The sequence below is a fragment of the Garra rufa genome, chromosome 6 (assembly GCF_049309525.1).
Source record: "Garra rufa chromosome 6, GarRuf1.0, whole genome shotgun sequence".
NCBI classification, from domain to species: domain Eukaryota; kingdom Metazoa; phylum Chordata; class Actinopteri; order Cypriniformes; family Cyprinidae; genus Garra; species Garra rufa.
This window is the reverse complement of record NC_133366.1, coordinates 32674813-32791662: the sequence shown is the minus strand read 5'-3', so window position 1 is coordinate 32791662 and position 116850 is coordinate 32674813. Positions and strand designations below refer to the sequence as shown.

At 37.2% G+C, this 116850-nt stretch overlaps 8 protein-coding genes across 8 annotated transcripts in view; 4 read left to right on the top strand and 4 right to left on the bottom strand.

Moving 5' to 3' along the window:
* The window catches only part of LOC141336917 (protocadherin-23-like), a 13757-nt gene extending 5718 nt beyond the window's left edge, over positions 1 to 8039 (bottom strand). Inside the window, exons 1-5 of the mRNA XM_073842638.1 lie at positions 7958 to 8039; positions 3206 to 3340; positions 2212 to 2421; positions 664 to 1518; positions 375 to 488 (exon numbers count right to left, since the gene is read on the bottom strand). Coding sequence (XP_073698739.1) covers positions 375 to 488; positions 664 to 1518; positions 2212 to 2421; positions 3206 to 3340; positions 7958 to 8039 — 1396 coding nt within the window. The remainder of the gene's footprint in view (positions 1 to 374; positions 489 to 663; positions 1519 to 2211; positions 2422 to 3205; positions 3341 to 7957) is intronic.
* A 1635-nt stretch (positions 8040 to 9674) lies between these two features.
* dchs2 (dachsous cadherin-related 2) lies at positions 9675 to 32604 on the bottom strand. The gene is made up of 11 exons (XM_073842637.1): positions 30871 to 32604; positions 25423 to 25614; positions 25109 to 25340; positions 20632 to 20868; positions 17013 to 18041; positions 16597 to 16784; positions 14607 to 14703; positions 14326 to 14483; positions 11520 to 12360; positions 10473 to 10712; positions 9675 to 9706 (listed from the first exon to the last, which is right to left on the bottom strand). Exons 1-11 carry the CDS (start codon positions 32602 to 32604, stop codon positions 9675 to 9677), a joined length of 4980 nt encoding a protein of 1659 aa, XP_073698738.1.
* A 3492-nt stretch (positions 32605 to 36096) lies between these two features.
* plrg1 (pleiotropic regulator 1) lies at positions 36097 to 42057 on the top strand. The gene is made up of 15 exons (XM_073842869.1): positions 36097 to 36216; positions 36442 to 36548; positions 36806 to 36942; positions 37111 to 37164; positions 37250 to 37343; positions 38232 to 38322; positions 38774 to 38872; positions 39101 to 39193; positions 39348 to 39497; positions 39601 to 39702; positions 39797 to 39899; positions 40031 to 40139; positions 40852 to 40991; positions 41123 to 41316; positions 41474 to 42057. Exons 1-15 carry the CDS (start codon positions 36208 to 36210, stop codon positions 41531 to 41533), a joined length of 1542 nt encoding a protein of 513 aa, XP_073698970.1. The 5' UTR covers positions 36097 to 36207; the 3' UTR covers positions 41534 to 42057.
* Positions 42058 to 53945: 11888 nt separating this feature from the next.
* Positions 53946 to 58235, bottom strand: fgg (fibrinogen gamma chain). The gene is made up of 9 exons (XM_073842727.1): positions 58120 to 58235; positions 57970 to 58023; positions 57675 to 57858; positions 56932 to 57016; positions 56681 to 56811; positions 56453 to 56586; positions 55567 to 55751; positions 54454 to 54731; positions 53946 to 54372 (listed from the first exon to the last, which is right to left on the bottom strand). The coding sequence occupies exons 1-9, from the start codon at positions 58177 to 58179 to the stop codon at positions 54191 to 54193; spliced, it is 1293 nt and encodes a 430-aa protein (XP_073698828.1). The 5' UTR covers positions 58180 to 58235; the 3' UTR covers positions 53946 to 54190.
* Positions 58236 to 73669: 15434 nt separating this feature from the next.
* Positions 73670 to 75408, top strand: lrata (lecithin retinol acyltransferase a). The gene is made up of 2 exons (XM_073843117.1): positions 73670 to 74188; positions 74574 to 75408. The coding sequence occupies exons 1-2, from the start codon at positions 73670 to 73672 to the stop codon at positions 74724 to 74726; spliced, it is 672 nt and encodes a 223-aa protein (XP_073699218.1). The 3' UTR covers positions 74727 to 75408.
* Positions 75409 to 76533: 1125 nt separating this feature from the next.
* Positions 76534 to 83121, top strand: LOC141336625 (lecithin retinol acyltransferase). Its single transcript, XM_073842328.1, has 3 exons — positions 76534 to 77053; positions 78332 to 78399; positions 82749 to 83121. The coding sequence occupies exons 1-3, from the start codon at positions 76547 to 76549 to the stop codon at positions 82834 to 82836; spliced, it is 663 nt and encodes a 220-aa protein (XP_073698429.1). The 5' UTR covers positions 76534 to 76546; the 3' UTR covers positions 82837 to 83121.
* Positions 83122 to 90185: 7064 nt separating this feature from the next.
* Positions 90186 to 91852, top strand: npy2r (neuropeptide Y receptor Y2). Its single transcript, XM_073842327.1, has one exon. It carries the CDS (start codon positions 90194 to 90196, stop codon positions 91325 to 91327), a length of 1134 nt encoding a protein of 377 aa, XP_073698428.1. The 5' UTR covers positions 90186 to 90193; the 3' UTR covers positions 91328 to 91852.
* A 9574-nt stretch (positions 91853 to 101426) lies between these two features.
* map9 (microtubule-associated protein 9) lies at positions 101427 to 114834 on the bottom strand. Its single transcript, XM_073842943.1, has 13 exons — positions 114573 to 114834; positions 114342 to 114435; positions 113649 to 114245; positions 113218 to 113414; positions 112920 to 113016; positions 112709 to 112764; positions 112428 to 112498; positions 107354 to 107510; positions 107150 to 107239; positions 106888 to 107049; positions 103709 to 103854; positions 103353 to 103488; positions 101427 to 103206 (listed from the first exon to the last, which is right to left on the bottom strand). Exons 1-13 carry the CDS (start codon positions 114648 to 114650, stop codon positions 103087 to 103089), a joined length of 2001 nt encoding a protein of 666 aa, XP_073699044.1. The 5' UTR covers positions 114651 to 114834; the 3' UTR covers positions 101427 to 103086.
* Between the last annotated feature and the right edge of the window lie 2016 nt (positions 114835 to 116850).

Genomic DNA, 116850 nt, shown 5'->3' with positions numbered 1-116850 from the left:
ATATATATATATATATATATATATACACACATATACATATACTCTGGTCAAGTTTACACACACTTAATTCTTAATACTGTGTTGTTACCTGAATGATCTACAGCTATGTTTGGAAAGAGTTAAAATTCACAAAAATGCTGAAAAACCAAAAAACCTGAAGGATTTTTTTCTAAATTTCTAGGTCATTCAGGTAATGTATGTAAACTTTTGAACAGTCAACTATTATTTTCTCTTGTGAACTATATGTAAACGTCTTGTGTTTAAAATATCTTATTCAGGTCAGTACTAAAAACCAACAACAGGCATTTTGTATAATAGGACTTTTTTTAATTAATACTTTTCAATTATGTTGGTGGCTGTACAATTGGGTTTACCTGTAATTGGGTTAATAGTGAAGGCTTCATTTTCATTGCCGCTGAAAATACTGTACTTGATCATTCCTTCATCTGCTGTCTGGTCATGAGCTACAACATTTGCCACCCAAGAACCTTAGAAGTGGTATACACAAACACAGTCAGTCTGGCATCCACAAACACTGACCATCTTAGAAATACAAGCCTCTAATTTTATAACTAAATTAATCAATAGTAAAATATCAAGAGAAACATCTAAAAGGTGAAAATAATCTCAAATCTGTGAGCTAAAAAGTTGGTTAAAGTATACCTGTCTTGCTATTCTCGGGCATTGTGACTTCATAGAGTTCTTCAGTAAACTGCAATGGTGGCTCTTCACTATTAAGCTGAATGAGCAGAAGGCAGCTAGAGGTGAGGGAAGGTCTGCCTAGATCTGCCGCTCGTATACGGAGCAGCTTTGTCCCATACACCTCATTATTCAAGGGGGCTTTCAACCTTACAGCACCAGACTTATCAACCTGAAACATCTCATCTTCCTCTGCCAAGCTAAAAACTACTGTCCCATTGTCTCCTTGGTCTGGATCCTGGGCTGTAACCATTACGATGGGTCGACTGGGCCGTGTGGTCACGGAAGACACTGACACCCTCATGGGCTTGTTAATACACACTGGTGGATTGTCATTAATATCTTCCACTTGTATTGTAACTGTAGCAACTGAGCTGCGTGGACCCTGGCTGCAGCTGTCAGTAGCTACAGCACGAAAAACATGCTGGGAACGAGTTTCACGGTCCAGTGGCTTCGTGAGCCTTATCACACCAGTAGAGCCATCAACATAAAAGTTTCCAGAATTTTCCTCATCCAAGGAGAAGGTCACTGCACCATTGGGCCCCTCGTCGGGATCCCATGCTATCAGATGTAGGATCTCTGAACCTGCAGGGAGCCCCTCGCTAATGCTGGAACGATAGCTTTTCCGAGCGAACGAGGGGCTGTTATCGTTTTCATCTGAGAGGGTGATGTGCAGCAGTGCAGTGGAGCTCAGAGGTGGATGCCCATGGTCAGCTGCAGTGATAAGGAGGGAGTAGTTGGATCGCTCCTCTCTGTCCAGGATTCTGGTGGTGCTGACTGCACCAGTTACAGCGTCAATGCTGAAATACTCTTCATCATCTAATAGTAGAAGGAAAAGAGACATAAGCACTGATTCTCTGCCTGACAGGTATACAATTTTCATACATGGGCTATTCTACAGAATTTGTGTAAACTGCGGTCCCACACTTTTTTGCAAAAAAGTGAAGTAAAAAAAAGAAAAAAAAAATTCGATATATATACAGTTTTTCTGTTTGTTTAGTGATAGCTGTTTATGAATCTCTTGTTTGTCCTGAATAGTTAAACTGCCATTCCTTCAGGTCACACAAATTCTTTGGTTTTCCAGCATTTTTGAACCCTTTCCAACAATTCCAATGATTTTGAGATCCATCTTTTCACACTGAGGACAACTGAGAGACTCATATGCAACTATTACAGAAGGTTCAAATGCTCACTGATGCTCCAGAAGGAAAAAAACATGCACTAAGAGCCTAGAGGTAAAAACTTTTGAACAGAATGGAGTGTACATTTTTCTTATTTTGCCTAAATATCATATTTTTTTTTCATTTAGTAATGCCCTTCAGAGTCTTCAGAAGATAGTCATATGTTTCTCAGAAGACAAAATAAGTTAAATTTACCCAGATCTTCTCATTTAAAAAAGTTTAACCCTCTGCTCTTAATTTTGGAGATTCTGAAAGGGGGATGTAAACTTTTGACCTCAACAGTATGTGTTGAATTAGGACATTAGGAATTAGGACAAATACAATTGCTTACCTTCTATAAAGTAGTGAATGGTTCCATTTAGTCCATTATCAACATCTGAGGCCTGGAAGATGTGAATGACTCCTGGCGGTAAATTCTCTGGGATTACTAAGTGCAAATCAGACTGAAAAAATTCTGGAGCGTTGTCGTTATCATCCAGGACAGAGCACAGGACTGTGGCAGTGCTGGAGAGAGACGGCGTCCCACTGTCCTCTGCCTGAACTGTAAAGCAGCCAAAAACACATAAAGAGGTGACCAGGTTATGTTAAGTTTTTGTAATGAGCATGCAATTACAGCCTTTTGAAAACACTGCCAATATGTCCTGAAACAAAGAAAAACAAATCGACTTGACAGGGTTATTAAAGTTAACTAAAACTAAACATTTTCTTTTCCTCAAATAAACATGAACTAAAATCAAATAAAACACTGTGGCGTGATAGATACTTGTGTTCATGTTTCACAAAAATCATTCAAACATTGCCTCATCATCTTCATGTTATCCTACAGATTTCTGTTATTGTATTCGATGATCAATTGCCCATCACACTCCATAAGCAAAAACTTGTAAAACTTGTAAAACATCTGAGACCATTTTCCATGCATATAGTCCTATTTCAACCAAATACAATTCTAAAAACAATATTAATACAGCATAAAATGTGTTGGTTAGTGTATCATTTAAAGGGATAGTTCAGGCAAAAATGAAAACTCTATTTACCCTCATGTTGTTTCAAACCTGTAAGACCTGCGTTCATCTTCAGAATGACATAGAACAACATGAGGTTGATTAATTATTGACAGAATTTTCATTTTTGGGTGAACTATCCATTTAAACATGAAAAAAAACTAATAATGAAGAGATTGAAAAACTGGAACTGCATGTTAAAGGAAGTAAATACTGGTATGTGTATTATTTTGGTGCTTGTTTTCTGGAGAAATTAGTAAGCTTCAGTAGCAGCTATAGGGATAAGAGGGAGGGAGGATGCAGGCAGATGGAAGATCTCACCTCTGAGAGTAAAACTGGATTGGATCTCTCTGTCTAGCCGAGTGGAGGTGCTGATCTGACCAGTGTGGGAGTCTATCGTAAAGAGCTCATATCCAGGACCAGGTAACAAGCTGTAGCTAACAGCAGAATTCATCTCTGTGGGAAACACACACACACATTTTACACAACTTTTCACAGATTGGTTATCAGATATGAAGATTTGTTGGTCTAAAATATATATATTTTATTTTCTGATTATGATTGCATGACATCATGACAGAGAGTTCTACTACTGCACTGTATTAGTACAACTGTGTTCGTAACTGGCTTTTTAACTGGTGTTTTCCTTCACTTTTGTGTTGCTGGTGCCAACAAATACAGAAGTGATGAGTGTTTGACAGCTGAATGAGGTCTGTTTACCATCTTGTCAGGCAAAGTGCTGTTTCTGAGCTTCTTATCTGATCTCAGAATTGAAAGCAGCGCTAAAGAAAAAAAATCTTGCTACATTTAACAGCATTGCCAAGAAAATACAAAGAAAAAGTCTGGAAAATTGGGACAAAAGAGCTGGCTGGGTGTACAACCAACACACTGGTGGAAAATTTGGATTTGAGGTCAATAGAGCAGAAGTGTGAAAACAAACACACAGACACACACAGACACACACACACACACACACACACACACACACACACACACACACACACACACACACACACACACACACACATGTTGGGTTTACATGTTTTATGGGGACATTCCATAGGCGTAATGGTTTTTATACTGTACAAACCGTACTTTATATCGCCCTACACCTACCCTACACCTAAACCTAGCCCTCACAGGAGATTGTGCACACTTTTACTTCCTCAAAAAAACTAATTGTGCATGATTTATAAGCCTGTTTCCTCATGGGGACCTGAGAAATGTCCCCACAAGGTCAAAATCTACTCGTATTCCTATCCTTGTGGGGACATTTGGTCCCCACAACGTGATGAATACCAGGTGCACACACACACACACACACACACACACACACACACACACACACACATTGTGCTTCCACACTGACATTTAGATACAAAGACAAATAGTTTTGATGCTGGTTTCATTTGTTTTTTAATTTTCAACTATCAAAGAAAACAAAAGTATCAACTTTATTCAATTATTTTGTCTCTTCCGTGTTAGTCTTTGACATGCATTCTGACGCATGTTGAAGACTGACACAGAAGAGAAGAAACTGTTGAAACACTGATGTCACATGGACTATTTTACTGATGGCCTTTCTACCTCTATGAGCCTTAAATGTGGTAGCTGTGTTCCTGTCTATGCAGGGTCAGACAGCTCTCAGATTCCATCAAAAATATCTTATTTTGTTTTCCAAAGATGTTTTCAGAAGAAGGTCTTACTGGTTTGGAATGACATAAGGGTGAGTAATTGATGACAGAATTTTCATTTTTAGTTTTTGCTTTGTGCAAGCAAACAATATCAACATGAATTTGAATTTAAAAAATCATCTCAGGTTACGTATGTAACCTCAGTTCCCTGAGGAAACAGGACGCTGCGTCAAATGCTATGGGGAAACGCCATTGGCGAGCCTCACTCTAAACGTAGTCTGCAACCAATCAGATGACTGGAGTGATGTCACAGGCGTGGTGACGTAAGCGACCAGGAAGTATAAAGCATGTGCGTTTGAAGCCGGCGTCAGCTTCTTGGAATGAAGCGAGCGCGGCAGGGATGCGGGAATTATGGCCCTCGACACAGCATCTCGTTCCCTCAGGGAACTGAGGTTACATACGTAACCTGAGACATTCCCTTTCGTGAACGTCGGGCTGCGTCGAACGCTATGGGGAATGAGATGCCCACGCCTCCAGAATTCCAAGTCCCTGCCTAGGAAACCGCTAGGACAAGGGTGGAAAGAGTTGTGTCTAGTGAACATGGCAGAACACTGAGGAAATCTCCGCCTGGGTAATTTGCCAGGACGCGAGTAGTATTACGCCTCTGTCTGGAGAGCCGCCAGAACAAGAGGGAGAGAATACACCTCCGCCTGGGGAGACTGCCAGGACAAGGAGGGATCAAAAGTCTCTGCCTAGGGAAATTGCTAGGACAAGAGTGGTATTACACCTCTGTCTGGGGAACCGCCAGAACAAGAGGGAGAATATATGGTTCGGCCTGGGAAACTGCCAGGACACGAGGATAAAGTGTGCCTAGAAATCACTAGGGCAAGAGTGGAATTAAACCTCTGTCTGGGAAACTGCCAGAGCAAGAGGGACATAAGGAGTGCCTGGTGAACCTGCCAGGACACTGGAAGATCTCCACCTGGGGAAATTGCCAGGATGCGAGTAGTATTATGCCTCTGTCTGGAGAACCACCAGAACAATAGGGAGAGAATACACCTTCGCCTGGGGAAACTGTCAGGACAAGGAGGGATCAAAGTCTCTGCCTAGGGAAATTTCTAGGACAAGAGTGGTATTACACCTCTGTCTGGGAAACCGCCAGAACAAGAGGGAGAGAATACACCTCGGCCTGGGAAACTGCCAGGACTCGAGGGACAAATATCTGTCACTCAAGGACAGAGGAGCCAGGAGTGGCTCTAAGATCAAGTTCATAGAACCTGACGAATGTTAAAGGTGAGGACCAACCCGCAACACTGCAGATGTCCTGGATAGGGACACCTGCTGCCAGAGCTTTAGAGGCAGCCAAGCCTCGAGTTGAGTGAGCCTTGACCCCCAAGTGTGATGGCAGGCCAGAGGACCCATACGCAGTAGAAATGGCATCCACGATCCATCTACTGATAGTAGGTTTTCAAGCAGGGTACCCTTCTCTTAGGGGGACCGTAACAAACCAGCAGTTGCTCTGTTTTACGCCACATGACAGCTCTGTGGACATATGTGTCCAGTGCTCACACTCCGATGGTCGGGCTCCACGAATGGAGGAGGATAGAAGGCCTGAAGTGTGACTGGCTGTGGTACTAATGACGGGACCTTCGGGATATACCCGGCTCTCGGGTAGAGGAAGGCTTTGGCCAGACCGGGCGCAAAGTCAATATAGGAAGGGGCCACTGAAAGGGCCTGAAGGTCCCAGACTCTCTTGAGAGAGGTAAGTGCAAGAAGCAGTGTAGTCTTAATGGTAAGATTGCGGTCTGAAATCTCCTCTATAGGCTCGAATGGAGGTCTACAGAGGGCTTCGAGCTCTGGACTGAAGGATGGTCTCAAGAACCTCGGTTGAGAGACCAGTGTCTATGAGTTGTGCCCCCTCAGGGGCCACACCCATAGTTTCCACAACTCCGGGCGGGGGTGAAGGATTGAGCCCCTGGCCTGGGAGAGGAGGTCCTTCCTGACGGGAATCTCCCATTGAGAGCCATCGAGGAGGGCGATTATGTCCGAGAACCATACTCTGGTCGGCCAGTATGGGGCTACTAGCAAAAGACGGACCCCATACCGGCGTACTCATTCCAGAACTCCCGGGAGCAGAGCGATCGGGGGAAAGTGTCCAGTCCCAGAGGATTTTGAGGAACTAGAGAGTACCAGAGGGGACATTGCGATGTCTCTCGAGTCACAAAGAGGTCCACCTGAGCCTGGCCAAACACTCTCCAAATCTACTTCTGCTTTCTACTTTTACTACTTCTGGGTGAAGCATCCATTCCCCCAGGCCTCGGCCCCTGCCTCGACAGGACGTCTGCTCCCACATTGAGCAGATCTTGCATGTGAACTGCTCTTAATGAGAGAAGTTTTCCCTGTGACCACAGGAGGATCTGGTACGCCAGCTTGTACAAGGGGCGTGAACGCAGACCCCCCTGGTGATTGATGTAATAAACTACCGCTGTGCTGTGGGTGCGGACCAGCACATGACGGTTTCTCAGGTCTGGGAGGAAGTGCTTCAGGACCTGAAACACAGCCAGCATCTCTAGGCAGTTTATGAGAGATGGTGATTGCTCCACAGACCGCGGGCCAAGCGGCCACTCATGACCGCTCCCCATCCGGGGAGAGATGCATCTGTCGCTAGCGTGACGCTGCGACAAGGAGCTCCCAACACCGGCCCCTGCGATAGAAAACAAGGTTTCTTCCACATGTCCAAGGCACGTAGGCAACGCCGCACACTTTGTAAAAGTCCAGGGTGAGAGTGCTAGGTCGAAAGGAAGAACTCTGTATTGGTAAGCTTTGCCCCTGAAAGCGAACCTCAGGAACTTCCTGATTTGAGACACGACTTGGCTGACAGTTAACATTCTGAACTTCAGTTTCTTGACTGAGCGGTTCAACCGTCTGAGATCTAGAATGGGCCGCAGCCCTCCATCCTTCTTGGGAACAATGAAGTACCGGCTGTAGAACCCGGCCTCTCTGTCTGGAAGAGGGACCACCTCGATGGCCTCCTTCTTCAGAAGAGAATTTACTTCTTGCTCCATAACCAGACCCTGCTCGGGGCTCACCAGAGTAGGGAATACCCCGTTGAAAGGTGGCGGCGGAAAGCCGAATTGGATATAATAACCTTTCTCTACAGTGAGCAGGACCCAAGCAGATACATTCGGCAGTAGTTTCCACGCTGCCAGAAAGTCTACTAAGGGAACCAGCCTCTCGAGACTGGTTTCTGGTGTTACTAGAGGTATTGATTCGGTGACCTGTAACAGCTGGCTGGCAGGAGACACCTGAATCAATTTCTCTGAGGACCCCCGTAGGGGTGGCGAACCCTCTAGTTCCGCTACGTTTCCAGGCGGAGAGACTAGTGAGAGATGTTCACGGGAGATTGCCGCGCCCTGTAACACTGGCAGGGTTAGCTGACCGATCTCCTGAGGGCCTCGAGGAAGAACGGGCACCATGAACTGTGGTGAAAACCGTTCCTCCCCAAGAGGGGCTGCCCTCATTGGCCCTGAGCCATGATTGTCAGGGCCGTTTAGCCGAGGACCTCTTGGACTGGAGGACGACCCTCAGGTCAGGCCTTGTCTTCGAGGCCCCCGGCTTAGAGCGTTGCTGGCCCCGCCCTCTAGGTCTGTCCGGAGGGGTACGGGACGCTCTTTTTCTGTGTCTCCCGGTATGAGGAGCTGGTACACGGCTGGGACTGCTCCCGTCCAGCAGTCCCAGAGGAATAGACACTGCGGGGGAGGTAACGCTGGAACGCCGCCACTTGTTTCCTAGCCTCCTGGTGTCTGTTGACGACTTCATTGACTGAGTCGCCAAACAGGCCAGAAGGCTGAAGCGGGGCGTCCAGGAGGAGGACCCTGTCCTTCTCTTTCATATTGGACAGGGTCAGCCACAGATGCCTCTCCGCCACCACCAGGGCTGCCATAGAACGCCCAACAGCACGGGCGGTCTCCTTGGTGGCACGGAGAGCAAGATCTGCTGTGTGGCGCAACTCCGATATGTTTACCTCTTGGCCGTCGTCTAATTCCTTGAGCAGGTCGGCCTGGTACGCTTGCAAGATGGACATTGTATGCAAGCACGCACCGGCCTGACCTGCTGCCGTGTACCCCTTGCCCAACAAGCTCGAGGTTGTTCGAAGAGGCTTGGAGGGCAAGGATGGAGCCTTCAAAGATGATGCCAAACCGGGTGACAGATAGCTAGCAAGCGTCTGTTCAACCCGTGGCATCATCTTGTAGCCACACTCGTCCATCGCTCCCTCCTTGAAGAGAGCTTTCCGGGAACGAAGCACCCGCAGTGGAAGACGTTCACACTGTGAACAGCCAGCCCCCTCGAGAACTGCGCGTGCTCCGCACCCAAAGAGACCACACACAGACTGTGTGTATCCCCACCAACAATGAAGCGTTGGCAGGGAGGAACACACCTTCTGTGGGGCCGCCCAACCACTTTCTCAAAACTCTTTCCCCCCTTACTCAAATAAAAGTTGTGCAAACTGGCACAGAAAAACAGCAGACATGCAGCAGAGAGACAAACACAGAGCGCTTCGCTGAATGACAAAAGCTGACGCCGGCTTCAAACGCACGTGCTTTATACTTCCTGGTCGCTTACGTCACCACGCCTGTGACGTCACTCCCGTCATCTGATTGGTTGCAGACTAAAATCAAAGTGAGGCTCGCCAATGGCGTTTCCCCATAGCGTTCGACGCAGCTCGACGTTCACGAAAGGGAACTACAGATATGCTGTTCGTAGAAGAAGTGTATTAAAGCCAGTATGTATAAATTGCATTTGTAATGTTGTAATGATACACACAAACTCAAACAGACACACTCAGAGTAACTCATAAGCTGGAAACTTCAGCAGCAGCCACAAACTTCATATATCAGCTTTATGAGCGTACTAAAATCAAACTGCATTAATGCAACAGCAAGAGATAGTTGAATCAATTACTACCAGTATCAGTCTTCATCCAATGAACATTTGGCACAGTGGTTTCATTGAGTTTCGTGAGGTTTAAAGTAATGGAAGATAAAATCAAAGAAAAACCATAGACCACACTGCTGAAAGGAGTGAATTCTGGGAGAAAAAATAACCAGCCTTTATTAGCACAGATGGCTTGAGTTAGTGAATCATCACACACAATTTCAAATATCCTGCAGGAGGCCTGACTGCTGTTCTAGAATAACGTCAGAAAGCAGAGACAGGCAGACACTGATATTGCGGCTGAGGTATTTTAAAAGGGCCTGGTAGATTTGTGAATATTTGGACTAGGCACAAGACGCACAGAATAACACACGGCGTGCGAAAAAGAACACAAAGACCCGTTGATTTATGTTAGCAATCAAGTTCGACGAAACATAATTCAGGTGGATGTATGTTTTTAACAGAAGTCTGCTAACTAAATAAATTTCAAGTCTGATGACCAAGGCCATCTGGACTTTCAGACTGAAATCATGATGGACAAATAAGAAAGAAATCCACTAGCTTAAGTTACTCATGCTGTGTTACTCAAGTGTTTTGCCAACTTGAAGCTACATGGAAACTTGCTACTGTTACAGAAACAGAACATGGATCAGTAAATGACAATACTATACTGTCGTATAAAGATAATTATAGATGAATATTATTCAGATCAAACTGTGTATGTATACTGACATTAATAAAAGTGTGTGTTTTTTTCCGACAAAGGCAATAATTAGGCAAACCTAATGTAGGTGATGCTAAAAATTAGTGAGACAGCATGATTCAAATTTGGACATACTGCTTTGTTTAATGCTGTGTCTGGTTATGGCGGCTGCATGAGGGAAACTGTGAGTAACCATACTGCCATCTTGTGGTGATTTCTGCTACAGTTTGACTATCAATTGGTATTTCATTGGCAATATATGTTTGAATGAGTTAGTTAAATGTTAAACCCAGTTGATGAGATTTTGAGGTAGTACCTGAATCCAGGTCAACTGCAGTGACTGTGACAATGACCTCTCCGGGTTCTCTGTTCTCCATGACAGTGGTATTGTAAATGTGCTGCTGGAACACAGGAGGATTGTCATTAACATCCAAAATCTTCACAGTGAGTGTCTGAGTAGAGGACAGAGAGGGGACACCGCTGTCTCTGGCCTGGATAGTGAGGATGTGGACATGCTGGGATTCATAATCCACGGAGGAATTCAGGTACAGATGCCCTGCAACAGAAAGCAAGAGAAATATTATCAATCAATCATCAAGCTTTTTCAGAAAATATAGATTAAATTTAAAGTAATAACATTTAAATTGCTGATAAAAAAAATGTTTAAACTCAAGACTGAAGTAAAATTCAGAATTGAAAAATATAACACAAAGACCCTTGGTTATGTCAGCCATTTAAGAGGCAGAATAAATTAAATAAAAAAGAAATTAAGAAATCTAATTCAAGATGCAAGAGTAAATGTGATCTCATGACAACATTTTGAATAAAGTCTGGAATACACCACACAACTTTTAAAATCAGAACAGATTTTAAAACACTGCGCATCATACACTTATCGATTTTGTAATAGTCAAAGAGGAAACCTGGCCACCATACACTAAACGCCGGTGGATCCTACACTACCAGACTTTAAAGTTGTTCCGATCACAACAAACTCACACAAAAACGTGCCTTACTGCTAGTTTAAAATAAGCTCAAAATATCAAACATATTTGATATTCTCTGAATAGATAGAATCATATAGACTGAAGATAAACAATCAGAGTCTGTGCTGCCAATCATACTCTACGTGATTCTTTTATGAAATCTATAACTCAAATCTGCAGACTGACTCTGAAATTTGACACACTAGTGTAAAATTATAAATGGGCAGATAATTGGCACAAAATCATGTAGTGTATTCCAGCCTTAATGTGTACTGATCAATAATGCTAAATAAGGCTAAAGACATTTTTATGAAGGTATAAGCAAAATTTTGTGTGGTCTTTAACTAGCTACATTAATCCCAAAATTAATAATTTACCTGTGCTTTCCATTTGAAAGTAGCCCTTCTCATTGCCTGAAATGACACTGTAAATGACATGCCCGTTACTCCCTTCGTCTTCATCTTTAGCCATCACGTGATGAACCAAAAGTCCCACCTCTGTGTCCTCTGGGACACAAGCCATTTCGGTGGAGATAAATGTGGGACTATTGTCGTTGACATCCAACACAATCATCTGAGCTATGACTGATGTATGTTTCCTATCATTGGGCTCTTCTGCATTGTCACTGACAGTCACTCTGAATACAATGCTCTCAGTGCACTCATGGTCCAACTGTCCATTTGTTTTGACAACTCCATTGTGAGGGTCGATGTGTAAAGGCAGTCCCTCTATGGCAGGGTCAGGGTCATAGGTCAAAGAATAATAAAGCTCACTGTTACGCAGACTTCCATCACCATCACGTGCATTAAACACATACACCGCTGTCCCATTGGTAACATCCTCATAAACACCAAACACCACAAAGTTGTCACTGCCAGGAAACCAGGGGGTGTGGTCATTGACATCAACAACTCTGATCGCCACAAATGCGGTGACATTAAATGTGGGAGGGGCTTCTGCACGTACAACCAGGAAGTAACACTGTGTGACTTCGTAGTCCAGATGTTGTGCCACATAAAGCTCACCACTAGAGCTTTTGATGCCAAACTGTAAACTACCATCACCCTCGACAATTGAATATCGTAACTGCATATCCGGTGCATTAGAAATCCCAAGTGATCCAATGACGGTTCCCAGTTTTATGTCTTCATGTACAGTAAAGTGTTTGAGGCTCTGAAAATCCATGGAGTTTCCATTTTGCTGGTCTAATGCATAAACCTGTAATAAAAATAATTGTGTAACTATTCTACAATAAGACATTACAGGTGAAACATCTTTTTTCATGCACTGCTCAATCTATAACAAGTCTTAATTTGGACTAATAATCATAAACACTACTAGTTAAAAGTTTTTGAACAGTAAGATTTTTAATGTTTTTTTTTTAAAGAAATCTCTTTGCTGACCAGGCCAGCATTTATTTGATCCAAAATACAGCAAAAACAGTAAAATGTTTAAAATATTTGTACTATTTAAAATAACTGTTTTCTATTTGAATATATTTTAAAATGTAATTTATTCCTGTGATCAAAGCTAAATTTTCAGCATCATTACTCTAGTCCTCAAATCTGAATATTAGAATAATTTCTGAAGGATCATGTGACTGGAGTAATGATGCTAAAAATTCAGCTTTGAAATCACAGGAATAAATTACATTTTAAAATATATTTAAATAGAAAACAAGTTAAATAGTAAAAATATTTAAAAATGTCACTGTTTTTGCTGCACTTTGGATCAAATAAATGCAGGCTTGGTGAGCAGAAGAGACATCTTTAAAAACATTAAACCACATACAGCCAGTTTAATACATATCTATATTCAAAAGTTTTTTGGAAGGGGGTTTGTTCATGTATAATATTGCCTGATTCAGATATGTAATTTTGATCAATGCACAATGGCATTCATGGCAGGATGTGCATCTTGCCCATTGTGGATTTTTTTTTTTTTCTTCATTACAAGTTCCCAAAGTTCTACAAACTTAAACCCACCAGTCGGAATTCATTGCTGTGCCAATCTGCACACAGAATGTCATATATTAATGATAAATGTGGCCGCATATTTAGTCTGATTGTACACAAAAAAGACAAATCAAAAAGTAAGTTTTCAGCCCTACTTTAAAACACACAGTGTTGGTATGCCGTAAATCCCCTAAAACAGGCCCGGGCCTTTATTTTACTCAAGCACATTGCGGTCCAGGCCTTTATTAGAAGGAGGCCAGAATTAGAGGCAGGCCTCAATTTCTATTTGAGCAAAATAAACTACCAGTAGAATATAAAAAACGAGATTTTGTGTCTGTTTGAACCTATAAAATACTAGGTGCATTTAATAATCATTCCGCTCCCGCTCCACTCCTGATATCAGAATGTTTGAAATATAATGGTCCTGTTCATAACACATATTAAAATAAAAAATACTAAAATAAAATAACAGGAGAGTTTGGAACACTAGTGTGCAAACTTTGTTCCTACCACAAACCAAGCTAATAACACTGTCAGCATTAAAAGAGTATAACTGCTGCTTTATGCCGTGCAAAGTTTGTAATGAAAATAAAAATAAATTTTCATCAGTTATTTTACCTATGGATCGCTGCATTTCTTACAGATGTCTGTTTATTCGAAATCAGATACCATTACATTTGTTTCAATGCATTATTGTGAATTAGTGTTGTACCTGTTTAAATCATGCTTTCGCCTGAAAATATTCAGTATCTACAAGGAACAAACTAATTCCTTGTGAACTATAATTTACCGCTCATCCATTGCCGTCATCATAGCCTTCACATTCTTTCTGATTTGAGTGATCCATCTATGGATCCATCTCTATCAAGCTAGCTAAACATGTTTAACATATGAATTCTTGCTTAATATGCAGTTATATTACGGACCGTTGGCATGAATTGTACTCATGATGGAGCGGTGGTGGAGCGCTCTTGGAGCGAGTGAAAACCATGAAGCTCCGACTTTTCAAAAATCCGCTTCTCCCTCCATAACAAAATTACACCGCTCCACTCCGCGCTCCGCTCCGCTCACATACTCTTCTGCCCAGACAAACGTTGTTTTTAATAATAGCCCCGGCCGCTATTAGAGACCGGCCATTATTTACCTCAGCTGACAACGAGACCGGCCAATGTTGGAGACCCGGACAATATTAGAGGATTTACGGTATGCCTGTAGCAGCTCCACTAACCTGTATGTGAACAACTGCAGTCTCCTCTAGAGGAAAAATACCATTGTCTGTGGCAACAACTCTCAGGGTGTAGCGCTTCTGTGGGTTTGAGTAGAATTGTGATGTCACCCTGACATCACCGTTATGGTTATCAATACTAAAGTGGCCCAGTCGATTATCTAAAAGTATGAAGAAACATAAGACAGCTCAGACTAAATCATGATATTTTACCTTCAAACAGGGGATATAAACACAAATGACCCATGAATTAAAAATAAATTATCCTCTCCCTATTAGTTTACCTTTCACTGTGAACTTGACAGTTCCATTCTCTCCAGCATCCAGGTCTTTAGCAAACATAGTGATTACAACAGAATTCACCGGAATGCCTATCCACACCTGCACAAAAAGCCATATAAACATTTGTGACCCAGGACCACAAAACCAGTCATAAGTAGCACAGGTATATTTGTAGCAATAGCCAACAAATACACTATATGGGTCAATTTTGCATATTTGTAAAATATTTTGATAAAATTTTGTAAAATTGATACCATTAATATATCAAAACTTAATTTTTTATTAGTAATATGCACTGCTAAAAAAATTATTTGGACAACTTTAAAGGCACTTTTCTCAATATTTAGATTGTTTTGGACCCTCGGATTTCAGATATTCAAATAGTTGTATCTCGAAAATCTCAAATATTGTCCTATCCTAACAAATCATACATTAATGGAATTAATGGTATGTATACATTTCAATTTTCAAATTGACCCTAATGACTTGTTTTGTGGTCCAGGGTCACAATTTACAAATCACATATGCATTTCGCAGTACACACTAGCATTCAAAAATGTTTGGGTCAGTTAGGTCTTGTAATATTTCTGATGTCTTATATGCTCAACAAGGCTGCATTTGTTTGACCATATACAGTAAAAACAGTAATATTGTAAAATACTATTACAATAAAATAACTATTTACTATTTTTATAACATATGTAATTTATTCCTATGATTTTTATTCCTGCAAAGCTGAATTTTTAGCAGCATTACTCAAGTCTTCAGTATCACAAGATCCTTCAGAAATCATTCTAATATGCTGATTTGATGCTCCAGTAACATTTCTTATTATCGTCAATTGTTAATAAAAGTTACAGCTTAATATTTTTGTCGAATCTGGGATACATTTGTTTTCTTTGATGAATATAAGCTTCACAAAAACTGAAATTATTTGAAATAGTTTTTTATGTAGTAGTCATTATTGTCACTTTAGATCAATTTAATGCACCCTTGCTGAATAAAAATATTGATTTGTTAAAAAAATAAAACTTTCTGTCCTCAGACTTCTATATACATAGATACTAGTGGTGGGCCGTTATCGGCATTAACGTGCTGCGTTAATGCCGATAACCGATATGCCGATATCGCCGTTAATCTATTCAAAGTTGGGTTGGGAGCTGGGTCTATACTACGCAAGCTATAATGACTTTCACCTTGATATTTTAGCGCGGATATATACCTTGCCGAATTGCACTGTCTTCAATCTGTGTGTATGCCTACTGTGAAATTACCACATCAAACGAGACGTGCTAACATGGATGCAGCTATGAAGCCGCCGGGTTTGCTTCAGGGCAGGGGCGTTGCTAGACCCTTTTTACTGGGGCACGTGTCCCAGTGAAATTCTGCTGTGCCCCAGTAAAATCTCAAATTTTAGTTATAATTTACTTTGATAATTCCGAAATAAAGACATTAAACTATATGCAACAACTGAATTGACGCTTCTAAAAGCAACGCAGTTTAACCGAAGACTATGCACGCAGATATCCATGTCTGTGCGCGTCTGTGTATTTAACTGCAACGCGCACGTCGTGCAGCCTTTTGCGCAGAAGTACTTGGTTACACAAGTTTGTATAGTTAATTGTGTTGTAAATGCAATTGTCAAGCAGTTTGTGATGCATTTTGGAAACAGGAGATGAGCGCCTGGTCTAATGCGCCACCTGGCTTGAGAAACCCGTTCTGAAAGACTTACTTTTAGTCATTATTTGGGTAGCACACATATTCTGAATGCCTTCAGCAGAATTCAAATTAGCCATTTTAATCTAGATTAATTCCAAGATTACAGTGAGATTAATCAAGATTAAAAAAATTAATCTATGCCCACCACTAATAGATACATTCGTGTACTTTCAGAATTGCAGAAACAAACATAACTGAAACATATTACAAGAACCAGATGGTTAATTTAAGTGAAATATACCACTATATATTTATAAAAAGTATTATTATTACCTGTACGTTTAGCTCTTTAGTTGCAGGCAGGTGTGTGAACTGTGGAGGGTTATCGTTGACGTCTGTAACAAGGATGTGAACAGTAGTGGTGGTGTTGAGACGTGGTCGACCCTGGTCTGTGACCATCACCTTCAAAACATGCTGCGCTTGCTCCTCACGATCCAAAGCCACCATGTTTATGATCTCTCCTATAGTCAAAAAAGAGAAAGACGACAGAACTGGTATAGGATTTATTCTGAAACAATTTTTTCAGAAACAATTTTAATTTCGAAATTGCTATAAAATTTCACAAATAAATACATAGAAATAACAAGTAAAACACTGAATTAAAGATAACATTTTGAAGTAGAAAAACTGAAGTTGAGTGTTTTATAAAATGTATTCAAAAATAGCACTAATTTGACAGTAATTCTGACCTGTTCTGGAGTTGATGCGAAAGTATTTTCCATCAGACAGCAGGATGTAGGACAATACTCCATTGTTATGTGAATCTCTGTCTGTAGCTTTCACTGTTCCAATCATCCCATGAGGAGATGGTCCTTCCTGCAAGCTAAAGAAGTACACATCCCTACTGAACACAGGTGGATTGTCATTCTCATCCTGAACCATGACAACCACCGTTGCTGTGGTCTCTGTTTTGCCATTTTGTGCCTTAGCACACACGCTAAATCTGTACATGGGTTCAGTTTCGTAGTCAAGACTTTGCGACACAAACATCCATCCAGTCTCTGGGTGGATTCTGAATGGTGGTACTCCAGAAAGGGTCTTAAGAGAGTAAGCAATGATAGGGACCGCTTTGCCAGGGGTCCCTCCAAGCTGGGATTTGGTTCCATGAGCACGTACCTGAATCATTCTAGTGTCTTTTGGAGCGCTTTCCCCAATTTCCACTTGATAAACCAAAGTTTCAAAAGCTAGTGTGTCTTCCACAGAGTCTAAGGAATCCATTTCTATTACAAGATGTAACGTAGAGCTCAATGAAGGATGACCCTCATCCTCAGCTATAATATTGAGCTCGTACCTCAGGCTGGAATCTCCTGAGAGGTCACCGTTCAGCATTAGAGTGCCAAGATGTGGGTGAATGGAAAACAAGTGGCTCTCAGTACGTAACAAATAGTGAATTCTGCCATTAAGGCCGCTGTCAGCATCGTGGGCATGTGCAATGAAGAGTGGTGTGCCTGGAGGGGTGTTATGAGATATGATGATGTGTTCTGAGGTCTTTTGGAACACAGGAGGGTTGTCATTAACATCAGTGATGGAGATATTGACCTGAGCACTGCTATAGATAGGAAGGGTTCCCATGTGGAACTGTATGTTCAAAATAATATAAGAGAGGGACTCATGGTCCAGGGGCTGGCCAGTGGTGATGATGCCTGAATGGGAATCAATTGAGAAAAGTCGTTGAGGATCACCTGAGGATATGATGTATGAGACTACCTCCACTGAATCTGCAATTACAAGGGAAAAACAGCAAAATATCATTAATATGACATGAAAAAAATCTAATTAGGATGGCGTTTTAGTGCCACGTAAAAAATTTAGACATTAAAGTCATTAAATTTTGTGAATAAAGTCGAAATATTTTGAGAATAAAGTCTGAATGTTTCGAGAATGAAGTCGAAATTATGAGAATTAAGTTGAAATATTTTGAGAATAATATCAAAATAAAGAGAATAAAGTCTAAATGTTTCAAGAATAAAGTCACAATGTTTTGTGAATAAAGTCTAAATGTTTTGAGAATAAAGACAAAATGTTTTGTGAATAAAGTCAAAAATAATGTCACCATTTGCCAGGCCACCGGAATTTATTTAGAAGAAATTATACCAAGAGTTATACTCGCAGGAACAGTATGATTGGAAATAATATTTGATTGCATTTATTTATTGCATTTTCTATTCATAGTGCGCCAGCCACCCAACAATAGCAATAAGCTTTGTGCTTTTGGTAATTATAATATAAAACAACAAAGTCTCAGCTTTCAAAATCTGTCAGTTTTATAGCGAAATACAAACATGTGCCTTGCAATAATGTGTTTTTTACAGTTAATTTTTACAGTTAATTCATCGTTCATTGTAAATATTTATGAAATTTACTACAAATTTACTAGAGTGAAACCTGGTAAAGTTTTCTGTGTAGCTTTACCCTTAAATGCATTTTTCACCCAAAAATTTTAATTCTACCATTATTTACTCAATCTTATGTTGTTCCAAACCCACAGACTTTTATTTTTCAATCATTTTCTCAATAATCCCCCCTTAATTCTTCCTTATATTTGCATTTCATGAAAAAATAACAGCATGCAGGTTTGAAAAAACAAAACCATAAATAAATAAATATGGACTGGTAGTATAAATTCAATAAATATCTTCATTCTATGGGTAAACTACTGCTTCACAATTTTATTTGAAGGATTTTCAGGATTTTAATTTGCAGTTTGATATGTTAAAGAAAATGGCTAAATGTTGAATGCATAACATATTAACTGTAACTTAAACTGTAACTTTAACTGTAACAATGCACTTATAAATTTAGAGCTTAATGACACACACACCCCTAACATATGTATTAAAAGCGGTATTGCCGTTATCCTATTGTTTGACAGCTGAGACTTTGAAACGGCTGAAGAAAACCAAAGCCCCCAGAGATTATAGGGACTTGCCCCCCTCTCCAACCCAGAAATTCTGGCAGTTCATTTGACTTGAAGAGAGGGTTAATCAGCTAATCTAAATGTTAACCTCAACTGACTGTCTACTGTTGAAGTGGAACACTAAACATTTGTGTGCGTGTATGCGTGTGTGTGAGCCAACAACTTATGCAAATGTTTTAAATAAGTAATTTAACATATATTTTTACACATCATTTTATAATTCAAATAAGTACATTTTTAACTTCAAAACCAAATAATAATAATAATAATAATAATAATAATAATGTAAGCATTACCAGCCTTTTATGTAACCTTTTAGGCATTTCCACAAAAGCACATATACTGTTTCTTGATAACAGCATAATAAAATCAAATAACAGCATTATAAAATCAAAACCTTAAATGACTTTAAACTAAGTAGATGTGAATCACTGAGTGTTAAGAATGTGTGATCAACCCTAATACCTTAGCTAACTATAGGCGTGAGATACACTAAAAACAATTGATTGTAGACTATGAGAGCCAAAAGAAACAGACCACAGCAAATCTCATTATCTACCCTAACAACCCTGCCAACTAGACTGATGTTTAACCCTCTGATCAGCTCATCCCTGACCTGCAAAAGGGATTAGTCACTGGGGTAAGAATGACTGGAAATAGTAGGTTACTAGTGGAAGATGTAAAAAGTGTAAATGTGTTTGATTTCTCTGTTCTGATGATCTCATCCACATCTTAAATAGCTTGAGAGTGAGTACATCTTCAGCAAATTTCATTTTTGGGTGAACAATTCCTTTATATTAGATTATGTTGATTTATACTTTTTAACATTTAAGGTGCATGCTCTGTTAACATTATTTAAAGTGTTAGCTGGCATGAATTAAACAATAAAATCACAGATGACTGTCATCCTTTCTCTAGATATATCTAGATATATCATGTCTGTGTGTTAAGTATTGGCTGAGTTTTGGTTAATTTTTTGTGACACATTTCAAACTTTTGTGAAGACGGCAGAAAGAGCACCCTGTTAGTTTTCTTTATTTTACAAAAGCACAGAGTTTTGTTGTTTACAGATACAAATTATGTGATGCTCTTATCTGTATGATCAGAAATTATGGAGTAATTTAAGTTCTTTTCGGTGTTATCAGGAAAAAAATGCCACAAAATGCGCCGCTGTAAAAGATTTAATAATACTGTATAAATTTGTTGTTCATTGTAAGTTAATGTTAAGGAATCCATTAGCTAATGCTAACAAATACAACCTTATTGTACTGTAAAGTGTTACCAAATAGGTTTCTTCTTCAACTATATTAACATAGAGTCACACTGTCCAGTCTCAAATTGAGCATAGTGTGACAGTCATAACATTTCTCAGAAAAAGCATGAAAACTCACTGGCAGGGGTAACAGCCTGAACCAAACCAACAGAGGAGCCCACGGGTGCATCCTCAGATATGGAGAAGGTGTAGTGGGCTTTTTGGAAGAGGGCAGGAGGCTGGTCGCTCTGCAAGATGTTCACAGTGATGTTAGCAGGATAAATGGCCGTCACACCTCCTCCGTCCTGAGCAGAGACAGAAAGCTTCACGCTGCTACTGCGCAGCTGGGAAAGTGAAGCGTTCAGGTAGACAGAACCTGAGGAACACATAAAACCTACATTAACATCTTAGAGAACACATGCACAAAGTGTTAGCTTCCATTGAAGCTTCCATAATCAATTAAAAAAATGTTTCAATTTAAGTTACTCTATAAGTAGTTTGCAGACTCAAATTTAAGGAAACTGAAATTAAGAACATGATATGAAATACTTGACAAGCTAATTCTTCGACTGCTAGATAACTCAGAAACTCAATTTTTTAAGAAAAAACCTAAACACTATTTAACAGGAAAAAACATCCCATCACTGATGGTAACATGGTGGATATGTTCGTGGCTAGTTCCACTTTTGACAGATGGTGGGGGGCCTGCTAGATTCTGTCACCTTGATCTAACTTAAAATCCATAGCATCTGTTGATTTAAACCAGGAGTGGGTAACCTTAGGCATGTGTGCCCCACTTCAGAAGGGTGATCACAATGCAAACAGATTAATATGTGTTTTTTATTTATTCTCTAGCACCTGCATGCCAATAAAGATAAAAAAAAAAATGAATTAGTGTTCCATTCATATTTTGTCAAAGCTGATATATGAGTTAATATTTGGCATTTTTTTTTTAAATAATCGGCAACAACTTTTATTTTGACAGAGATGAGAACTGTGCATCTGGGCTGTGTTTTCCAAAAGCATCGTAAGCCTAAATTGATCGTAGCTATTGTCACCAACGGAGCTACGATAAACATAGGTTTACGATGCTTTTGAGAAACGCAGCCCTGAGCTTTCAATCAAAATAAGTCATAATAAGAGTCAAAAATAAAAGTCGCCTCAGTCAAGTTATAAGCGTAAGTTATAAGCGTCAACTTATAGTCGGCATCTCTACATTTATGGCTGCCTGCCATTCCATTCCAGTGTCTTTGAAATTCCAAAACAGGCACAACTCATTTTGCTTAAAGGGATAGTTCATCCAAAAATTTAAATTTGATGTTTATCTGCCTACCCCCAGGGCATCCATTATGTAGGTGACTTTGTTTCTGCAGTAGAACACAAAGATTTTTAACTCAAACCGTTGCAGTCAGTCATATAATGGCAGTCAATGAGATCCACAGATTTGAGAGTCAAAAAAACATACACAGACAAAACCAAATTAAACCCTGCGGCTCGTGATGATACACTGAGGTGTTGAGACACAAAACCATCAGTCTAAACCAGGGGTTTTCAAACCTGTCCTGGAGCCTCCCCTGCCCTGCACATTTTGTATGTCTCCCTTATTAGGCACACCCAATTCAGGTCTTGCAGTAATGAGCTGATGATTTGAATCAGGTGTATTAGATGAGAGAGACAAGCAAAATGTGCAGGGCAGGGGAGGCTCCAGGACAGGTTTGAAAACCCCTGGTCTAAACAGTACAAGAAACTAAACAAGAAACTAAACAGTATTTAACACACGACGGCTGTTGTGAACACGCTCAGAACACTTGCATATAGCGGTGGATCAGAGGTAAAAAATGATTTAAATACTGTTCAGTTTCTTGCACAGACCGATTGTTTTGTGTCTTAACACCTCAATGTATCGTCATGAGCCGCAGGGTTTTATTTGGTTTTGTCTGTTTATGTTTTTTTGACTCTCAAATCTGTGGATCCCATTGACTGCCATTATATAACTGACAGACTGAAACGGTTTGAGTTAAAAATCTTTGTTTGGGTTCTTCTAAAGAAACACAGTCACCTACATGTTGGATGCCCTGGGGGTAAGCAGATAATCATCAAATTTTCATTTTTGGGTGAACTATCCTTTTAATGAAGTACTGATTCGGTCAACCAAATCTTCCTCAAATCGAGGAAACACTGCTACGGTGTTCACTATGTTCTTTCAATAGGAGCAGCTAGATGGCAAAAACAGTGCTAGTCGTATTTCAAAAGTAAAAACTATTGACCATGCCAAATAAGTTCTGAGTGAGGAAAAGAAGGGTTCAACTGTGGCTTTGCTGACAGAGGGATATAGTGAGCATCAGCTTGCTTCCATCCTTAAAATTTAAAAAACATCGGTTCATAAGATGACAACAAAGCTACAGACTGACAGAGAGCGAAAACGACTCTCCACTGAGCATCAGCTCATTTGAATGTCACTCATGAACAGTAGAATGAGATCAAGTGACCTATAAGAAGAATAAATGGCAAACCGCAGCTGGGGTAAAGTGCATGGTGAGGACAGTTTAAAACAGGCTCCTAGGAGAAAGCCCGGAGTTGTGCAATGCTATAAATGAGAAGCAAAGAAGAGCCAGGCTGAGGATTGGAAAAGACCATAAGGATTGAACAGTAGAGGACTGAAGTAGGGGCATTCTTTGATGAGTCCAATTTTCAGCTTTGCCCAACAGCTGGTAATCTAAAAGTTACACAGAAACCTGGAGACGCCTACAAGTCACAGTGTCTTGCAGTCACTGTGAAATGTGCTGGAGGATCAATCAGAATATGACTTCGAAATTCCTGACTTGTTTCCAAATTTTGTGTGCCATATGCATCAGACTAGGGATGCAACGAAATGAAAATTCTGGGCCAAAACTGAAAATTCAGGATGCAAATGAAATTGCTGAAATTGAAAATGCTTTGTAATAATTATGTATTATTTTATTAAACAACTTGAAGTAATTTTGTAGGACTTTGTAATTTAACTCAGTTTTAATGATACTGAATGAACACACCGTGCAGTGACGACAGCTAGAGGGATAGTGAAACCTGCACGCTGAACACTGCTGTGCGGCATGGCATAACGTTTTAGTGGTTTATCTCTTTTGACCAAAAACCGAAAATGCCATTTTCGGACGCTAATTTTCGGCAGCCAAAATTTCAGTGCATCCCTAGTTGAGACTACAGGCTATCAAACAAAGACAAACTACTTGAATTTTTGTGCCAGGAATGACATGAAGTCACCCAACAACAATGTGAAAGACTAGTGGACAGCATGCCTAGATGCATTGAAAATCAGGGTTATTTCAGCAAATAATTATTTGAAATATTGACTGAAGTTAAAACATTAGCACTGTGTTGTTTCAAATGAATATGAACTTGTTTTCCTTGCATTTTTGAGGTCTAAAAGTACACTGCATATGTTTTTGTTATTTTGACCAGTTATCATTTTCTTTAAATAAATGCTCTAAATGACAATGTTTATTTGGAATTTAAGAGAAATGTTGTCATTAGTTTATAAAATGAAGCAAGAATACTCATTTACTCATTTTAATCATAACCAGTAAAGTCAGACATAGAGCATTTGGACATAGGGCATATGCTTGTTAATCTTTGCCACTGCTGCATTAAAGAGAGAGAGAGAGAGAGAGAGAGAGAGAGAGAGAGAGACATGTATGTAACAATTAACAGCAGAACAGCGATTGTAATGGGATTACGGAAAAATAAATCACAGCCCTCCAACTTCATTACAGACTAATCTGATTACTGTAATGCGTCACACCAAACAACACATCTCAGCAGGAGCTCTCTGTGTGAACAGTAAAGGACCCTGACTATAACAGATGCCATACAAATAACTTTAATAATAACAGTTACCCTGTATTTCCTAAACTACTAATTAGATTTTGATACTTGACTTCTACATATATTATAAACTGTTACTTAAAATAAATTAGGGAACAGTAAATAATGTTTTTATATCTATATAATTTTCACTGTACTATACTAGAAATTAAAGAAATGCTTAAACTATAAATACTACATTGGTGCTGGATTAAAAATGAAACACTTTGCCAAAATTGTATTAAATGGATCTACTCAATAACTGGAAATGTCCACTGTATGTGGTTTAACAATTGCAACAAATTTATAACAAGATAACTGAGTATATCATTTAAAGCCTAATCAAAGATTTCTATAGACACTTCACACAGCTTTCAGTCTGCACTTGTCCAGTCAGGATTTAAGAAGGTGCTGTGTAAATCCACAGGCCTCATACTGAGATGTGACAAAAGCAATTACTGCATCTGTTACAGAAGACTCTCAGCCTGACTGTCAGGAAAAGCATGCGCTATGTTGACTAAACATAATATACGAGTTAACCATGCTATCCTATGCACTACAGTATCACGCACATCTGGCATGTTCAAAGTTAAATTAAAATAGCTTGATCACCACTTAGCAGACAACAGTGTCAGCAAAACAGTCTTTCTATTTAAGGTTTTAGATTTTATTAATTTATTAATTATTAAAAGGTTCTCTGAAATGAAAAAAAAAAAAAAAAAAACAGATTTCAGTCCCCGATAAAGGCATGTTACCTGTTGACTGGTCCACAGTGAATAAAGAGGCAGAATCTCCAGGCAGAAGTTCATAGGTGATTTTTCCATTGTTTCCAGAATCCGGGTCAGAAGCAAAAATGCTGAGTAGCTCAGTGCCAGGTTGGGCATGGATGCTCACACTCGTGACGTATTTCTCAGGACTAAACACAGGAGCATTATCATTCACATCCTCCACATCGATGTGAACAAATGTCTGTGAACGGAGCCCATCCTATTCAGAGAGAAAAAATAATAACTTTCTTCTTTTTCCACTTAATATGAATTTCCACAATGCCAGGATTAACAAAACTCACTTGATCTTCAGCTTTAATCAACAGGTCAAAGGTCACAAGGCCAGCTTCATGATCAATATCTTGAGACACACAGATTTCCCCAGTAACAGAGTTGATGTGAAAGAAAGGGTGGTCATCCTTGCTGCTGAAGCCATCGTAGAGGGAGTATCGAACTGATCCAAACTCAGCATCATCAGCATCTATGGCAGTGACCTGGACCAGATGGAAATTTATAAATAAAGTAAATCTTATCTAGATCTGCAGCTGATACCGTTTTCTTGGCCTCTAGATCTATAAGTACACAGAATCCCATGTAATGTTGTGGTCATACCAATCTTGTGTTTTTGAGGTCAAATTTTTCTCATATTGCACATTCTGCACAGTATATCAGTGAACTACACAATCCTTCCCAAACTAGGAGCCTGTAATCAACAATCTGTGTATATAGGAGCACCAAAATGACCATCCGGGGAAGCATTATCTTATTAACCTTTGGTTATGGTGTTGGCAGAGCAAAGAGTGTTTCAGATTAACATTTCCAGATTTACTCTTTTAGACCACTAAAACCTTTTGCTTGGAAAACATAATACAGATACTTTCAGAGTAAATTTCAGATGATGAAAGACTATAAATAAATAACCTTATGTTTTCATTATGGCACTAAGACAATTCACACTGCACCAACAGATGCAGACAAATGGCAACAAAACCTGTTTTTTTGTCAGGTTTTGTTGGATTAGTGTGTTGGCGTCTGTTGCCATTGGTCAGCGCTCGTCTTGGCTGATTAAACATGTTGCATCGACATTTGTTGGGGCTTGGAATGTCTGAGAAGTGACTATAATGGGTTGACTGCGTTTGTCTACATCTGTCAGTTAAGTGAATTGGTCCTCAGACTAATTGAAGAAACATCTTTTTAAACAGCTCAATGTCAATTTGGGTAAATTAAATAAAGGGTAAATTAAAGTGTCCAAATAAACGGGGAATCTGGTGACACTGGGTTCTGATTCAATTTGCTGATCAATGTAGATCACTGTAGAAAAATGAGTATAGCCATTAAAGAAGGAACTCTTACCAGTCAAAATATCATTAAGCACACTCTTTTTTTTTTGACATCTGACAAGATTATTATTATTTTTTTATTGGTGCTGTTATTATTTTTCCATTTCCCTTGAATGTGTACTGGTATTTCAAGTATTTTACATACCTTATTGTATTGCAACTTTAGGATTAAAATGACATAGAGACATATTTTTAAAATGACATAAAATTACATATTTTTGCTTCCACTCAACAATAAATATGACCTGAATAAAATGGCTTCATTTTAATATGTTGTATGTACACTCACTGAAAATAATACTTGACAAAGATATTATGCTTTTAATCCATTAAATTTAAATTAAGAAGCTCTAAAGTTATGCAATTTAAAACTTTACAATTTTAACATTTTGCATGTGTGTAGAGAGCATCACATCACAACTTAAGGATCACATTTGTGTAAATTATTATTCATCAATTATTACTTATTAATATTAATCACTAGTACACAGGTTAGAATATTATCACAATACAATACTGTCCCTTTAAACCAGCGCATTCTTATTATATTCAGAGATCGCTACTGCGCATGACGTCGGCAAAACAAACCACCGCGCACGCGCCTAACATCCATTATCAAAAAAGATCAAATTAACGAATATTTTATCATTAACCTACTATTACTACTTGCAAAATTTCATATTCACCGCTGCAAATTCACTCAACAAAATCCTTTATTTATTATTTAAAAAAAGAGGTTCAACAGTATATCCAAACTATTTCATCATCCAAAAAGCTATCAATTTGTTTCATCTTTTTAATTTATATTGTTTAAGGTTTTGTTTTGTATTTATTTATTTTTATTATATACATGTATAATGCTGACATTTTTTGTACTTTTGTGCTTTGTACCTTGGCAATAAAAATAAATAAATAAATAAATAAATAAATAAAATAAAACGTCCAGTACGTATTGGACCTGATCCAGCTACGTCATTGCGCTACAGCCTGTAGCGAGGACCTCTTGGGAGAAGGGCGGCAAATAAGGGACGGGGTGGTGATGATAATTAGGGGGGAGGCAGCCGACTCGTCACAGTAGTACTTTAGAGCAGTAATACATACTCTTAAGGTACTATACCTTTTAGGAGTAAAAAAGGTACAAAACTGTCCTTTTAAGGTTACTGCTCCAGTGACAAGCTGTTGTACCCCAAAAGGTACAATTCTGGCCCCTACTGACAGTTAAGGGTTGGGGTGGACCTTCATGCATACTTTTATATGAAATAGTATGCTTTCTATTAATCATATTGAATGAATTTGGTTTCAAGTTGCTAAAACGTTAAATAGTTGAGTTTTTTGATTTCTGATTGCGGCTATGAACAAATATCTAAAATATCCCCTGAATACACAAACATTTCTGACAAAATATCTCTGTTTATATTTTACAAAAACATCTTTAGACAAATTAACATTTATTTAAATGATGGTTTTGTTTTGGTGTGGGGTTAGGGTGGACCTTTATGCATACTTTTTTAAAAAAATAAAAAATAAAATGTTTTCTATAAATTAAATTCATTAAAGGGAATGAGTTTGAATTTCTTGTATTTTTAGGAAACACTTCAAACAGGAAAGAAAGGTGTCCTTGTCAAGCCATTTTATGAAGTTTACAATACCATAAATATCCAAAGCATCTAACAAATTAATGTTTTTGCAGTTTAATAAAAAAAAAACCCTGATATTTCCTTTCAAGCGACAGCTGAAAACTAATTTTTTTCGTCAAAATTTAACTGCAAAAACAACAACAACAACAACAACTTTGTGTTCCCTTTCCGTAATCTCTCCATTTCTAGTTTGTACTAATCTGAACAATGTCTGAAATTTTGCATTATGAGCACTTCCCGGGTTTTTGTTTTTTGTTTTTTTTGCCTCATAATGATGAATTGCATGTTGTCCTTTGGATGAAAGCATCTGCTAAACGAATAAATGTAAATGTCCTTTCTCTGGGGAACCAAATATAGTGTGTATTGGCAGAATTTAAGCAATAACAACTCAAATACAATTCTTTTTTTAATTATATTAATTACAACGATTTAAAAAAGTTGCTTAGTGTTTGTAAATCAGTAGTGTGATTTCACCCACAAGTTTTCTGTTGCTGAGTCACTGGAGTATGATTTTATTTGTTTGTTAGTGTTTTACATGTTAAGTGGCAGTGCTGATTCTATCATCTGTCGTATCTTCAGCAACACCTTATGATCTGAGCCTTTCTGTCATAAAAAAAGATATTATACTAACATTTATGAGCCCAGTAGTGGGTGGAAGACTGGGATCTCTGTTCAAAGTCTAAAAACTGTCTGAGATCATAAATTCCAGAATCACTCTTCGCACGCAGAGCTGATTGCGGCTATGATCAAAAAAAAGAGATATCTAAAAATATATCCCCTGAAAATGTGGCATCTTTTATGGATGTGGAGTCCTACAACAAATGGCACAGCACCCATAGAGCCCTGGTCTCGATATCACAAAGTCAGTATGGGATTATATGAAAAGACAGAAACAAATAAGACTAAAGCCTAAATCGACAGAAGAACTGCTGCCACTTCACCAGGACAAAAAACTTTCTTTAAAACTGCACAAGTGTAGTATACCAAATATTGATTTGATTTAGTTAATAAAGTTCATTGATATAACAAAAACCATCCAAGGTATTGTTTTTAAATATTCTTACTCTACAGTAATTTTCCCAAGTTTGTAAAATAAAAAATAAAAAACAGAATTGCAGAAGGTTAAGAACCATGAATACACAATTTCTTTAATAGATAAAATTTCTAACCTGAAACAGTCAAATAAATGACATATCTGCAACCTATAAATTATTATCAAAAACAGTAAATTTGTGAAATGTTACTATAATTTAAAGCAACTCTAATATATTTTAAAAAGTTACTTATTGATGTGATGGCAAAGCTGAATTTTTTATCAGTCATGGACACATGACCCTTTTGGAAATCAATCTAATATTCTAATATTATTATTATAAATGCTGGTTTATAATAATAATGTTTGAATGTTACTTCTGATCAATTTAATGCATAACTTCTGAATGAAATGACTAAATTCTTTCAGAAAAATCAAACTAACCCAAAACTTTTGAACCATAGTGTCTGTGTTTTTCCCTAACACTTTAGTTTAGGGAACACATATTCACTATTAACTAAGAGTTTCCCCTCAGTAAACTCTTGTTTAAAGTACACTCCTAGAAATAAAGGTTCTTTACTGGCATCGACAGTTCAGTAAAGAACTTTGGACATCCATGGAACCATTCAGATGCAGAAAAGTTTCTTTATAGTCGAAAAAGGTTCTTTGGGGGAACCAAAAATGATTCTTCTATGGCATCACTGCAAAAACACCCTATTGGAACCTTTATTTTTTGGAGTATAGTTACGTTTAGGTGTTAGGGGTAAGGATATAGGTTATATTATTGTTATGCAGAATGCAGGTTGATCTTAGGCATTATTATGTGCTTTTTAAGTAATAAACAGCCAATATTCTTGCAATATGCATGTCAATAAGCAACTATAATATTGAATAATGTTTCCTAATCTAAAGTGTTACTGGTATTTCCAAAAAATATAAAAAATATCAATACGATTTGATTCGTCATGCCGAGTACACTTGTGCAAGGCGACAGTTTCACACACACGGAGGCAAAGCAGTGAGCGTAGTGTTGTGGCTATTTTGCAACATAGCTGTCTTTGTCTCAACAAAAGGTCTTAGTACTGTCTCTGTTTTGAGAGTGAGTGTTTGTGTTGTTGTGATTGTAACTGAGTGTTTCTTCTGACCTTGTGATCCCTACAATGATTTATTTGTTGTGCACAGGCTTCATCCACAATAGATGGATAGTTAGTTAAAGCGCTTATCAAAAGCAAAGCATGCCTCACACCTGCCAAGTTGCACTGCACCCAAAAATTTTAATTCTGTCATTATTTACCCACTTTTATGTTGTTCCAAACCTGTACACCTTTCCTTATTTTTAAAACATGTAAGGCATTTTGAAAACTGTCTTTTTGTCTATAAAATATAAAGTTGTCCAAAAGTTTTTTGTAGTAGATTTGTAGTACTATTATAATTTTTCTACTTCAAAATTTCATGTTGAATTCAATGTGATACTTTTTTACATTTCTTTAACTAACTGTGAAATTTACTAGCAATTTCTAAGTGAAAGTCTTTTGTGTTTTCAGAAGAAAAAAAATCATGCAGAGTTTGGAACAACATGAGGGTTTGTACACAATGACAGGAACTTTATTTTGGGGGAACTTTAGTACTGACTTAAACTTTGTCTTTTTTTTACAAGACAAAAGGATGAATGAATTTGACAAAAGACCAATAGTGGCATATTATTTTCACCATTAAAATAAGTGTAATAATAAATTTTACCTGTAAGATGCATGTCCCAACAGCTGTGTGCTCTTTGATGGTTGCGTTATAGAATTGTTGTTTGAATACAGGTTTATTGTCATTGACATCTAGCACATGGATGATCACGGTGGCTGTAGAGGACAAAGAGGGAGAACCACCATCGGTAGCCACCACCAAGAACCTCAACTCTGTCTCTCTCTCATGGTCTAGGCCTGCAGCAGTAGTAATGAGACCTGATGTTGCATCTACATTCAACAACTGCTCCTGCTCTGACTGCATAATAGAGTAGATGATTTGAGAATTCCTTCCTAGATCTCTGTCCGTGGCCTTGACTCGGAAAAGAGCTGTTCCCTCATGCACATCCTCAGGAATGCTCTCCTCGTAGATGTTTTGGTCAAAAACAGGTGGATTGTCATTCACATCCGTGACCTGAACTTGAAATGTTGTTTCACTGCTCAGAGAAGGAGAACCAAAATCTATGGCAGTCACAGTGAGTTCAAACAAGTCCTTTATTTCTCGGTCCAGTGGACCATCCACACAGAGAACATAAAGAAAATCATCAGTGGATTTGAGGGAGAACATCCCATCCCCACCCTGGAGGTGCACGTCAATCTTCTTGACATCTCCTAAATCTGGATCTGAGACTGCAATCCTGGCAACATAGTCTCCAGGTCTTGCCCCCTCGGATACTTCAGGTGCTCCGGCCTCATTAAGAAACAAGATGCTAATATTTGGATGGTTGTCATTGACATCCAGGACTTTAATACTTACAAATGTGCTGGAGGATTCAGGCTGAATCCCAGAATCCCATGCTGTCACAATAAGCTCAAAAAACGACTGGTTTTCGTAGTCCAACATTTTATTGACACTAATGATACCCGATGAACTATCAATAACGAAAAATTCATTTGGGTCACTTTGACGGCGGTTGATCTTATAGGTGACATAGCCATTGCTTCCAAGATCTGGGTCTGTCGCAAATACCTGGCAGACAGGTGTCATTAATGAGGCGCTTTCCAACACAACAGCATGATACTCTGTCTGATTGAACACAGGTTGGTTGTCATTTTCATCAAGTACAGTTATATGCACTTGCAACTGGCCTGTTTTAGGTGGTGGACCACCATCGAATGCCTCAATTGTGAAATTGTAGAAGTCTGTAATTTCTCTGTCTAATCTTGCTTGCAGAATAAGGTCTAAACTAAACATACCACCTCCACTATTGCGGATCTCCACTTTAAAAAGTTTTCTCATGTCTCCGTCTGTAATTCTGTAGCCTTGGATGCCATAATCACCCTCATCCTGGTCCTGAGCGCCTTCCAACTCGAAACGGGTTCCTGGAGGGCTCAATTCAGACACATTCAACTGGATTGTTTTTATAGGGAATACAGGGGAATGATCATTCACATCCTTCACCTCGATGATTACTTTAATAACCTCTCCTGTTAAAGTTGCGGCCGCGAACTCGTACTTGTTTGTGCGCTCTCGATCCAACACCACGGCGGTGGAGATGATCCCGGTGTCTCCATCGATCTCAAAGTCTCTAAAGACATCTGAATCTCTGCTCTCAGATATAAAGAATCCAGAACTTTGGGTTTTCGCCGGCAGTCCAGCTCTTATGTCACCGACAATCGTTTTTGCAGGTAAACCTTCCTCTATGGAGAGACTAAGATTGAACACCTGTGCGCAACAGCCCTCACAAAGTAATGTAAATAAGAGAAACTGAAGTAAAGTCCGTACGTAAAACTCCATGTTCACATGAAAACATTAGTAAAAGTTTGCTCCATTCATTATGACGAGGAAACAAGTCTTCGCGTTTGCTTCTGGTTGGAATTCAGTCTCCAAAGCGCTCTTCTTCATGGGCGCATGTTGCTCCGTGTCTTAACAGCTTTACAGCCATCGCCCCTCTGCTATGTGTAAGTGTAGGCTGAATACAGTATCGCCTACTGAATGAGAGGTAAATGCGGCAAATGAGAACAAAGTCTGTATGAACTGTGTTATGTAGTGAGGCATGAGCTCCTGGTGACGCTCCTTGAGTCACGTGACGCGAATTATTTTGAAGCAGGTGTAAAAAAAACCTTGTACATGCTTTGCTTTTAATTCCTATATTATATTATATTCAGTTATATAGGCCTACGTTTATATTGAACATTTATGAAGCAACAGTTTTGTGTGAAAATAAATTATAGTGGTTTATTTTGTTTAAAATCTTACAAATGTAAGAGGTGGCATGGGGGCCCTTTTTTAATAGGCTAACCAGCATTGGGCAAAATGCACACAGTATTGATACAAATACTTTAGCTAAAATAATGTTTTGTGTGTGTGTGTGTATTAATTTTTTTTTAAGTATTTATGTTGTAAATTAATACTTGCTCAAAAAAATCACCATTTTCTGCTTTTTTGGATAGATAAAATAATTATTTTTTGTTCAATAAATTTACTGTCATTAAAACATTAAAATATATTTTAAAATACTGAAACAACATAATTGTAAAAATAGATTAAATTGATATTTTTAAAAATAGATTAGAGTAGTAACAACAAATTATATTTTATTATATGATATGATTAATATCATGCTTTTAAATATGATGGTTTCATTATAAACATGGTGATTATCTTTAAGCTGGAAACCCAACATAATATATTATATTTGCTATCCGAATCTAACCATGTCATGTCAACAAATAGAAATTCAGCCATCTATTAATTATCATGTTATTTTTTGTGCCTTTTGCCCCAACAGCAGAGGCACTTTTACCTCAAATACCACACTTTTCCATATTCTTCCGTTACTCAGGAGATACTGTATTTGTGCCACGGTTGAAGAAATTAATTTCTTTGCATTTAATTTATTTGAACCCACTGAACCATATGCTAAAACCAAACTACGAGACCCAGAAAACTATCAGACCTGTAAGAAAAGCATTTCTCATCCTGTGGCTCCTCTTAGTGGACAACATCAGTATTACACCCTCACCCACCCCTCACCCAAGTATTAGAACTTAATGTAATTTTGAATATTTTCTCAGACGTGTGTACCTGAATAACTTACTGGTTATGTATAGTTTTTTAAGGACATTGCATTGAGCATATATAGATAAAGCAGTCAAAACAGACAACGATCTGTTTAAATTTAAATTGTTTAATCCTCACATCGCTTGAATTAATAAAAAAATCTTGATTTTTTTTCTCATAAAAAAGGGTGGAGGATGTCTACCAAGTTCCATACGAGCTGAACCAATAGCCGTCATGATAGATAGGTTTATCCCTGTGACCTTTTTCTGCAATTTGGCTTGATCAAAGGATTCAAATAAAAAAAAAATAATACTGATTCTAGCTAGCCTGCATTCTTATAAACTAAAACATACTTATTATAGCGCCACCAAGTGTTTGATGCATGTGTGAGGAGGTGTAGGTTTTGAACCTTAGCACCAAGTCTGAGATCTCTACAATTGTCTATGAAAGTGTCTTTGAGCTTAAGCATGACTTCTGAAAAATGTTAATACATTTGAACAAGTCCTTATTATAATGACACACAAACATAGAATAGCTGAACTGTAAAAATGACTCAGATGAATCACTAGTCCAGTATCAGAAGCCAGCAATAATCAAACACAAAATAAGGAAATGAGAAAAATCCAAAAATACCCATAATTATTTCCTATAAAGCAGTATTTAGGGTGGAATAGCAAGTCCTCCATATAGTAACAACTTTTAATTGTGACAAATGACTTATTTAATAAGCATATTTTTACTGTCTTAAATGTTGAGATGGTTCTTAACCTTTTCTGACTCAAGGAACAAGTCAAAGACAATATATGAAGGCTCCCATGTGTCTGCTACTTTTGTTGTAATGATAATGCTGCTCATTTTCAGATCTGAAACAATACATTTCAGAATTCCATAAAAAAAATCAAGTAGGGCCTATACTGCATGTTCTTCAGGGTTTACACTTTTTTTACCAATTAATTTACATTGCTTCACTATGATTGTGATTACAGAGTTTACAGAGGGGGGGGGGGGGAGGCGACTTTACGGCAGGCTTCGCAAAAGGTTTTCCTACTTTTATAAAGTCATACAACATACTCTACCTTGTATGTTGTTTCCAAAGCCGGTCCTGGATAGCCTCCAAACAAATAACGTGCATGTGACGCGACGGTAGGCTAAATTATTTACGACAGCGGTAATGGACAATTCCGCTTCCAACCTGTAGAGGGAGCGTTGAGGGAAAAGTTACTTAGTGTTGCTTTAACAACGCACATTATATACCCGTTTTTTTAAGGCAAGAACCAGATAATAATAATGTCACGTAATGAAAAGTTTTTAATTAACGTGTCTAACCTGTCTAACGTGATCACGAACGATCCGAATCAGTAAACAAAATGATTCACATTTTTGAAGCTCTAATCAGATCATGGATCATTTAATTCTGAACGGGACTTCAATGCGCATATCGCAAATCATTTGATTCAAAACGGAACTTAAAAGCGTGTATGGCAAAAAAAAAATGATTCAGAACAAGATTTAAAGTGCGTATTGCGAATAATTTGATTTACATCGGGACGTAGGAGTGGCTTCGCGGGACGTTTTATACCCACCGGGGATAAAAAAATAATTCTGCAGAGGCAGGGATGCGTAGACCCCCCCCCCCCCCCCACCATCCCTCCAGCAAATCGCACCCTGGTTATAATCTAAAACGTATAATAGCGCCACGCAGTGTCTGATGCATGCGTAAGGGGGTGCAGTGGGGGGATTTGGAACCATAGCACCAATTACAGTCATTTGTCTATAAAAGTATCTTTGATCTTGAGCATGACTTCTGAAAAATGGTAACGTAATACATTTTTATTTAATATTTTATTGTAGTTCTCTCTGAAGCCACTGTTTGTTCTTATATATTTATTTATTTTTTAAAAAATGAATTAAAATTATTATCAGATAAGTTTTTATACGTTAACTGTGAAAGTAAATATGGAATATGCGGTTTATTACCTATTTGCTAATATAAACAGCCTAATAATACCAAGACAAAAAAATCGCTCGAAATCAAATTAGTATAATCAAGGATGACCAAAGCTAACCTAATGCTACTAAATTACTGTGTATATTTCTTCTAATCTAGATTATTCTTCTATCTAGATTATTTAACGTCATATTATAAACACGAAACTTTTCTTCTCGTGTCGTCGTTCCCGTTCCGAGTCCGACGTAACGTTCTACCGGAAGACGCTTTGTCGCGCCCGGAAGTCTTATGTTTTCCACGTCCGGTTCAGGTTGTGATTGTTTGGTGTATGGTGAACGTTTTATATTTAAGTTTGGTCGCTATCTTAGTTTTATAAGAATACAGCAAACATGACTGAGGTAATTTGGGGTTTTTGTTTCATTGGCGAATGTTTTAGAATGTCAGTCTAGCCACATAGTGCCGTGTTTGTGCATGAAAGCGGCGTGCTGTATTTTTGCACATGTGTGGTCATCTGAATCTGTATATGTAACGTTAGTTTATAACAATGATAAAATAATGTTGTTTTTTTCTGCCTGACTGATCCGATTGTCTGATATTGATATTCTGTGTGTTTATTCCTACAGGAAGTCCAGAAGCACTCGGTCCACACGCTTGTGTTTCGCTCCTTAAAAAGGACACATGATATGTTTGTGTCAGATCATGCTAAACAAGTAGCGCTGGACGAACAGAGGTGAACTCTTGGTTTTGTTAAGTCCAAGTTGTGTAACTTTTTATGGTTTAATAACTGAACGGATGAAGTTTCCCACAGTAACATTTCACAAGTCTGTTCTTTATGAAGAACTTGTAATTATTGTTTGTGAGTCAATGTAGAAATGTAGAAAACACACTCTTTCTCTCTATACGCACCAGACACTTTAAACTGAACTCATCAAGCTAAATGACTGGTTAATACTTTTTTTTTTTATACCTTACTACTTATGTTTTTAGCTACAAGATGAAGATGACCGTGAAGATGAGAGCAGATTACAAACCTGTGTTACACATGCCTGTGTTGAAAGAGGGCAGAGACAGAGGACCACTCCATGCCTCTGACCCATATGGCCAGCCGGGATACCCACTGCCTGGTATACGTCTTTCTTTTTGGCATTGATTTACAAAAACTGAAATCTTGGTCCCTTGTGTTTTGTTGTATTAGTTTTTTTTTTGAAAGTAGACATCTCAAAATGTTTGTCAGTAAAATCAGCAACATTGACTTTTAGGTTTGTTGTAATATTCTGTCTTAATTTATGCAGAAGCTAGTCCAGATTACTTGGTGACAGGAACTCATCCGTATCCATCAGCTCCAGGTGAGACCTAGATGCTGAACATTTAAATTAATTGCACAGGATGTTTTCTTCTGAGGCCTAATCATTTTTTTTCTAATGTTTTCAGGAGTGGCCCTCACTGCAGATACACAGATGCAGAAGATGCCCAGTGAAGCAGGTGTTCACTCTATGGCACTGGCCCTTCCTCCCTCTCAAGCAAGGTGAATTTTCAATTCAAATAACAAAAAAAAAAATGCTTCAGGTTTACTGCGCTTGTTTGTATGGCTGCATAAATTAGTCCAAATGTATGTTATAAGCAACTCAGCTGATGAGCTGCTTGCATACACTACCAGTCAAAAGTTTTTGGAGAGTAAGATTTCTTAAGTTGTATTTTTTTTATTTATTTATTTTTCTTTTAGTCATCATCTTGAATAAATTTGTTCAGGGTTCTTTGATAAATAGAAAGATCCAAAGATCAGCATTCATCTGAAATGAAAAGGTTTTGTAGCATTATACATTATATCATTCAAAAGCTTGAAGTCATTATACTTTTATTTTAGCAAGGATGCTTTAAATTGATTAAATTGATGATAAAGACATTTATAATGTTCCAAAAGACTTTCTAATTTAGGTAAATGCTGTTCCTCTGAACTTTCTATTCAAAGAAACCTCAGAAAGTTCTACTCAGCTGTTTTCAACATGCATAAATGTTTTTTGAGCAGCAAATCAAAATATTATAATGATTTCTGAAGCTATGATGCTAAAATTCAGCTTGGAAAGCACAAGAATAAATTACATTTTAAAATATATGCAAATAGAAATTTCAAATTTGCAAATATTTCAAAATTTTACTGTTTTTGCTTTACTTAAATAAATCAAATAAATGTAGGCTTGGTGAGCAGAATAGACTTCTTTGGGAAAAAAACATCTTCCACACAATCTTTTTGAATCAACATAAAAATTACTTAAAGGGCATTTTAGTCTTTGCATTGCAATTTTTTCAATTGCAAAACATTTTGGACCATGTTCTACTCCTGTATTGGATAGGATACTGAGGCTAATTTAAATGTAAATTACGTTTATGAGATGTTTTATTGTTTTCTTTGTAGGCAAGAAGCCAGTCGAACTGCTGCCAGTGTGGCAGATATCCACAGACATGCAGGAGGTGCAGAGAGATCTCAACCACCACAACATGCACTGGTGAGCATTAGCTTTTATTTTAATATTTACAGATTTTATTTAAAACTTTCAGTGATTTGTAAATTTATATATTTAAAAAAAGAGATGTAAATGAAATTTGAGCTTTATTAATTTTCAGCTTTTTTTCAAGTTGATCAGGTATTTATTTATTTCAATAATTGAAAATTATTTGAATCATTTTAGATTTAGTAGCTTGTTTCTTAGATTTTAATGTCAATTCATGAATATGACTGTCCTTATCCCATGTATCGAATTTTGCATGATCCCTTAAATTTTGGTAAAATAATTAACATTTTGCTGATTTGCTGATAAACTTGACTTCATATATTTCAGTAGGCTACCCTAATGTGTACTAATGATTTTGTACATCAATGTGTAGATGGTTGCACAGTTTTTCAAAGATGAAGTTCACTGCATCAGTCATCAGCATCATTCTTTTTTTGTTTTGCAGTCTCTCATAGAAGGAGGCACAAAGACTTCTGCACTGCTGCCAAGAAAGGCTCCTACCATGCCCAAACCACAGTGGCATCCACCATGGAAACTGTACAGAGTGAGTGCTCTGTCTTCCTCCAGGAGTTATCCAGCATGTTTTTTTTTTTTTTTTTTACCCTGAGTACTTGTGAATAGAAACGTTGTCATTGTTTTTCATTTGTTGTATATTTGAAAAGCATATGTAATGGCTTCATTTTCAAGGTCATTTATGATACAGACAAAAAGGGCAGTTTACAATATTGGCATTTCATTGAACATGATGTTCTTCTCTGGTTCTGTCTCATAGGTCATTAGTGGCCATCTGGGCTGGGTCAGATCTATAGCAGTAGAGCCTGGAAACCAGTGGTTTGTGACTGGATCAGCAGACAGAACTATAAAGGTAATCTATATGGCTACACATTAATCTAAATAAAACAAAAATGATGATATGGCTAATCTTACCCACAACGTTCAGTCCTACTTAAGATCATTTTTAACTTTTATAGAATGTTATGTATTATGAATAGTGTTAAGCTTTTGTTCTGCAATGCTAGATCTGGGATCTTGCCAGCGGTAAGCTGAAGTTGTCTCTGACGGGTCACATCAGCACGGTGAGAGGGGTGGCTGTCAGCACACGCAGCCCTTACCTCTTCTCCTGCGGGGAGGACAAGCAGGTTAAATGCTGGGATCTAGAGTATAACAAGGTACGTACTTTAAATACAAACACAAACAATGTGCATTCAGTCTAAACTTTACTTACAGGATACAGGCATGGATACATTTTTCAGATTTTGGTGTTGTCCACAGGTTATTAGGCACTATCACGGTCATCTGAGTGCAGTCTATGACCTTGACCTCCATCCTACCATTGATGTACTAGTGACCTGTAGTCGAGATGCTACAGCGAGAGTAAGATATCATACCCTCACACTTTTGTTTTCCTGATGATTGCACATTAAAATTCTGTGCAAAAGTACTAATGTATATTGTCTGTGTGTGGTAGGTTTGGGACATCAGGACCAAGGCAAATGTCCATACCCTTTCTGGACATACCAACACGGTAGCTACAGTCAAATGTCAAAGTGCCGAGCCACAGGTGATTACAGGTATGGATCCATCTTTTTCTTTTCGCACTCTGCCTTCTTAACAGATTCTGTTGCTACTACATTTTTCAAGGAAATACCTTGTGCTTTTTCTGTTATGTTCATGTTTTTTATGCTTTATTTTCCTCCTTTAGGAAGTCATGACACCACCATAAGACTCTGGGATCTGGTTGCTGGCAAGACAAGAGCTACATTGACCAACCACAAGAAGTCTGTCAGAGCAGTGGTGCTCCATCCCAGACAGTAGGTTGCTTATGTCACATGATTTTAAGTAAACAAAAAGTAATTCTGTAAAAAAAACATGATAAACTAATATAAATATACTGTTAAACCTGTATAAAAAAAATAAAGTATTTTAAGTTATAAATTAAGGCCCGATGAAATCCAATCCCATGTTTTTTCAGTTTGTGCCACATTCTGTTTCCATTTGATATTCTAGTTTTTGGATTCTGTGTTTAATGGTTTGATTAAATTTTTCCCCATTAAACTAACAGTCTAATCTACAGCATTACATTGCTTTTTTTTTTTTTTTTTTTAATCAAGAGATTCAGAGTTCCTGGTATCAGTTAACTTATTAACAAGGACTGATACAAGGAACTCCTCTGAACATAGTAATTATATTACATTTACATCCTTATTCTTAATTTAAGTTTCTTAAGTTTTATAAATAAAAGGAGCATTTCACAAAACAGCAATGGAAACGTTTTCTTCGCATTTACAGGTCACATTTGATTAAATATAGCCAAAATCCGTTGCCATGACTTATTGCGAGAGGAGAAAATTACGTTTGCATAACATCGGTTAATGGAAACGCCGTCATTTTGCAATACTTTTTAATCGACATTTATAAAATAGCGCTAAAGTTTTGGAAACGCAGCTATAGAAGAGCTGTTTCATCATACATTTGACACTTTGTTTTTCATACTTTGCTTATGTAACCCTCTCTCTTCAACAGGTACACCTTTGCCTCTGGCTCTCCAGACAACATTAAGCAGTGGAAATGTCCTGATGGGAACTTCATCCAAAATCTTTCAGGACACAGTGCCATTATTAACACACTGGCTGTCAATTCCGATGGAGTTCTGGTGTCAGGAGGTGAAATACTCTTTCACATTTTTTATATTGCAAAGCCAGTCCTGCTAAAAACCTGTTGCATATAAACAATGTTGAATTGTCATCTACCTTTCTCTTTCCTGATTCCTTCTGACTATCCTTTTTCACATCAGCTGATAACGGCACTATTCACATGTGGGACTGGCGGACTGGCTACAACTTCCAGAGGATTCATGCAGCGGTGCAGCCCGGTTCTCTGGACAGCGAGTCTGGGATCTTTGCTTGTGTGTTCGATCAGTCTGAGAGTCGGCTCATAACGGCAGAGGCTGACAAAACCATTAAGGTCTACAAAGAGGACGACACAGCTGTAAGTTCTGGGTTCACTATTAATTCTTACTCTGTTGGAAATTATTAATAATAATAATAAGAAGAAATGTGTTGATTCTGAAAGATGTTCTGCTGTAAACTCTCTAAATTAGATTTTTCCTTATTAAATTGCTTTTTTTTTTTTTTTTTTGTTACAGACTGAAGAATCCCACCCGGTTAACTGGAAACCTGAGATTCTGAAGAGAAAAAGATTTTAATTTTTTTATTTTTTTTATTTTTTTGTATTACAAACCTCATTTTGTTACATTTTAGCCAGCTGATTTCTATGACAGTTCTGCTTAATACATAAATGTAAACAGCCCATCCACAATTTAAGAAGTCAGAGACTTAAGATCAGATGTGACATTAGGCCTTGCTCTACCTATTGCACACACACACAAAAAAAGAACATTGCAGTTGTATACATTTTTTGTATACAAGGTTTCTTCCCCGTCTGCTGTAAACATCATTTGCAGGTCTTTGTGACCAGGCCTGCCTACTATTCATTCTGAATGGCAAGAAATCCTACAGTGTAACTACAATGTCAGATGTTATTTTTCGCATCTGATTACTATTACTGCTTTGTCAGAGACAAACAATGCAATTTTGTAAATATTTGCAAACAATGGCTGTTTATGTTTGCCGAGTTAAAATAAACAGAGCAGCTGACATTCATAGCTTGACATTTTTTGACAATTTGCAACAAATCCCTATAAACGAATAAAAAATGGTCTTTACCATAGATTTGTCTCCTGGCATAATTTGTAAAATAAAAACTTTATGGTTTTAAAAATCTTGGTTTCCATTATATTGGACTGATTATCATTGCATGTAAAGCCTACATTTAAGAAAAGAGGGTGCAAGCAAAAAAAATAGCTGGTTGGTTTAAAAATCTGCTGTGTAAATATGTAAACATGCAAATGCAGACTTTGTTCATTCAAAAAGGATTGTCCACACTATTGTGTATACAGTGCCCTCCACTAATATTGGCACCCTTGGTAAATATGAGCAAAAGTGGATGTGAAAATAAATCTGCATCCATTTGATCTTGCATTGAAAAAAATTACAAAATTCTAACCTGTCATTGAATTAAAACAATGGGCACTGGAAAATCTCATGTTTTTCTCTGGTTCACATTGGCCACTATTATTGGCCAAACATGTTTGAAGTTCCAATCGTGTGACAAGTGAACATGCCTGGAGTTTGTTCGAAACAACTTGTGGCTGTTTGATCATTTTATTTCAGGCTTTCTGACCCCAAGACTCAACTAATCTCTGCAATTCTCCAGATGTGATCCTTGGAGAGGATCCCCTCAAACTCTCCTCCTCTTCCACGGAGATTTGTAAGATCTTCAATTGAATGGAATGTCTTAATTATTGCCCTGATGGTGGAAATTGAGATTTTCAATGCTTTAGCTCTTTTCTTATAGGCACTTTCTATTTTGCAAAGGTCAACAAACTTGTTCTGCACATCAGAACAATGTTCTTTGGTTTTACTCCTTGGGATGGATGATTAAGGGAATTTGGCCTTTGTGTTCCTCACATTTATAATCCTGTGGACAGGAAGGAAACAGGAAGTCATGGATGCACAATTTCATGCTCCTAGTCACCCTGGTGAGCTAAAATGTTTTAAATACTAATAGGAATATACTTAAGAGATATTTTATTTATAGGAATTTCTAGGGGTGCCAATAATTGTGGTCAACATGCATTAGAGAAAACCATTTATTTCATAATGAAAGTTTGTCCCACTTTCAATTGTTTTACTTCAATGAAAGGTTAGAATTTTGTACATTTTTTGAATCAAAGATCAAACAGATAAACAATGAAGATTTATTTTCATAGCCACCTTCGCTCATATTTACCAAGGGTGCCAATATTAGTGTAGGGCACTGTATATGCTGCTGTTTCTTGGGTGGCTCCAGAAGTGTGGTTAGGAACAACTGGATTAGTTAAATATGTGTGCTGTGGCTGAAGGAACTTCTTTTAGTTTACGTTACAGCAAACGTTTGAGTGATAAAAGCGGATAACTTGTATTACTTTTATGTGCATATTTACATTTCACAAAATAGTCTGCCAAAATGTTTTAGGGTTTAATGACCCTGTAAATTTCAAAGATGGAGCTCAACAGAGAGATAAGTACAATAATTTTGAATATACAATTTCATGCATCAAAAAATTATGTAGAAACCATAAATGTAACAGAAACTTAATAAAGAGTTAAAAAATGGACAGTCACATATTACTGGGTTTAGAGGATCAAATGTGTATGTTCAATTTAATTTAATATTTACCTACTTTTGTTTTAAATTTTATTTTAGCTTACGTATTTAGGTCCATATGTCCTTATGATGCTGGTAATGAAAGAGCATTAAACCTCAGTTGGCTAACTGTGCTTCTATAGATCAGTGATTATAGGGTGAAGCTACGGCCCAAGAGGTAATATTACAACTCAAAGACTGCCTACTTAATCGCTAGGACTTCCAATTTGACAGCCTTAGTTTCAGTTTATTAGGTGCTGTTGGTGCAACTAATGGCCTGGAGACGTTTGAAATGTGTGTAACTAGCTCCACTTGACCCTCTGCAAGCAGGGCTTAAACTTGCGATAGGGGGCGCTAAAGACTGCAGCCTCTGGCGTCAGATGCTATTGCGTGTGTTGAGGTCAGGGGAGAGAGGTTTACCTATACAACCAGCAAACAAAATTGTACAATAATACTGAAGACATCCAAAAAATAAATAAATAAACATGGAATTATGTAGTTAAAAATGTTAAACAACCCAGAATGTGTTTTAAATTTTAAACTTTCCAAAGTAGCTACATTTAGCTTTGATAACAGCTTGGCACACTCATGGCATTCTTTCATGACTTTTACAAGGTAGTTTTCATTTCATCTAATGTGCTTTAGACCAGGGGTGCCCAAACCTTTTCCTGGAGGGCCACTGTCCTGCAGAGTTTAGCTCCGACCCTAACCAAACACCTGAACCAAAGTAATCAAGTCTTTAGACTCACTGGAAAGTTCTAGGCAAGTGTGTTGGAGCTGGTTAGAGCTAATCTGCAGGATGTTGACCCTCCAGGAACTGGTTTGGACACCCCTGCTTTAGATCATCAGTTGTCTTGTGCAGAGGAAGGGTGGGTACAGAGTCAATAGCCCCTATAGTGCTACTACAACTACTGTACACATTCATATAATGGCAAAAAACACTCTGTTAAGTAAAGAGAAAAGACAGTCTATCATTACTTTAAGAAATTACAGTAAGTCAATCCTAAAATCTAAAGAACTTTGAATGTACCTTCAAATGCAGTCAGCAAAACCATCAAACGCTCTGATGAAACTGGCTCTCATGAGGACCGTATCAGTAAAAGAAGGCCAAGAGCTACCTCTGCTGCAGCGGATAAGTTTATTAGAATTACCAGCCTTAGAAACCGCCTATTGACAGCATTTCAGATTACAGCCCACATAAATTCTTCTCAGAGTTCAAGTGGCAGATATACAGTCATGTGAAAACGTTTGGACATCCTATTGAATTCCATGGTTTTCTGTATGGGGACATACTAAATCATTATCTTGTTCTTGGCAGGTCAAAAAATTTGAAAAATAAAACCTCAGATGAACAATAACACATGGCATATTGCACTGTCCTTGTTGGGAAAAAAGCATATGCTGGTTAGGTAAGTTTTGATGCTGGGATGCTGGTTTGTTCTAGTCCTTTGCTGGTTTGTTCTGGTCCTTTGCTGGTTTATGCTGGTCCTTTGCTGGTTTATGCAGGTCCTTAGCTGGTCATGTTGCTGTTCAAGGACCAGCATAAACCAGCAAAGCACCAGCTAAGAACCAGCATAAACCAGCAAAGGACCAGCATACCAAAACCTACCTAACCAGCATATGCTGTTTTTTTCAACAGGGGTTTTGATCATTTATTTAACAAAAATAAAGCCAAAATGGAAAAGTAACGGTCAGTCACTGCTAATCAAATGCCTTTTATTAACTGATCATCGCAAGTGTGAGCACCTCCATAAAAGCAAAAGTTTTGGCAGTTTGGCTGGTCTGAAGCCTTCATGTGTGTGTTGACAATGCCAAGGAGGTAAGACATCAGTGATGATCTTAGAGAAGCAATAGTTGCTCTCATCAATCTAAGAAGAGTAATACAGCCATTTCCAAACAATTTGAAGTCTATCATTCCACAGTGAGGAAGTTTTTTCACAAGTGGAAGACATTAAAAACAGAATGCAAATTCTCCCCAAGATCGGACTGTGTAATGCTCAGAGAAATGGCAGACAACCCAAGGACTTCACCGCAGATTCTACAGGCCTCAGTTAACATAGGACAAGTATGGCATGTTTGGAAGGCTTGGCAGAAGAAAGCCTCTTCTATCTAAAACAACATGACAGCATGTTTTTAGGTTTGCAAAGTTGCATCTAAACAAAACATAAGACTTAGAACAATGTGCTTTGAAAAGACAAGACTAAAGTGGAGATGTTTGGCCATAATACACAACGCCATATTTGGTGAAAACCCAAAGAATATAACAGCAAAAACACCTCATACCAAAATTCACACATGCTGATGGAGGGCTAATGATTTTGGGCTTGTTTTTTTAGCCAGGACCTGGGCACCTCACAGTCAATAAGTCGACCATGAACTCCTCTGTACACCAAAGTATGCTAGAGTCAAATGTGAGGACGTCCATCCGACAGCTAAAGCTTTGCCAACATTGGGTCATGCGACAGGACAATGATCACAAGCACACCAGCAAATCTACAAAAGAATGGCTGAAAATAAAAGAATCAAGGGGTTGCAATAGCCCAGTCAAAGTCCAGACCTCATCCTGACTCAAATGCTGTGGTGAGAGTGTGCATAAACAAATGCCCACAAACCTCAATAACATTAGAAGAGTGGGCTAAAATTCCTCTAGAACGATGTGAGAGACTAATAAAGTCATATAGAAAATAAATACTTCAAGTTATTGCTGCTAAAACTGGATCTACAGGCAACTGAAACATAGGGTGTCCTAACTTTCTCACACATGACTTTTCCATCTTGGCTTTATTTTTGTTAAATAAATAATTGCACGGTGTGATATGTTGTGATGTTGTTCATCTGAGGTTTTATTTTCTAAATTTTAAGGCCTGCCAAGTACCATTTTTTATTAGGTCCTGATACAGAAAATCATGGAATTCAGTAGGGCTTTTCACATGACTATACTTCAGCATTCACTTTTTAGAGAAGACTGTGTGAATCAGGCCTTCGTGGTTGAATTGCAGCAAAGAAACCATTACTTTGAAAGAATAACATGCAGAAGAGACTTCAGTTGGGCCAAGAAACACAAAGAATGGACATTAGACTAGTGGAAAACCTAATAGGTGCAAGTCTGAGATTTTTGGCTCGAACTGCTTTGTTAGACACAAAGGGCGAACGGATTGTTCCTGAATGTGTGGTTCCCACTGTGACACGAGGTTTGAAGGTGTGGGGAGGGATTCTTTGCCGGTGACACTGAGGGCACATTTAACCATCATGGGTACCTCGGTATTTTCCAGTGAAATGCCATCCCATCTGGTTTGCACTTAGTAGGGCCATCATTTGCTTTCCAATAGGACAATGTCCTCAAACACAGCCCAAGGTTATGTAAAACCTATTTGACCAAGAAGGAGAGTGATGGTAGATGACCTGGCCTCCACAATCACCCCATCTAAATGCAGGCGAGGTTTGGGATAAGTTGGACCAGAGATTGAAGCAAACGCAGCCAACAAGTACTCAATACTTCTAGGAATTGTTGGAAAACCATTCCATGTGACTATCTCATGAGGTTGACTGAGATGATGCCAAGAGTGTGCAAAGCTTCATCAAAGCAAAAGGTGGCTACTTTGAAGAATTGAAAATATAAAACAAATTCTGAGTTATTCAACACATTTTTGTTGACTACATAATTTCAGTGACTTTAGTATTATTATACAATATTGAAAACAATCAAAAATAAAGGAAAAACATTGAATACGACTTCTTACTGGTAGTGTATGTCAGGCTTTATAGGGCTGGAAATTAATCACTGGATCCTTAAAACTTTAAACAGGGGCGTGTTATTGCCTGAATAGGGGGTGTTTCGCTGCCTATAGCCCAGGAGGCTGGGACTGGCTCCAGCATCCTTGCCATGCTGTGACCCTGAATAGGACAAGTGGTTTGGAAAATGGATGCCTGAATGGAAGGGGAATCAATCTTCACTCACAAATATTTTTCTCACATCTTAAATTCTGGAACTCAAAAGTTGAGTGAAATAATGTGCAGCAAGATATGGCTTTGGAATGAGATGTGTAAAAAAAGCGTACATATTATCACTCATATATGACCCTGGACCACAAGACAAGTCATAATGGCCAATTTTTTGAAACTGAGATTTATACATCATTTGAAAGCTGAATAAATAAGCTTTCAATTGATGTATGTTTTTTTAGGATAGGACAATAGATACAACTATTTGAAAATCTGGAATCTGGAGGTGCATAAAAATCTAAATACTGAGAAAATCGTCTTTAAAGTTGTCCAAATGAAGTTCTTAGCAATACATAATACTAATCAAAAATTAAGTTTTGAGATATTCACTGTAGAAAATTTACTAAATATCTTCATTAAATATGATCTTCACTTAATTTCCTAATGATTTTTGGCATAAAAGAAAAATCAATAATTTTGACAAATACAATGTATTGTTGTATTGCTACAAATATACCCGTGGTACTTATGACTGGTTTTGTGGCCCAGGTTTACATATTCCCTAATAATTAATTGCCTGACAGATTACGCCTAATATGATGAGCAAAAAACAAACAGTGACGATAAAATTTTCAATACCGCAATATTTCTAACACAAAATACAGGTACATCTCTCAGATGAGATACAAAAATTGATTGCTATTAAAGGAATGGTAAACAAATTATGGTAACTGATTTAAAGAATATAGCATTACATCACTTGCTCTCAAATGGATCCTCTGCAGTCAATGGGTGCCGTCAAATTGAGACCGATTGTGCTTCTGATTTCTCTTCTGATTCAGATGTTGAGCTGTTTGGGCTCTTATCTTATCATCCATTCCCTGAAGAGGATCCACTGGTGAGCAAGTGATGTAAAGCAATCACTTATTGTCTGTCTACTTTGTATGTGAATAAAGAAACACATGGGAAAAAAATACAATACCAACAAGAAGGCACTTTCCTCTGTGTCGAAAGAGCTGACTCAGTATTTATTGATTGATGCACCACAGTACAGATGATGAAATCTTCTTACGTCAAGGAGCTTGGAGTGCAGCCTGTTCACCGCCATGGCGGTGTTCTATCACGATAGTGGGGCAATATTGACTTACTGATCTTCTAACTCCCACACAGAGGTTAACACACACACACACACACACACACACACACACACAAAACCTGAATAACAAATACCGACACACTCCTACGCTCAGATTTTAATGGGGTGGATGTTTATATATTTTTCTAATTAACATCCTCAACAGTATTCTTTTAATAATATTTTAATATATAAGGTTTCACATCTTAATTTGATCTATCACGTTGTAAAGAATTGCTAAGTAACAGGAAAATTTTGGACAGATTATTTTAATGTTTCTTTGTTTTTATAGTTAAGTTTTGGTTTAGTGTTAACTGCTTGAAGTTATGCATAATTTACTGTTATTACTATTAGAATTAAATATAACCTGTGTAACAAGGGCATTCAAATAAAGTGTTTCTCAGTTTTTTTTGTTATAAAGGTTCCATGTCAAGTCAAGTGAAGTCAAGTCACCTTTATTTATATAGCGCTTTTAACAATAGAGATTGTGTCAAAGCAACTGCACAGTATTTAAACAGCACAATAGTGTGTAAGTAACGCATTATTGTAAATTATCAATTTTCAGTTAAAGGCAGTTCATCAATGAATTCAGTGATATCATCATCCAGTTCAGTTCAAATAGTATACGATATCGCTGGAAAGTGTCCCCAACTAAGCAAGCCAGAGGCGACAGCGGCAAGGAACCAAAACTCCACAGGTGACAGAAATGGAGAAAAAAACCTTGGGAGAAACCAGGCTCAGTCGGGGGACCAGTTCTCCTCTGGCCAGACGAAACCAGCAGTTTGTAACAATGTCTGATTGTAGAGAACTCGTCAGGATCCTGTGGTGTAGCACCGATGGCCGTCTAGGTTGGCGAGGTCTTCATTGATGATCCGTCTCTGGAGCTCATCTGGTTGACATCCACGGCTATTGAAGTCATCTCCAGGTGGTGATCCATGATCTAAGCTGGGTACGGACTGGATCCGGGGGACTGCAGTGACCATCTGATCTGGATACAGGCTGGGTCTGGTGGCTACGGTGACCTCGGAATAAGAATGAAACACACTAATATTAGCGTAGATGCCATTCTTTTTACGATGCAACGAGTGCATCAGATGTTATGGGAGGTGTTTTCGGTTCCGGTTGACCTAATTAATGCAGCCTAACAATCCTTTAACGGATTTGAATTATAGTAATGTGTTATTGTTTTTATGTGTAAGCCAGGTTAAAGAGATGTGTCTTTAATCTAGATTTAAACTGACAGATTGTGTCGGCCTCCCAAACGGTGTTAGGTAGATTGTTCCAGAGTTTAGGCGCTAGATAAGAAAATGATCTGCCACCCGCAGTTGATTTTGATATTCTAGGTATTATCAAATTGCCAGAATTTTGAGAAAGCAGCAGATGTGAGGGACTATAATGCGATAGGAGCTCGCTCAAGTACTGAGGAGCTAAACCATTGAGCTTTATAAGTAATTAGCAAGATTTTAATATCTATACGATGTTTTATAGGGAGCCAATGCAGTGCTGACAGAACCGGGCTAATATGGTCATACTTTCTAGTTGTAGTAAGAACTCTAGCTGCTGCATTTTGGACCAGCTGGAGTTTGTTTATTAAGCGTGCAGAACAACCACCCAATAAAGCATTACAATAATCTACCCTTGAGGTCATGAACGCATGAATGAATGTTTCAACATTTGACATTGATAGCATAGGTCGTAATTTCGATATATTTTTAAGATGGAAAAATGCGGTTTTGCAAATGCTAGAAATGTGGCTTTCAAAGGAGAGATTGCTATCGAATAGGACGCCTAGGTTCCTGACTGATGAAGACGAATTTACAGAGCAGCCATCTAGTATTAGACTGTGTTTTAGGTTATGACTTGTGGAGGTTTTAGGTCCAATAATTAACACCTCTGTTTTTTCAGAATTTAACAGTAAGAAGTTATTCACGATCTAGTTATCAGCTATGCATTCTGTTAGTTTTTCGAATTGTTATGTTTTGCCGGGCTGCGAAGAAATATAGAGCTGAGTATCATCAGCGTAACAATGAAAGCTAACACCATGTTTCCTGATGATATCTCCCAAGGGTAACATGTAAAGCGTAAAAAGTAATGGCCCTAGTACTGAGCCTTGAGGTACTCCATACTGCACTTGCGATTTAAATGATACCTCTTCATTTATTGCCACAAACTGATGACGGTCTGATAAGTACGATTTGAACCATGCCAGTGCACTACCATTAATGCCTACATAATTTTCAAGTCTGTTTAAAAGAATGTTGTGGTCAATAGTATCAAACGCAGCACTAAGATCCAGTAGCACTAATAGAGAGATGCAACCACGATCGGTTGACAAGAGCAGGTCATTTGTAACTCTAATAAGAGCAGTCTCAGTACTATGATATGGTCTAAAACCTGACTGGAAATCCTCACAGATACCATTTTTCTCTTAGAAGGAGCATAATTGTGAGGATACTACCTTTTATAGTATCTTTGACAGAAAAGGGAGATTCGAAATTGGTCTGTAATTAATTAATTCATTGGGGTCAAGTTGTGGTTTTTTAATGAGTGGCTTAATAACAGCCAGTTTGAAGGTTTTGGGGACATATCCTAACGATTGTGACAAATTAATAATATTCAGAAGAGGATCTATGACTTCTGAAAGTACCTCCTTTAGTAGATTAGACGGAATAGGGTCTAACATGCATGTTGTAGGTTTAGATGATTTAACAAGTTTATACAATTCTTCCTCTCCTATAATAGAGAATGAGTGGAATTGTTCCTCAGGAGATCTACAGCGCATTATCTGATGCGATACTGTAGTGGGCGGCTGTATGGTTACAATTTTATCTCTAATAGTGTCTGTCTTGGAGGTAGTGTCTATCTTGGAAGTAGTTCATAAAGTCATTACTGCTGTGCTGTTGGGAAATGTCTGCACCTGTTGCTGCTATATTTTTTGTTAATTTAACCACAGTATTGAACAAATACCTAGGGTTATGTTTGTTTTCTTCTAAGAGAGACGAAAAGTAATCCGATCTGGCAGTTTTTAATGCTTTTCTATAAGATAAGTTATACATTCACGCCAAGCAGTACAAAAAATATCTAGTTTTGTTTTCCTCCAGCTGCGTTCCATTTTTCGTGCTTTTCTCTTTAGGGCGCGAGTGTGATCGTTATACCTTGATGTTACACTGTTTTTCTTAATCTTTTTTAAGCGCACTGGAGCAACTGTATCTAAAGTGCTAGAAAAGAGAGAGTCCATAGTTTTTATTACATCATCAAGTTTTTCTGAGGTATTGGATATGCTGAGGAATTCAGATAAGTCAGGAAGATTACTTACAAAGCACTCTTTTGTAGTAGAAGTGATGGTTCTACCGTACTTGTAGCAAGGAGTTGAATTAACAGTTTTAGCTATCTGGAGTATACAAGAGACTAGATAATGATCTGAGATATCATCGCTTTGCTGCAGAATTTCAACACCATTAACATCAATTCCATGTGACAGTATTAAATCTAGAGTATGATTTCGGCAATGAGTAGGACCTGACACATGTTGACACCCCAATAGAGTTCAAAATATCTATAAATGCTGTTCCTAATGCATCTTTTTCATTATCAACATGGATGTTAAAATCACCCACTATTAAGACTTTATCTGTGGCCAACACTAACTCGGATAGAAAATCAGCAAATTCTTTAATAAAGTCTGTATGGTGCCCTGGTGGCCTGTATACAGTAGCTAGTACAAACGTCACAGGGGATTTATCATTAGCACTTGTTTATCTGGATAATGCTTTATGAAGCACCATTACTTCAAACGAGTTATATTTGAAGCCCTTTCTCTGAGAGACATTGAGAATATTGCTATAAATAGTAGAAACACCTCCCCTTTACCTATTAGACGCGGTTCATGTTTATAACAGTAATCTTGGGGGGTTGACTCGTTTAAAATAATGTAATCGTCTGGTTTTAGCCAGGTTTCTGTCAAACAGAGCACATCTAGGTTATGATCAGTGATCATATCATTTACAAAAAGTGCTTTTGTAGAAAGGGACCTGATATTCAATAAGCCAAGCTTTATCAAATTTTTCTCTGCATTATATATATTTTTTATTTGTTGAACATCAAATAAATTGTTAGTCTTGATTTGATTAAGGCGTTTTTTGTATTTTCTAGCTCGGGGAACAGACACAGTCTCTATAGTGTGATATCTAGGTGAAAGGGTCTCTATGTGCTGAGAATTAACTGATTTCTGTGACGTGAGACAGCTAGCAGACGGTCGGTTTAGCCAGTCTGTCTGCTTCCTGACCTGGGCCCCAGTTAGTCAAGTGCAAACTCTAAGACTATGTGCCATATTTCTAGATAGGAGAGATGTTCCACATCCGGAGGGATGAAGACCATCTCTTTTCAACAGGTCGGGTCTGCCCCAAAAGCTTGTCCAATTGTTTTATTAAAACCCTGCTGCACGGGCGTTGTTACCGAAACCGAACAATGCACAGGGCTTTCTGAGCTAGTCGCATCCAAAACTGTATCTAAGGCCCTCACATTCTTACTATCCTCTATTAAAGTTTGGATGCGTGACTCTAGTTCTGAAATCTTCTCTGTCAGCCTGACTATATTCCTGCATTTATCACATGTATAAGGCTCACTGCTGACAGAGATAGATAAGCTATACATGTGGCAAGCAGTGCAGACAACAATTGTAGGAGAAGAAGCCATTACTCACCGTGATTGTAGAATGATTCCAACTTACCACTGTTGTTTGATGAATTCCTGAAGAACAGATCAGGGGGAGAAAAAACGGAACGGAACCGGCTAAAGGAGTATTAACGATATTAAACACGAGAGAAAAAACGTGAATGGAACGCAGATGGCAAGCTAACCGGCTAACACAATGCTAAAAATAGTAAACAAGAGTTAAAAGCGTGAATGGACTGCGAGTGGCAAATTAAATGGCTAATGGAATGCTAACGCGCTGCACTCACGATTATAGAATAAGGCGAACGATCAAATTAGTCAGATTAGTTTGATGGATAAGATCAGAAATTAAGTTAAGCTATATCTATCAATTTAAAACGGCAGAATTAACAATAAGATAAACAAAACAAAAAACCAAAAACAAAGCTGCAGGGAGCTACAAACACAGACCACTCTGCAGCAAGGCAAACAGGAAGCAGGGAAACAGCGAAAGAGCAGGTAAACAGCGAAAGATGTATATATTTGTGTACTTTTGTAATATAATACACTCATTTTAATTTTTACCTGACCTGCTTTGCCAGTTCTTACAATATTTAAGTAAATAGGACTACACAATGCCTTTAATTTACAAAAGACAGAGAATTTTATTAATTCATTGACAGTGCAACGTTAGACCAGTTGCTCAAATGCTCAAAAGTTTGATCAAATTTGAAAAAAATTACCAATATCACTTGTGTATGAAGCTTTTACAGAATTAATATGTAGACAGATGTTTACACTCACTTGGAAATGTCATTCAAATGTACTTTCAGCTTCAAAAAACAAAATGAAAGATCAGAACAATGGGGGAGCTTGGTTGAGTGTTTAAATGTCTCCCAGGCCTCCAAACTGCTTGGCACCACTGTGCTGGCCGTCAACACCAATTCTGTTTATGGGAATGATCTTCATGGTGGTCTCCTTCAGAGAATACCAGCGACTGTGCCATGTGGCCCAGATAATGCCATTGTCATATCCATTCTGTGAGTCCTTCTCTGTGTACTTGCCACCTGTGAAGAGAGAACACTTCAGCAAAAAGATTCCTGCATGTATAGAATTGACTTTTGTTGTATTTGTGAAGAAGGAGTTACCCTGGTAGTATTTTCCATTGAGATGAGCAGCATGGCAGCGGTTCATCCACCAGCCAGACCCTTCCTGCAAGGCGCAGTTTTCATGGAACTTGTCGTTGTCTTTGTCAGGTGAACTGAACTGCATGCCATTGTGAGATGTGTAGAACTTGTCACTGGGATCATCACCAAAGTCAATACCATCAAAGGCATCACCAGCATCTCCACCAAAGTAATAAGCATACGTTAAGCGGTATGAATCAACTTCTGGTCCAAGTTTGAAAGTGGCGTAGTCGGCATACCTAAGAAAACAAGTTTAACAAGCCAAATTTAAGACAAACACTCCTATTGATTGTTGTGCACCCTAATGTTCAGCAGCATGTTTGATCTGACTGAAAAGGTTATGCAATGTAACTTGGCAAGAATCAATTTTGGTAGCAGAGCAAAGTCCTGTTTGGTGACTGCAGATAAGGAAAACGTCTGCATTGGGAATTCATGGATAATTCTTGCTCAGGTTTGACACCAAAATCATTCCTGTAACTCAAGCCATAGAGCATGGTAATAACAATGTCAAGTTCCCAGAGAACACATGAACTCATGAACTCATGAAATGAATACCTTGAATGCAAGTCAATTTGGAAAAAAGTGTCTACCACAGGGGTGCCCAATCCTTTTTCTGAAAATCTGAAAATCTTTTTGTGAAGTTCAGTGTCAACCATGCTCCAACAAACCTCTCTGTAATTTTCAAGTGTTCCTGAAGATCATAACCCTGTTGAAAAAAAACAGCATATGCTGGTTAGGTATGTTTTGAAGCATGGCAGCTGGTTTAAACTGGTCCTGAGCAGGAGCTAGTTACTTAGGACCAGCACATGACCAGTTTAAACCAGCTCAGGACCATCTTAAACTAGCTCATGACCAACTAAGGACCCGTTTAAACCAGCTCAAACCAGCTTAACTTAACATGCTTAACTTTGCAGGACGGTTGATCTCCAGGAACAGGATTGGGCACTCCGCGTGTGTGAACGTAAAGATAAGGTGATTTGTGAGCTCCACTTGTAAAAATCAAACCTAAAACTGTACAATATTAGGCAGGAATGTCTGTAAGAGTAAGAAAATCTGTTTTTCATCGTTCATTACTTTTTGTTGCCATCCCAATCGACCATCTCTATCCTCAAGATATAAGGCACGCTGGACTGAACAGACAGCAGATGTATCTTCTCATTTCCCAGCCAGAACTCTGTGTTGTCATTTGGTGAGAGATATCCAAAACCTTCCTTATACTGAATCCAGTTTTTGTTGAAGTCAACACTGCCATCACGTCTCTGAAAAACAAACAATGGATTTGGATCAATAAAGCTGCATGCCTTTTTTAAGGGATAAGTTCGCTTCCAGTGCAAAAATGTATATACATATAATTTATTCACTTGATTGTCATCTGAGATGTCTTTCTTTCTTCAGTCCTAAAGAAAGTTTTTTGAGGAAAACATGTCAGGGTTTTTCTCCATATAGTGGACTTCTATGGTGCCTGCGGGTCGATACTTCTGCAGCGACGTAGCAGGATTTTGAAGGTTAAAAAGTATATCAATTGTCAATTGTCAATGTTTAGAAAATAACTATATGGAGAGCAATCCTGAAATGTTTTCCTCATAAAACATAATTTCTTTCTTAGACTGAAGAACGAAATACATGAACATCTTGGATGACAAGGGGTGAGTAAATTATCTGTAAATTTTTGTTCTGGAAGGGAACGTCTCCTTTATTAGGTGGTTTCAGTGGCATGCTAACAAGGATGTTAAAGATCACAGTCAGTCTTTAGTGGCCTCTTGAGGCCAGGGCAGTGAAGTTTTACTAGCTGGACTATGTTACACTCGCCCTCCCTGACTCTCATGCGGGTCACGGCACCAACACTACTGGTCCCACTCAAATTGAACTAACATCAACCAGCACAAGAGGCTATTTTTTTCTTAAATGCACTTTCTTAAAGGAAATTGTGTCACTTTAAATGTTCTGCTGTGCCACGTACCCTCTGAAGTACAGTCCATCCACGTCCAAAGCTGTCTATCTCACAGTACACCAGGAACGCCTCAGGAGCCCTGGCTGGTTTCACATAGTAGAGGCCACTGACCTTACCACCTTTGTTTGCAATGTCCTGACAGTCTGGGGAAAATATACACATACTTCAGCCCTTTAATCTTACATACAGTAAATTGAGTGCAGCTGTCATTAAGATGTTTAAATTTGCTGGTTTTACCTTTGCCTGTGACTGACTGAATCTCCACAGTGTCTTTGCAGGGCTCTTTGCACATCTGGTCCAGCTGGAGAGACATCTGCTTTAAATCGGTTATTCTTTTCTCGTTAGCCTGTATGAGTGACTGCAGCTGACTGAGGAGGGGTAAATACAAAAACAAATACATTTTAAACTAATATAGATTTACATTATGAAATGTAATAAACTAAATATTTTTAAGATAAGTAGTATAAAAAAAGAAGAAACATGCTCACAATATTTGATCTTCCTGAGCGAGAATGCTCTTCTCAAATCGCAGTATATCATCAAGCATGCTTGTAGATTTTTTGATGTATGAATCTGACGAAAAGACGGTGGTTATGAAAATCAGAAACCTGTTTTACATTTACTTTAAAAATGCAGTTCATACATACAAAGGCATGAATATGCCTATTCAATGATAAGCATGTTTTACTTTGTTTTTACATTGTTGTGCATTGGGAGTCTTGATATCATGATGAAGGAATAAAAATATTGAAAATAATGGTCTTTATTATTTCTTTCACTTTTTATTATTTTTGAAAAGGTTTTCTCCTGTGGAGTGACCAACTTGCAGAAAAAACATCATAAAACAGGAAAATATATAATTGAGAGGACAACCACATACCCTCATGGCTGTGTATCAAGGTCAATAAGTCTCTTAAAATCTAAGCTCATTTAGGTTATGAAATGTCATGTGGTGCGACTTTAATAATCTTATTTATGAATTAATAATTAATAATGTATAAAATTTAAAAAGAACACTTTGAAATTACACCCACATGTATTCAAGGCATAAGAAAAAATATGTAGGTTATACTATAATATGCCCTTATATTTAAAAAAAAAAAAAAAAAAAAAAAAAACAGAAACCTGCATTATTTCAAAAACAGCATCTAAAAAGCACCTGAGAGATCTTCTGAGACCACTTGCATTTAAGAATTTTCTTCAATTTATAATTAATGATAAATTGTGCTACCTGGTGCTTGTTTTTGTGCTTGTGTGTCTGAGTCTCTCAAGTAGACCACTTTGTCCTGCGCTCCTCTGGTAAGGTTGGCGATATCCTCCAAACTTTCTTCCATTTGTTCAAGGTCTCTGTCCATAGCAGGCTTGTACCTCTGCAGGTAATCAGCGACTCCGCATGTAGTGGGGCAGTATGTTCCCTGAGGGACAGAGAATGGACAGTTGCTGTTAAAACAGTGACTGTTACCATGACGCTTCTTAAATGCGACTGTATTACATGAAACAATCCAGAGAAGACAATCTGTACTTACAAACCCATCATTTGGATTACATGCATCTTGTGGTGGTGAATAATCCCCTCTTTGCTTTAGGTGATAAAAGACAGAAAAGACAATTAATAATTGTAAAAGAGAATAATAATTTGGGATATTACAATTAAATAACATTTTTATGTTGCTCACCGCTGACGTTAATGTGGACAGCAGCAGGACAGAAACAGCCACATGCATGAACGAGGCCATGTTGGACCTACAATCTGTCTGGTCCCTTGAGATTGTGAGTGGCTGTTGACTGCTGCAGGATATTTATCCGACCAAGGTCCTGCTCAGAGATGGAGATAACGGTCCACTATACAAATAAGAGTTACCTCCACCCCTCTCTGACTCACTGTGTGACTCAGAACTAACCGTAAATTTTGCAGAGATTGATCAACGTGTCCATCTTAATGCTGAGTACATGCTAATGTACATAACTGGGCAGAGACAATTGTATCATGTTAATGTATTTACTTACTTTTGACATTGCAAAGCCAATAAATAATCATTATTGATGACAGAGACATATGACATAACTATAGTTTAATGAAGAAAGGACAATGAAACATTGTCAAGCTCATTTAGCTTTGGTTATTAAGTTATATCAAGTTAACATAATATTTAATGTTTCTTTAACTCAAATGTTTACACCAAAATTAGTTTGAGACTAACCAATAATTTACAATAATTGAATAGTTCTGGAATACATTTTGTAATCAAGCTGAATCACTTCTTGATCATAAATAATTGACAATGTAATACCTCCAGAATACATTTTGCAATCAAGCTGAATCACTGCTTTGTTGAAAATATATTTTTTAAATACAAAAGCATAATATACAACCAATACAACCAATATAAACAAACAAACAAACCAAAAAGAAAAACAGATCCATTACCATGACACAGCATGGTTCAGTTGCTACAGAGCCTATGGGTCAGTATCCACTCTATTTTAAGTTAATGATTTGTAACTTTTTTCTCGTCCAGCATTGGGAGATCAAATGTTCCACAAATCTCTAAACGACATGTACACACATGGACAAACAAACATTTTTGCTGACATACTTTACTACCTGAGTCACTGAGGAAAAGAATGATGTCTTTCTTCATTTTACTGGTAATGACCAAAGTTAAGAAATGCTTTAGTATATATATATATATATAAAAAACCTGGTCCAGTGAACATGAGTCACTGAGTAGAATAGAAGAAAAATAATGGCTTTCTTCATTTTACTGGTAATAACTAAAGATCACTTTGATATAAATTGGTGTTCCATATTTGTGACCCTGGACCACAAAACCAGTCTTAAGTCGCTGGGGTATATTTGTAGCAATAGCCAAAAATACATTGTATGGGTCAAAATTATTGATTTTTCTTTTATGTCAAAAATCATTAGGAAATTAAGTAAAGATCATGTTCCATGAAGATTTTTTGTAAAATTCCTACTATAAACCTATCAAAATGTAATTTTTTATTAGTAATATGGATTGATAAGAACTTAATTTGGAGAAATTTAAAGGTGATTTTCTCAGTATTTTAATTTTTTGCACCCTTAGATTTCAGATTTTCAAATAGATGTATCTCGGCCAAATGTTGTCCTATCCTAACAAACCATATATCAATAGAAAGCTTATTTATTGAGCTTTCATATGATGTATATATCTCAGTTTTGTAAAATTTAACCTTATGACTGGTTTTGTGGTCCAGGGTCACATTTGCATAATACTTAACAAACAAAAATTCCTTTAAATATTAACTACTTAAGCAGTATCGTAAGTGTTTTTCACAGAGATTTTAACAGTTTCTAGGATGTGTTTATGTTATTATCATTTTAAGTATTTGATTACTATTAAGCATGTAATCACTTTGAATATGAATATTGTTGCTCAATACTTGTCTATGTTTTCAGGGCCACATACATCCTTACCAAAGGTGATATAGAGTTTGAACATGATTTTCCAACTTGACCACTAGAGGATGTTGTACATCAAAAGTAGGTCCAGATCTTCGTCATCAAAGAAGTATTACACACATCTGCAGCCGTTATGATCAACTAAATTAGTCAAATTAGTTTAACTAAGCTAAATTGGGGTCCCATTTTATAACCATTTTAAATTTTTAAGCTTGTTACGGTTGAGTAATATAAATGAGAAAGTATGCAAACATCAAAATATTGTCTTTGAGAAATCATATATGTTACATAAAAACATAGGGATCTCATTTGAATCTGAAAAGTAACCACTTAACTGCTTAACTGCTAGTTAGTCAAACTAGCTCTTAAGACACGGTCTTAATGTGGTGATTATGTTTAAGCTACTGGCCCCTGGAGGTCTTAAGGTGTTTGTGTTTTCTTTGTTTGCTTTATGAGTCACATATGTGTGTGTTCTGGTATATATGGTTAAAAGGAAACAAATGTGTATAATGACATGGGTACTGCAATGTAAACGTTATGGGGATACATCCTGTGTCCTCGTAAATCAAATGGCTTAAAAAACATACTAAATGTTTTCCAAAAATGCAAAACGTTTTGTGAGAGGGGTAGATTTAGATGTAGGATAAGGATAAGGGGATAGAAAATACAGTTTATGGGTGATTCTTAGACTATGGGCACTTTTATGTACTTTGGTCATATTTTTAAAAATACATACAATTTTGGACAAATTCCTCTTTATTTGTCAAGCTAACAATAAAACCAACCTAAAAAAAATTTACTACCTTTCTATTATGATTTTTTCATTATTTTCAACCTTCTTATAGGTGTCAAAATCAGTGTTTTCTCCTTGTCGCACACCCAGACTTTTAAACTTCAACAATGATAATAGAGTTTAAAAATATGACTTATCTGGTAACTATTAATGTACCTGAATTAAGCACTAGTAAAATAATTAAAATACATTATAGTGTTTAATGTGAGACCTCTATCAATATTTCTTTTTATACAAAATATAGCTGTCGCACAGTATTGGTGTCATTTCCACCACAGCACTGTAATGTATCTTTAAAAAGTTTGTGTGAAAGATTTTTTAGGTGGTTTCAATGGAAATGTTCAGGGACATCAGAGCACATGTTGGACATGGAGGGAATTTAAATTTTCATCAACAACAAATGAAGAAAAATCAAAGTAAATATTGCTTGATCAGTGAATATATTTATTCTACATCATTTCCACCACATACTGTACCATCAAGGGTGTTATTAAAAAGCTAAAAATTTTAAGTTAAATAAGAGTATTTTACATACACAAAATGCTAAGTAATAATTCAAAGCCAGTCAGTGAAGCTATCTTCCATTTTTTCACAAAAAACTACAGAAATGTCATTTCCACCACAGTCATTTCCACCACACTGCCCTCTGTGGTGGAAATGACATTTATGGTTACAAAGTACAATTTTTATGGATTGTGAAAATAGATTTGCATGATCTGCAAATGTTTCAATCCAGAAACAGTCATGTTCCAGCATAGGGATCAATCTTTTCTATATTTACCTTAATTTCTTGTCATTTCCACAATACGCTGTCATTTCCACCACCACCATGTCATTTCCACCACACACACATTTTTTTAAAATATTTAAAAGGTTCTTATCACACATTAAAAAATTATCCACAATTTATGAACCATGCTCTACTTAATATAAAAACCAAAGTTATTCTATTTTTTAAATAACAGCTGTATATTGAGATGCACATTTGTTCATTGCAGGTCAAAAATAAAAAGTAAAATATTAACTATTTCTCTTGTAATCTAAGTTTGTCCTCTTACAGACCTTAAAACTAGACAAATTATTTAAACTTATGAGACTGTTATGTGACTTTTGAACAAATTTTTTTTCTTCAAATTCGCAAGGCTAAAAGTGCACCTAGTTGAAGAAACGCCCTTATACAGTATAAAAAACATTACATCTTTGGAAAGTAGTGTTGTAGTCAAGACCAAAACCAGAGTGTGTTATGATCAAGGCAAGACCAAAACTTTGAGGCGTTGAGACCAAGGCAAGACCAAGACCAAAGCATGGCGTGACCGAATGAAGACCAAGGTCAAACCAAATTAATCTGAAAGCTCCACATTTACTTCCTGAGAAATCCTATTTCTGACCCTGGACCATAAAACCAGTCTTAACCTCCTAGGGCTTAGTGGCCATGCGTGGACAGCACATTTTAGCTCTTACGTCCACAATTGTATTCACTGCTGAATTGGTGGTGTTATGGACACGTATGGGGGGACTTACACTGCCATCTGGTGGTGTCAGAAGAGAAAAAAAACTTTACATAGAAATTTCAAGATGGCGGCAAACACATCTGAAAAGTCAGGCAGCCACACCAGACCAAAACGTCCACATAGCAAACAATCTAATAAAATTGAATTGTTGATTCTTGTTAAGTTACGCATAATAGTGTTGTATGATTAATATGGAATGCTAATTTGACAGTTTTTTGTAAAGATTTACTATGCCACTAAACTTGATGTACACATGTGTGGACAATGGGACTAAACTTTGTTGAAAATGTAAAAATGTTAACAAAAAATATAACTGTAAAAACGTAGTTTGAAAAGAATTTTTTAGAAAACATCAATTTACAGTAGTTTACAACAGTGTAAATTGACATTGCATGTGTGATAAATAACATTGATTTTTATTTGTTGAAAATGTAAAATAAAAATTATTTGTTGAAAATGATAAATTACTTTACAATAATTTGTATTACTTTAAAATGTAAAACAGTTAACAAAAAATGTAGTTTGGGAAGTATTTGTTAAAAAACATGAATTTTCATTTGTTTACAACAGTGTAAATTGATATTGCATGAATGAAAAATAACTGCATTGATTTTAATTTATTGAAAATGTAAAAATGTTAGTAACATACGTAGTTTGGGAAGAATTTAATAGAAAAAAATCAATTTACTATAGATTACAACAGTATAATCTCCCTTTGCATGCATGATAAATAACTTTACATTGATTTTTGTTTGATAAAATGTAACAAAAAAAGTAACTGTAAAAGCCTATTTTGGGAAGATTTTTTTTGAAAACATCAATTTATAAATAAACATCAACAGTATAAATTGACATTGCATGTTGTGCTAAATAAATTTACACAGATTTTTATTTGTTGAAAATTTAAAAATGTTAGCAAGAAAATTAACAGTGAAAACGTAGTTTGGGAAGAATTTGAAGAATTTGAGTTATATATGCAACAGTTATATATGCAACAGTAACAAAAAAAATATTCAGGCACATTTCTCAGGCTGTAAATAAAAGAGATTAGCACTTTGTTACACAATGGTGTCTTGATTTTTTTCAGTGGATACAGGCCGAGTGTCCACATAATGTGGACATCATTTTTTTTCAAAAAGAGCATCATGTTCAAAGATAATATCTGGTTATTATATTTATTGGTTCCTCCTAACCCCAAATAGCTAGAAGAAATCTAAAATGCAAGCCAAAACAAAGCTCAGGCCTTAGGAGGTTAAGGGATTAGTTCACGTCCAGAACAAAAATGTACAGATAATTTACGTACCCCCTTTCTCTTTCAAAATTCAGTTTTAATGCAGCTTCAAAGGGCTCTAAATGATCCCAGACTAGGAAGAAGGGTCTTGTGAAATGATTTTCAAAAAAAAAAACAAAAAAAAAAACTTCTTAACCTCAAATGCTCGTCTTGTCTAACTCTGTGTATTTCGGTTTAAGACAGTTTTCTTAAGATCTCATTTTCTCCTCCATCTTCAAAATCATCCTACAGAACTCTGCAGATCGCTGCAGAACTACCAACCCAATGTTTACAAAGTGAACACGCAAAGAAGGTCAAACGGTTTTTTACACAAAAAAAAAAGGTAAAACAGCAATATAGGAAGATTTTGAAGTTGGAGGAGAAAATGAGATGGGAGTTTTTCAACATACCCTAACTGTCTTGAACTGGAGTGCACAGAGTACGCATGCGCATCTCAGAGCTAGACAAGATGAGCATTTGTGGTTAAAAAGTGTATAAATTGTACATTTTTTTTTAAAATGAACGATAGTTTCGCTAGATAAGACCCCTATTCCTCGGCTGGAATCATTTAGAGCCCTTCAAATCTGCATTTTGGAAGTTCAAACTCGTGGGCACCATTGAAGTCCACTATATGGAGAACATTCCTGAAATGTTTTCCTCAAAAAACATAATTTCTTTATGACTGAAGAAAGAGAGACATGAACATCTTGGATGGCAAAGGGGTGAGTAAATTATCTGTACATTTTTGTTCTGGAAGTGAACTAATCCTTTAACTGGCATGGGTATATCTGTAGTAATAGCCAAAAAATGCATTGTATGGGTCAAAGTTATTTTTCTTTTATGCCAAAAATCATTAGGATATTAAATAAAGATCATGTGCCATGAATATATTTTGTAAATTTCCTACTGTAAGTATATCAAGACTTTGTTTTTGATTAGTAAAATCCATTGCTAAAAACTTAATTTGGACACAATTAAAAGCAATTTTCTTAATATTTAATTTTTTTTGCAGCCCCAGATTCACAATTTTTTTGACTGGTTTTGTAGTCCAAATTAATGTTTTTGAGCTGTGCACTGAATGCATTTTAATTACAAAAATATCGCTGCATGAAGGGTTTGATGACAAATATCCAGCAGCTGTTGAAAAGGATTGAACTTTTATAAACAACTAGAGATAAACAAGATTCAGCGAGTCAAGCAAAGGCCAGCTCTGTTTTTCCTCTTTATCTGAAAGAAGACTGATCTTAGTCTGAAAGCTCTTCATTATAACATTTGTTTAAAAATGTATGTATAAATAGAACAGTTGGATTCAGTGTCTGTGAATAAAAAGCTTAAAATACAAAGAAAAAAGATAAAAAGCTGATCCACAGAGCTGACCCAAGTAGTTCCTGGTGGAATTAAAGCTTCCTTCACAATGGATTTACAGCTTTGTAGCTAATAGCAGATGAGTTTACTGGGCCAGTGGGTCTAGACCCAGTGGCGTTCTTTACATTTATATTTGTGCAAAGGTCCACAACAAGGTTTTCTTTATTCTGTTTATTTTCTTCTTAGGTTTATCACGAAGCTCTGACTCTGCCAATAACATCATTAAAGTGACCAGGCTGTGACCTAATTTTATGGTGTGAAACCATATTGAACGCTGTAGACGAAAGATATAAGGCATGGCTGACCTGAGAGTCAACTTTAGCGTCTGTGAACTTAAACAACTATGAACTCTGCCTGAACCGCTCTAAAAACCAGATGGAGAGCTGCTTCCATTTCACAAGTCCCAAGATGCAGCCTGCCAACTCTTCAGTCTCCCAAACAAAAGATAAGAAATGTCACCACCATTGTAGCGATCATGGGAGGTCATTGCCGTCTAAACTGTGCTGCAACGGACAGAAAGTCTTAGGTCGTATTGAGGTTATACTGAACTAAGATTCCACCACTTGTATACATACCACAGTGAAGTTTGTAAAACTGCCAGACCTTCCCTATTAATATGCTTGTGGTTTTTATTGGCTTGTATACAAATATTGTATTGTGAGGATTATGAGACCTTGTGGTGTAGAGCTTAACATCAGTAGCTCAGCAATGTCCCATTAAGATCCAAACAACCATATAATATTCCTATACAAATGAAGTATTTTCATAGGGCCTCTTACATGGATTAGCTGAACACGGCTACAGAAGTGTTTTGAAATCTCTTTGCCATCCATCTGATAAATCCTAAATCCTACTTTATCATATTTTACCCGTAAATTTTGAAATTCCTGTTGTACCCAGTCTACTACATCTGTCATCTAAAATATAGTTTGCACATTTTATTCTTTTTAGCAAGTAAAGGCCTTTTAGCATATTTTATTTAAATTTACAATCTCCCCTTTCAGACCTTGTTACATGTGTCATTTTACTGTAAACTAATTTTATAAAGTAAACCTAAGAAAAACTTATTGTTAGAAATTTCACATAAAATAATATAGTATAATATAATCCATAAGAGAAAATAATAGTTTCAGTAGTTAAAAATTTTCAATACAATTCTGTGTTGTTACCTGAATGATCTACAGCTGTGTGTTTTTGTTTTTGTTTAGTTGTTTATGAATCTCTTGTTTGTCCTGAACAGTTAAACTGCCTGCTGTTCTTCAGAAAAATTCTTTTTATTTGGTTTTTCAGCATTTTTGTGTATTTGAACCCTTACCAACAATGACTGTATGATTTTGAGATCAATTTTTACACACTGAGGACAAACACTCAATGATGCTCCAGAAGGAAAAACAATGCATTAATAGCCAGGCGTGAAAACTTTTGAACAGGATGACAATGTGTAATTTTTTTTATTTTGCCTAAATATATATATATATATTTTTCATTTAGTACTGCCCTTCAGAAACTACAGAAGACACGAACATGTTTCCCAGAAGACAAAATAAGTTAAATTTACCCTGTTCTTCAAATTCAAAAAGTTTTTTATCCCCTGGCTCTTCTTCTGTAGCACCAGTGAGCATTTGAACCTTCTGTAATGGTTGCATATGAGTCCCTCAGTTGTCCTTAGTGTGAAAAGATGAAGCTTAAAATCATACATTCATTGTTGGAAAGGGTTCAAATACACAAAAATGTTGAAAAGCCAAAGAATTTCTGGGACCTGAAGGATTTTTCTGAAGAAAATCTGGCAGTTTAACTGTTCAGGACAAACAAGGTACTCATGAACAACTATCACTAAAAAAAAACACAGCTGTGGATCATTCAGGTAGCAACACAGTACTAAGAATTGAGTGTATGTAAACAGCAGGGTCATTTTTATAAATTCAACTATTATTTTCTCTTGTGGACAACATCTTTTATGTGAAATATCTTATTCAGGTCAGTACAAAATGAAAATTAACATTTAACAATTTTAATTTAATTTAATTTAACAATTAACAATTTGCAGATTGTCTTTGTCTCGAAATGACATCAAATACTGAAAAAAAAGTAAAGAAACTTGGATCCCTCAAAGTGTTGGTCTAAATCCAAAATCACAATTGGTCATGTATTGTTATTTTGATGTTTGCTGAACCATCTTGACTTGAGTTAAAAACTCTACTAACTAAATCAAGTTTTAATTGTATTAATTAATTCAGACTGCTTCTAATGCTTCCTATTAGGATTGTTTATGATAGTCATGCTGAGCAGTTACTCAGGTTTATGTCTCCTGTCCATTTGATTTACTGAAATCCTCAGCTCTTCTGTCTTTAACATTAAGGCACTCTGCCGATCCTTTTTTTTTCTTTAATGTTCTCTTCAAAACTTTGTAAACAGGACTGGAAGGAACTAGCAATAAGAGAATAATCAATGAACGCACAATAACATGAAAGTTCAGTATAGTGCATTTCTCAAGAGTACGGTTATCTGGCATCCTGTAAATATGGTCATAGTGAATTTATAAGTGGGAAGGTCACAGCGAGGCCAGTTTAAGTTCAGCGGCCGTCACTTCAAGTGTGGTTCTCCAATGACCACAGTTTCACATCTGCCCTTCAGACCTTAGACTGCCTGTTGATCACAGCTGCCAAATATTCAACGCAAAATAAATGGATTTGAAGGCCACAGTAATAACAGTTATTTAATAATTATTTATGCTACACAAAAGCCTTTTACAAATAAGAAATGCTTGTGATGTAGATAGAAGGCATTGAACATGATCACAAACATTCATTTATTTATTTTTTTTATAAAGGATTTCTATTTTATTGCATCACAATGTGCTCTGGTGATTTTTTTACTGATGTTTTAACTATTGCACTTGCTAGTTATGCTTAATGAAATCTGCTTAGATAAAGCGTTATCACAGCCAAAGGCCTGTACTAATTAGATTAAAGATACAGCACCTTTAAAATAGTTCTATGTAGGTTAGATGACACATATCTAGTTCTTATCTTAGCTGAACAAAGAAGAACAAAACTGCCCTATAATCAACTATTATAGATACTTAGAGATATTTATTGCATCCCTCCCTGATCTTACCATCTGTCCATATATTTTCTACCAGTTTACACCCTATGATTACTTTATTACAGATATACTTTAATTACCTCTCCCAGTTTGTCAACTCAGCTGGAAGCAACCTTCCACAAAGTCAACAGTGCATATATAGGCAGACTTCATCTGCTGGAATACAGTGCCGTGCAAAAGTCATTTTGTAATGTTTTTGTTATGTTGCAGCCTTATGTTAAACTGTTTTAAATGACTTGTTTCCCACATCAATCTACATTCCATACACCATAATCACAAAGCACAAAACAGGTTTGTAACAACTTTGCAAGTTTATTAGAAATAAAAACTGAAATGATTCCATTGCATAAGTATTTATACCCTTTTTTTTCTGAGACACTTTAAATTTTGCTCAGGAGCACTTATATTGCATGTAGGTTTTACTACACTTAGAGTTAAACTGTGGCAAATTCATTTGAATGAGTATATGATTTTAAAAGGCACACACCTCTCAGAAAAGGTCTAACAGCTGAAAATGCATATCAGAGCAAAAACCAAGTCCTGATGTCAAAACTTGAAAATTTTCTGCCAGCCCCCATCCAAGCTGACAGAGCTTGAGGTGAGGTGAAGAATGGCAGATATTTGGCAAATGCAGATGTGCAAAGCTATTTGTATCATACCAGACTTGAGGCTGTAAAGGTGCTTCAACAACTGAGTTAAGGGTATGAATACTTATACACTGTACTTATTTCAGTATTTTATTTTTAATACATTTGCAAAGTTGTCACAAATCTGTTTTGTGCTTTGTCATTATGGTGTATGGAGAGTAGACTGATGTGGCAAAAAGTTAGGTAAAGCAGTAGGCTGCTCACCAATAGTTCCTCTGCAGTGAACGGGTGCCGTCAGAATGAGAGTCCAAACAACTGATAAAAACATCATAACAATCCACAAGTAATCCACACAACTTCAGTCTATCAATTAACATCTTATGAAGTTAAAAGCTGCATGTTTGTATGTTTTTAACATCAAACTGTTGCTTCTGGCTAAAATAAAAATATATTGCTTTGTGGATAAAAAGGTTTCTCATCTAAATCAGATAAGAAATATGCACAGATTAAGCACTGTTTAAGCAAAAACAGTCAGAAACAGTTATCTACAATTTTGTTTGTGGATTCTCATCCGAGAGGAAAATATGCAACGTTCCCTTTCGTGAACGTCGAGCTGCGTCGAACGCTATGGGGAAATGCCATTGGCGAGCCTCGCTCTGAACGTGGTCTGCAACCAATCAGATGACGGGAGTCCAAAAAAGGGTGAAAGAGTTTTGAGAAAGCGGTTGAGCGGCCCCACAGAAGGTGTGTTCCTCCCTGCCAACGCTTCATTGTTGGTGGGGATACACACAGTCTGTGTGTGGTCTGCTTGGGTGCGGAGCACGCACAGTCAGCTCTCGAGGGGGCTGGCTGTTTGCAGTGTGAACGTCTTCCACTGCGGGTGCTTCATTCCCGGAAAGCTCTCTTCGAGGAGGAAGCTTTCACCAGCATTCTCCTGCCGAGGCGGAGCGGCAGCTGCACTCGTGGGGTTCGCAACTCGATCTGCGAGAGGGAATGGAGACGGGTGAACCCCTATCTCCTTCCTCACCTGGCGGATCGATCGATCTCTTACTGGATGAGGAAGCCCGCGCTTCCTTCCTATCAGGAAGAGGTCTCAACGCTTCTCCTGTCTTCCTCCGAGGAGGTTGATGTGGAAGGCATTGTTGAAAATGTTCAACCGCTCCCCCGGTCCCCACAGTATGAGGAGCTCTTGGAGGTGGTGACTCGTGCGGTATATAATTTAAATATTAATTGGCCTGCAGAGCAATATAATGAGCCGCAGCGAAGGAAACTAGATGAGCGCTTCCTAAATCACCACCCCCGAGAAGGAGCCTTCCGTTTTTCCCTGACCTCCAAGCTAAGGTTACGAGGTCATGGGAGAAAGCATTTTCAGCCCGCTTGTTCATCCCTTCTTCCGAATACTACGATAATGTCGGGGGGATGGACGAGTGTGGCTATAAGATGATGCCACGGGTTGAACAGATGCTGGCTATCTATCTGTCACCTATCTGGTTTGGCGTCATTGAAGGCTCCATCCTTGCCCTCCAAGCCTCTTAGAATAACCACGAGCTTGGGCAAGGGGTACACGGCGGCAGGTCAGCGGCGTGCTTGCATACAATGTCCATCTTGCAAGCGTACCAGGCCGACCTGCTCAAGGAATTAGACGACGGCCAGGAGGTAAACATATCGGAGTTGCGCCACACAGCAGATCTTGCTCTCCGCGCCACCAAGGAGACCGCCCGTGCTGTTGGGCGGTCTATGGCAGCCCTGGTGGCGGCGGAGAGGCATCTGTGGCTGACCCTGTCCGATATGAAAGAGAAGGACAGGGTCCTCCTTCTGGACGCCCTGCTTCAGCCTTCTGGCCTGTTTGGTGACTCAGTCAATGAAGTCGTCAGCAGACACCAGGAGGCTAAGAAACAAGCGGCGGCGTTCCAGCATTACCTCCCCTGCCGTGTCTATTCCTCTGGGACTGCTGGACGGGAGCAGTCCCAGCCGTGTACCAGCTCCTCATACCGGGAGACACAGAAAAAGAGTGTTGCGTCCCGTACCCCTCCAGACAGACCTAGAGGGCGGGGCCAGCAACGCTCTAAGCCGGGGGCCTCAAGGACGAGGCCTGACCTGAGGGTCGTCCTCCAGTCTGTCTCAGGGCCCGGTGTTGGGAGCTCCTTGTCGACGCGTCACGCTAGCGACAGACGCATCTCTCACCGGATGGGGAGCGGTCATGAGTGGCTGCTCGGCCCGCGGCCTGCGGAGCAACCACCATCTCTCATGGCACATAAACTGCCTAGAGATGCTGGCTGTGTTTCAGGCCCTGAAGCACTTCCTCCCAGACCTGAGAAACTGTCATGTGCTGGTCCGCACCGACAGCACAGCGGTAGTTTATTACATCAATCACCAGAGGGGTCTGCATTCATGCCCCATGTACAAGCTGGCGTACCAGATCCTCCTGTGGTCTCAGGGAAAACTTCTCTCATTAAGAGCAGTTCACATCCCTGGACGTCTCAATGTGGGAGCAGACGTCCTGTCGAGGCAGGGCCCGAGGCCCGGGGAATGGATGCTTCAATCAGAAGTAGTGAAGCAGATTTGGAGAGCGTTTGGCCAGGCTTAGGTGGACCTCTTTGCGACTCGAGAGACATCACAATGTCCCCTCTGGTTCTCTCTAGTTCCTCCAGCTCCTCTGGGACTGGACGCTATGGTACAGACGTGGCCGAGGTGTCGTCTGTACGCCTTTCCCCCGATCGCTCTGCTCCCGGGAGTTCTGGAATGAGTACACCGGTACGGGGTCCGTCTTTTGCGCCCTGTCTGGCCAAAGCCTTCCTCTACCCGAGAGCCGGGTATGTCCTGAAGGTCCCGTCATTAGTACCACAGCCAGTCACACTTCAGGCCTTCTATCCTCCTCCATTCGTGGAGCCCGACCATCGGAAGTATAATTGAGCACTGGACACATATGTCCACAGAGCTGCCATGTGGCTGGTTTGTTACGGTCTCCCTAAGAGGGGGTACCCTGCTTCAAAACCTACTATCAGTAGATGGATCGTGGATGCCATTTCTACTGTGTATGAGTCCTCTGGCCTGCCATCACCCTTGGGGGTCAAGGCTCATTCAACTCGAGGCTTGGCTGCCTCTAAAGCTCTGGCAGCAGGTGTCCCTATCGGGACATCTGTAGTGCTGCGGGTTGGTCCTCACCTTTGACATTCGTCAGGTTCTATGAACTTGACCTTAGAGCCACTCCTGGCTCCTCTGTCCTTGAGTGACAGATATTTGTCCCTCGTGTCCTGGCAGTTTCCCAGGCCGAGGTGTATTCTCTCCCTCTTGTTCTGGTGGGTTCCCAGACAGCGGTGTAATTCTACTCTTGCCCTAGTGATTTCTAGGCACACTTTATCCTAGTGTCCTGGCAGTTTCCCAGGCCGAACCATATATTCTCCCTCTTGTTCTGGCAGTCTCCCCAGGCGGAGGTGTTTTCTCTCCCTCTTGTTCTGGCGGCTCTCCAGACAGAGGCGTAATACTACTCGTGTCCTGGCAATTTCCCCAGGCGGAGACTTTCTCAGTGTTCTGGCATGTTCACCAGACACAACTCTTTCCACCCTTGTCCTAGCGGTTTCCTAGGCAGGGACTTGGAATTCTGGAGGCGTGGGCATCTCGTTCCCCATAGCGTTCGACGCAGCTCGACATTCACGAAAGGGAACTTCTCAGGTTACGTATGTAACCTCAGTTCCCTGAGGGAACGAGACGCTGCGTCGAGGGCCATAATTCCCGCATCCCTGCCGCGCTCGCTTCATTCCAAGGAGCTGATGCGGCTTCAAACGCACGTGCTTTATACTTCCTGGTCGCTTACGTCACCACGCCTGTGACGCCACTCCCGTCATCTGATTGGTTGCAGACTACGTTCAGACTAACCTGAGACGTTTTCACTGGAGGAAGCGCCTGCGCCATTATGGATTATGGACTGGTATTTTGGCCAGAAGTGACGTTTAAAGTTAAAACACCTTAAGGATGGATTTGGTTTTTTTTTTCAAACATGCAAGTTTTCACTTACCAAGGTGTCCAAGAAATGTTATCAATTGAATCAACTGATAAAAGATAAAGAAACTCAACTGATCATCATCTTGAATGATCTAGAGATAAATTCATTATGATTTTTTTGGTTATTATTCTTTTTCTGAACTAATTACATTACTTGCACTTACATTATAAACTAAGCAGAAAGAATGCGTAAATCAATGTAATATAAAAATGTTTCTGTTTGAGATGTCATCAAATGACATCTCCTGTCTTTTTTGATTAGCTGCTGATATGTAGGTCAAATAGCACTAGTCTAACATTGTGGAGGACGAATAGAGATTATGATTTCATGCACTAGATTGGACAAATGGGTCTAAAGATTAAAACAGAAAGAGGATCTGGATGGATTCGGGTACAAAATGTTATCAGATGACCTGATTACAACAAAAAATCGCTATTACACGCCACTGCTAATTAAGGCCACTTCTCCCATTGACGTTTGCAGAAATCTTTGGGTGCTTAGGAGAAAGGCTAGGAGGAAAAATGTGTGTGAGAACAGCAAGTGGTATTGTTAGAGGATAATCAGCCCCTGCCTCTAATCAAGGGGCTCACGTTTCACAGACTAGACTACAAAATCATCTCAAAAGGGACTTCAAAACATGTTTTGAGCAGAGGGGAATATGGTTCCAGATAAGCTCTTTCACACGTTTGAAACAGACATGTATGAAAAAGTATAGAATGTACTATAGAGTGGCCACAACATATATGGATTATAAAGACTTTTTAAGCAGTGAGGCATACAATTGCTTAGCTCTCCATTTGTTTTCTTTGCTATGTTATTTTACAGTCAAACAGTTGAGTTAATAAGCACATTTAATTATGTTGAAGACTTCTTGTATGCCAATAAACAGAATGCAAAAGGTACATATAAAAAGTATTTTAATAAATACAAGATTTAGTTCGATGCATGTTATTATAAAGTGTTACCAATAAGCTTACTGTTTATTTGTGAAAACTACACAACATTAAGTAATCATGTCTTGAGCATTAAAGTGGTTTAGTGTGGGAATGTAACTTCCAGCCAATCAGAATGCTGGGGACCTCCTCAGTCCTAAAGCACATGCCATATATAAATCCTCCATGGACTGTGAAGTCTACAAGTCATAAAAATGCTAGACTCGCTGACATTCCTATTTGAGAAATTCTTTCTTTTCTCAAACTTTAACATTTTTAAATGTCTATGGCAGGAGGAGCCGGAGAGTGCGGTGAAATGTCCGGTGCTCAGGAGAGGAGATCTGCTGGAGGTGCAGCGCACTCTTTTTATTCATTACGGCATCTATCTGGGCGACAACAGAGTGGCGCACCTGATGCCTGACATCATGCCAGTATTAACCAGCAACAAACAACTCATTAAACCAGTCGTCACTAACAAAAGACTCATTTTAGGCTGCATTTACAGAAACGCGAGTATCCGTGTGGATTCGGTAGAAGATTTCGCGTATGGAGCTCAAGTTATGGTGAATGACATGGATGTGAAAATGAAGTGTAAGGCACTGGCGAGCGAAGAAGTCGCCAAAAGAGCAGAGAAACTGGTCGGCGACATTCCGTACAGTTTATTATGGAATAACTGCGAACATTTCGTGACGTATTGCAGGTACGGAGCACCTGTGAGTCAGCAGACAGAAAAGGTGAGTGCTTTTTTTTTTTTTTTTTTTTTTTTTTGCTAAGAAAAATACGACGAAAATAATATTTAATGAAACATATAATCCTTTAATATTATAATACAAAATATAGCCTAGAATACACCTTATGTTCTACGTATTAAAATATAATAAAATTAATATTGATAACAAAATATTGTAGAATTAATACAGAATTGCACCACAATGAAATAAATAAATAAATAAGCCTCTCTCTCTCTCTCTCTCTCTCTCTCTCTCTCTCTCTCTCTCTCTCTCTCTCTCTCCAGCCTACATTCTTTAAGAGCCAACATATTCAGAAACAAATAAATAAATTGGATTTTGACAAAGTCTGTGTCTGTTAATGATATCTGTAATGTATTTTCTTTTGCAGTTCTGTGACTGTCTGAAAACCATTATTCGGGACCAGAGAAGTGTGGCCTTAACTGTTGGGATGGGAGTGATGTACATGCTGTGCTTTGGCCTGGCACTTTCAACTACATTACCCACAATTCTTATCCCCTTCATTTTGTGGATGGCTGGTTGAGAGACACTTTCATTGCATCACATAAAACAACAAAGCTCAGTTTTAAAGGGGACACAACAATGCAATACATCAGTGCAATAGTGGAATATGTGTTAGCAAGCCTGAATATGTAGTCAAACAATGTTTGAGCATCATTTGATTTTTCTTCTATACAGGCCATGTTAAATGAGAAGATCTACCATTTAAAGAATTCATGACAACATCCTGTATATTTCTCATTTTAAACCATATACCTGAAATTGGTAAAGCCAATATTGTTGTAGCTTAAAGTTACAGATTGCATTTACTGTTCACTAAAGATGCCTTATATTTGTATTAAGTAGAAGTGTTTATGATCACTGATATGAAATTTCACTGATATGATTCATTTTTATTGTACTATGGACTGTGATTTAAAACATGCCATATATAAGTACCTGTAGTTTTTTTTTTTACTATTATTATATTATTAAGCTCTGACGAAGCTTGATTGTGAATTTGTACAGTTTAAAATATATATTTAATACATACGTTTCTGAACAAGAGCCAGGACAAGATCATGTAGACAGAACTATTTGATGAATGTTGGCATTATGTGTAAATGGCATAATTATTTCTGGTTACTGATGTAAACAGTTGATTGGATTTATTACACTATTTTCATCAAAATAAAGCTTGTCTGATATTTGCACAGGTTCTATAATCAGAGCTATTCACCTCTTGGTCTGATTTACCATCACCATTTACTATGCATTCTTTAAATGAATGAATGAATGAATGAATGAATAAATTATTAAAATTGCAAACTTCTTCCAAATATGAGTTCATATGGGGAAAAAAGGAACAAAATAATTTAATCAATGAAAAATGTCACTATAGCAAGAATGTGAGTAGAATTTAAGAAGTATTAAGGCTCTCAACCTTACTGGCCCTCCATTGTCCAAGACAATATTAAGAGCCTTCCTTATGTAGAATAGATCTTAAAAATAATTAAAATACGTTTCCAAAGGCCAAAAATGAACCATTTTGGGTTCCCCAAAGAACAATATTTTTTAAGTTTTTTTCCACCATAAAGATCCTTTTGTGGAAGGAAAATATTCCATGGATTTTAAAAATTTCTTTAGGAAGTGTATGTTCTTTAATAAATGTAAACAAAACCATATATAGATTAATTTGTCCACTAAACAACTGTTGAGTTTACAAGTAATACATCAAATGTTGTTTTCATGGTGTTTTTCCCCATTTAATTTCTTTTTATATAACAGCAAATAGCCCACACTTGTCTGGTTAGGCCAGATAAAACCATCCTGAGCTAAATCTGCCTTTCCCCAATGCCAATCTTCTCCCTATTCTCAATGGAATATAGATGCATAATGCTCAATTTATCACAATAAAAATGAATGTGGTTTTGGGGTTCTCAACTGCAAGCTTTTACATACAAGTAGTGCAAAGCCACCATTATCCGGTCAGTTTTAGGCCTATACCTGACCAAAATTATATGTATGACATACTGTTACATTTTACTTATATGATTGGTCAAGGTACAAACATTCTTCAGATTTTGTTTAACCTATTTAACAAGTAAGAATTATATAAACAATAATCTTGCTACTAACCCAGGACTTTAACCTCCTGGCAATTAAGACTTATTCAGGAGCCCAATTGAACATCTATTTATACACAGTGTGGCTTATATAAAACTTGTGAAATTACCTTGTCGAAGTCGACATGTGATGCACAAAAGCTGCTTTATTCAATGAACCACATCACTCCTCCCAGAACAAATCAAATAAATTGAACAGATGTGAAGTGAAGAGCATCACTGTACACTGCCTTCAGCCATGATCGCACTCAGACTGCTTAATTTCTTCTTCATCACCTCAACACTGGAGAATGAATCTGAGGAAGACAGACGGAAGAAAACCTACAACGACTCGCTTTACAAGCGTGGTGACCTTTTGGAGGTATCCAGGACTCTTTTTAAACATTTTGGAATCTACTTAGGTGAGGGTCGCGTTGCTCATTTTATCCCAGACATCCTACCAGTGTTCACTAAAGAGAAGTCCATCGTTGAGCAGATGGTGACCAACGAAAGACTGATTTTGGGAGTTTTGGCCAAAACTGCTAGTGTCCGTGTGGACTCTTTGGCGGATTTTGCATTTGGTGATCAGATTCAGGTCAATAAAACAGACAGTATGGTCAGTGTACGGCCACTGAATGGAGAGGAAGTGGCACGACGGGCTGAGAAGCTGATTGGATCTTTCTCCTACAGCTTACTGTGGCACAACTGCGAACACTATGTCATGTACTGCCGCTATGGTGTTGCATTTAGCTTCCAAACCTTTCAGGTAAGAAAACAAAAGAAGGTGTAGGGTGGATATAGACGTGTAGATGTGAACATAGATGCACTATAAATGTTTTTTAAACAAATCTACATTTATTCCATCAAAATACAGTAAAACAGTAATATTGTGAAATATTATTACAATTTAAAATAACTTTTTTCTATTCTAATATATTTAAAGATTTGTTAATTTGATGGCAAAGCAGAATTTTTAGCAGCCATTACTCCAGTCTTCAGTTCAATATGATCCTTCAGAAATAAACTTTTTTTTTTAAATCAATGTAAATAAATAATCATATTTACAAATGAAACATTAACCTACATCTATTTCAGACAGCTTTTTGGAGTATTATGTATTGCAAATGTAAGACTGAGAGAAGACGCATTGTGCAAGGAAATCAATGAGCCCTAATGAGTTTAATGACTGCAGATTTTAACATTAAGAATAATGACATAAAGAACGGCTACTAAAATTAAGCACCTTGAGTTCTACGTGTGAACACAACAGTCGCACTTTAAGCCTCCCACAGCATTTATTTACTTGTTCACTTTTGTTTCCAAATTCCAAACAGGATTTCACAATTTCCTCTACATAAGCACAGATTATCTCCTATTTGAATATGTCAGTGAACTCCTCTCCTCATGGTTTATTCACCATAAATAGAGCTGAGAAAACAAGGATCTTAAGCATTTTGTGGTTATCCTGAAACACATGTGCTTTGAAAAGCTGGTAAATGAAATATAATGAAAAAAATCAATCAAACAAAAGCACAAAAGCCTAGTTTAAACTATATTCACAGTTCACACTCTTATATATGGTAAAACATGAAACTGTACATTTCTGTTCAGTACTAAAAATATTGTTAGTTAGTTACCTGATGCATTAACCATTTTTAACTTTTTAATTTTGAATCTATCTGCAAAGTGTTACCAAAAACATACATTTTATATAACAGTATTTAATAAAATAATATAAAATGAGCATGGCTCTTTTCCATCATGCTATAACATTTACATTTCAGAAAAGATTACAATGCAATACTTTGTAATCTGAATAAAGTCTGAAAATGTGACAAAAATCTTTTTTATTGTGTGTTTTCCAACAAGCATCAAACAACAGTAGCACCACCACCATCTAGTGGACAATCATAACACATAACACAATCATAACAAGAATCAACTGAGGGCAGGTCATTAAAACTACAGCAGAACAGAAGTTACTAATATATAACACATAAACAATTGATTCCATGCTAAACAATACCTTTTCCATCTATTTCAGTTCTGTAAAGTCATAAGGACAACTCTCTTAAGCAGGAAGATGGCCTTCCTGTCAGCTATAATCGGGGTTGTTATATTTTATGTTTATGAAGAGACCCAGACTTGGTTTTAAGATGCCAGCTTTTACTTCCTCAGCTCTCGCATCACAACTACGGATGCCCCGAGGGCACACAATACATTCACATGTATACATACATACATGACATCCCTCTTTTTTATCTTTTTTTTTTTTTTTTTTTTTTTAACTGATAAACTGAACAACAAATATGTAGTCTAAATCTACTACATGCCAAAAGTTCAAACACTCAGAACCATGTATCTTGAAACTCAATCTCTGTATCTTGCCGGTACTCTCACCAATCTCCCAGATCTGGTGGAGTATGGTTTCTCTTGTACTTCATTAAAGTAATTATCTTTGTGAGACTTGGGTGATACTTCTTTGTCACAAGTATCTGAATCGTTGTTTTGCAACTGTACAGCCTCTTGCTGGTCACTTGTCTCCATTTCAATACTCTTGTCAAATATTGACTTATCTGTCTCTTTTGTTTTCCTCAGATGTTTACGATTCCTTCTGAACAGGTTTCCATCTGGTGTTCTGACCACGAAGGATCTGGGATGCTCATGTCTCTTTTGAACCACAGCAGGTTGCCAAGATTCTCCTTTCTGCATTCTGATTTTCTCTCCGGGTTGCAGATCCTGTAAGAGCTTTGTGTGTCTGTCATAGTAAAATCTGTACTTGCTCTGTCGTTCTTTAAGCTTTCTTTGTACTTGTCTCATGGCATCTGATGTAAGCAGTGCCAATGACGTTGGCAGCTTTGTCCTGAGACGTCGCCCCATCAAGAGCTGCGCAGGAGACAGACCTATCCCTTCGATTGGTGTGTTGCGATACTCAAGTAGTGCAACATATGGGTCACTGTTGTTACTTTGAGTTTTCTTCAATAGATTCTTTATAGTTTGCACAGTCCTTTCTGCTTGACCATTGGATTGTGCGTACCCTGGACTAGAGGTTACATGCTTGAAGTCCCACTCCTCTGCGAAAATAGCGAACTCAGCACTTGCATATTGAGGTCCGTTGTCAGACACTACAACATCTGGAATGCCATGCCTTGCAAAAGTAGACTTCATCTCTAGAATCACTCCTCTACTTGTCGTATCTGTTAGCTTTCTGATTTCTGGATACTTAGAAAAGTAATCCACACATAACAGAAATGTAGATCCACCATGATAAAAAATATCTGTTCCAATTTTTTCCCATGGTCGTCCAGGTAATGCATGTGGCAACAATGGCTCTCTCGGGTTGTTATTCTTATTTTCATTACAAACCACGCATTTGGACACTGTCTCTTCGATTTCTTTTGACATATTCGGCCAATACATAATGTCTCTTCCTCTTGCTTTACACTTCACAATTCCTAGGTGAGACTCATGTATATTGCTGAGCATTTCTTGTCTGAGCTGCTGTGGAACAATCAGCTTATTAGCCTTGAATAATAGATCATCAGCATAGCTGATTTCCTCTTTGAACGTCCAGTAGGGTTGAATTAATCTTGGTAGTGCAGATCTGTCTTTCGACCAGCCATCTCTGATAGCATTCTTTAATGCTTGCATCTCAGCATCATCTGCTGTTGCTTTCTTGAACATTTCCAACTTTTTCTTCGAAATGGGAAGTTGTGATGTCACCCAATTCACCTCCAACTCTTCTCCCAACAGATCCTCTTTCTCCTCCTTCAGATAGGCACGGCTCAGAGCATCAGCTATAAATAATTCTTTGCCAGGTTTATACGTCACATTGAGATTGTACCTCTGCAGGCGTAGAAGCATTCTCTGTAGTCTCATTGGAGCTTGATGTAATGGCTTTCTGAAAATGCTTTCTAACGGTTTGTGGTCACTTTCAATTGTGATTTCTTTCCCGTACACAAATTGGTGGAATTTCTCGCAGCCATATACTATGGCCAGGAGCTCTTTTTCGATTTGTGCGTATCTACGCTGACAGTCACTCAGGGCTCTTGACCCATAAGCCACTGGCCTTCCTTCTTGCAAGATAACAGCACCGATTCCTTCCGAGCTTGCATCCACTGACAGTGTTACAGGCTTGCCGACATCATAGAACTTCAGTGTCGGACTGTGAGTAATCATCTGTTTCAGTTTCTCAATGCTTTTTTCTTGAGCCTCTTCCCAGTGCCATGCTGTTTCCTTCTCCAGCAATTTTCTCAAAGGTGCACTGACTTCAGATAAGTTGGGGATAAATTTAGCCAAATATTGAACCATCCCCATAAATCTTTGCATATCTTGTTTGTTCTCTGGTGTTGGTAGCTGGGTTACTGCTCTTATCTTTTCTTCATCTGGCTTCAGTCCCTGAGCACTTAGGATATGTCCAATGTATTTGATTTCTTTCATTCGAATTTTGCATTTGTTTCTGTTTAGTTTCAGATTATTTTCCCTTGCTCTTTTCAACAAGTCTTTTAGTCTTTCATCGTGCTCTTCAATGGTGTCTCCCCACACTAATATGTCATCAATGATGTTCACCACACCTTCCAAACCTTCTATCATTTGGGCTATGGACCTTTGAAAGACCTCTGAAGCTGAAGAGATCCCAAAGGGTAAACGAAGAAAGCGGTATCTTCCAATGGGTGTGTTCATTGTGCATAAAGTCGAACTTTCTTTATCCAGTTTGATTTGCCAGAAGCCTTGATTTGCATCAAGTACTGAGAAGTACTTTGCATTAGGCATTCTTGAGACTACCTCTTCCACTGTTAGCATTGGATAGTGCTCTCGTTTTATTGCTTTATTAAGATCTTTGGGGTCCATACATATGCGAATTTTGTTTGATGTGACCACAGTCACCATGCTGTTGACCCAGTCTGTAGGCTCAGTTTGTTTTGCAATTACTCCCATTTGTTCCATTCTTTTTAGTTCTTTGATGACTCTGTCTCTGAGAGCTACAGGGATCCTCCTTGGAGCATGCACTACTGGCCTGATGTCTTTGTTTATTCGTATGTGGTGTTCCCCAGGTAAGCAGCCAAGTCCTACAAACAGGTCTTCAAACTCTTTAAGAATGTCTTTGCTCTTTTCTACTTGATACAGTCTTTTTACCATGCCTAATTTTTTACAGGCAGCATGTCCTAGAATTGCTGGTGCATCTTCCTGTATGATCTCAAATACAATCCTGTATTTCTGACCTTTATACTCACAGGTGATGGCTTTCTTGCCTAATGGCTCCATCTTGTGGCCTGAGTAAGCCACTAACTTGCAGCTAGATTTTTGCAGTCTTCCTGTGATGTTTAGTGCATTATATGCACTTTCTGATAAAACGTTGCATTCAGCACCAGTATCAAGCTTGACTTTGACATCTTTCTTATTTATTTTGAGAGTTTCTGTCCAGTCATCTTCATTTACATTCTGCAATGTTGTCGATTTTATGTTTTTGAACCGCTCTTTATGCACTGCTCCTATGAACATCTCTTCACTCTGTTCAATTATGTGCATTTTCTTATTGTGACTCGCTTGGCTCTTAGAAGTGCACATTTTGGCGAAGTGATTTTTCTTTTGACAGCTTTTACATGTTTTTCCAAAGGCAGGACAATTTCTGTATTCATGTTTGTTGCCACATTTGCTGCATTCCTTTTTTGTCTGCACACTCTGAAAAGATCTGCCATCTCGTTTTTTTGGCTTTACTGCTGTGACTCTGTGTACCTCCATTTCTTCATTCAGTGCTTTCATCTGACTTGATGTAATCTCACTGGCTCTGCAGATATCAATGGCTTTTTCGAGAGAGAGATCTACCTCTCTCAGCAGTCGGCCTCTTAATTGATCGTCTTTTATGCCACATACAATTCTGTCGCGAATTAATGAATCGTGCAGATCCCCGAACTCACAGTCTTTCGCTTTGTTTTTCAGGTCTGTGACATAAGCGTCAATCGTTTCTGAGAGTCCCTGAGAGCGCGTGAAGAACACATGTCTAATATATGGTAAATTTTTACGAGGTTCACAGAAGCCTTTAAACTTGTCCTTTAGTACCTGTATTTTGTCTTTTTCCTCCTCTGTGAAGTGAAATGTGTTACAGACTTTAATTGCCTCTTCACCTGCTACATGTAGAAATGTTGCACACTGCACCTTCTCGGACTTTTCGGCTATCCCGCTTGCCGTGGCGAAAAGTTCAAACCTTTGAATCCAACTTTTCCAATTCTCCGAGAGATTGCCTTGCAGGTTTAACGGTGCCGGCGGCTGTAGTTGTGCCATTGTTACTGTTAACTCTTATTCCGTCACTTCTGACACCATGTTATATTTTATGTTTATGAAGAGACCCAGACTTGGTTTTAAGATGCCAGCTTTTACTTCCTCAGCTCTCGCATCACAACTACGGATGCCCCGAGGGCACACAATACATTCACATGTATACATACATACATGACAGGGGTCTTCATCATGTTGTATCTAGGCGCTGTGACACTTCTCACCATCCTCCCCATTGTTGTCATTCCCTTTACCATCTGGATGGCATCTTGAAGATACTCCGGGTGGAATTTGTCCTTTAATGTTGGTCCAGAAACAGCCAAAAGCATCAAAGCATTTACTCTATCAACAACTATTGACAGACTGTTATGTAAATTAGAAATGTTAAGAAATGGCGATGATTATATCATCATGAAACTTAATAATTATTGTTAATCGCATGTCATAGAATTAAAATATAGGCCCTACATCTAATGCACCATGAATGTATCTTTGATAAGTATGATTTCACTTCAAAATTATTTTTGTAATAATAAAGAAAACAACAGACTAGTTTAATGTGCTTGAAGATAGCAACATCTGGTGTTATACCCCAGAGTACAAGAGAGAGAGTATATTTTTCACTGTGTATGACAGCATTGAATTCATAAACACAGATTAAACCTGATAATATTTATCTATCCATTCATATGATGAAGTGAAATATAAGTGTTAATTACTTAATTTCTAAAAGTGTAATAAGCAAGATAACACATTCAGTACAATTCATATACAAAGTTAAGGACAATGGCAGTCCATACTAATTATATTCAGCAATTATGGATTACATTGAAACAATAAGTAATATTTAGACAGTCCTAAGTGCCATAATTTAGTCAAAGAGAACAGTAATGGGGATAATGATTATGAATAGTTAATGAAAAGATGCTGGAGACAGCATTTACATTAGTTAGTGTCCTACAGAGCTGGATCCAGTTCAATGCAGGGGGGTAATTACTTACGGAACATTCTTACTGCATCCACTTGAGTAGTTTAGGGAACTATTCAGGCTTGTTTCTTTGAATAATTCAAGCACCCTTCAGTTATTTTTAGATTAATTGAGCAGACTGGTACTGTTTCACATTTGAATTACAACAAGCAAGTTATGTTTAAGTTGAGTATAAGGCAAAGGTAAGCATATATTTTTAAGAAGTTGTGATATAAATCAGCTCCCTTTCTTTATATTTGAGTGAAATCTTGAAAATATCTTAACGTATGTGGCCATGTGTCATAGTGAAATGAACAAAATTTGTATGCTACATTTCAGATAAAGAAGCTGCTTTGATCTGCATCAACATCAACAGTTTGCAAAATGAAAGACCTTCAAGTTAGAGTAAATATGGACAACATCTTAATAAAAAAATAAACAAGTTATCAAGTTAAAAATAAACAAGTTAAGAAGTTATCATTTTTGTTCTCAACTGAATCACATTAGATATAATCATGGTGTTATATTATTACATTACAGCAAAACAGATGACAGCACTATGGATCACTGGATTAACATCAGAAACAGCGCTTCAGGGAGCTGGTTATTTCTGTCGTTGTGTTCTCTGTAGTGTTGTTGTGCTGCTGCTTCTATTTATGTAAATTTGCCTGGCTGGACATTTACCTCAGTCTCTCTGCGGAAGTTAATAAAAAGAAATCTATAGCAATTAATTACAAAGCCAATAAGTGACTAAAGCTGCCAGCTCAGTTCAATTAGAAAGCGATTGCATTAAGATTTAAGAGGGTTTAGGTGTCATATCATACATAGACCATTTCTTTTTCTTCTCTTTTCTACCCAAATCGGTTTAAATTCCAAATGTCATGGCAACCAAACTGCAACTATTGATTCAACAACACATGAAAAGAAAATTGAAGAAAACATTTCACAAGTCAAATTCTGGGGTTTTCAATCTTGTCAAGGAGATGTATTAGGTTTGACAGATATAGAAAAGCTTTTTAGACGGTACCTCCAGTTACAAATTGCATGCTTTAGTTTGTCAATGTTGTGCCAAGAAAACTTCCCCCAACTCTGCTTTCAAGGAAATCTATCTATCAAGGAAAGGATCTATTTAGTTGGACCCAAATTATTTTACATTTAAAATATTTATAAAACGTATAAATGTATGATTTTATAAGGCATTTTATAAACATTTAACATTTATCATTTATCAGCATATCAACATTAGACATTTGTTGTAGAAACATTATTTTTTCATCCAGAAATTGCTAGCAAATTTTACAAACAAACAGAAAACAGGAAGTAGCACATTCAATTCATGAAATTTTGCTTAAAATTTAACTCATTAACTTTGTCACAAAAATTGATTTGTGTTTCAAATTTGAACAAAAGTCGTGGAACAGCACGAGGGTGAGTAAATAATAGCACCTTTTTATTTTGGGGTAGACTTTTCCTTTTAATGCATGTTCTTGGTCTTACTCTGAATAACTGATTGGGGTGCATTATTCCAAAGAGAGTAAAAAACAAAATTATTCTTAAACCACAAGTAATTTGCTCTGGGTTGCAAACGGCAGTCCATGTTGACTTTATCCTTAATCAATATCCTTTATGAAGCACAGCAAAACTAATTTAAAACCAGAGGGCACTTTCTTGTAAAGTGTGAATAGCTTCAGAAAAACATGAAAAAATTGATTATACATTCAAATCCAAATTTGGTAACTATGAAGCAATGATGGACAAGAATTGGAAAATGCTATAAATCACTCAAGATCACTTAATGCTGTGATATTTAACTAGAGAGCGAGACGAGAATGATTAACGTTTATGGTCTCAGTGCAGTTCTGCATGGTTGAGAATGTTAATGCTCAGGCTATTTGTGAATTTTTAGGTTGAATTATTGAACAGAGCAGTTCGGTTCCTAAAAGCCACTCTGCAAAAGTGCATTATAATTGCTGTCTGATTTAAAAAACGAAATCTAATGGATTAAATTCTAAGGTTATTGCATTTCAAAAACATGTTTTTTAAGTGAATAGTGGCCAGCTGGTTCCATCTAGTAAAGGGATAGTTAATTCAAAAATGAAAATTCTGTCATTAATTACTCACCCTCATGTCGTTTCAAACCCGTAAGACATTTGTTTGTCTTTGTAACATAAATGAAGATATTTTCAATGAAATCCGAGAGCTCTCTGACCCTCCATACACTCTTAAAAATAAAGGTGCTTCACGATGCCATAGATGAACCTTTTTGTCTAAATGGTTCCATAAAGAACCTTTAACATCTGAAGAACCTTTCTGTTTCACAAAAGACTCTTTGTGGCAAAGGAGGTTCTTCAGATTATCAAAAGGTAAGCAAGAAATGGTTCTTTAAAGAACCTTTAACTGAATGGTTCTTTGTGGAACCAAAAATGGTTCTTCTATGGCATCGCTTGAAGAACCTTTTCAAGCACCTTTATTTTTAAGAGTGGCGCCAGGGCAATGTGGAGGAGAAAAATTGTTAAATAAAGAGGAAATAAAAGTTTTTGTTTTTTTTTAGCAAAAAATAATCTTGTTTCGTCATAAAATTACGGATGAACCACTGATGTCACATGACTATTTTGTCGATGTTCTTGGTACCTTTCTTGACCTTGAACGTGGTGGGACCCTTGCTGTCTATGGAGGGTCAGTGAGCTCTCGGATTTCTTCAAAAATATCTTAATTTGTGTTCCAAAGACAAACAAAAGTGGGTTTATGGGTTTGGAACAACATAAGGTGAGTAATTAATGACAGAATTTAAATTTTTGGGCGGACTCTTTAATAATGAAAACTTTGATAACACTTTGCTACACCTTATATATATACTATTATAATAACAATAAATTATGCATAATTACATGCAAGTAACCCTAAGCCAAACCCTAATCCTAACCCTAACCATATGGTAAGTACTTTTACTTTTAAGTAGTTAACTATTATTACTCAGTACTCAAATGTATAATTACACTGTAACAAGGACACCTTAAAATAAAGTGTAACCAAAACTTTCACTAACAAATCAGTTCCCTGATTTGAATACGAAATAACGTATATTCATTACTAATTATCATAATATCATAATATAAATACTACATGATCCTAGCATAGCTGTACGGTGTTATATGACAAAATAAGTCTGAAATACTAAGTCAGATGACGCCATCATTGCTTGACAACAGACAAGATCAGATCTTATAACCTGCAGCAGCAAAACACAAAGCACTATTCCTAAGGGTAGTGCATACATTTAGTTTATTGTGTTTAAATTGAAGGTCTGGCAACAAAATGGGAAGACTCTTATCTTGATTGTTGACGTCATATCTACCTGATGTGGATCAGGAGGACAGACATTTGTCCTTTTGTCTTAATAATTACATTTCCTTACATTTGAAACCTCTTTCTATGTACATGTACCATCTGCAAAATGACAATGTGAAACAAAAAGATGAGCAAACAATGTTGAACGTGAATGACATTAAATTATTTATGAGTAAATGAACTGTAATTTGTTGCAGATATCAAAAGAAAATGATCATTGAGTTCTTTTCATGTCAGTAAATGATCTTAAAACACCTGTTAACACTTTGTAATAATAACTTTCATTAACATTAGTAAATATTATAAGCATAAATTATTAGTGTTCAACAGAAACAGATACTAAACATAGACCTATTCTTAAAATTTGAATGTCAAGAACGTTGGTTCACTTAGGCTACTTTAATATGAAATATGAATTAACATAATTATATATTCATAAACCTCTAATCTGTTAGCATTAAGCTTTATATTATAGTTGTAATTTTTAAGCAAACTGTGGCTCATTATGAAGTTCGGTGTCAATCAACAATCTCGCGAGCACTCCTGGATTAACGCACGTAAAGATCATACAGAGGCTGTCTGTAGACTCCCAGCAGACGCTCAGGCTTTCCTTCAGTGCATCAAATTCATTCCGACTCGTGTTATTGACACTTCTTGAAGTCTGTCGTTGAGTTATGCGTGATAAATTTGGTATGGATTCGGGCTATGTTTTCTTTTCTGCAAGATACGTACGTGAGCTTATATTGCATCAAATTTAACAATTTAAAGAAGGTAAGATAATTTAAGGTCTTATATTACTCTTTTTGAAAAGGATTTCCTTCCTAAATTGTGTACTTCTAAACAGCTTTTTTATTATTGTTTACTCAGACTAATCCAAACGCTTGTTTGTTTAATTATGCAGTGTATAGGCTATGTCATTTATTACTGACCGCATATTCTAGTGACATATGGAAATAATATACTATATACTATATACTATAATGCTTTAGATAATACCAGTAGCCTATACTTAAACAGTTGAATTCTACGAATTGATTCGTTTATTAATATAAAATATGAATTAACACGTTAACATATTCATCAAATAAAACATATTATGCACTAAATCGACAATGCATGAAAAGAAGATCCTAACCTGAACCTCTATATTTTTATATGTATATTAGAACACTAGTATTTTCACCAGCTAAAAAATGGTTTTAAGTCAGTTATTTCTATCTTTTGCTGTAGTGTGTCAGTAGGAAATATAAGTTTACATTACCATACATTCATTTTGCCATTAATCGTAATAATCCAGTGAGATTTTTGTTTGTACAAGGAGTCTGACAACAACCAGTGCTCCACACAGAGATCTGATCTCACCATCCTCCAGTCTGTCTGGAATGACACGAAGAAACAGATCAAACTGAGACAGACTAAATCCAGGAGAACTGCAACAGTGTCTCCAAGATGCTTCAAGAAACCTACCTGCAAATCTACAGTACTATTAAATGTTTTAGGCACTTGTGTAAAATGCTGTAAAATGAGTATGCTGTCAAAACGAACGTCAGAAATAGATTTGATTTATCAATTCAATTCTAGTAATTAAATTGAATTAACATTTGGTGTGACCATCCTTTGCGTTTAAGGCAGCTTTTGCACTAGGTGCACTTGTGCATTGTTTTTCAGGTAGCTCTGCAGGTAGGTCTCCTGAAGCATCTTAGAGACATTGCCACAGTTCTTCTGGATTTAGTTCGTTTTATTTCTTCATGTCATTCCAGACTGGATGATGATGAGATCAGATCTCTGTGTGGAGCACTGGCTGTTGTCAGACTCCTTGTGCATACAAAAATCTCACTGAATTATTACAATTAATGGCAAAATGAATGTTTGGAATGTTTGTAATTGGAACCGATATTTCCTACTTACACACCACAGCAAATTTACTTATTACTAATTACTTTCTAAATCCTATTTCAACCTCGGCAAGTTAATGCAAGGATACATAAAACAGTTATTTTAATTCTTTCAAATAAATAATAGATAACTACATAAATATTGTGGTCATACTTTAAAATTAGGGGCCAATTTTCACTATTTAGTAACTATTAAATATGACTTTTGCCTCAATATACTCCTAATTACTGCTTATTAATACTTAGTAAAGTAGGTGTTACGTTTAAGAATTGGGTAGGATTAAGGATTTAGTATAAGGTCTTGCATAATAAGACATTAATATGTGCTTTTTAAGTAATAATAAACAGCCAATATCCAAGTAATATCCATGCTAACAAACAATTAGTTAGTAGTGAGAATTGGACACTAAAGTGTTACCAATATTCTTATTAACTCATCAAAGTGTTTAAAGTTAGAAGGGTACATAAACAGTATGCATTTTAAGGTTAGACTTTATATTTTAATGTTAAATCCACTGTTGTATTGTGTATAAATGATCTACAGCTGTGTATATTAAGTTTAATTACATAAGAAGTAACTGTAATTAAATTGCAGAAAAAATAAGAGTAATCCCTTACTTTACTTTTTCAAGGGAAAAGTAATTAAATTACAGTAACTAATTACTTAGTTATAACTTATGACTTATGGAAGCCCATTTCCGCCACTGAAAAAAAAGGTTATTGCGACTTATCTCACAATTCAGATTTTTTAAATCAGAATTGCTTGATGCAAACTCACAATTCTGAGAAATAAAGTAAGAATTGTGTGACATAAACTCGCAATTCTGAGAAATATAGTTGCAATTGTAAGTTATAAAGTCAGAATTCTGAGATATAAACTCGCAATTCTGAGAAATTAAGTAAGAATTATAAGATATAAACTCGCAATTCTGTAAACATATCAGTCTTCTCCTCAGAACTGGACTTTATTTATAACTCACAATTGCGAGTTTATATCTCATAATTCTGAGGAAAAAGTCAGAATTGCAAGATACAATATGGCAATTGCAAGAAAAAAAAAGTCAGAATTGCGAGTTTATATAAATTCTGACTTTATTTCTCGCAATTGTGAGCTGATATCCTGCAATTCTGACTTTATATCTACCAACTCTGATTTTATAACTCGCAGTTGTGCATTTATATCTCGCAGTTTTGAGAAAAAAAAGTCAGAATTGTGAGATGTAAATTCGCAATTGCAAAAAAAAATCTGAATTGTAAGATAAAAAGTCACAATTACCATTTTTATTTTTTTATTCAGTGGCAAAAACGGGCTTCCATAGTAACCAGTTACACCCAACACTGGTTATATTTTTATAATTCTTGAACATTTTTAATCGCTGATGATTAAAAACTCTTACTTTTTTTCAGAGTAAGTGAACGAATGCTAAATATGGATATAAGAACTGAAATGAACATATCTGAAGATGAAATTCAGTCCACAAACTGTTCTACACCAGCCACTATCCAAGTTGAAGGTGTCTTACTAGACGGTCTGGAAGACAGTACAAAACTGGTGGGAGTTCAAGTGATCTTGATTTTGGCTTACAGCACCATCATTGTCTTTGGCATGACTGGAAACTCCTTGGTCATATATGTTGTGTACAAGTTTCGAAATTTACACACGGTGACTAACTACTTCATTGTCAACTTGGCTGTAGCAGACTTGTTGGTCAACACGTTGTGTTTACCTTTCACGTTGATGTACACACTCGATGGAGAGTGGAAATTCGGACAGGTGATGTGCTACCTGTTGCCATACGCACAAGGCTTAGCGGTCCACGTTTCGACCATCACACTCAACGTTATAGCTCTGGACAGATACCGTAGCATTGTCTACCACATGGAAACCAAGATGTCAAAAGACATGTGCGTAGTAGTCATTGTTATCACATGGGTGGCAAGCGCAATCCTCGCCAGTCCTTTAGCTATCTTCCGCGAATACGTGACCTTTGACTTATCGCCTGAGCAGACGATTCAGGGTTGCGCCGAGAAGTGGCCTGGAAGTAGCACGGATGGGACCATCTACAGCATCGCCATGTTTTTTCTCCAGTACGGCCTGCCATTGTCTATCATTTCATTTGCATACACTCGGATCTGGAACAAGCTAAGAAATCACATCAGCCCCGGCGGTGGCCGTAGTGACCGTCATCAACGGCGACAGAAGACGACAAAAATGCTGGTGGCCGTAGTTGTGGTCTTCACCATTAGCTGGCTACCCTTTCATGCCTTTCAGCTTGCTGTGGATATTGATAACAGTATATTGGAAATGAAAGACTTCAAATTGCTCTATACGGCTTTCCATATTGTGGCCATGTGCTCCACGTTTGCCAATCCCATCCTCTATGGCTGGATGAACAGAAACTATAGAAGATCTTTTATGGCTGTGTTTAAGTGCGGAAGGTTAAACAATGGAATGAAAAGGGTTTGTAGTAGAGAGACAGTAAGGGAGAAATGTACACGCAGTAAGCAAAATACAATCAGTGTTGCCTTCACACAAGAAAACACATTGCTATGATGCGTGTTTGCATTTTACAAAATGTGACCAAAATATGGACTAAAATCCAAAAAAATCTGTAAAGAAGAATTGTAAATCTAAATACAGAACACTCAAAAGGTCCTTGCATACTGAATAATGAAATATATATGAGGTTGAAATAAATAGAACCTCATGTTGTGTTGATTACGTTTACACACTGCCTCCAAAACTTTTGTCCATCATAAACAAAAAAATCTGATCAGGTAAAAGTTGACCATTCTGAGCCACCGTGATGTTCTATGCCTGATGAATTTTGACGATTGCGAATAAACGCATATGAACATTTTGGACTCAGTGTGCAAGGACCTGAAATGTCTGATATTCAACAAATTTATGATACATTTGTGGTGACTTTGTAATATTGTATTTTTTGTTATAATGTAATATGTATATTTGCTTATATAGAATTCTCACGTGAATATATTCTAGTGTTTGTTTCCTCTGAGAGAATATGTTATTTTACGTAAAATGGGAAAAACATTAAAACAGCCAATAAATCACTTATTTTGTGTGTGCGATTCAAGCATTTTCACTACTTGAAATAAAAACAAAGCATCCTTTATAATTTTTTATTTAACTTGACGTACTAAAATAACTAAAACTAAAACAAAAATATTTTTTTTGACCGGAATTGACACAGGCTTCTCCCAAAAGATAATAAGACGATGTACAAGAGGCATCATTGTGGAAAAAAAATATTTCTCAGTTTTTATTTACATTTGAACAAAAAGTGGCATGTTTAGGCAAATTATTCACACCCTTTGCAAACTGTCACAGTCTATGGGAAAATCTTAAGTTCTATACCATTCCAAATAGTCCAGGCTGTTCTAAAGCATCCTAATTAGCAGCTAATTACAGCTGTTTTAATCAGCTCAACAGATGAAAAACAGAAGCTCTCTGCTGTTGGTTTGTGGACAGTCATGGCTAAGACAAAGGAGCTCACTGAAGACCTGCGGCTGCGCATTGTGGCTGCTCACAAGTCAGAAAAGGGCTATAAGACCATATCTAAATGTTTTGAAGTTCCAGTGGCTACAGTGCAAAGTATTATTAAAAAATACAAGATGTTCCTTGTAGGTCTTCTGTTTTATGATCAGATGAAACAAAAATGTAATTGTTTGGCCACAATGATGTAGCCTCCATTTCAGCAATTATAGGAAGCGTTTGATTGCTGTAATAGCCAATAAAGGCGTTTCTATTGATTATTGAGAAGGGTATGAATAATTTTGGACATGCCACTTTTTGTTCAAATGTAAATAAAAGCTAAGATTTTTTTTTTTTTCCACAATGGTGCCTCTTGTATATCGTTATTATCTTTTGGGAGACCTGTGTCATTTCCGTTAAAAAAAAAAAAAAAAACTTGCTGGTTGAATAAAAGTAACTTAAAGTCAGAATTTGATAGGGGTATGAATAATATATATCCATATACCATATATGGTTTGGACAATAGGACTATATTTGGCTAGGATACAACTATTTGAAAATATGGAATCTAGAATTTGAGAAAATCGATTCAAAATGTTTAAAAAACTTAAATAGTATTTAAATTATACTAAAATAACAAAAGAAAATAACAAAGAAAAAATACAATGTAACAGTAACAGTGCAGTAGAAAAAAGTCATTTTTTGTTTGTTTTATTTTTACAACTGATTCAATTTCGGTTGGAAAATAAGCACTGTAGTCAAAGAATTTGCTTGGTTGTTTCTAAAACTCACTTGAATTTAATATATTGGTGCTTTTAAAGCTGGTCTGAAACAAGTTTAGCAAAAACATAAAAGGTTTATACAAAAAATGCTGTGGGTGAATCAACAATTTATTGGGCAGCGAGGCAGCAAGCCAGCTGCTTTCTGTTTCAGACACCCCATGTCTCACAGGTAATTTGGTTACTTGGCCTCTAATACTGCACATTGTTCACAATAAGAGCTCTCCCAAGCTATGAAATACGGAATCATTTTGATTCCAAGGGTGAGGTGTTTCCTTTCTAAAACGGAATACTCTTACAAATATTCTCATAACATTCGGCTTTTAAGTTGCAACTTGTCTGTTATGGATATTCATGTTCCATACTGGACATAGTTTGTACAGTGACAATTTCAATTATGTAGGATTATAAGATTACCACATTTCTGCATTATGAAACAGGCTTTACTTGTGAATTAGTGATTATTGTGAGTTTTGCCCACCAGACAAGCCTATGGACTATAAAACATAAAGAAATATAGTTTACAAATGTCATTTATTCCATCAAGCCCCACATCCTAATTCTGATAGCCACTGGCCCATGAAAGATCAATCAACTGACAGGAGCAGACCAATCAATAAACTGAGCACAAGGGGACAACATAAAAATAGAATAAGAGGGTCTCAGAGTATTGATTCTGTCAATTACTGTTTCGTCTGCCTTTGAATGTCCCAAAAGCCACTACTATTATATCTACAATTCAATATTGAATTTCTATCTCTGCACAAAATGATTTATCTATAGATGTGCTGCATTAGGGATTTTATTTCATGCACATGGCTTTTAGCCTTAAAGCTTCAGCATGTACATTATGGAGCCATCTCATAGTCATTCTTTGCTGATTTGCTTTTATTGCATAATAAACATAAAAAACAACAGGTTTAATAATAAGCCTATTAACCTATTTAACAAAAGGTTAAATAATAAGGGTAAGCTTAACATTAGTTCAAGTATTTCTCTGTGGATGGCATATTTTGCTCTTTTGTTGAAGTAATAGCTCACCCAAAATGAAAATTTGCTGAAAATGTAACCTTAGGCCATTCAAGATGTAGATGAGAATGAAATTTAGCGTCACTTACTCACTAGTGGATTCTCTGCAGTGAATGGGTGCTGTCAGAGTAAAAGTTTAAACAGCTGATAAAAACATTATAATAATCAACAAGTAATTTACACGACTCCAGTCCATCAATTAACATCTTGTGAAGTGAAAAGCTGTGTTTGTAATAAACAAATCCATCAAGAAGACTTCAAGCTTTGGTTTTTCTATAAGTCCTCTTTTTATAGTTTTGCTTTCACCAGTGAAAAAGCCATCTTATCTAAATCAGGACATACACAGATATTAAGCACAGCTTACAAGTGAAAACAGTCTAAAACAAAAAAAAAATGTTGGTGGGTTTTGATGTGACATAATTTCCAGACGTAATTTCCAAACCTCTCAGTAGATTTTCATACCATATTTAACATAAATAGTTCATAGAGCATTATTTTCAGCTTAATATTTGGTATATAGTAGTCATCTGTATGTATAAATATATTTTTATTTTCACAGGGTATATTTCTATTGATTTTCTTAAAGTAAAAACAACAGAGCCCCTAAAATAATTCAATAAATGAATACATCACAAAAAAAAAAACTGACATTTACATGCACACAAGAATGCTATTTAATCATTATTGCCATCTTACTATGAATAAAACGAGAGCATGGATGCATATAAAATAACAGAGATCTACTTGCTCGAAATTTGGCTCTTAGTATGGTGATGATGATGATGATGATGATGATGATATATTTTATTTGAGTGTCAAACACCTTAATTGGTGCCCAGCCCTCATGGGCTTATTATACACTTTGACAGATTATATTGACAATAGCCACGTGGCAGAATACAAAGCAAAGCAGAACATATGGACACATACAAAAAAGGAGAACATTTGTCAAGTGGGATACAAAATACTTTGCCGCAGACACCAGGCCTTTTCCACAAATTTTGCAAAAGCAAAAACATTATGTTCAAACAACCAACACAGCATTTCAGCTTCATATTTCCAAAATAAATCAGGATTTTTCAACTGAATCGATTCAAAAAGATAATACCTTAGATCGCTGTATAAAGGACAATGAAAAATAAAATGAAATTCATCCTCCACAACCTGGAGATCACAAAATTCACACAAACGTAAATGTTCAGGTATACCTTTAAATCGACCAACTTCTACTGCCAGAGGCAAGGTACCGGTTCTTAGCTGAGCACAGAGGGACCTCTGCCTTCTCTTTAAATTAAACAAAATATATGGTTCTGAAACGTAATCACTTTTAAACTGAACATAATTTCTAAGCTTTGGCTTCCTCCAAATCTCCTGCTTCCATTGATCTTTATATTTTGTAACTAATCCCTGTCTGACATCATTTATATTACATTGCAGGTTATTCCGAAGCATTATATGCATGTCAGAAGCAGACAGTATTATTGAAACCTCTCTAAACCAGGCGTGATAGTTTGTTCTGTCCCAATTAAAAATTTTCCTAGTTAACCTTTCCTCAGGCAGACTGACAAGACGGTTCCACAATCGCACCATTTCACATCTTTGTTTTATAATACAAGGATCCCAACCTGCATCCCCTTCAACAGCTACCTTTGCTGCATATTTATGAACACCAAGAAAACACCTCAAGGCACGATACTGAACAGAGCTACAATCAGAAATCTCTCTGAAACCCCAAACCCCTGCGACAAATAAAACAAAACTGAATCAACCAAAGATTTATAAAGTTGTGTAAATGTAGAAAAGCCAAGGTCTGTACATGATTTCATTTTACTAATCACAACACCTAATGCTCTTCCAGCGGACTCAGCTAATATTTTCCTTCCCTCAGAAAACTTCATATTTTCATCAAAAACAAAACCAAGATATTTGTACTGAGAAGTAAACTTTAAAGGCACGGAGCCAAACTGGAATGTATAATTGCTCTGTGAATCACTTTTCTTCCTGAAATGAATAACTTGTGTTTTTTTACTATTAATGGTAAGACGCCATTTACTGCACCAAGAGCTCATAATATCCAACAAATTTTGCAGATTAACACAATTTTCAGCAATCAAAACAATATCATCTGCATAAAGCAGAATACTTAAATCAAAATCATCAATAGGAACACCAAGATTAGCCTGCTTAATTTCTTGAGCTAAATCATTTATATAAAGAGCGAATAGAGAAGGGGAGAGTAAGTCTCCCTGCTTCACTCCAAAGGGTGTTGGGAACCAGTCTGTTCTTAAATTATTTATTTGTACACAATCAATAGGATCTCTGTAAAGGGCTTTTATCGCATTATAAAATTTTCCATTAATACCAGATGAAAGTAATTTAAATAACAGAAGTTCTCGGTTAACAGAGTCAAACGCCTTTTTGAAATGAACAAAGCAAGCAAAAGCACTTTTGCCCTTTTCCAAACGAGCTCTCACCACAGAAGATAACACATAAATATGGTCAATGCAGGATCTATTTTTCCTAAAACCATTCTGTTCATCTACCATCCAACCACTGGACTCCAAAAAAATATTAAGTCTGTTGTTAAGGACTCCTGAGTAAATTATAGACTGTGCTGATCAAACTAATCCCTCTATAATTTAACGGGACTATCAGTGTCAGAGTCATGTCTGTGTATTGTCCTGTTCTGTCATGTTCTCCAAGTGTTTTCCCCCCCATGTTTCTAGCTTATATGGTTTAGTCCTTGTCTCCCCCTTTTGGTTATGTTTAGTTAGTTCAGTCTTGCCCATATTTGTATTTCCCCCTCGTCATCCTGTTATCTCGTTTGTGACCACGCCCCCGTTTCAGTGTATTTAAGAGTCTGTGTGTGCACTCCCCATTTGTCCGTCAATGATTCTGTTACCTCTGTTTGCTTGTGTTCATGTGCTCATCTTTTACTCCCGGTTTTTGTTTGTTTGTATTAGTTACAGTGTTTTATTTCAATAAACTTTATTCGTTCACCTACTCCGGTTCTCCTCATCCATCTCCACTCCACAACCCAGCCTGATCGTGACAGATTGACGGACCAAAACTGAGGATGAATCGGGCTGAGGAACAACTATGGAGACTGCGGCAGGGCGGTCGAACGTTGGAGCGATATGTGGAGGAGTTCCTCGAGCTTTCACATCAGGTGGGCTGGCCCGATGCTTCACTCGGCGCTGTTTACTTTGGGACTGGATGATGAGATGATTCGCTGCGATCTTCCTGCCTGTCAATTCCCCTTGATCGAGCTAGTCAATCTCATTCTGTTTTTAAATGGATCTGATTTCGAAATCGAAGAAGTTTATCCTAGCAATCCGATTAAGTCTCATCATCCAGCCCCCTCTGCCACACAGCACATCGCGCCAGCCCTCCATCAGCCAGGACCCCCCACATACTGTGCCAACGGTTCGCACCGTCAGCCCAGTCTCCTATCTCCAGTCGTCCTTCAAAGCTCCGCTGCTGTCCTCAGCCCGATGCGGCCGGCCTCCTCCCCGCGCTCTCATCTACCGGCTTCCGCCCAGCGCTCTAATCTGCCGGCTGCCACGCCAGCTCACAAGATGGCTGCCACGCCAGCTCACAAGATGGCTGCCATACCGGAATCTGCACGCAAGATGGCTACCACGCAGGAGTCTGCACGCAAAATGGCTGCCACACAGGAGTCGGCAAGCAAGATGGCCGCCACGCCAGTTCACAAGATGGCTGCCGCGCCAGATTCTGCAAACAAGATGGCTGCCACGTCGGATTCTGCAAGCAAGATGGTCGTCGTTGCTGAGTTCCCGGCCAAGATGGTAACCAAGCCTGAGTCCCCCGCCAAGATGGTTGCCGTTCCTGAATCCTCGGCCAAGATGGCCGCCAAGCCTGAGTTCCCGGCCAAGATGGCCGTCGTTCCTGAACCCTCGGCCAAGATGGCCGCCAAACCTGAGTTCCCGGTCAAGATGGCCGCTGTTCCAGAGTTCCCGGCCAAGATGGCCGCCGTTGCTGAGTTCCCGGTCAAGATGGCCGCCGTTACTGAGTTCACGGCCAAGATGAACGCCGTTCCAGAACCCTCGGCCAAAATGACCACCCAACCTGAAATCCCGGCCAAGATGGCCACCAAGCCTGAGTCTGCACCCAAGATGGCTACCGCCAAGTCAGAGTCTTCGCTGGTTCCGCCCAGCCTTCCAGTGACTGCGCCGCCAGAGCGCCCTTTAGTGACTGCGCCGCCAGAGCGCCCTCCAGTGACTGCGCCGCCAGAGCGCCCTCCAGTGACTGCGCCGCCATTGCGCCGTCCAGAGCCCGCTCCTCAAGAGCGCCGTCCAGAGCCCGCTCCTCAAGAGCGCCGTCCAGAGCCCGCTCCTCAAGAGCGCCGTCCAGAGCCCGCTCCTCAAGAGCGCCCTCCAGAGCCAACGCCCTCTTCTGCGCGCCCTCCTGAGCCGGAGCTCTCTCCTGCGCGCCCTCCAGAGCCGGAGCTGTCTCCAGCGCGCCCTCCTGAGCCGGAGCTCTCTCCTGCGTGCCCTTCCGTGCTCTCCTGTGTGGACTATACCCTAGGTTCCCCCAAGAAAATTTTTTTTGGGGGGGGGGCTACTCCCCTGATAATGTCAGAGTCATGTTCTCCAAGTGTTTTTCCCCCCATGCTTCTAGCTTATATGGTTTAGTCCTTGTCTCCCCCTTTTGGTTATGTTTAGTTAGTTCAGTCTTGCCCATATTTGTATTTCCCCCTCGTCATCCTGTTATCTCGTTTGTGACCACGCCCCCGTTTCAGTGTATTTAAGAGTCTGTGTGTGCACTCCCCATTTGTCCGTCAATGATTCTGTTACCTCTGTTTGCTTGTGTTCATGTGCTCATCTTTTACTCCCGGTTTTTGTTTGTTTGTATTAGTTACAGTGTTTTATTTCAATAAACTTTATTCGTTCACCTACTCCGGTTCTCCTCATCCATCTCCACTCCACAACCCAGCCTGATCGTGACAATCGGGTCATCATTTGTCGATTTTGGAATAGGTTTGATAACTGATTTATTCCACACAGATGGGATAATACCGTTCTGAAAACATATATAACGCAAGCAATGTAAGACATTACATAAGTTAGGGTTTTTAAGTACTTCATTAGGGAGGTCCTCAATGCCTACAGCTTTATTTTCTTTGGCTTTGCCTAACACTTTAAGTACCTCTCACTGTTCAGTATATCATTTTGATAGAATTTAGTATTCATCCCTGTTTCCATCTTAAATTTTACTTTACAAGTTTCTTCTAAGAAATAATCATCAAATAAAGTGGAAACACTATCGGCATATAAAATACTGTAATCTTTTTCCCACTTTTTCATTATTTCACTGGATTCAAAGCAAGATTCACCACTTTCCATTAAAACCTCCATTGATATTAATGCTTTCTTTTTTGGACCTAACTTATGTATTTCCCTCCAAAATTGCTGTGGGTTACCAATTTGTAATTGTTCTAATTTGAGAGCTTGGCCTCTCTTAAATCTCCTCTTATAGAACCTACATTTTCTGTCAAAATTAACCTGACATTGCTTGTATTCATTACGCAAGACCTTCCTGTTCATGGGATTCCCAGGACCACATTTAAGGAATGTTCTCTCTACAGAACACAACTTCATCCATAACTCACTTAACTCAGTATTCCAGAATGGCTGTTTAACTCTGTAATATTTCCTTGAAGAACGCATTTTTTTACAGGACAATACTTTTCCATCTCATCATGTAAAAGATCTCATCATGTACAGAGATTGATGTAACGGCGATCCATTTTTTTCTTGATTTTCTTCTACTATCTGTAGTTGACCTATTACCTCTAATAAAGCCCTATGACACATTTCAGATGACAGGAAATCAACAGGATAATTTCTGCTTTGACTTTTGGCATACTGTAAACTGTCAACATTAATCAAAGTATTAAACACTTCTCCCACTTGAAAACGTAAACAGAGAACTGAATGATCAGGGAGTCTACTATGATCATCTACTATGATTTATACTCATATCCAAGACCACATGAGGAGAAATATCATCTCCTTCCACATAGTCCTTAAGATCCCCAATTCGGCTGTTTAAATCACCACAGATATAAATTGAATCCACCTTATCAGTAATAGTATATAGCAATGTCAATAAATGGCCAAAGTAGAGATCTGCATTCCTGCCCCATGTAGAAGATTCTGGGGACAGGTAGCAGGAAATTAAACAAAAGGAATTTTGTGACTCTCTATGCTCTAAGTATAAAAAAAAACAAAAACAAAAAACATCATATGTTTTATCAACAATACGAACTGAATATCGCTCCAGCACTTTGTTTTTAATTGAAAATCCAACTCCACCAGTAGTGTTACTGTATTACATTAACCCTGTAAAGCCTGAAATAATAATAATAAAAAATCTTACAGTAATTACAATATTTTAAAAATGGAATCTTGGAATTTTATTGGAGAATATGAAGCTCATAGTTGAGGAGGGAAAAAAACACCTCAATTTTATTCAAAGCCCAAATGATGCAACGACAGAGACTATATTTATAAATGGCCAAAAATATTACATTTTGGGAGACTATAATGTTAAATTAAATCTTTATGGTAGTACCTCTAATTTCACGGCCTAATGTTTAGTTTAACACATTCTCTGTGGCAGCGGAGAAACCATGACACAAAATGGGCTGACGGCATAAAATTTGCCAAGTTCAAGACTGGTACTGTAAAAAAGTGCCTAAAATTTGCCTTTCATTAGGGCAGAATGCCATATGTCAAAGCCTAAGGTCTCTTTAACGCATATTCTGTGGTGGTCAAGAAACCACACAGCGAAATGGACTGATGGCACAATAGTGTGCATTGCTATATATATTGCATATGCCAAGTTTCTTGCGCGCACATAAAAGTCTCTTTATTTTTTTTGTTTTTGCAAAGGTCCTTGAGGCTATGTAATACGGTGCTAAGAATATAGTGAGAAGAAACCCAAAATGCTTTTAACCTGCTTTTTGCATAATGAAAAAGTGCACCTTGAATTCATTGTCATATTTGATAATCACTAAAGAATCAGTAAATAACTGCCATGAAACCTTACTTCTTGTACAAAATATATATATTTTTTCATTAAATTATTAATTTTCGATTAGAAAAAAATAAACGGGCAAAAAATCTGAAAACAAATATTTTTTCATACTCTGCCTTTTTATACAGACCTGGAAAATACTTAAATCAAATTCCATACTTTTCCAAACCCTGTAGGAACCCTGGAGTGGACTTTTTCACTGAAAGAAAAAGGTTATTATGGATAGAGGACTTGTATTTTGGCCAGAAACAACAGTTTAAAATGTAAATTTTTTATAATGACGGATTTATTTCTTACAAACACATACATTTTAATTTCACAAGACATTAATTGATGGACTGGAGTGGTTTTGTGGGTTACTGTAATGTAATAAGGATCCACTGGTGAGCATGTGATGTAATGCTAACTCATCTACATCTTAGATGGCCTGTGGGTGAGCAAATTTAAAATTGTTGTTAAACTGTTCCTTTAAGCGCTGCAACATTGCAGTTTCCCCAGTAAAGTAGTATAATAACTAGTATTAGTTATTATACTATACTATCTACTATAGCTGGATGTTGATTGGTAGGGAAAAGGTGCCGGTTTGTTCCTAAATAAACCCATGAGTTGTTATAACATCATAGGCACTATTTGTAAAAGTGATTGCCTTTGGTGACTACCTTTACAGAGTTCATTTACAGAAAGTATACAGACTCTGCATGACACAGAATGCAGAAAAACAAGAGTTGAAGAAGTAATACAAGATGCTGATGATAAACAAGATATGTTTTATAGGTAAAAATAACACATTTATCATAAGAACAAACAACAAAAGCTCCAAACTGTGAATGTTTTGTTAACAAGTAAAAAAATTCCAAAATAACCGAAATTAAAAATTGAATTAAAAAAATTAATGAAACGCATTATTATAAAACAAATTTAACACATTTATTTCAAATAAAGGATTTATTTAATATATAACACAATGCTATAAACAGCACTGATTTATCGTTCATCGCCATGTTTATGACAAATTTATTATTTATACAAATATATTAAAATAGTTTTTTCTAATGTAAAGACATCTTTATGAAAATGTCATGTAGTATTACTGTATTACATTAACCCTGTAAAGCCTGAAATAATAATAATACAAAATCTTACAGTAATTACTAATTTTTAAAAAATGGAATCTTGGAATTTTATTGGAGAATATGAAGCTTTTAGTTGAGGAGGGAAAAAAACACCTCAATTTTATTCAAAGGCCCAAATGATGCAGCTACAGAGACTATATTTTTAAATGGCCAAAAATATTACATTTTGGGAGACTATAATGTTAAATTAAATCTTTACAACAGTACATCAATTTACTTGCATAAATACATATACATCTCAGTTGTCACTCTATATCTCCCAATAAAATATCTCAGTATCATGATATTTAAATATTTTATGAGTTTTATGATTAAAGCTCTGTCACTCTTATTGTGGGGGCAAACATATAATGCAATGCAATACAATGATTGAGAGCTCTACAAATAGACTTTCAAAAACCTGTTCTATCATATTTGATACATTTTAATATTATTTTCTCAAAAAAAAAAGATACTGTACATGGATAAACAAATAAACCTAAGTTGCTTCAGTTTAGTAAGTATTAATTTTGAAATATGAATATCAATATAATAGTTACTCTTATTTTTACTTCATGAAAATTAGTAAAGAGGGACTTTTTTAGAATTATAGTAAGATGCCTTAAACTTGCTTTAAAAATATCAATTATCAATCAGATGATAGTGTAGAATAGTCATGTAGAATATTTTGATAATTTAAAGGCCTTGGAAACTTGCGCATCAAGCAGGCTTTACAGGGTTAAGGGGATTTTGATTTATTTATAGTTTAAGTCTTTTTGAAATGTCATTATATCAAATGTCAAAGAAAACAAACAAAAAAAAAATTAAATAAAACTCATTTTCCAAATGGGATAGTTTTATTAGGTGGGCTCCAGGGTGGAGGGGGCTCATCCTGAAGAATAGCCTGTATCCTCTTTTCATTTTTTTCTCTTTTTTGTTGAAATTCTTTTCTTTTCTGTAATAAAAAGACCAGGACAATATGAATTCACCATCAATCCGATGAGGGAAAACAATGAAAAGATTTTGTTCACAGTATGTTCAATGTTTTTAAAAAACAGACTAAAAAATGTATGTCTCAGTCTCAAAGCATTTATAACATACCAGCCATTTCTCATACATCTCCAAGGCCATTTTTTCTTTTTCCTCCTTTTCATATTTCTCCTCCATTTCCTTTATCTTCTTCTTCCTGCGTTCTGCCCTTATCTTCTCTTCAATAACATCCTTCTTTCGGTCACTCCTGTAATATGTAATTAATGTAATTAATGGAAAGTCACATTCTACACAACAGCAAAGTTGTTAATGTCAGTCTGTAACCTAAGGCTTTACAAAGAGAGCACATTTACATATTAATCAATACATAACTCCATGAGTGACTTGAGCAAATGTGTGCTAATTAACAATACACTAATTTATTCATTTTGTTATGTATATAATTAAATAATATGTATCTTTCCTACCATTCATTGAATGCAGACATGGAGTCCTTCTTCTTCTCTTCTTTCTCTTCAACCTGCTGTAGTTTCTTCCTTCTCTCAGTCTGTTTCATTTGCCTCATCCTGACTTTCAGGATACTGTCATGCTCCTCTTTCCACTTCTCAAAAACCTGTTTTAGAGTGTGATACATTTATGTGAACTGAGCAGTATATATTGTATCCAGGTTTTGTAGCTTAATACCATTTCTTTAGTTGTATAAGTACATATATAACATATATCATATGTCACAAATTCTGCATGCATGATGGTTATAAATAATAAAGCATCAGCTAATTGTTACATTTTTGTTTAAAATAAGTAGTGTCACACTTCAATGTGTCAACTTCCTATTATTATCCCAGTATTTCAGGACAGATACTGCTTTCTTTTAAGCTACACACAACAGAAAAAAAAATGATAAGAGTAAAATCTGCAGACCTGATACCCCTGCAGAAAAAAAGGACATGACAGTTCTGAATATGGCTAAAATGCAGAATCTAAAATGCCTTGAAACCAAAGACACTGCTATTATATCCAGTTTACTAATGGTGTGATTTAAAGCAGAGATGACATTCTGCCTTAAAGCGATGGTTCGGAGTAGATTTGACTACATTGCTATGCACTCCGAAGCCCATCTAAATGCCCCATCCAAAGTTTTTTTTACCTTAGTTGAACATTGACGGAGATATTCAAGCTTGTCGATTGTCTTGCTACAGCCGTACATGGTACATGTGATGTATCTCGTAAATTGCACCACTAAACGTGCAAGTAATCTTACCAAACTTCTACAGTAGTGTAAATAGGGTATGTACTCACAAAACGCAAGTCTCAAAAACTACAAATGGCGACACGTCGACGTCACATCCCTGGTTTGGGAAAAGCACGTAAAAGTCCACCTACTACGTCTGTGTGCATGTCAACGTAGTAGGTGGACTTTTACGCACTTTTCCCAAACCAGGGAAGTGACGTCGACATGTCGCCATTTGTAGTTTTTGAGACTAGTAGGGATCGGGTAACAGTTGTTTTTAATACACTCATGGTGGACTTACAAATTTTCCAATGCAGCGTTTTGTGAGTACATACCCTATTTACACTACTGTAGAAGTTTGGTAAGATTACTTGCACGTTTAGTGGTGCAATTTACGAGATACATCACATGTACCATGTACGGCTGTAGCAAGCCATTCGACAAGCTTGAATATCTCCGTCAATGTTCGACTAAGGTAAAAAAAAACTTCGGATGGGGCATTTAGATGGGCTTTGGAGTGCATAGATATGTAGTCAAATCTACTGCGAACCATCGCTTTAACAGGCACGGTGGCAAGGGGACGCTACTCCAAATGGATGTGAGATACTGAATACCTCCACAAATGTCTGTTCCACAAGGCTTTTAGTAAAGGGTTCACAGGGGGTTCACAAAATGTGTTTTTTTTCAGACCTTTAGTATATTCCAACAGCTTTGACTGGGTTGGCCGCTCCAGGCAATCTGGATAGATCAGTGCCACCCTGGACTTTATGTGGTTGTCACTGGAATGTATATATTTTTCAGACATATTTTTGTCTTTCTGGGAATGCTTAATGATGATGTAAAAATAAAAAAAAAAGTCCTTCTTTTTATTCTTTTTTTAAAGTATGTCTGTTTGAAAATATATGTCCAGTGTTGTGGACCTCATGTGTAGTGCTTAAATGGGAAAAAAAAAAAAAAAAAAAAAAAATCTCTTATATCTTTTTAATAAAGTAAAATATTTACAGCATTTCTAATAAACAATATGTTATAGTAACCATTAAAAATGCTAATGCTTTTTTTCTCGCTAGTAAACTACATTTTAAAGGATAGTTCACTCAAAAATGAAAATTCTGCCAATAATTACTGACCTTCATGTCATTCCAAACCCACAAGACCTTCATTCATCTTTGGAACACAACAGCAATGCAACTACCACGTTCAAGACCCAGGAAGGTAGTAAGGACATTGCTAAAAGTTCATGTGACATTGGTGGTTTAACCTTAATTTTATGGAGCTACAAAAATACTTTTTGTGCACAAAGAAAACAAAAATAATGACTTTATTCAAATATTTCCTCTCTTCCATGTCAGTCTCCGCTGTGCGTTACCGAAATATCACAACGCATGCTTGTGGTGCGTGCGGTTCTGATGTAGAACCCAGATGCGGTACATAAAAGAGTCTTCTTAGGCCCCGATCAGACAGAATGCTTTTTTTGCAGTGAGAGGCGCCTTCTTTTTTTTAATTGATTTCTTTTGGCAGTAAGCATTTTGCGCTCTGTTTATGCGCCCCGGGTGCCTTGATTTTACCGCCTGCTGCACCTCACGTTTTTTTTTTTTTTTTTTTTTGCAGCGCTTTGAGCGCCTGAAGTTGAAAAAAAAAACCCAACTCTGAGTGGAAAAACTCTCAATGCCATTCGTGTTTTTTCAATTGTCCAATCGAATGAATGGAGAGACTGGACTTCTGTTGTGGTGACGGAAGTTTACCGTTGCTTAGAAAGTCTGAAGACTGCAATAATGGAGGAGAAACTTTTGGTGTTTGTTGCGGGTAACCCAGAGCTGTATTTTTTAAAAAGGTTTCTGCTAATATGACAGTTTACTTAACAGCAAAAACCAAAGATTTTAGAGCGCTCATGCTATAATCCTTTGATTAGACTGACAGGATAGCTGTTTTGGTCAAACGCAGCACACTGCTCTTTTTTAAAAGTCACCAAAAAAAGGCAGTGCGGTGTGTCTGATGTTTTCAGACCTAAAAAACGTGTTTGGTGTGATCGTGGCCTTATTTGAACTAGAATACACAGACAATGAACTAAGAGAGATGGACGTTCTATGTCAGAATGGTGGCTCCATGCAGTTGTTATTTTTGTTTTAAAAAAAAGTATTCTTGTAGCTTCATAAAATTATGGTTGAACTACTGATGTCACTTGGACTATTTTAACAATGTCCTTACTACCTTTCTGGGGTTTGAATGTGGTAGTTCCGTTGCTGCCTATGCAGGGTCAGAATGCGCTCGGATTTGATCAAAAGTATCTTAATTTGTGTTCCAAAGATGAATGAAGGTCTTACATGTTTGGAACGACATGATGGTGAGTAATTAATGACAGAATTTTCCTTTTTGGGTGAACTAACCCTTTAATAATTACTCATGACAAATACTGACCTGTTTTGCAGTTTCCATTTTTTCTTCCTTTTTATCCATTTCCATTTGTTGTTTCCTGATTGCCTCCTGTTTTTCTTTAACTGTCTTTCTGATGACTTGACCTTTTTTCTCTTTCCAGGCATCATAAGAGGCCTTTGCATCTGCAATTTCAGCAAGCTTTTCCTTGAAGGGAAATGAGAAACATTTTTTAAATTGTGGTCACTAACAAATTCATTGACTTTATTGCAGAAGAAATGTATATTAAGCATTTGGTTTATCTTACCTCTTGCATTTTTTCCTCTTTTAATTTCTCTTCCTGCGCTTTTGCCCTCTTTGTTATTTTTAAAGTTTCTTCTTTCTTTTTTAGCCATTCCTTTTCAAAAGAAAAGAAGACATAACTTGATTATTAGTTCAATTTGATTTATTTCCTTAATTATTATCTTTTAATTCCTTAATTATTATGATTTTAGTAAATGATTAGTCTAACCTGGTACACAGTCGCTCTAAGTGAATCTGCTGCTTCTGGAACCTGTTGGGTCTCTTGTATCTTCTGATCCAAAATCTTTAATGTTCCCAGGTATTTAGACTCTGCTGTATAGGAGCTTTTGGATTTTCTGGAACTGGATGACCGAGAGCTTGAAGGTCTGTCCAGAAGATATTCTTTTAGTTTTCAGTGTTTGATGAGTAACACTTTTGAGTTATTAATGCACTAAGTGATGTTTTATTCATTAAAGCGTAAAAAATAACAGATATAATTAAAACGATGAACACAAATATCGGTGACCAAGCAAAAAAATAAAAATAAGTTTCCTCCAAGAAGGCAAGATGGAAAAAGCTTATTTAAACAGGGTGAGATTTTCATGTAATGGAGATTTTTCATGACCCAGTTTGAATAAAAGCATGTTAAAGTGATAGTTCACCCAAAAATTATAATTTGATGTTTATCTGCTTACCCCCACGGCATCCAAGATGTAGGAGACCCCCAAGTCCCCGAGCTCAGCATCCGGCTCGTTACACGTGTACGCGCTCTGGAGTAGTATACACAAACGCCGGAAGCGATCTGTCGCATGTATACGACACTCATTGTTTACACAGTGCACAGAGATTGTGGGTATAGCGGCTATTCAAAATGGTAATTACTTGCGCTTATCCTGATTGTTCAAACAGATTTAAAGCTAAAAGATTATGTTTGCTTTAGGGCTGGGCGATTTTAATCTCGATAATTTTTTCCCCATATTGAACGATAACGATATATATTTCGATATAAGCTGTTGATGTTGCCAGCTTTAAAATAGTATCCCAACAATGACTAAAGCCACAAAAATGAAAGGGTTCATTAAATGACATTTAAAGTATAGTTTATTAACAAAAACAGATTACAGATTTGGCCTTAAAAATTAAAACAACTTACTAAAATAAATTAAAAAAATAAAAGTTGTGACAGAGTATGGTAAATGAGAGTAAATGTACAAAATGTAAACATAAAATTATTGTAAAAACATAATTTGTAACACAATTATTTATTTATTTATTATTATTATTATTAACACAATTGTTTATTTTCTACGGTGACGCATTGCTGCCACACACTTATTTTTTTTTCCACTCAGCTATGTCGTTATAACGACATCTTTTCTCGTAAAAACGACATCTTTTCTCGTTAAAACGACATCTTTTCTCGTAAAAACGACATATTTTTCTCGTTAAAACGACATCTTTTCTCGTAAAAACGACATAATTTTCTCGTTAAAACGACATCTTTTCTCGTAAAAACGACATAATTTTCTCGTTAAAACGACATATTTTTTTCGTAATAACGACATAATATGTCATAAAAACGATCTTATGTTCCTGTTATAGATGATATGATTATGTTATGTGAGGGCGTTTGTCCGCGCTGCCTTTGCCACAGTCCTGACATAAAGGAGGATGCACGCTGCTGGAGTTAGAATACACTAGCTATATATAGAAATACACTGTTTTAATAATTTTAATGTAATGGTTTCAATTGTAGCGTTTATAAGGATTAATCTCCAATCTGCCCTCAGACCCAGAGGATTTAAGATGATCAGATCAAAACTGTTATTTCTGAATAATCGACTCTGAGCTTGGAATATTATTTGGATGAAAGTTTGATTTTGAAAGGAAATAGAAATGACAAACGGTTTGATTGTATTGATAATTTCGTTCTGTTTAAAAAATGGACAAAATCAATAATAAAAAAAAAAAAAAACAGTTTTAGTATTTTTGTCCGTGGGTAAAAAGAGAACTTATGCTTTAATAATTATATGTGGGCGGCAATGAAAAGCCACTTTTCAATACAACCTGTTTTTACTGTCTATCGCATCATGCAGAATAAATACAAATAAAAAAAAATACAAACAAATCTAGCTTAATTTCGTTTTTCTGTTTCTCAAACATAACGAAATAATAATAATAATAATAATAATAATAATAAGCTATTATTATTATTATTAGGCCTATTATTATATTTTTCTTATTATGAATTCTATTTATTTATTTCTGCTCGTATTTCGATTTGCTGTTAAATCAATCAAAAAGTCAATTATTCAGAATTAATAGTTTTGATTATCTTAAATAAGATTTTGTAATAAAAAAAAAATAATAATAAGCATAATAACAATTTGAGTAGCCTATTATTATTATTTCATTTTGTTTGAGAAATGGAAAAACGAAAAGCTTGATTCTTCGTATTTTTGTTCGTGGGTAAAACACATGAGCTTATTGGTTGAATATTAATTTAACATGCGGCCTTGATACTTAGTATGATTATATACAAATTACACATTATTTATTATGTATTATTAAATTTTATATTTAGCTGAATCAAGCCACGAATCCGGTTTTTCATCTGGATTATAGGCTACTGTGGAAATATGCTGCGCTGGCTCTGAGTGTAAGCACAATGGTAGGTTACAGATAATGAACTCACACGGGAAAGACTGTACATTACCTCTTGTTGGATTTATACGAATTAAGTAAACACAATTTTGTTTCCGATTCTTTTATTGAAGTAGACCTTTCAAGCTGCATAGAGAGACATAAATTGGGAGAGCGCACCCTGTATTTTTACAAAGGCAATTTGTAACGTTTTGTTGTTATCGTGGAAGTTTATAAAATAAAGCAGACATTTATATTTCTTTCCTCTGTAATCACAAAGTAAGGGATCGCGCTGGCGCCGACCCGATAAGTGCAGTGTTGCGCTTTATAAATGAGACTTGCAAAGAAACGTTCTTGTGACTAATTTGCAGAGCGGTACATCAGACGAACATTTATTCTGCATGATGGGACAGACAGTAGACAGGCTGAGTTGAAAAGTGGCTTTTCCGGGCCGCTCACGCACAAATATTAAAGCATAAGCACTCTTTTCATGAAATAAAATCTGGCTTTATTTATTTATTTTGATTTTTTAAACAGAACGAAATCATCATCATCATAACACGATCAAACCGTGTGTCATTTTTCTTTTATTTATTTCTGATACTATTTAAATTTTCTGTAAAATCAAACTTTCATCCAAATAATATTCCAAGCTCAGAGTCAGAAATAACAGTTTTGATCTGATCATCTTAAATCCTCTGGGTCTGAGGGCAGATTAGTATGGAGATTAATCCTAATGAACATGCTGCTACAATTGAAACAATTACATTAAAGTTATTTAAACAGTGTATTTCTATATAACTCCAGCAGCGTGCATCCTCCTTTAGGTCAGGACTGGCGAAGGCACCGCGGACAAACGCTTAGCTCCCTCACATGTCTATAACAGGAACATCAGATCGTATGACATAATATGTCGTTATTACGAGAAAAATATGTCGTTTTAACAAGAAAATTATGTCGTTTTAACGAGAAAATTATGTCGTTTTAACGAGAAAAGATCTCGTTTTAACGAGAAAATATGTCGTTTTAACGAGAAAAGATCTCGTTTTTACGAGAAAAGATGTCGTTTTAACGAGAAAAGATCTCGTTTTTACGAGAAAAGATCTCGTTATAACGACATAGCTGAGTGGGAAAAAAAATAAGTGTGTGGCAGCAATGTGTCACCGTAATTTTCTCTATTAAAGGTTGAGCTATTTAAATTAGAGGCAACCACTGCATTTTGAAACAATCTACAGTATAAATAACAAAAAATTACGACACGGTTCTTTCTTAATCGTATTAAGTGCAGACAATTCAGCCATAATCTAAGTAGGCTACTCTCTAAATATTCAAAGTGCAAATAGAGACGGATATTTCAAGCATGATACAGAGCTATAGACATACACAACCTATCATAGCCTACATACTAATAACAGCCTAGATATGTCATGTAGCCTAGTTTGCGTGCATTGGGGGGATTAAAATTGCTTTTGAATGCGCGTGCGTTTTTTGCTTTCGGTTTCAGTTTTAACAATCGCGCCAAACTCTCAGCTGAGCTAAGAGTCACTTTTCAGGTAGCCAAACCACATATATAACGGAATTCGTGCTACCTTTTTTGTCGTCAATTTCAACATCTTTGGATAATAACTCGAAGTTAGTTTCACTTTCGTCGCTGCTTCCTCTCTATTTTTTTGTCGTCCTGGTGTTAAGTTTGCTTCGCAAAGTGCGGTAGGAAATGAACTTTGTACTTTGACGTGCACACGCACGCTGTACGCTGATTGGCTGTTGTCGCATATTTCTACTGTGTGATTGGCTCTTAGATTAATCCATATCGAGCAAAAAATGTCTAGAGCCTATCATCGTTATTAACATACATTTTATCGCGATTCGATATGATATCGTTTATCGGCCCAGCCCTAGTTTGCTTACACAAACTCATCCGGGACTTTTCACCGGTTTCCCCTTACGGCATTTGCGTATATTACGCCAGAACGCGTTCACATGTAACGAGCTGGATGATAAACTCGTGCTCAGGACAGATGGACATTGCTGTGTATCAAAGGTAAAAAATGATATAAATACTGTTCAGTTTCTCACAAAAACCGATTGTTTTGTGTCTTAGGACATCAATGTATCGTCATGAGTCGCAGGGTGTAATTTGGATTTGTCTGTGCATGTTTTTTTTTTTTTTACTTTTAAAGATCTGGTGCCCATCCACTCCCATTATTTGGCTGACAGACTGCACCAGTTTTAGCTAAAAATCTTTGTTTGTGTTCTGCTGAAGAAACAAAGTCACCTACATCTTGGATGCCCTGGGGGTAAGCAGATAAACATCAAATTTTCATTTTTGGGTGAACTATCCCTTTAATGTAATGCTCTTTTTTTTAAAAAATGAAACTTCTCATTTAATTCATATGGATTTTAGAAATCTCAGAACTCTCTCAGGTTTCATTACAAATATCTTCAATTGTGTTTCGAGGATGAACAAAAGTCATATGGGTTTGGACTGGAACAACATGAGGATAAGTAAACAATGACAGACAATTTATTTTTTGTGAACCATTCCTTTAAGACTGCTGTAACATCCTCCAAGTGCTGTGTAAACATTATATGGAACATGATTTTACACTTTAAAAAAAGTAAAGAAATCTTTTCTTCAGAAGTCCACCAAATTCACTAACCTGTCTGTTGATTTTCTAGACATTCGGCTTAGTGTGGTTGATGTGTGGTCAAGGTCACCCTGGGAACTCTCCTGATTAGAAAATGTGAAGACAGATTTAATTAACAATTCCATTAGTGTTTAAATTAGACATGATAGTTAATAAACCTTAATTTATAGGGTACTGCTTCCTTTTGTAACATGTTTCAGAAGTTGTATAATGCTAACACTGATGCCATTTTTTTTTAGAAAACAATCTATCACCTTAATTAATAAGAATGTTTCATTTTTAATCTAACTTACATGCTTTTCTTCAAAGGATGTTGAGTAATTTCTCTCATTGCTCTCTTCTGAGGCAGCTAGAAGGAAAATTACATATTTAAAATTATTAATAACTACTTAACTATAATTTTAACTATTAGATGTCAGGTCACATGACTAATACCAATATAACTAAATGTAATCTCATTACTACAGAGTCGCTGAACATTAAATTAATTCTTTCCGCACATACCACTGCCTACAGTGGCTGGAGCCTCACACATTTGTTCTGCTGTTGAACAAGACTGTGTCTTGGAGTTTTCTGACATGGACTGGTCTTCATACGTACCCTGTAGTAAACACAAGGATGAAAAACAAAACAAGAGTCTTTCAAAAAATCTCCTGGAGATATTATCTACTGCAATACTGTACACATGGCTCACTAAATTGATACTTGTAATAAAAAAAAAACAAAAAAACATCTATACGCTTACAACATTTAAATGGGTTTCTGCTGACACTTTGTTTTTCTATCATTAAAACATTCTCACCAGGACACTATCATTGGTAGATGTTTGACTCTTCTCAGAGGAGAATGTGTTGGAGAGGCCTATAGACATAGAAGACGTGGCTGTTCTGCTGTAGGCAGTGGTCTCTGCTTGTGTTTCCTCTTCTAACTGACCAATGTCACACATATTTGCTGTCCTCTGCCTGGGTTTGGGTCTGGGTGACATGTCTTGAGCAAGACCTGTTTACATTAAAGAAAGTGTATTTTAGTTTCTGACATTTCTTACATTTATTTTATATTCAGAATAAAAAACAACTCCAGCTAAGTAAATATTTTAAATCAGAACATGGTCATTTGGGAGTAACCATTCAAATCCAATATTTAAATACAAAGAAAATAGTAGTATTATTGGTAATTTGTCTTACAAAGGTCACAGACCTTAAGCAATTCCACAAATGCAAAGACTGCCCTAACCTGTGGAGACTGTTGGTTTAACACTTCTCTCCCTGGGTTGAGGAATGGGTAGTTCACCATATTCACCAATCCTTTGATTGTCCTCATCTTTTTCTGAAGGCAATGGCACTGGACTGTCCCAGTGTGAGCCATCTGATGTAAGAGGGAAGGAAGATTCCTGTTGACTATTCTCAGAGTTTAATGGCAGGGGAGATTCTGTCAGGCTCTTCCTGAACTTCATTATTGATTTTGACTGTTCATCCTTCTGGAGTAAAGTGGACTCTGGTTGAAACTTGTCAGATAGAGAAGAAAAAGGGGAATCTGACTGTTGGTTTTTCTCTGGGGTGTAAGAATTGCTTGGACTTTGAGAAGTATTCCTGGACTGGGTGGAATGGAAAGAACTAACGTTAGGCTGGTCATCTGCACTTCCTGTAATGTGTAGCTGTTCAAAGTGCACAGGTGAGCTGGTCCTTTTGGTTTTCATAAAAGACACTTTTTTGGGTTTGACATTTTCCTCTTCGTCATCTGAAAGCTTGAAATCATTGATTTTGCCTTTTGTCTTCCCAGCTTTAAATCTCTCTTTCTTCTGTTTTTGTATCTTAAGGAGTTTAAGTATGTCTGCTGAATTCAAATACATAAGTAAAAAACAATTAGAAAAACTGAATTACATATATTCTTATACAGGAAAACAAAGCATGGTATTGAAAAACCTACCGTCATCATCATCATCTTTAACATCATCATCGTCAAAATCATCAGAGTAACTATGGCTGTTGGCTCTGGCAGACACAGCTTTCTTTAGCTCATCCTGAAATTCAACGAGTATTTTTTTGCGGTTACAGACGTTCAATTCTGTTCAGAATCTAGATACACTCTGAGACACTGGTGTGTCTGACGAAAGAAATTTTTTACTTTGGAGCACACTTAATGATTGGACACTAATACCTGAAAAGTTGTTCTTCTGGATGTTTTAGGGCTTTTCGTGTAAGCAAGCGTTGTAGAAAAAGGCTCGTCGTCGTCCATCTTATCGCACAGACTGTTTAAACGCGATACTGATTTATTAATATATATATCATTTGACTATTAAACGTTCAAACAAATAAAACGTACCGTAGCTTTTAAAACAAATAAGCAGTAGCAAACGTTGTTCAGATCATAGATATATATATATATGTATGTATATATATCTATGGTTCAGATCATCTTGGACGCCATTTGTTTACCCGAGTTACCAAAGCAACTACCGGATGTGAATGTACGAATCCTACTATGACGATGGCTTGGCGTGGTGACGTTTCTTGCTGTGGCATATAGCCTACTATGGTATGTAGCATACTATTTGACTCGTCGTAATTTGAATTAGAGCTATCTACAATATATTGAAGATATCTACAATGTTACTTTGACTAGCCATAATATACATTCGAGATATCTACAGTGCTATTGTGACTATATTCTTTCATTGACTTCTATTGGAAAATATTTTCTGATATCTACAAGTTTTGACTGGTACCTCAAATGACAATTTTACTAGTGATAATTAAATTAGAGATCTAAATTATAATTCGAGATATCTCTAACTGTTTTTTTTAACTAGTCATAATCAAATTTAAGATCTTTAATGAATAATTTTTAAAGATATCCCAAATACATTATTAGATATCTTAAAATAATTTGCTACTAGTCAAATTACAAGAGTAGATATCTTGAATTTTATTTTTGACTAAGCAAATTTTAAAGAGAGATATCTTAAACTGGAATTCTTCCTAGTCAAAACTCACTTAAATATATCCGTAATTCAATTATGGATATCTCAATCTGATTTCCGCCACTTTGTCTAAGAATTGTATAATGAAGTTCCTGCATCTTTAGTTAATTTTAAACTGCCTTATACTTAGTTCATGTTAATGCCTGTTAAACTTTTATTAAATTGTCACGTTAATCTTTTTAAAATCAGCCTTTACCTTTTTTGACTGGTTCTGTCTGGATTCTGAAGCATTCTTGTCTATCACTCGTTTAATATTTTTCATGTTTTTGATGTCCTTCACGTCTTTTCCCAAATAAATAATAAATAAATTCAAACAGTTTGCTGTTCTCTTTATTGAATATTACACTCCAGTTTGTCCGTTTGGCGGCATGATTTACATTCACACAGCGCAACATATATGTATCCAGGAGACCTTTTACCATATGAAAGCATGCAATGAGTTTGCTGATTTTATTAGGAAACCAATAGGAAACAATACAGAGTATATAAAACACGTCAAAACTCCGGAAAACACAACAAGCATATAGCTGAGAACAAAAAAAAAAAAAAAAACTAAATCGCCGAGAACTCTGCATAGCCTAGCGTTTCCCAATCCCAGTCCTCCCAGTCCCATTTCCAGTCCCAATTGCTGAATAGAACAGAAAATGTAATACCACATATACCCACCAGGAGGAGGCAGACATCGTAAAATATGTGAATAAACATCATCTAAGCGAGCTAACTGATCAAGGTCATGGACAATGTAAAAGAGCAGACAACAGCAGAGTAATCTTTGTTTGTTATAATTGTTTTGTTACATTTCAGTGTTCTTTTAATCACCAAATTAGATCAGAAATTACCATAATAAAAAAGAAATTATTTTAGGATCAAGCATTTTAGGATCACATGTATTCTGGATTCATTCTGAATTAGATTAATATTAATCAGATAACAAAAAAATTTGAATATATTAGCCTACATTTTAAAGTGCTCATAATCAGATTACAGTTACTTTTTTATGAATTACATGATTACATTCACAAAATGGCAGTAAGTTATTCAGAATTTATTGATTTTACTTTTTAATTTCCCTTTTTAAAAATCCTACTGTGTCATACCATTTAGCTTTGAATGTATTCATAAATGTTGTGTTAATACATTTTCAAACCATGCTTCTGAATTCAAACCATGCTTCAAGCAGTGACACCATGTATGAAACAAATAATTATGCTAGTCTCTAAACACTGCTAGTCTTTAAACCTGCAAGACATTGAGCGTGTAATGTAATTGTTGTTTTCATGTTTATTAATGTTTGGTCATATAATGCAGGGATTTCCAAATGTTTTAAAATACCCTTAAAATTAAATATTTACTTGAAATATCTCTAATAATCACAAAAATTAAAGTTTGGTGTACTGTGTATATTTTATAGGCCTATGTATATTATATAATTACACATACATACACTCCTAAAAA

What these genes read in the sequence shown, in the direction of transcription:
- dchs2 (XM_073842637.1), bottom strand. Translation starts at nt 32,604, where the DNA reads ATGGAGTTTTACGTACGGACTTTACTTCAGTTTCTCTTATTTACATTA. An exon ending in CTAAAGAGCTAAACGTACAG is followed by an intron (nt 14,704 to 16,596) that starts GTAATAATAATA and finishes CTTTTTGTGCAG; the next exon opens with GTGTGGATAGGCATTCCGGT. An exon ending in TGTCAAGTTCACAGTGAAAG is followed by an intron (nt 14,484 to 14,606) that starts GTAAACTAATAG and finishes TCATACTTTTAG; the next exon opens with ATAATCGACTGGGCCACTTT.
- plrg1 (XM_073842869.1), top strand. An exon ending in GCCGGGATACCCACTGCCTG is followed by an intron (nt 36,943 to 37,110) that starts GTATACGTCTTT and finishes TAATTTATGCAG; the next exon opens with AAGCTAGTCCAGATTACTTG. An exon ending in CACCATGGAAACTGTACAGA is followed by an intron (nt 38,873 to 39,100) that starts GTGAGTGCTCTG and finishes TCTGTCTCATAG; the next exon opens with GTCATTAGTGGCCATCTGGG.
- fgg (XM_073842727.1), bottom strand. Translation starts at nt 58,179, where the DNA reads ATGGCCTCGTTCATGCATGTGGCTGTTTCTGTCCTGCTGCTGTCCACA. An exon ending in GCTCAGGAAGATCAAATATT is followed by an intron (nt 56,812 to 56,931) that starts GTGAGCATGTTT and finishes ACCCCTCCTCAG; the next exon opens with TCAGCTGCAGTCACTCATAC. An exon ending in TCAGTCAGTCACAGGCAAAG is followed by an intron (nt 56,587 to 56,680) that starts GTAAAACCAGCA and finishes TATTTTCCCCAG; the next exon opens with ACTGTCAGGACATTGCAAAC.
- lrata (XM_073843117.1), top strand. Translation starts at nt 73,670, where the DNA reads ATGCTAGACTCGCTGACATTCCTATTTGAGAAATTCTTTCTTTTCTCA. An exon ending in TGAGTCAGCAGACAGAAAAG is followed by an intron (nt 74,189 to 74,573) that starts GTGAGTGCTTTT and finishes TTTCTTTTGCAG; the next exon opens with TTCTGTGACTGTCTGAAAAC.
- LOC141336625 (XM_073842328.1), top strand. Translation starts at nt 76,547, where the DNA reads ATGATCGCACTCAGACTGCTTAATTTCTTCTTCATCACCTCAACACTG. An exon ending in TTAGCTTCCAAACCTTTCAG is followed by an intron (nt 77,054 to 78,331) that starts GTAAGAAAACAA and finishes CATCTATTTCAG; the next exon opens with TTCTGTAAAGTCATAAGGAC. An exon ending in CTGTCAGCTATAATCGGGGT is followed by an intron (nt 78,400 to 82,748) that starts TGTTATATTTTA and finishes CATGACAGGGGT; the next exon opens with CTTCATCATGTTGTATCTAG.
- npy2r (XM_073842327.1), top strand. Translation starts at nt 90,194, where the DNA reads ATGCTAAATATGGATATAAGAACTGAAATGAACATATCTGAAGATGAA.
- map9 (XM_073842943.1), bottom strand. Translation starts at nt 114,650, where the DNA reads ATGGACGACGACGAGCCTTTTTCTACAACGCTTGCTTACACGAAAAGC. An exon ending in AAGAGGAAAAAATGCAAGAG is followed by an intron (nt 107,050 to 107,149) that starts GTAAGATAAACC and finishes TTTCCCTTCAAG; the next exon opens with GAAAAGCTTGCTGAAATTGC. An exon ending in ATGTCTGCATTCAATGAATG is followed by an intron (nt 103,489 to 103,708) that starts GTAGGAAAGATA and finishes TACATATTACAG; the next exon opens with GAGTGACCGAAAGAAGGATG.